The sequence below is a fragment of the Chanodichthys erythropterus genome, chromosome 20 (assembly GCF_024489055.1).
Source record: "Chanodichthys erythropterus isolate Z2021 chromosome 20, ASM2448905v1, whole genome shotgun sequence".
Lineage (NCBI taxonomy): Eukaryota > Metazoa > Chordata > Actinopteri > Cypriniformes > Xenocyprididae > Chanodichthys > Chanodichthys erythropterus.
In genome coordinates, this window is record NC_090240.1 from 28,530,496 (window position 1) to 28,650,917 (window position 120,422).

The 120,422-nt window shown below is 36.7% G+C and overlaps 6 protein-coding genes across 11 annotated transcripts; 4 read left to right on the top strand and 2 right to left on the bottom strand.

Annotated features, from left to right (window-relative positions):
- Positions 1-11,249: 11,249 nt before the first annotated feature.
- commd7 (COMM domain containing 7) lies at positions 11,250-22,120 on the bottom strand. Of its 2 annotated transcripts, none has more exons than XM_067371035.1 (9): positions 21,961-22,120; positions 21,004-21,057; positions 18,782-18,884; positions 17,654-17,710; positions 17,525-17,562; positions 17,327-17,444; positions 17,144-17,193; positions 12,152-12,200; positions 11,250-12,059 (listed from the first exon to the last, which is right to left on the bottom strand). In XM_067371035.1, exons 1-9 carry the CDS (start codon positions 22,042-22,044, stop codon positions 11,983-11,985), a joined length of 630 nt encoding a protein of 209 aa, XP_067227136.1. In that variant the 5' UTR covers positions 22,045-22,120; the 3' UTR covers positions 11,250-11,982. The 2 variants fall into 2 exon arrangements, with proteins under 2 accessions (XP_067227136.1, XP_067227137.1); XM_067371036.1 differs by having other exon boundaries at positions 11,251-12,059; positions 17,327-17,417; positions 21,961-22,117.
- Positions 22,121-23,015: 895 nt separating this feature from the next.
- dnmt3bb.1 (DNA (cytosine-5-)-methyltransferase 3 beta, duplicate b.1) lies at positions 23,016-72,503 on the top strand. Of its 3 annotated transcripts, XM_067370664.1 has the most exons (23): positions 23,016-23,195; positions 30,693-30,791; positions 39,502-39,652; positions 40,675-40,763; positions 42,060-42,203; positions 45,294-45,413; positions 46,348-46,506; positions 48,898-49,005; positions 49,611-49,752; positions 53,699-53,839; positions 55,244-55,288; positions 59,326-59,405; positions 60,058-60,170; positions 61,996-62,179; positions 62,270-62,354; positions 62,581-62,726; positions 64,805-64,855; positions 64,977-65,067; positions 68,550-68,698; positions 68,783-68,868; positions 69,016-69,085; positions 69,192-69,310; positions 70,714-72,503. In XM_067370664.1, exons 2-23 carry the CDS (start codon positions 30,732-30,734, stop codon positions 70,853-70,855), a joined length of 2,475 nt encoding a protein of 824 aa, XP_067226765.1. In that variant the 5' UTR covers positions 23,016-23,195; positions 30,693-30,731; the 3' UTR covers positions 70,856-72,503. The 3 variants fall into 3 exon arrangements, with proteins under 3 accessions (XP_067226765.1, XP_067226766.1, XP_067226767.1); XM_067370665.1 differs by lacking the exon at positions 64,805-64,855; XM_067370666.1 differs by lacking the exon at positions 42,060-42,203.
- Positions 72,504-78,291: 5,788 nt separating this feature from the next.
- On the top strand, positions 78,292-87,289 carry dnmt3bb.2 (DNA (cytosine-5-)-methyltransferase 3 beta, duplicate b.2). Its single transcript, XM_067372451.1, has 24 exons — positions 78,292-78,403; positions 78,557-78,702; positions 78,837-79,008; positions 79,103-80,604; positions 80,909-81,056; positions 81,181-81,309; positions 81,421-81,527; positions 81,611-81,673; positions 81,782-81,925; positions 82,019-82,126; positions 82,410-82,557; positions 82,675-82,944; positions 83,040-83,084; positions 83,166-83,245; positions 83,424-83,536; positions 84,666-84,849; positions 84,943-85,027; positions 85,130-85,275; positions 85,428-85,518; positions 85,673-85,821; positions 86,004-86,089; positions 86,746-86,815; positions 86,918-87,039; positions 87,133-87,289. The coding sequence occupies exons 1-24, from the start codon at positions 78,292-78,294 to the stop codon at positions 87,287-87,289; spliced, it is 4,377 nt and encodes a 1,458-aa protein (XP_067228552.1).
- An 854-nt stretch (positions 87,290-88,143) lies between these two features.
- On the top strand, positions 88,144-97,810 carry LOC137009794 (DNA (cytosine-5)-methyltransferase 3B-like). 2 transcript variants are annotated; one of them, XM_067372315.1, is made up of 24 exons: positions 88,144-88,273; positions 88,764-88,847; positions 89,148-89,230; positions 89,332-90,854; positions 91,007-91,151; positions 91,290-91,394; positions 91,501-91,607; positions 91,691-91,744; positions 92,139-92,282; positions 92,376-92,483; positions 92,646-92,787; positions 92,932-93,240; positions 93,340-93,384; positions 93,746-93,825; positions 94,450-94,562; positions 94,807-94,990; positions 95,093-95,177; positions 95,274-95,419; positions 95,541-95,631; positions 95,877-96,025; positions 96,992-97,077; positions 97,212-97,281; positions 97,404-97,525; positions 97,628-97,810. In XM_067372315.1, exons 3-24 carry the CDS (start codon positions 89,209-89,211, stop codon positions 97,767-97,769), a joined length of 3,972 nt encoding a protein of 1,323 aa, XP_067228416.1. In that variant the 5' UTR covers positions 88,144-88,273; positions 88,764-88,847; positions 89,148-89,208; the 3' UTR covers positions 97,770-97,810. The 2 variants fall into 2 exon arrangements, with proteins under 2 accessions (XP_067228416.1, XP_067228417.1); XM_067372316.1 differs by having other exon boundaries at positions 91,007-91,136.
- Positions 97,811-98,536: 726 nt separating this feature from the next.
- On the top strand, positions 98,537-102,155 carry cdc42l2 (cell division cycle 42 like 2). 2 transcript variants are annotated; one of them, XM_067372318.1, is made up of 6 exons: positions 98,537-98,646; positions 99,578-99,717; positions 100,731-100,803; positions 100,958-101,058; positions 101,131-101,328; positions 101,422-102,155. In XM_067372318.1, the coding sequence occupies exons 1-6, from the start codon at positions 98,619-98,621 to the stop codon at positions 101,509-101,511; spliced, it is 630 nt and encodes a 209-aa protein (XP_067228419.1). In that variant the 5' UTR covers positions 98,537-98,618; the 3' UTR covers positions 101,512-102,155. The 2 variants fall into 2 exon arrangements, with proteins under 2 accessions (XP_067228419.1, XP_067228420.1); XM_067372319.1 differs by having other exon boundaries at positions 101,191-101,328.
- LOC137009795 (F-box only protein 44-like) lies at positions 101,570-115,341 on the bottom strand. Its single transcript, XM_067372317.1, has 6 exons — positions 114,924-115,341; positions 112,764-113,025; positions 111,449-111,563; positions 103,408-103,503; positions 103,175-103,310; positions 101,570-103,091 (listed from the first exon to the last, which is right to left on the bottom strand). Exons 1-6 carry the CDS (start codon positions 114,972-114,974, stop codon positions 102,951-102,953), a joined length of 801 nt encoding a protein of 266 aa, XP_067228418.1. The 5' UTR covers positions 114,975-115,341; the 3' UTR covers positions 101,570-102,950.
- Between the last annotated feature and the right edge of the window lie 5,081 nt (positions 115,342-120,422).

A 120,422-nucleotide genomic window follows, 5' to 3' on the forward strand; every position in this document is an offset into this window, starting at 1 on the left:
ATATATATTACAAAATAAATAAAAACAAAAAAAAAACACTGGGGGGAAAAAAGAGAGACACAGTGTAATGTTAAAAAACATCCGTCTTATATTTGTACCTAGACTAAAAAATAGCACAGACTGAATGCAAGTTCACATCCTGTGTGAAAAGATCCCTTACTGCCACTGTATATTTTATCAACAGTAGATCCAAACCCATAGTGAATCCTATATCATATAGTGTTGACTGCAGTATTAGCATTGATTGGCTGAGAACTTGTCCAACACTGTGACGGAGTGTGTTTGGTCTTTGAATATTTGCTCTCAAATTTAAAGGATATGAGTCATTCCACGAAAACCGCTACGATTTGAGTCCCTCTGACCTTTTTCAGTGTATTTCATCTATTTGGTCACCAAAATATATTTTTAAAAGCTTTTTTAATTGAAATTTCTCCTTTAATCATGTTTAAAAACATGACATATCTTCATATTAGAAATTATTTTGTTTTTTTCAATTGACACCTTTCATGTCCCTTAAGGCCTTCTATGAAAGTGTACTTGGGATATGAACAATAAAATGAGAAAAAAAGTCCATTCATTTTGCCATTCCCATAAATATCCATCTGTGCTTTTTTTGCTGGTAATGTTTTTTTTTTTTTTTTAAAGTAAATTCATAATTTAGTTCCGTACCTCAGTAACCCCTCAACCCCGTTACACAAACCATTCTCCCCCTATAAAAATAATGAACTGATACTTATGTGACATCATTGATAGGAAGTGACATCATAGAATTCTTCTGAACAACATTGTGAGCAGACACAGGCAAGTTGCCACCTTCTTTAATAATTATAACTAAATTATGTTGTGAAATTGTGTTTGTCAAGCTTAACGACTCAACCCCGTTATATCAATTAAAGATAGAAAACTATTACTTGTGAAAATTATCTTTGTTATTTCAACATTATTCATGATTTCTTAATATCATGCATGCCATGTGCTCTTCATTTATTCACTAGATTTAGAGCAAAGGCCAATTTGGGCAAAAAATCACAGTCAACAACCACGTCACAGTCAACCCTGTCACACACATTTTTTTTTTTTTTTTTTTTGTTAAGTTTATGAAAAAGTAATTTAAAGTTAGTTGAATTCTGTCTGAAATGTTCAGAGGAATCATAAGAATACTGATTTCAAATTTCAAAGTTAAGCCTTTGATCAGAAATGATGCGGTTGCTGTCACAAAAAGTGCCCATTTCAGGCTTTAATATAGCAAAAGTGTGAGATTTTATGTAACTTTTATATTTGCAATTACTGAATTAGTGTGAGGGACATCTGATTAATATGAAAATGTTGATTTTATCACAAAAACATTTTATAATAATATTCAGAGAGCTCCCATAGTGTCCATAACTTAAAATAATGACCAACAACAATAGGAATTTGATGCCTGAGATGGGAAAATGTGTTTTTAAAAAAAAAAAAAAAAAAAAAGTTAAATATGTCATCAATGTTGTGGGGTGTTCAGTAATACATTTTGGTAAAAAATCAAAAAATGTGTAAGTCCAAATCGTACCAGTTTCGTGGAATGACTCATATATACAGTATCAGCCTGTTTAGCCTTATTCAAGATGATGTTAGTGAGAAAACCGCATTAAGCTAACTTAACAGAACACACGTGAAATCATCCAATAAATCACTCCATGAATGCAGTTTTCACTCCTGTTTTGATGTATTTTTTTTTCTAGGCTATTCATTTTAAGTGTTCGTGAATATAATTGTCACATTGTAAAAAATGTGTACACTAGAATATAAATTGCATCAAATCTAACATACAGTTAGCTTTGGGTCAATACACATGAGGGCTAATTTGTTAGCTCATTTCTGTCCATTTCAGTATAACATGTCAAATGAAGATGTAGATTTCAGATCCATTTATGGAAACGCCCACTCAGAAACATCTATAAATATTATCCACTAATGAGCACATCTCTCTTTTTGGATCACCCGCAATAAAGACTTCAGTTTTTCTTAAAACACTTAGTCAGTTTATCAGTCCTTTTTTCATTTGTTTGAACTTTGCCTCTTACCTGCCTTCAGCTGGTGCCCTGAGGTCAAGCTAGCATGTACCGTCCTTACAACTGCCTGTAGGTGTTTACAGACAATATACAAGGATTGTGTTAGATGGAGGAATCAGTCGTTCAGTGACTCTCTTTTGTTTGGGCTTTGTGTTGACTCTCCTCCCCTCCCTTTTTTGTCCCTGTACTGTTCCTTCTCCTACTCTGCCCTGTTATTCTCCTGAACGTTTGAGACGAGAGATGGAAATCTACAGCCATTGTCCACAGCTTGCAAAGTGTGTTTTCTCTTTCTCATGCTCACTCTGTTTCTTTCTTTTTAATTCTTTTCTGTGGGTTAGTCTGTGCAGGTCATCACACAGGAAGAAGTGTTTTTTTTTAGTCTCATTTGAGGTGCTACAGCACTGTGCCAGCAGCAGCGATGCCCTTGGCCTCACCTTATGACCCTTTTCTCACAACTTAAATTAGCCTCTCCTCTTTTTCTCTCAGCATCCTCTCCCATGTTCACATCCGTAACTCCATCTTTTGTAATCTACCCTTCATTTTCTTCACCCTGATTTGCCCTTTCTTTCTTTTCTGGGGTCTTTTTTTTTTTTTCCAGCTAGTCACTTTTCTAATGAGACTCATAGTTCTAAACGAACATTATAGCCAATGCTGACCTCTAGTGTCTAATGCATCTAACTGCAATTAATCAGATCTAGGATTCAAATTAAACAACATAAAAACAACATAACCTCTGTGTTTAGTGAATGTTATTGTTATCCATACTTACATTCATCATATTACACTATGTGTACTAATAATATAATATAACATAATAAAATATTACATATACTAATATATTATTATATGTAAAATGTATATGTATATACATTCTAGACTTTGGTTTAGTATACAAAATATACTATAATATGATAAAAGCCTAATCCATACATCATAAATTATAATATAATATAATATTACATATTATACCAATATATGTGACTCTGGTCAAGAAAAACAAGTCATTAGGGTCAATTTTGTGAAATTGAGATTTATACATCATCTGAAAGCTGAATAAATAAGTTTTCATTGATGTGTGGTTTGTTAGGACAGGATAATATTTGGAATCTGAGGGTCCAAAAAAATAAAAAATAAAATAAAAATATTGAGAAAATCACCCTTAAATGAAGTCCTTGGCAATGCATATCCACTCACAAATACATTTTTGATACATTTATGGTTGGAAATTTACTAAATATCTTCATGGAACATGATCTTTACTTCATATCCTAATGATTTTTGGCATAAAAGAAAAATCGATAATTAAATACAATGTATGTAGGCTATTGTTACAAATATACCCATGTTACTTATGACTGGTTTTGTGGTGCAGGGTCCAATTATTATGTAAAATGTATATGTATATACATTCTAGACCTTGGTTTAGTATACAAAATACATGATAAAAGCCTAATCCATACATCATAAATAATAATATAATATTACATATTATACCAATATATTATTATGTAAAATGTATATGTATATACATTCTAGAGACCATGGTTTAGTATACAAAATATAATATGATAAAAGCATAATCCATACATCATAAATAATAATATAATATACTTTTGTATATGTATAGATAATGTATAGATATTTTACCTTGTAGGGTTTATAATATTATAGTATTTCATTATAGAAGAACTAAATGCATGTTCTGGGCTTCAGATTGCAGGGAAGCACAATGAAATTAAAATGTTCTATTCTATTCTATTAATTATATATTAATCAAATATTATATTAATCATATATTATAGTACAGAGGTATGCTTTATGCTTTTATCATATTATGTGCACCGTTCTATACCAAATTATAAAATATATTTTATATTATTATTTGTGATTATGCTCAATGTAAGAGTATCTTCTAATCTTCTAATGGCTAAATGTTTATGGTTTAACACATTTCCTAGATCTGAATTTTTACTAATTCTCTCATAAAATATTGCAACAAAAGAGAGGTGATGTAGAAAGTGTGTGTGTTGGCATTGGCATTATTTTTGTGCCCTACCCCCCCTGACTACTGCATGAGGCTGTGTGGAGGGGGAGGAGAGGAGAGGTAGGGGATGGAGGGGGAGGGGTCAGCCTTGGGACAGGCCCGGCGTGCTAGTGGAGGGGAAGCGATGGGATGGCTCGGTTGCCAGGGTGATGAGAGAGACTGGAACTGAGGTGAGTGGTAACTAAGTAACAAGAGCAAACAACAGATGAGAGTTAGAATAATGCAGAAATACACATACGAGATTTACAGTACGACCGAAAAAAAAAAATCACTCTTGTATATCAAATCTCTTGTGTGATTTTAAAGAATACACAAATGCATATAAAGCGTCTGCACCTGCATTTCTATACTGCCTGTGTTAATATTCAGGAAACCCTGCATCACACTTTCTCAAGCGCCTTGTCTGTCCTGCCCAGATTAGGGCCAGAGTGCCTGGGGTGAAATACTGCAGGAAATCCCCCTGTGCACCACAGACCAATCTACACGGTACAGTGATGTCTGTGGCTTGCACCCGAAAGGAACTTAAATAAGAAACCATCAATTATTTTCCAGGGGACGAGAGACTAAAGAGTGCGCGTGTGTGTGTGTGCGTGCTCATGAGAACACGACAGAGTGAAACAACAGTCTGAATGAAAGTGTGCACATGGCTCTGAGAAACGCAGATGGGGAAAGAACAGGACCGTATATGAAAGAGGAAGACTGTAGGAACCACACTGGTCTTGTTTCCTGTTTGAAACTGTGCCTTTGAGAGGTTCATGGGGGGAAATGTTTGTGTGTGTGTGTGTGTGTGTGTGTGTGTGTGTGTGTGTGTGTGTGTGTGTGTGTGTGTGTGTGTGTGTGTGGGATGAGTATCAGTATCCTGGTGTTCAGCCCACTGAGCTCCTGTATGGGGCTGATGAAGTGCTAAACCCTCTTCTTCCTTTCTGAGCAACTGTTTCTCACTCTGCTTATTTATTACCCTAGTGAAATTTGCAGATAATTATATATATATATATATATATATATATATATATATATATATATATATATAACAGGATATTAAATCAGAAAAAAAAATGTAGGGCAGGATTTGATATCAGTCATCAAAAATTGATTGGATGATGAAAAGTGTGCATTCCACACCTGGATGGATGGATGGATGGATGGATGGATGGATGGATGGATGGATGGATGGATAGATAGATAGATAGATAGATAGATAGATAGATAGATAGATAGATAGATAGATAGATAGATAGATAGATAGATAGATAGATAGATAGATAGATAGATAGATAGATAGATAGATAGATAGATAGATCACCCAAAAATGATAATTCTGTCATCAATTACTCACCCTCATGTCATTCCAAACCCGTAAGGCCTTCGTTCATCTTCAGAGCGCAAATGAAGAAATGTTTGATGAAATTTGAGAGCGATCTGTCCCTCCATTGACAGCCTACACAAATTAAACTTTGACACTTCACATACTGATCCATATGTATTGAGTGGTTTGGTCCAAATTGTCTGAAGAGAATTGATCGCTTTATATGATGAACAGATTTAATTTAGGCTTTTATTCACATATAAACAACTCACACATCAGTGGTTGTAAACGGAAGCTCGTGCGAGAACCAATGAGGTTCATTCTCATGTGTTACGCACCACATTTGAGCTTCTGGAAGAGGTTTGTTCTTGTGCATCATTCAGGTTCGGTTGAGCTTCTGTTTATGTTCACTGATCAATGTTTATATGTGAATAAAAGCCTAAATTAAATTTGTTCATCATAAAAAGCAATCGAGTTTCTTCAGAAAATTAGGACTAAAGCGCTCGATTCATATGGATTAATTTTCTGATTTCTTTTATGAACTTTTTGAAGCGTCAAAGTGTCATTTGTGTAGGCTGTCAACGGAGGGACAGAAAGCTCTCAGATTTCATCAAAAAGATCTTCATTTGTGGTCCGAAGACGAACGAAAGTCTTACGGGTTTGGAAGGACTAGTAATTAAAGACAGAATTCTCATTTTTGGGTGAACTAACCCTTTAATATCTGTTATTTCATACTTTATATTTTGCTTTACGATGATTTCATTAACAAAACATTTTAAAAATATGTACTTGAAAAAAGCTTCAGTGGCTGTATGAAGGACTTTCAATACACATCATCTACCAGCATGCAGAACTTCGACCCCTTTAATAATTTAAACATTTCTTGTCCAGTTTTACACACTAGACTACTTTAAAAACATAATTTTAGTGTAAACAACAATTTTAGTGTAGTGAAAACAACATTTCAGTGTTAAATGAGGTAAAGGTGCCCTCGAATGAAAAATTTAATATTTACCTCGGCATAGTTGAATAACAAGAGTTCAGTACATGGAATTGACATACAGTGAGTCTCAAACTCCATTGTTTCCTCCTTCTTATATAAATCTCATTGGTTTAAAAGACCTCCGAATAATAGGCGAATCTCAACATAACACCTACTGTTACGTAACAGTCGGGATCATTAATATGTACACCCCCAATATTTGCATATGCCAGCCCATGTTCCCAACATTATGAAAGGCATTAGACAAGGGCAGAACGTCTGGATCTGTGCACAGCTGAATCATCAGACTAGGTAAGCAAGCAAGAACAACAGCGAAAAATGGCAGATGGAGCAATAATAACTGACATGATCCATGATATCTTGATATTTTTAGTGATATTTGTAAATTGTCTTTCTAAATGTTTCGTTAGCATGTTGCTAATGTACTGTTAAATGTGGTTAAAGTTACCATCGTTTCTTACTGTATTCACGGAGACAAGAGCCGTCGCTATTTTCATTTTTAAACACTTGCAGTCTGTATAATTCATAAACACAACTTCATTCTTTATAAATCTCTCCAACAGTGTAGCATTAGCCGTTAGCCACGGAGCACAGCCTCAAATTCATTCAGAATCAATGTAAACAATATAACAGTATACAATATTCACATAATCTGCCGCATGCATGACGAACACTTTGTAAAGATCCATTTGAGGGTTATATTAGTTGTGTAAACCTTCTTAGGCACTGTTTAAGGCAAGCGCGAGCTCCGTGGGCGGAGAGCACAAGATTTAAAGGGGCAGCACAGCATAAATCGGCTCATATTTAATGATTCCCCAAAATAGGCAGGTAAAAAAATTAATTTAAAAAAAACTATGGGGTATTTTGAGCTGAAACTTCACAGACACATTCAGGGGACACCTTAGACTTATATTACATCTTGTAAAAAAAAAAACGTTCGATGGCACCTTTAACGGCCCATCCAAATTCTTCAGAAAACTGTCCACACCATATTTTCTTTATCTCAGAATGTGCACCTATACATACATTGTGGACAATATTTGATTGATTTATTTATTTTTATCAGTATATGGCAGATGTTTGGAGAATTGCTTTAGGGTGTCTAGTTTATTCTCGTGGGAATTTAACTTCCTCTTTTTGCTGTCTAGAGTAACAGTAACTTTCCCCTATCCCTTTCTCTACTCTCAGTTACACACATACCTCACACACACACACCTGGTGTTTGGTGGACGGCAGGTGTGAACAAGCATGACAGGCCTAAAGAAGTAGAAATGTGAAAATCAAAGAGCAGTTATGGAATTTATTCAGACAGAGTCTGTTTAACATCATGCACATATTATCGCTGTCTTTACTCATATTTATTGCTTACTGATGGATTCATGGCAACGGTTTACTGCCTGAAGCTGTTTTATTTCCTATAAGTCAGCGCCAAACAAAATCTAATAGTATTTCACAATATTTTAAATCTGTTTGTAAATAGAATTAGTACACTCTGTACAATAACAAAATGAAACTTATATGTAAAAAAAAAAAAAAAAATGTCAGTTCTGATTCAAAATAAGTTTTAGATATTATGTCCAGATTAACAGAAAGAATAACTTTCAAATTAAATTGATCAATGTGATGTATTAGTATTATTGATGAAATATCGGAATAATTTTGTAATATATTTTTACAGCGGACAGATGGCAATTTTCAGTTTAAGGATTTTCCTTTTACACTGTGGTTAACATACCATTTTTATGGATGTGAACACACCCTTTAAATGCAAAGGGGTAATTTGATTTCAGATTTATCTCATTGCAAGTCATAATTGTTCTTGTAAAACAGCGTACCAAGAACACTGCCACATCATTTGATATTTTGATCTGCACCTCAGGCTACATTTTTGAGGCCAAACTGAGGTCAACGATGAATGATTGATTTTACATTCACAACATTTTGGTGTAGCCTACTGACTGAACAACAAAACTTTGGTGAGGATTTTAAGGGTTTACATTGCGATGCTTCACTTTCTAGATACCACACAGTATGAGAAGCTATCTAGCCTTGATACCTGCCGGCTTTTATATAAGAGAGTTTGAGTAATTTATTTTCTTTGGTAAGTGAAGTCTGCTTTCTTCTCCAGCTCTCCCATCCTCAGAAGTGCTTGTTGAAACAAGTTGTTTCACATTAGTGTCAAATAAGGCAAAACCATCCATAGATGTTCAAATATTTTCCTTTCCTTTTTTTGTTTCTTTGATATTTTTTATGTATGCTCTCATTGACAAATCTCAATTTTTATTCATAAGTCTCATTTGACTAATATGGCCGTAAATATAAGGATTAATGCACTGCATAAGGATGATCTCGGTAAACATTTTAACACAGCACATACACAAAACATTACTCTCTATTTACGCTGGAAAGACGAATCTTGGTAGTATTTAGCAGTGATGATGGGTGTTATGTTCTATTTTATTTCATAAACCTCCTTTAAGATGTTTGGACTTCACCAGTCAAGATGTTTTTGCTGTCTTCTGTAAATTGCTTGCTTTCAGCTGAGCTTAAAATGAGGACTGAGACTTGCAAAACATGGAATTTTCAAAGATGAAAACATCATTATCGATCATTGTCCTGAAGTGTTTGTTTAGTAAGTGAATGTAAAGCATGAAGCCATGCACCACTACCATATGCTGTAGTTAGGATGAGATTGTTTTGTTGGAAAACCTTGTTCAGTGTTTTTATAACAGCTTCAAGACCATGGCAAGCAAGCAGATACAACTTATATGACAGTCTCTGCTAGAGAATGGTTTTGAGCTTCCTCCAACATGCATAAGTCAACTCATAAATTGGTCATAAAGAGCATTTATATGATAGCAACAGCTAGAACATGTTTGTTTAGGGCAGGGTCCTAAAACTCACACCCGATTTTTTATATCGACAGGAGCGTCTTGTATAGGATGATTAAAATGCAGGGCCTCAAAATGCTTCTGGCCTTTTAGGTTTTAAAGGGTTACACTGTAAAACCGAACAGTAAAAAAATTAATTAAATTAAATGAAAATTAAATTAAATTAAATGTTTGTTTCACTCAAATAATAATGAAAGTGCATTGTACTTAATAGAAAAAAGTTGCATGAACTCAAAATTTCATTGTAGTAAGCTGAACTTAATATGATTGAGTTGAGCTGCGGCAGATTTCTAATTCCCAGCATGCTTTGCGGCAGACCATATAAATAACTGTTGAAATTAAGTGTTATTTTGTGTGTTTTTGCACAAGATTAACATATGGAGATGGTTAATGTTTAATGTTGTGTTATGTTGGGATTCAGGATTGGGATTCACCACTGTGGTGAAGAGTAGAGCCTGCAAAACATTTAAGACCACATATGTTGTTTGATTACATATATGCAAGTATGTAATGATAGTCTCTCTGATAGATATAATAGCATGTGTTAATTGCTATGTAACATTTAACCAAGATCTGAATGTGATGCTTATGTAAATTAACTGTATGTAATTAACATGATGAGTTGGGGAAGGGATACTGGTGACGGGATTGTTAGTGAGAGACACCTGTGCACCACTCTGGCCTTGATCCGCTTCCAAGGCTCTCAGCCCCACCCCACTTGTCACAAAAATTTTAAGTTCTACCAACTTTAAAAAATGAGTTAGTTTACTTAAATGTTTTTATTATTCTGAACTTATTGGGTTTTACAGTGTAGTTCGCCTAAAAATTTAAATTCTGTCATTAATTACTCACCCACATATCATTCCAAACCCGTAAGATTTTCGTTCATCTTCAGAACACAAATGAAGATATTTTTTGATGAAATCTGAGAGTAATCTATCCCTCCATTGACAGCTACGCAGCTACCAATTTGAAGCTTCAAAAAGTTCCTAAAGAGATCGTAAAACTAATCCATATGAATTGAGTGGTTTAGTCCAAATTTTCTTAAGAAACCCGATCACTTTATATGATGAACAAATTTAATTTAGGCTTTAATAACATATAAACACTGATCAGCGAACATAAACAGAAGCTCAATCAAACCTAAATGACACGCAAGAACAAACCTCTTCCGGAAGCTCAAATGTGCTGCATAACACGAAAATGAACCTCATTGGTTACGCAGTACTTTTGAACTTTTTGAAGCGTCAAATTTCCAGTTGTTACAGTCTATGAAGGGACAGAAAGCTCTCAGATTTCATCAAAAAGATGTTAATTTGCATTCCGAAGATGAACGAAGGTCTTACTGATGTGGAACGACATGAGGGTGAGTAATTAATGACAGAATTTTCATTTTTGGGTGAACTAACCCTTTAATCAGGTGTCAGAAAATTTACCACAGAGATCCGCTTATGGCAGCCAAGCGCTAATAGTTATGTTGCTTTCTGATTCATTCACCTTTATTTTTTTGAGAATGTTGTGTGAAGCTACCATCATTGGGATTACGACTGAATTCCTTGACGTCAGAATGCCCCTATAAGAAAGAATAATGCATTGCCAAGGGACTTTGATTGACCTGGGAGAACTGTCCCAACTCTATCTCATGAGAAAACATATATTATTTGTACAAAAACATTTTTTTTTTTTAGGAAAAAAACAGAATGAAGATCCAACTCTAAACCTAGGTGGGGCATTAGTAGATTGAATTTGTACATAGTAATTCAACTCCTATTCACCAAAAGTGTTGTCATGAAAAAACAGGCACCACAAGTTGGAGAAACTGGTGTTAAATGTCTCATAGACGACCAGCACGCACTGACATGCAGACAGAAGGTTGTCAGTCAATAATTGAGAACATTTTCAAACTGAAGAGAATATCAATTTACTGCTCAAAGAGAAGGAAACAACAACATTGGGACAAATCAGACTTATAATTTATCAACACAGCCTCTGGGTATGTTCTTTGATATTGCCAGTCTTGATTTTAAATTGCTCCAGGACACAAATACCATCTAACAGCGAGCTCATATTTAACACAGAATTAATTTATTACATAAATCTGACTCGACATGACATTCTTTGATATAAGCAAACACTTTTCAAACAGGGCACGTCTGCTGACAGCAAAATTAATACATTTCTGCAGCACCTATAGTAGTAGTAGTAGAAGTAAAAACATTTCAGTTGTACTAAAATATTTTATTAAGGACAAAACAAAAACATACATTTGACTGAAAATTATGTTCTGTATTCATCCCAAAATAAACAAGTTTTAGTATTTGCAGTTTGCTGTATTATTTTTACTTATACGATAAGCAGAAGGTTCAATTTTAGGAAACAAAATATGAAATCAGCACTAAAAAAGCTTATTTTTGAGAATATATTCCTTTAATAAAGAACAAAAAGCACTAATAAACACCATTGCAGAAGATTTTTATCAAAGGTTTAACAAACAGAAGATCATCAATAAGGAGCATTGATGTGGAATGTGATCAAAAACAAACAAAGACGCTAACAATCACACAACTGAATAAGATCAGTGAATTATTATTTAAGTTTCTTCTTGAAACATTTGAGAGTATGGAAGCATCATTACAACTCCTTACTGGTCAACAGGCAAACTCTGATTAGAATGACTTCCGACTCGGTTAACTGAAACAATCCATACTAGCTTTGGCACGCTCCATCTCATGAAGGAAGTTATAAAACTGTGGTAAAGTCAGCTCTAGTGTGGAGAGATACAAGCAAAACACATCAAATATATACTGAAAATTCTGAATCATATACAGTATGACAACAGATCTGAAGTAAACTCACCCATGTATACATTTTCTGTCGTGTTTCCTTTTCTGATCACCAGTTTCAGCTGTGAGACGAAAAAAACGTTTCATGAATCATGAGCCTTATAACTGCATATTTGTCTTGATATATTGGATATTAGACTTCTGTAAATACAACCACTGAAGATTACAAATGAAAAACAACATAATACCACACATTAGCCAAATATACCCCAAACTTTTAAAATTTGCTTTTTATTTCCTCCATTTGTTCTCAAAGATTTGCATTTGCAGCCAAAGTTTATATGGGAGTCTTTCCATTTATCGAACCTCTTTCACTATCTGTCATTTCTCTCGTAGGTGGGTCTTCCTTGCACAATTTCCGTGTTTTTGCCCTTTTACTTGTTGCCAGTAAAATCCTAAATAAATATTTTCCATCTTTTCCAACCTCATCTGGAATATCTCCCAAATATAAAACAGAAAATGATTTTGGTATATGTAGAGTGAAAATACTATTAATAGACCATACAACATAAAGATAATTAACACTTTCAGATGCCCAGAAAGCTACTAAAGACATTTAAAACTGTTCATGTGACTACAGTGGACCTTAATGTTATGAAGTGATGAGAATACTTTTTGTACACCAAAAAAACAAAAACAAATAACGACTTTATTCAACAATATCTAGTGATGGGCAATTTCAAAACACTGCTTCATGAAGCTTTGAAGCTTTACAAATCTTTTGTTTCGAATCAGTGGAGCGCATATCAAACCAAAGTCACGCCCCCCAGTGGTGAACCATTGAAATTTCGAAACACTTATGACGTAACGAAGCCTTGTTTACTGAAATCACGTGACTTTGGCAGTTTGATACATGCTCCGAACCACTGATTCGAAACAAAAGATTCAAAAAGCTTCAAAGCTTCATGAAGTAGTGTTTTGAAATCATCCATCACTAGATATTGTTGAATAAAGTCGTTATTTATTTTGTTTTGTTTTTGGCGAACAAAAAGTATTCCCGTCACTTTACAACATTAAGGTTGAACCACTGTAGTCACATGAACTGTTTTAAATATGTCTTTAGTAGCTTTCCGGGCATTTGAAAGTGTTAATCATCTTGCTGGCAATAAAGGCCTCACTAACCTATCAGATTTTATCAAAAATATCTTAATTTGTGTTCCAAAGATGAACGCAGGTCTTACGGGTGTGGAACAACATGAGGGTGAGTAATTAATGACAGAATTTTCATTTTTAACTAATCCTTTAAGAACAATGTTGAAGTCACCAGCACATATTATTATTCTTTTAGACTCTGACCACAAGATCAAAAATTGTGTTAAAAAAAAAAACCTACTTCCAGGAGGTGCATAAACATTTACTAAAATAAACAAATGCTGATACAATTTTCCCTGAACCAAAACATATCAGCCTTCTTTGTCAGATATCTCCTTCAGCAAATCGAAAGTTATGTATTAATATGGAAACACCTCTTTTATTGAACTTTCTAAAAGAAATGTAAAATGTTAAGTCAGTTTATCATGTTCAGATGGATCATAAAGATTCGGCGCCATCTTTCTCCGGTGCACATTTGTCGTTGTCATCAACCGTCTTGTTACCGTCTTCAGTTGTTTTTTGTTTCACAAGCCCTTTTTTAGGCTTCGCCCCAATCATTTTATAGTTGTTTCTCGTATTTGAATTGGAAATTCCTAAAGTATGAGGGCTTTTTTAACTCATTGACCGGAAGCTATAGTTTTATGCTGCCATCTAGCGCCTCGCTCCAACTGGAAGTCATATACATGACTTTTAAAATATGAACAAAGTTTTAAAACACTGGGCATCATACACTTGCCAACTTTAAACGGCTAGAGAGAACAACTGAACATCAAGCACTAAACGACTGAGGGTCACACACTGGCTGCGTCCAAAACTGACTTGTTGCCTCACTGCCCTATCAGGCAATGACTTTGCAGGCAGTGTTTGCAAGAGAACCTCACGAAACTGACTTCTGAAGCTGCATAACAGTTTAATGATCTACAACGAAATAGAAAGAGCTTAATTAATACAATACTAATTTCTCATTAGAAATTACATCAAAATTGGAAAAAGTTGGTCAAAAATGTCCATTTACACAATAATTGACCACCAACAACAACTTTCAGATGCCATTTTTATTTTTCAGCTCAACTGTCACAGAACCGAACACACAAGATTGTGGGATATCGATCAGACTAGACAGGACGTGACACGATCATAGGATTAGATGTGCCTTGGTTCTGAACACAACAAACTCATTGCTAGGAGATGCATTACAAATGAAAACATGTTCTAAAATCAGCTTAAAATAGCAAACATGCTTGATATCCTCCAACATTATACAGGATGGGTGTGGTTGAGCGGAGTCTGCGATGGTAGAGAGAGCTCAGGAGACAAGTGGCAAGAAAGTGGGTCAATTGTTTGATAACTAACACCTGTTTCCACTCTCAGTGACAGGTGGATATAAGGCACTGGCTAATAATCAGGGTGATTTTGTGCCCAGTTCTCCCCTTCTGACAATCCTAGGTAACGTCCCAATTATATTGATGGTTCTCCAGATTGTGGTGTGAGGTGTGTTAAGAGATCTGTTTGGAAGAACGTTGAACCGTTCTCAAATTCTACACTCTAAAAAATGCTGGGTTAAAAACAACCCAAGTTGGGTTGAAAATGGACAAACCCAGTTATTGGGTTGTTTTAACCCAGCGGTTGGGTTAAATGTTTGCCCAACCTGCTGGGTAGTTTTATTTAAATCAACTATTGTTTAAAAATTACTATATGGCTAGCTTAAAATTAACCCAAAATAGTTGGAAAATTAAAAACCAGATGCAATTAGAGACAACAATGATAGACAAAAGGTGAATGTTTATTAATAAGCTTTAATATTTTATTAATATAAATTTATTAATAAGCAATTTAATAAATGTTTATTTAATAATTATTCATTGAACATTAATAAATGTTCATTTCCAACATACTTTGGGTTAATTTAATTAAGCAATACAGTAATTTTTAAACAATAGTTGAGTTAAATAAAACTACCCAGCAGGTTGGGCAAACATTTAACCCTACCGCTGGGTTAAAACAACCCAATCACTAGGTTTGTCCATTTTCAACCCAACTTGGGTTGTTTTTAACCCAGCTTTTTTTTTTAGAGTGTAAATATCCAACATGTTGAATATTTATGATCAGAAATCCTGTTGTGTGGGGGGAACACAGAGGACAAACACGCACACTCTGTAGATTGTCACATGGAACAAAAAGATATCCAATCAAAAGTGAGCTGACGGAAGACAGATACATACATAACATAACTTCATCCAAACCTTTTTCTTTCCCCCCCCCCTGCAAATTTTCTGTAAAAACCAGTAAAAGCACTATTATCGCCAATTCTTCTTGCCCGTCATCCGCCATGTTTATTTACTCTAAAGTCACGCTTGATCGTGAGAGATTTTATGAGATTTCTCGTATTCAGTCATTTGTGAATGGAGTCTGTTAGTGTGTGGTGTGCTGTCTTGATCTCATCGCGGCACTCTGCATAGGAACTATAGGAACAAAACCGTTAAATCTATGATTTTTTTTTATCGTTATGTTTGTGATCTCTCACATTTTGAAAATCTGATAAGATTTTAAACATCTTTTAGTGTGGGCCAGCCTTTACCTGGGACGGGGAGAGAGCGGAGATGAGTGTAGAGTTGAAAAGGTGCCTTTTCTGTTTAGTATTGTATGAGATTTAAAATAAAGTCCTCTTGCTGCCACTGACTTCTCCTACCATGGAACTGAAAAGTATTATACATTATTTTCTGGGAAATCTGTCAACTTCCCAAAATCTGAAGACGGACACTGGCTTTCAGCAACTAACGTCAAATCCTCCAAACTGTAAAACATCTGGGCAAAATGTGTGTAGCATATTCCAGCCTTAAAGGTGCCCTTGATTCAAAAATTGAATTTACCTCGGCATAGTTAAATAACAAGATTTCAGTACATGGAAATGACATACAGTGAGTCTCAAACTCCATTGTTTGCTCCTCCTTATATAAATCTCATTTGTTTAAAAGACCTTCGAAGAACAGGCGAATCTCAACATAACACCGACTGTTACGTAACAGTCGGGGTGTACGCCCCAATATTTGCATAATGCCAGCCCATGTTCCCAACATTATAAAAGGCATTACACAAGGGCAGCCAGTATTAACGTCTGGAGCAGCACAGCCGAATCATCAGACTAGGTAAGCAAGCAAGAACAACAGCGAAAAATGGCAGATGGAGCAATAATAACTGACATGATCCATGATAACATGTTAATTTTAGTGATATTTGTAAATTGTCTTTCTAAATGTTTCGTTAGCATGTTGCTAATGTACTGTTAAATGTGGTTAAAGTTACCATTGTTTCTTACTGTATTCACGGAGACAAGAGCCGTCGCTATTTTCATGTTTAAACACTTGCAGTCTGTATAATTCATAAACACAACTTCATTCTTTATAAATCTCTCCAACAGTGTAGCATTAGCCGTTAGCCACGGAAACCAGCCTCAAATTCACTCAGAATAAAACTTTAACATCCAAATAAATACTTTACTCACATAATTCGAAGCATGCATGCAGCATGCATGACGAACATCTTGTAAAGATCCATTTGAGGGTTATATTAGCTGTGTGAACTTTGTAAATGCGCTGTAATATAGTCAACAGCTCATGTGGCAGGGAGCACGCGATTTAAGGGGGCGGCGCCGAGTGTAAATCAGTGCATAGTTAATGATGCTCCAAAATAGGCAGTTAAAAAAATGAATTAAAAAAAATCTATAGGGTATTTTGAGCTGAAACTTCACAGACACATTCAGGGGACACCTTAGACTTATATTACATCTTGTGAAAGAATGCTCTTGGGCACCTTTAAATCTTTCTGAACCACCAAGCAAAGGGTAAATGCACCTTAAAATCAATTTATTGGTGAATATTTGCTATGACTTTTTTAAAAAGTTAAAGAGGTTTACCTGCAGAAAAATGTTTCCAGTCTTTTGCAGCTCACTTGTACCAACAGTAACTGCCAAGGATTATGCATTTAAATTATTCAGATATTATATAACACATTATTTATTTTCTTATTTACAATGATATAGATTTAAATATAAATGAATAGACAAACATTTATATTTAAATATTTGTCTATTGCTTACCACCAAATTTCCACTCCATGTCAACAAGCTGGTTGACCATTAGTGTCTGTCCCACAGCCAGCCTGGACAAAACAGGGTAGTGAACTCTCCACTGAAATAAATGGAAGATGTAGACATACTGAATCTTAGTCATACCCATCCACAACCGCACAGAAACAAGCAATAACTCATCCATGATGTCTCAATGTTAAGACATACCTGGTCAGTGAAATGACTGGCCTTGTCTTCATTTAGTCCTGTGATTAAGCAATAGATCTCACTGTTAAATATTGACTACTGGGAAATATAATTAAACGTACAGATTATGGATGTGAGGAAAGATCATACCTAATGAGAGTAAGTCCACCTTCACCTGTTCAGCTGTTAGGTTTCTTTTTAAAGCACCTGAGAAGGGAGAAAGACATTAATATTGTTTCTATATGCACATTAAATCTCTGTTCCAAACCTAAAGGCCTAAATAGGAAGCATTCTAACTGATATGGACTTTGATTATGTGGAACAATAAATATGAGTGTAATGATTCATCAATATGAATCTAAGCATCAGTCAAATGACTAATGATATGATGTATCGTTGCAAAAAAAAATAAAAAACATTGATATATTAGCTTTATTTTTGATTTAGCTTTATTTTTGATTTTTGCAAATTAAATCAGTGACACTAAACATAGGAAGTAATTCTGAAGGACACACAAATTGCACTCTGCAAGTGACATTCTAATACAAATACAGGGTAAAATAATCAATTTTGAAATAAACTTAAACACTAAACTATTTTATTAACACAATTAAATGAAAAGTAAATTTATAATAAACATTCCTTTGTAAAAGATATTGTATTGATGCATTAGAAAATGTCTAAAATTTGATTTTGGTTTTATGTTACTACCTTTTGAAACAGTCTTCACATCAAGAGTGCACTTATAATACTGCCTACGTAGGGCAGCTCACTATAGGCTTTTTTAAACTCAGCCTATAGGTTTTCTGTATGTCTGTCTGATTTTTCATATTATTCTACACTACCACTTTGATAATTTTCCCCCAACAGTACGATTAGTAATTTGACATATTTCTCTTCATTCTAATGTCTAAAAGCACAGGCAGCAGGACAGTCATTGAATGCAAATGTAGCAGCACACCAATGCATAGTGATTGGTAGGGTCAGGCAGTCTACATGTGACATTAGGTCCAGATTCCCAAGGGCAATTTGCAACAAAGGCTATTTGCATATGTTAGGATCCTCTAGACGCATAATGCAGCAATTTGGTGTAAAATACAGTGAACAATCACTCAGTGTGATTAGGATCATAGCATTCACTGTTTAGATTAGTGCTGGGGTCAGGCTAAGCGTCTACATTTGATGTTATCACCAGCTAAAGGGGAGTGCATTATTCAACAGTGGATATTCAGATTAAGGTGCTCGATCTGTTCAAGATGAGGGTCTTTAAGGTTTTACCATGAGGTAGGAGGAGGACACTCTTCATCAGAGCCCTCAGTGGTCCTGCACTCATCCCATTCTCTCCAGCAAACTCCGTCAGCTGTTGCAAGAACCGCTCGGACTGAAGAGGAAAAAGCCAAATATTTAACTTTTTCTTGTGTTGTGATTATAAATACTTTTAAAGAGATAGTTCCCCCAAAAATGAAAAATTTGTCATCATTTACTCACCCTCAAGTTGTTCCAAACCTGTATGAATTTCTTTCTTCTGATTAACACGGAAGATATTTTCAAGAAAATGGGTAACCAAACAATTGAAGGGCCCCATTGACTTGACAAAAAATTGACAAAAAAATATGGAAGTCAATGTAGCCCATCAACTGTTTGGTCACTGATATTATTCAAAATATCTTCTTTTGTGTTCAGCAGAAGAAAGAAATTCATACAGGTCTGTTTGGAAGCCCGTTTCTGCCACTAAATAAAAAGATGAAAACAGTAATTGCGACTTTTTATCTCGTAATTGGGAGTTTATATCTCACAATTCTGACTTTTTTTCTCACAATTGCGAGTCATAAAGTCACAATTCTGATATAAACTCGCAATTGCGTGATATAAAGTCACAATTCTGAGATATAAACTCGCAATTGCGTGATATAAAGTCACAATTCTGAGATATAAACTCGCAATTGCGTGATATAGTCACAATTCTGAGATATAAACTCGCAATTGCGTGATATAAAGTCACAATTCTGATATAAACTCGCAATTGCGTGATATAAAGTCACAATTCTGAGATATAAACTCGCAATTGCGTGATATAAAGTCACAATTCTGAGATATAAACTCGCAATTGCGTAATATAAAGTCACAATTCTGAGATATAAACTCGCAATTGCGTGATATAAAGTCACAATTCTGATATAAACTCGCAATTGCGTGATATAAAGTCACAATTCTGATATAAACTCGCAATTGCGTGATATAAAGTCACAATTCTGATATAAACTCGCAATTGCGTAATATAAAGTCACAATTCTGAGATATAAACTCGCAATTGTGTGATAAAAAGTCAGTATTGCGAGATATAGTTTCACACAATTGTGAGAAAAAAGTCAGAATTGCGAGAAAAAAAGTCAGAAATTGCGAGAAAAAAAGTCAGAATTGTGCAATTGCGAGTTTATATCTCACAGGGAAGCAAACAGGTAAGGGAGGTAAAAGTTGAGAACATTGCGTGGGGCGGGGGCATGCTTCGCACAATATGTTTTTTTTTTTTTTAAATATTTGCTTTACATGCTCATTTGTAGTTACTTTAAGGGATTTTTTTATTTATTTTTAATACCGTATATATCCAAAAATGTAATGCAGGATATTTAAGACAATATTGGCTGATTAGATGGCAATATTGAGCTAAACTACAAACTGTTTGCCCTCCCTCTCTTCACCGTTCCCACAACTCAGACCTCAAATACATAAAATATTCCCCTTTAAAGACATTAGTTTTTAAAGTAAGCGTAAAGGAAACAATGTACAGTACTTATTGAAACAACCACGTACCCTTGTAACACCCCCCCACCCCCATCCCCATAAAAACACTTTCTCATTGGATCTATGCAAATCCCATAAGTGACCTATTTTGATCTCAAAAAGGTGAGTTGTCACTGAAAGGTGAGGAGTTTGCATCTATGATCTCAGAATTCCAAGTTAATAACTTGCAATTGTGAGAAAAAAAATTCAGAATTGTGACTTTCATGCAATTGAGTTTATATCTCAGAATTCTGATTTTTTTATTTCACAATTGCGAGTTATGTCAGAATTGCGAGAAAAAAAAAATCAGAATTCTGAGATAAGTCGCAATTACCGATTTATTTTTTTATTTAGTGGTGGAAATGGGCTTCCATATGTTTGGAACAGCTTGAGGGTGAGTAAATGATGACAGAATGTTAATATTTGGGTGAACTATCTCTTTAAAAACAAATAGAATCATTTCACAAAATCATTTTACATGTTATCACAACAAATGTTCACATATTCAGTCTTTGTTTAGTCACTCTTAACCATCTCTTTGTTTACTGTTATATGTTCAATTTTATTTTTTTGTTGTTGTTATATTCATGTACTTGGCAGACACTTTTATCCAAAGTGACGGCATTCAAGCTAGACATTTTATCGTTTCTTGTATTTCCTGGTAATGATTTAACAGAGAAATAGCTTTTCAGAGATGCAATCTGGGAGTGTTGACTCACCTCTTTGGGTTCTAGAAGGAACTGGTATAAGATCTCTGTCAGACTCACAAATTGCTGCAAAGGGAGGGGAGTTAAGTAAAGTTGAGTGATTGGCCTTGAATGTAGGTTACTTATTATTGTATTATCTACAATGTAGGCAAAAAGCTGAAATTAAGGTATATCACTACAGACAGTAAGTAGCAGAGACACATGAAGATAAATGTTTGGACAAAACTTTATGACTTTAATTCACTTTAAACAGAAATAAACACCAGACTTGTTTTTTGTTTTTTTTTTTGCTGCTTTTCCATCACTGTTCGTCTTGTTCTAACCCATTTAACAACATTAAAATATTAATTTGCAAAGAAAAATTGCAATGTCAATCATTAAGTATATAGACATTTTAATATCACGAGAAATGTAAATTTAGTAAAGTGTGTTCAAACTTTACTCCGTAGTGTACCTTAGGTTTGTTGCTAAATGTTGCATAAAACTCTATAGCAGTGGTCAAATACATATTAAAAAGGAAAGCATAATGGTGTCTATGTTAGGCTACTTATAAAAATAAGTCAAGCTGTTTCCTCAAACATTCACAGCAAACCAAACATGAGTTTCTATTATATCTACGGCATGATACAATTATGATAGTGTCAAAATACAGTAAACAAAATATAGTAATTATTTTAAATAGTGGCTGTGAAGTTTAGTAAGTTATGCCTGAAATCTTCAACATAACTAAAGAAGCTCAGGTTAGTCGTGCTAATGCTAAGTGTTATGGTACTGTTATATCACGTGACAACACATTATACACACTTAAGCGAGGCATTAGGTGACTTATTTCTGAACTAGCGATGATCGATAGACCGTTTATTTACATCCAATTAAATTACACACAACCTCAGTTGATCACAAACACACTCAACTCATTCTTTAGGATCGTAGTTCACACTTTCCATTCCCAGCATACTGAATTCTTACCTGTTCACTTAATTTATTCAGATTCTGAAAGTCAGTGCTGACATTGTCGGGTAATGTATCATTCGTGAAATGCAACTGCAACATTGTTTCCTTGCAGCTCCGCTGTTGATACACTCAACTGTCACATCTGCTTCCACACTTCCGCTGCTCTTTCAGGACAACGATTTAGCGCAGCACTTTCGCCATTCTCAAACTTGCGCGCTCTCCTGAGCACATGGTCATGAACTTTTTGTAGTGCACTGATAATGTCGCCTAGATGTTTTTGTGTGTGTTAATTAAACTATCATAACGGACAATGTACATACATATGATTTTCTTTGCAAAAAGTAGCTGATTAATGTCTTATTTATTTATCTTATTTATAAAATATGTGGCATGATATTAACCCTTAAATGGGCAGCAGCATAAAATACCTCAGTAAATTCATTTATTCTCCAATACATCAGGTCTCAAGTAATACAATTTTGTGTTTTTATTCGAAATATTGCTTATATGTTCAATTTTACACTTTATATCTCCCATGAAAACAAATGTCGGCTATCAATATTACAATGGCAAATCCTAATGCAATGCTATAAACTGTGTGTGTTAGTTTGTTTGAACAGGACAGCTCTTGTGGGACCATAGTTTTTATACCAAGTTACTTGACCTGAGTTTTTACATGGACCAATTTTTAAATAATTTCCTCAGAAATTGGGCACTTTCATTGTCGGTTGCTTTCCCATGCTCTAAAATATCTATAAGATATAACAACATATATAATATTACATTATAATATGCTCAACATACATACAAAGTAGATATGTACTCATTTCCAACATTATAAATAAGTTAGGCCTATAAAAATATATCTCAAGCAATCCAACAAACATAAAAAGTAGTTCTGTACGGGAAAAAAAAGCATGCATATTTTATTTGCACAAAATAGAATTGCACAGCACGTGCATGGCATCTCTTCCTGAGAAAGGGTTAAACAGTAGGAGGTAAAAGTAGCTTTTATTCAGTGGGAGTGCGATTCGAGACCCGGGAAAAGTCACGCCTGAGTGTAGTAGAGGCGAAAGACCGAGCGGTTCTTGTGAACGAGACTCCATTTACATATTCGCCCTAAGGGTTTAAAGGCGTGTGTACCACCAAAGATTAGTCTGACATACCTTGGTACCTTGGCAGTGGACTACTCTGACTGCACATTCAACCTCTCCTCTCCGTTTTTAATAACACTACTTCTCCAGAGACAGGTAAGTTTCATGCCTCTTCTGCATGGAGCGCTGGTGCGCGTTCTCGGGACGAGTTCAAGTGCAGCATGACCGCACATGTCTGATGATATGCACAAACTTAGTTTTATTTAACTTACTTTAACCAGTATATCTATATATAACTAGAATGTATTGTGAAACCATGGAATAGTTTGTGGTTATCGAGCGTGTTTGGCTGAGGCGTGCTGATCTCTTATTGGAGATTATATAAATGGCGTGGAGAAGATTCTGAGATTTATCCCTCATTTTCCTACTTTAGGAAGTTCTTTAGTGCACATTTACTAATGGATTTCGATTTGTTACACTTTTCGTGAATTTCCTATTCCAAGATTTCCACGTTGTCAAGAAAATCCAGATGTTTAGTGAACATGCAAGTGGCTTTCCTCACAGATTTTAAAATAATAGATGGTAAATGTAATTAAAGCCCATATTGTAAATTAGTGACCGTTTTACTAACTTTGCGAATAAGTAGGCTAGATAAACGAAGTCAAATCATTTCTGTCAGCCTATTTTAAAACCGGTTTATTCCGTTGACGTCAAGAAGTTTAGTAACAGCGTCACACGGATTAAAGTTTTTACAGTCTTGACATCTCCTTTTGCAACATAATTAATCTATTTTATACACCTCTATTGTGCATTCTTCACTTAGGCCCATGGAAATGTATTTAAAGTTAACCGAAAATGAAAGTTCTATCATTATTTACATAACCAAACCATATCACTTTCTTTCTTCTGTGGAACACATAATGGGATGTTAGTCATAATGGTAGGGAATGAATGACGGACTCAAGTGTCAAGTGAAAGGTGAATGAGGCTGTCATTGTCATTTTGGCTTCCGCACAAGATCATACAGGTTTGAACTAACATGATGAGAGTGAGTAAAAGACGACATTGTTTTAATTTTTTAGTGAGCTATTCCTTCAAAGCAATAGAAATGTGAGCGCGTAAATATGGAGGCGATCAGTGCAGGTGAATTCCGCAGCGGGGTGAATGTGAGTTGAGTCGAGCGTGCATCTGAGCGAGGGTAACGTGCTAATTGTCGTTGGTAGACTGTACGGCGGAGCGCGCGCTCAATGCCCGCGGGGCCTCTCGAAGGAATGCCGCGCCGTCACTTTGGTTTTGCGCTGCTGCATAAAATGACTCAGACTTCAATCAAACCTCTAGTAACAATGAGACTGCAAAGTGAACTCAGAACGAAACGGCCAGTTTGAATAGCGTGACTCTCCCTCGGCTTTTATTGATGTCCAAAACTTAAGTCGTTCATTCATAACTCGCTTTCTTTTCTGTCAGCTCACAGCTGCATTCACAAACTAGCGATGTCCAATTTGTGAGCATACCGTTCTTTCAAATCCTTTTCTAATGCGTGTTTTTTATGCATATGTTAAAAATGATTTCGATCTCATCATTTTTAAATAAAAATGTCATAACTGGACCTTCTGGTTAAAGCATCAGACTTCTCCCTGGTGACATGTACAGGACTTGTCCAATTATTTAGTCTGCTTAAACCCGTCCCCTCAAGCATGCGTTCATCCAAAGTCCATTTCAAGGAAAATTTGTTCACTCAGCGGCCATATTTGCAACTTGACTATTTCGGTCATCCAAGACTAAGTCCTATCTATTTGAATGGGGGAATCCTGAAATCTCAAAAACTGCTTGGCGAACTCCCAATTAAATTCCATATTTCAAATCAGCAACGAAATCTGACATGAACCGTCCCATAAATGTTGTTTCTTATGCTAAAATAGCATTAAAAAAGTTGTATGTGCAGTCCTATGAGCAAATCTCAGGTTTCTATGGGAACCGGAGCCTCTAATGGCAGCTGTAGTGAAGCAATGACTTTATCAATCAGCGATTGGCTCTTTTAATTAGAAAGCGAGAGGTATTCCGCCATATTGTGCGTTGCAGTTTCTCCCATTTATTGCTAACAGGACTGAACCGTCTTTCTATATATATATAGTTTTATATATATATATATATATATATATATATATATATATATATATATATATATATATATATATATATATATATATAGTTTGCCACCTGATGTCACCTGTTGGAGTTTGGGTTCCTTGCCGCTGTCGCCTTTGGCTTGCTTAGTTGGGGACACTTGACATTTGACTTTGACATTTGATATTCAACAGTGTTTTGATCTGCCTGCATTGACACTATTCTTTTAAGAGCTGCTGTGCAGCCAAAATAATGTACCAGATATCAATGTAAAGCTGCTTTGACACAATCTACATTGTAAAAAGCGCTATATAAATAAAGGTGACTTGACTTGACTAAAGTCTTTGGTTCATCTGCCTCCATTGTTGAGTGCATTGCTTATATCTCAAAAACCAATCAACAGCAGATGCATTGAACCAAGTCCCCGTAATAATTTGTTTTCTTTTTCGATAATTCGTGTTGTACGTCACGGTCACAATATGGAAAAAGAGATCTTTTGCTTTATCTATTTCAACACAACTTTAGTGATTTGTTCACTAAAGCCGAGTTCAGACTGCACGATTTTCAAAGCAGTCGGGTCACTGTTCTTTTAACACTGCGTGACTATCTTGGCCAGCATTCAGTCGCTGCTGTGTTCAAACTGCACGATGGATCGGCGACAGAAGGTTTCACACTCCATGACTTTACAATAGGAAGAATCGCCGACAACTCTGTCTGGCACGCAAACTACGTTTCACAACCAAACACACGTGAGATGTGACAATGTGCGCTGATTTGCAGTGAAAACAAGAAAAAGAAAAGAAGAACATGGAGGAGGAAATGGTTGGGGAGACTGCGGATTGTGTGTTCTGCAACGAGAGTTGGAGGTAAATAAATAACTTTTCAATGTGCTGCTGTTGCGGATGGTCAAGCAAAGGTTTGTGCTTTGTTTCTGTTTGATAGAATTGTAATGTTTATCTGAAACGAAGCCATGCTTGCTGATATTGTGGTCTATAACTCCTCCCCGAACTCCCCGCTGCTCTGTATCTTGCTGTCTCATTGGCTGTCGGTCATCGCCGATGTAGTTTTCAGTCAGAACACTTTTCACACAGCAGGATTTTGAATTGCCGACAAGTCCAGATATTTAGCATGCCAAATATCTCACGGGCGTCGGCGACTCGTCTGCAATTCTCTCAGATCGTGTCTTTGCTCATTCACACTGCGTGATTGTCACTCGCGTGAACTAACACCGATTTGCCTGTGATTTCTGGCATTTGTCGGCGATTTCTCAAAACCTGTCGGCGAGCCAAAATTGGGGATAAAATCGTGCAGTCTGAACTCGGCTTAATCGGACTGTTCTGTGATTGAGCAGTTCTTGAGTCAACAACTCACTGATACATTGAACGAAGAGCATCTTGGAGCTGAAGTTTATTTTTAACTAGTTATTTTGGTTCGTCATGTCAGAAAGATCGTATTTATATGTTAGAAGTTTTAGTTCACTTTCAAATGAAAATGACCCCCAAGCTTTACTCACACTCAAGCCATCCTAGGTGTATAAGACTTTCTTCCATCCACATCCATCCATCATAAATGTACTCCACACAGCTCCAGGGGGTTAATAAAGGCCTTCTAAAGTGAAGTGATGCGATTTTGTAAGAAAAATATCCATATTTAACAAGTTATGAAGTTAAATATCTAGCTTCCGCCAGACCGCCTTTAACTTAGGAAGAAAGCGCAATTGCCTATTGCAGTTCAAAAAGCTTACGCTATGTCCTACGCCTTCCATATTCAACTTATGGAAAAAGCTTAACTGAAGTGATGCCAGTTCTGTTTTTTTGGTAACTTGAATACGGAAAGCAGTCTGGCGGAAGTTAGATATTAATTATATTAATTACAAGTGAGTTTCCCATAATTTCCGAGTTGCAATGAGAAAACTTGGGTATACAACAATGTCTGTAGTTGACGGTAAATGTTAAAATGGATGAAATTAGTTTTTTCATTTACACCAATTATACTTGTATAGTTTTATAACAATTCGGTTTACAAAAACTTCATAAATTGAATAAAAACATTAAAAAGCCAAAAGAAACCTGATTCACATTCTTTATTTATCATTTGTATCATCATTTACTCGTCATTTTGTATTTATTCAAAATGCATCCTTCATATATATATCAACACACCTGACAACAAAATTATGACTTCCCAACTATGTAAATACGAAATGTCCAGGAGGACTTGAATGCACCATTAGAAACAAACTATTTGAAATAACCAATTGTCAGACTTCCCTAAGCTTACAGTAGGGGAAACGTATTTTGTAGTATTATTATTATTATTATTCATAATGGATTTTGAGAATGATATTCAATCTCTTTTTATGTTGAAGTTAATATAAGTTAGTTTTGGGATCCTAAATGGCAGATATATTCACACAATATACATACACAAACACACACACATGCACACTCAAAACTGCATTTATACAAAAACCTTGCTTCAGTCCACAATCTCTGTCATTCATACTGACCTTTGATGTGGCCTCTTATTGTATTCAATCTAATGCACCTTCACAGGTTTTCTCAGTTCCCGCACTGGGCTGTGGAGGGAGTACCTTGTGTTTATAGGACCCATAAAGAAAACGAACGCATTGTCACTTAGATAATGGACTTGAAATGAGATCCATAGAAGAAGTTAAGAAGTAAATGCCTTTGTGAGTGTGCAAGTACTTGCATGTGCTTGTCTGTAGACTTAAGCACAATGTCATTTAGTCATTGCTTGTAGGATGCACCTGGATGTGCTTGTGTCCTGTCTGCATATTGTGACTTGTCGCTTTCCCTAGTTTTAATATTTCCCCAAATCCAGTGTCAGATACAGACTGAGAAAAAACTGCCTTCCAAAGCTATGGGAAAAAGTTATAATGACACAGAAACACATTCGCCACCCTCAGGGTGTAACGTGAACAACAGCTGTGATCTCAGAAGTATGAATGACTGATGACTGTTATGTTGACAGTTTAAATGTTTCTACCTCGTGGGATTTTTGAACTACAGAGGAACATGAATAATGGTACTAAACATGTCATTATTAAGGGGATCGTTTACCCAAAAATAAGAATTCTGTCATCGTTTACTCACCCTCATGTCGTTCCTAACCTGTATGACTTTCTTTCTTATGAAATTCTTTAAAAAAAAATGAATTTAAAACAATAAGTTCAGCTCTTTGCACTATAAGAAAAGGCAGTAAAAACTTCAGCCAATGTACTCTCTGTTACGGGTAATCTGAGTTTGTTCCAGTTTTGGGTGGGGTGTCCCTGCTTTCAGTTTGTTTCCTTAGTTATTCATTGATTTACACCAGATGATCATTTCATTAATTAGTTTCTGTTCATTTATGTTTTGTTCAGTTCATTTGTCTGTTATCTGCACATTATACCAGTTGTTCTGTTTGTTACTTACTAAGGCTCTGTTTCCAACTAATATTAAGATGCATTTTGGTCGATCACATCACAAGTAGACGAGGGAGACACATAGCCGTTTACACCTGGTATTTTAATCCGTCTCTTTTGTCCACTTTCAACTACTTCTGTCCTGATTTCCTCGAGGGGAGGGTCTATGGGTGGATAAATGTATGGGCTTTTTTTTTTAGATCTTTTGATCTAATGAACAAAATAACCGTGCGCAATTTATGCGCCCAGAGACGACAGAAAAACATACATAGCATCAGCTTTCCTTTCTGCTCTGAGAGCCGCAAAGGTATGTGTTAGAAATCGGAAATGGTGAGAGAACATTGTGCTTGGTACATTTTTCGTCTTCAAACCAAACTTGGGTTTTCAGCTGACAGAGTTTGGCTAGCACGCTTCCCATAATGTTTACGCGGTCTGTAGGCGGAGAGTAGGCGGCCTTTTGTGAGCCCGAAGAAAAGTATGACCAGGTGCACAATGATCTGTCTGCCCTGTATTAGCCAAGGAGGCTATTTTTGAACTATTTGCCCAGTCCTTAAGCCCTGTCTTCACTGTCGCACTCTAGTCTTTTATCTCTTCCTACTCTGCCTGATCTAAGCATTGTAGATCTGCCTTAGACTGTTTGTTCACCAGCTCAGCCTTGGACTGACGACCCGTGCCCATCACTCCACCTCAGCTTGTCGACTCCACCATGGCCCCTTGCCCCCTTGGCTGCACCTGAGTCCGTCGTCCCTATGGCTCTACCGGGCTTCCTTGTCCCTCTGGCTTTGCCTTGGTCAGTCGTCGCTCTGCCCTGACCATGACTTACGGGCCTTTGTCGGTGACTTGTCCCTCCACCCCTTTGTTCGGCTGGGCTTCTCCTTCCCTCTGGCTTCACCTCATCTTGGCTGCTCGTCCCCATGACTCCACCTTGGTCTCCTGGACCTTCCATGTCACCCGGTCCTTTCGGCTCTGCCTGGGTCTCCAATGCCAGCAGCTCCGCCTCAGTCAGTAGTCAGTCAGTAGTCTTCTTGTTTTCGCTGGCTAAGGCTCCACCATGTCTCCTTCCTCCCTCATGTCTGCTGTGGCTCCATGTATTTTGAATTAATCATTGCATTGTGTTGTTTTTTTTATGGTTGAAGGAAATGACCATAAACTTAAAAGATAATTCTTGCATGGAACACATTGCTTCAAAAAGCATTCAGCTAGTCAAAACAGATAGTCAGAGTCAACAAAAACATATAACAAAAATTTCCAGGGATGACTACAATGGTGAAAAACCATCTAAACACTTTGACCAGTACAGCTCACATGATGACAATTTTTTATGTTATTTTAGTGGCATTGGCCAAATTACTGACAGAACTAGGTTTTGAAGCATGAATTAAATGTTTTGAGTGAGTTACTACATTTTGCAGACATGCAACAGAGTTGTGATGTCCCATACTGTAAAACAGTTGTGACAAATGCACTTAGTTAAGACAGTTTTTGCGATTGAGAAAAACTGTAAAAAAAAAAAAAAAAAAAAAAAGTTCGCAATGTTCTGTTCCATACAACAATGAGGGTAAGGGTAAGCAAATAATGACAGAATTTTTATTTTTGGTGAACAATTTCTTTAGTGGCCTTTATTGTCTTATTAAGGTGAAAGATATAACATCAAACAATTTTTTTCTTGGCTTGCCTAGACAATCATTACATACCATTACCTGAAACAAACATTCAAGATCAGAAACTGGAAGTAAAACCTAATCATAACTGCAACAGATTGCTGAGTAGATACAGATCAATACTGTTCTGGAGCTTTTTGAAGAATTTACCATGTCATTCATTGTTTAACGAGTTTTCAGAATGATGAATCATTATTTGACCCATTTTTCTATTTGTTGTTCTTGAAGGAAGTTTGAGTGCTTGTTTCCTAAGGGCAAATATGACAATATGTTTATCTAACACAGAGGTCAATGTTTAGTTAAAGACTTACAACAATTATCCATTAATCTTTTCTCAGGGGAGCATGCAAATGCTATGTTTTTCTATATTCAAGTCATATTGGATTCAGTCTTTTCTGTTTTGCCTCTTTTTATCATTTAATCAAGTCTGCTTCTTTTTGACAGGATAGAGAGGAAGAAATAAAAAAGACGACTGAAATAGTGATGCCATCCAACAAGTACTCCTCCGCTATCATGGCGGAAAGTGACAAGATGACTGCCACGGTAAGATGGAAGAAGTGTGTTGGGGTAGCAATTAGGTTCTGTCATGATTTACCAAACTTTCACTTTCTTTCTTCTTGCTCTTTGCTATGCAATTACAATGAATAGTGACTGAAGCTTTCAAAACCACTATAAAAGTACCATAACAGTAGTCCATATGACTTGTGCACTTGTTTCATATCATAACACAAACAAGTTTATTGCATTTTTCTTTCATATTTTGCAGTCGTAAGGTATGGTCACATTAGCGAAATCTGTGTGAAATTTTGGGGGCAAAAAGGTCTATTGTCAATAGTACAGCATTGCATAAAGCACAACTCACACACAAGTCACCTTCATACCAAACTATTTCTGTTGGTCAGCACAGCGAATTTACTTGACCAACTTGAACCCACTGAAAAATTTCTGTGTGGAAATCCTTTGCCTTTACCCGAAAATTCCAGGTCACATGCATTCCTATTGAAATTACTGAATTTAAAAATTCGCAACAGTGGTAAATGTTGCTGCACCTCATTGCAGTATATTCCAACATTATGCGATAACTTTGAAGTTATTTGCTGAAAATCCAATATCCACCCTTGTTACAATGATATCTGCATCACTTAAATGATTTCAGCCTTACTTTCACATCAAAAACCACTCATCCATTTGACACTTTTCTCACCTACATGCACACAAACAGAGGTGTGGATTGGTGTGGGTGTCTCATTCGTCTCTGGTGTTTTGGGTTCAAAATAAGGCCAAAGGTGCAGTGGAATTTAGGGGATTAGAGAAAGGGCAGAGAGAGGAAAAACTGAAGTATCTGGTTCTGATAATGGAAGAGCTGCTCTAACAGGTTTGTTATGATAGCTCTACTCAACTTTGCCCTGAATTTTTAATTTCTAACGGATTTTTCTACATATTCTTTGCGACCGTAAATGAGGCAAGACCACTTCCATACTTTCTTCTGATCCTGTACTCCATAGAGCGCAGAGAGAGAGAGAGAGAGAGAGAGAGAGAAATAAAGGGAGAGAGAGCAGGCTCTTTGAACGCTGCACCTGGCTGAGGAAGTGCTCTGAATCCCACAGACCAGCTGCATGGCCAGGGAGGAGAGAGAAGCACACTGGCCATTCAGATGCGCAATAACATGTGCATGTCATTTTGAGCACAACTGAAACTAGTCTGTTCCAACAATTCTGTTTTATGAGACTTAAATAGTCAGACTTCCCTTTACTTTGTTGCAGCATGTCAGTGTTCTGAACATCATTATTTCTTTTTAACTTAAAGGAATGTTTGGGGTTAATTACAGGTTAAGCTAATAACACCATTTGTCACGGCTGTTGTTTACCACAGAAAACAATTTAATCTGGTCTCTTGGTTTGTAATGAACTGACAGAAATGGAAGTCTGTGGTGTAGTGTTGTTACGACACCAATATGTTTTTTCAGAAATCTTGAATGTGTGGTTACAGTCTTGCGTTTTTTTTAACACTTAAACACATACCCCGGGTCTTTAGTGACCTGGGACTTTATTTACTACCCTCCTTCTCATATAATTTTTAAAGTTAGACATCATACATATTCCTCAACCAATTCATTATAAGCAATATAACAAGAAAAAAAAATTAAAAATTGTATAGGGTCGCTATTGACCCAAGGTGTGTAACGGTGTAAGTATATTTTTTCTGCACAAAAATAATTGAATCTTTGATGACTGAATAAGTGCAATTCACCTTTATTCCACAAGGTGGCAATATCTGATACACAATGATGGAGTGACGTTTCACTCATAGTTACTGCAGGCAGAAAACAAAAGAATAGGAAGTATCATCAGTAAAACTTGAAATGGCTCAGCCATTTACTGCAGAGCAAGTACTGAATGCAATCAAATATTAGTGTAACTGTCACTTGATGGTAGATCTGGTGAAGAAGCTGTCAGTGATCAAAATATTGATTTTGAAGATGTTGGAAACGATAGTTTTGTGAATATGTTTGAGATCGCGAATATGAGCCAGATGCTAAATGTACTGGGAAATGAGCTCTGACGAGGACAGTGATGATGGTATAAAACATCTGCTCAAACTGAACCCTTCCAAGCTCCAAAAGGTAACAAAATATACTTTATTTTATTGTTCTGTGATTGTTACTCTAATATTAGGAGAGTTTTATATTATCACGACAGGTAGAGATCCATCCGTGTTAGATATAGACCTGGGTCGCTAAAGACCCAATAATGATTGGCAAAACATTCATGCATTTAAGGCTTAAATTACCTAAATGTGAAAATAAAGTGATCCTGGCACACTCTCCGGTTACAGTGCACGCTATAACCAGTTCTGAGGAAATGTCAAGAGAATGTGGCCACAACAACTAATAAAAAAAATATAATTATTTATAATAAAATGATCAGCTAGTCTGGTTTTTGTGCTGGTCATAGAGAACAGAAATGAAAAAAATACATGTACTTCTATAAAAAACACATTGGTTACATTATATTTTTTAAATTAAAGTATTTCTATTTTGCAGAGCAGTGCATCATGACAAACTGAGTGATTAAATTGTTAAACATCAAATACTTCACATAGTGTGCACATGCTTGTAATTCAAATGGAGCGCAATCTGCGCATTTTTTATTTTTTTTAAATTTGTCTACAATAGAAATCAATGGACACCAAAACTTTTTGCTACCAACATTCTTTAAAACATAATTTTTATGTTCCACAGATGAAAGAATGTCATACAGGTTTCCAAAAACATTAGGGTGAATACATGAGGAATTTTAAATTTTGGGTAAAATATCCTTTTAAGGCTGGATACTCTGTAGTTTGTGTTGTCATTTTGAGTTTCACTCGGTTTAATTGTGTAATAACAGAGTTTACTGGCTTAAACAAGTTGTCTTACAGGTTCATGACATGTGCTTCCACTGTTTGCTCATGTTGTGTCTTGTCTGGAATCATTTATGTCTGCTTTAACAGAGCAGTTATCTGATGAGCCTCTCCACTTTTGGCTCTGTGAGAATGCCTGTTCACATGGTTGGGAAGCATGGCAGAACTCTGGGAAATAACATTGAGTTTCTACACATTGCTATTCCTCTGTGTGTGTGTGTGTGTGTGTGTGTGTGTGTGTGTGTGTGTGTGTGTGTGTGTGTGTGTGTGTGTGTGTGTGTGTGTGTGTGTGTGTACTATTACATAGTATAAAAGGGGATCTGAGCCACCTGTTTTGATCCGCTGACTTTCTTCAGCATTTCAAAAGCTTGAGCCCAGGGCCGGGGGCCCCTTTAGGCAAGAGCAGAGCAGGGGGTGTCATTAGGAGCCAGCAGAAAGATAAACTGAATGAATGAAGGAGCCCATAAACCCTTTGACCTCTCTAGCCTCTACTTACCTCCTTAAACAGAATATATGGTTTTATTTCATGGAAGTTTACTCTTGTTTATGCTAATTTGATTTTGAGCAGCTCTTGCATTCATTTATAGACAGATTTTCTATGCATCATGCTAATGACATTTATATGCTAGAATTCAATGTTAGGGTTATCGATCCTATATTTGTCATTGCATTATTAAATGGACCATACTATAAAATGCACTTAAAATTCTGTCATAATTTATTCACCCTATTAAGATTAAGATATTTTTAATGAAAACTTTTTAATGATTTTTTAAAAATTGTTTAATGATTTTTAATTTTCTAATAATATGGCTTCTGTCCTTCTGTTGAAAGTTCAGGTGACCATAACATAATAAAAAGAAGGTCCAAAAAGGTCATAAAGTTGTAAACTAGTCATAATAAATGAATCCATATGAAATGAACAGTTTAATCCAAGACTTGAGAAGAGACGAAATCACTTCATTCACATATAAACATATAAAGCACATTACATATGGTAAACATGAAAGCTTTTGCATGTGACACATGCAAACAAACCTCACTAGTTCTCGCACATCACACAAACTTGTTTGAGCTTCAATGTTTACCATTTGTGATGCTCTCTGTTTATGTCAGTCATTGTTTAGATGTGAATAAAAGCCTAAATTAAATCTATTCTTTATATAAAGCGATCATATCTCTTCACAAGATTTGAATTAAACTGCTCAATTCATATGGATTTTTTTTATGATGATCAGTTTTGGTTACCTGGACTTTTAATTGAGAGACCATATTTTTATTTTGTAAGCACTTAGCACTGACACAGTCTGCGTGGTTGTTGCGGTTGGTGGAAGTGTGTGTGGTCTAGGTATTCCCTACGTTATAGGGACAAAATGTCCCCACAAGAATAGCAATACCAGAAATCTGGTCTGCATGAGGAGAACAGCTTGTAAATCATATTAAATCATGTTTTTTGAAAATATAAAAATGCAGAAAGTTTTCTGTGATGAGTGGGTTTAGGGGTAGGGGTAGAAGATAGACTATACAGTTTGTACATTATATAAATCATTATGTCTATGGAAAGTCCTCATAAAACATGGTGTGTGTGTGTGTGTGTGTGTGTGTGTGTGTGTGTGTGTGTGTGTGTGTGTGTGTGTGTGTGTGTGTGTGTGTGTGTGTGTGTGTGTGTGTGTGTGTGTTGGCAAGACCTCTGATCCGCTGCAGCACAGCTGTGGCATTAAAGATGTCTGGCATTCCAGTGGACGGTTCCAGAAATGCGACAGCAGCCTGTATTGTTCCCACATCCATGAACACACAATCTTCTGTCTGTGGCTTTACTCAGTGCCTGTGCTTAAAGAAAACAGTGCTCTTTCTATTTTTGTATATGTTTAGCCGTTGTCTGCTTTTTATAGTATAGTTTTTCAGTTTTCATCTGCTCATCCACATACACAATTCACACATGCTCCTATCCGGCACTGTTCAAATTAGAGCTGGGCGATGAAGCTAAAAAATTCATATACATATAAATATTTTTCATCTTTTCGACATTTGTGTGTTTGCTTTGAAATTGCAAAAAAGACACTCCTTTTTTTGTCAAAGGCACCATAAACTAAACTAAATATATGAAAAAACCTTTTAAAGGCTTAGTTCACCCAAAAATGAAAATTCTGTCATCATTTACTCCCCCTCAAGTTGTTCCAAACCTATATACATTTGTTTGTTCTGCTGAACACAAAGGAATATATTTGGAAGAATGTTTGAAACCAGATTTTGCCCCAACTGAGTACCATAGTATTTTTTTTTCCTACTATGGTAGTCAATGGGGGGTGAGAACAGCGTCTATATGAAATTGAAATCTTCAATTTACTGTCACTTTTGATCAATTTAATGCATCCTTGTTTAATAAAATTATTAATTTCTTTCCAAAAATGTTTAATTGTAGTGTAGACTGTGACAATCACCAAGGCCTTGCAACAACATACACTGCGTTCCAGTGTAACCCACTGTAAATGTTTCTCTTTGTTAGGTTTGGTTAGTGGTGTCTAAAATGCATCTTTACGCACAACTCCAGAGACACCAGCAGCTTCAAATACCTGTTTGCTGCTCAACACTGGCTTTTTTTTTATAGCTGCCCTTTTAATACAATTAATTTCTTTGATAGGAACTTTAATTAATATGCCTTTATCTGACCGAGTTCTGCTGTGCTCTAAATCACTCACAAATCTTATGATAATTCGATAATCTCCATTCAGTTTCACACAATATTAGTTGTTTTCATGCCTTTTGCACAACATTGCACCATTTCATGCTTTTCATCTTCAGAAAGATCTTTCTTCCTCCCCATATTGCATGAGAACTGTGACTTGCTTAATAATGTGGAACAACCTCTAAGTAGGGTTTCCATAGATCTGGCAAATTATTTTGTCTAAAATTGATACCAGTTATCTAAAAAGACATGGATAAATAAACAAACAAACAAACATTTTCTTAGAAAAACTAAAATCTGAATGTTTATTGTACTGAAATCTTACTGATTTATCTCTTGCATCATAATTTGGAATGCAGTGTATTTACCTCCAAAAGAGAAACATTAGTGTATCCAAGCAGCATCAAAGCATACACTTAAGCAGTCATCAATCCATCAGGGATTTTTGAAAGTCATCAGTGATGACTACCCATCCACGTGAAATAGAGGCATGACTAAACACATAGATACATTCAGTCTCAGAACACGGCCATGTATTAGTCGTGTTTTTTGTATTGATACTTTGCTCTGTCAGCGGTTTGATCTTCTTAAAGGGATAGTTCATCCAAAAATTATCCCATGATTAACTCAATCTCAAGCCATCCTAGTTGTGCATATGACTATCTTCTTTCAGACGAACAAAATCCAAGATATATTAAAAATATCACTAGTCCTCCAAGGTTTATAATGGTTGTGAATAGTAGGCCAAATTCAGAAAAAATGCATCCATCCATAAAAAAAATTAATCCACACGACTCCAGAGGGTTAATAAAGGCCTTTTGAAGAGAAAGGATGTGTTTTTGTAAGAAAAATATCCATATTTAAAACTTTATATATTAAAAAAATTAGCTTCCGGGGAAAGACTGCACGCAGAATGCGCAAGTCGACTTGCGCCAAATGAGTAATCCCCTGACACGACGTATGATGCAGGATGTAGGAGTATCGTAAACTTAAGGCGAAATCTTCTGACATTTCTCTTTAAAATTTCTCATTTTAAACTTCTAATTCATGACCAATGTTTTGTATTGCTCTCTCCTCTGCGCCTCCGTGTTCGTCATTGCGTCAGGTCAAAGGTTGCTCTCCCGCCCAAATTTACGTGCGCAGTATGCGTACGGTCGTCCGCTGGAAGCTCATTATTTGAATTTATAAAGTTTTAAATATGGATATTTTTCTTACAAAAATGCATCCCTTCGCTTCAAAATGCCTTTATTAACCCTCCTTATTTTTTTATATTTTTTGGATGGACGCATTTTTTTCTGTCTTCAGAATTTAGCCTACCATTCACAAACATTACAAACCTTGGAGGACTAAGGATATTTATAAATATATCTCGGATTGTGTTCATCTGAAAGAAGATAGTTGTATACACCCAGGATGGCTTGAGGGTGAGTAAATCATGGGATTATTTCCATTTTTTTGGGTGAACTATCCCTTTAAGGGAATGTCTCTTCTTCAAGTCACAACACAGATGCATCTGGCACAACAAAAGAAATCTGGCAGAAATTAAATTAAAATAATTGAAAGTACAACAGCCAAGACTGGCAGTGTTGTGAATGCTGTACATCATCAAAATATTTTTTTAAATATTATTATTATTATTTTTACATCTTTTATAATAGATATTTATTTTTTTAGAGTTGTTAAAGTTAACATCCTAAGCTTAAGATTATATATATATATATATATATATATATATATATATATATATATATATATATATATACAGCTTCACCCAGCGGTTCTTTTTATCACTACACAACGCCCTTAGCAACCACTCTTAGCAACGTAAACTGTATGTTCTCTATTTATATTGTTCATTGAAGCTTACTGTATTAGTAGAAGAGTGTTGTGAGAAAGAGATTGAGTGAGCGAGTTTATTACCTGCATTCAGATTTAGCATTTTCCTTCAGGTCAGTCCTATGTTTATAATAAAAAAATCAATTTAAATGTCTGATGTATTATCTTGTCATTTTAACAGTTAAGGGGTTTTCCCATGACTTTCCCAAGCATTTATCAGTTGCGTCTTGTTCCGTGTTCACGACAATTAAGTCTTTTCAATGTAAAAGTCTTCGCTACTGACTGACACTCTCATAAAGACAGTCTTTGCTGCCATCTAATGGCGTAATAATATAACTTCTGTTGCTGTTCACGGTCAGGGACTATTTTTTTCTGGCGAAAGGAAGGCATTTGGTGAAAGTTTACTTCTTGAAAGTTGCATTGCATTGATACATATTTTTGGCTTTAATATTTGTATTGTGTGGTAACCATTTTATAAAAGCAATAAGGTATGAGAGGCTGTGTTGTATCGTGAATAAGTCACGGCTGAAGGGGTTGCAGGCACTCCGCTTCGTGTTGTGCCTAACAACGCCCTTCAGCCGTGACTTATTCACGATACAGCACAGCCTCTCATACCTTATTGCTTACATATATTATATATTTACCAAATTAGACTTTATTTTTTTCATTGTTTTCTAGAGATCATGAGATTAGTCATTTTTATTTTATTTTATTTGCAACAATAGATTGCATATATATATATATATATATATATATATATATATATATATATATAATCTGCATATATGATAATCTTTTTCTTTTTGAGACATACATCGATTCAAGAAAAGTTTGCGACCTCGCCACTATCTCCTTTATCTTGGTCATTGGGGGTTTTAATGTAATATTGTCTGTAAAATTTTAATAAAAAAAAAAAAAATAAAAAAAAAAACAATGCTTGAATTAATTGAAGTTGTTTCTCTTCTTGGTTTATAAATCTAGTTTTCCTCTACTAGTAGATAAAAATACAATCTGTTAACTTAGCACAAAAAAGGGTCAAGGGGTCAAGGTTTTGCTGGTTAGCATGACCCAGATTCTGCTGCTAAATGTCATAACAACACCTTTAATTGATAATCATAATTGGTGCTGTGTTGGGGTGACAGTGATGTTGTGGAGGTGTCTGGACCTGCCCTCCATTAGTATCTATTTTATGGCTGAGAACAGAATATATATATATATACAATCACACACCCATTCAGCTGTGAAGTTCTGTTGATTGTGAGTTGTCAAAATGCCGTGTTTGTTTTCTGTGATCTGTGAAGATCATTCACATAATGTCTCCTTTTTTAGGCTGCCGTGAATGGCGACACGTCTGTGGGAGAGGGATTGTCAGAGAACGACAGTGGTCTGGAGATGACCAATGAGAACAGCCCGCTGACTGCAGCAGAGCCACCTTCACCTTTCTGCCCCAAACAGAACGGAGGCGCAGCCTCACCCACAGGTACACAGACCCATGTTCTGGGTTCAGCATGTTCAGCATGTTCTGGAACATTCTGTCATTTATTTCAGAAATTTACTTAAACATTATGTTTACAGTAATGCACTTACAATGGAAGTCTATGGGATGAGATATTTTGGAGGGTTTAATAGCAGATAAGTGAAGTTAAAATTTTTGTTAACAAACTAAGGGTTTGGGTTACTTCACCCAAAAAGGATAATTCTGTCATTAATTATTCACCTTCATGTCATTTCACACCCGTAAGACCTTCGTTCATCTTCAGAACACAAATTAAGATATTTTTAATAAAATCCGATGGCTCAGTGAGGCCTCCATTGACAGCTTAAAGTTAATTTACACTTCCAATGCCCAGAAAGCTACTAAAGACATATTTAAAACTGTTCATGTGACTACAGTGGTTCAACCTCAATGTTATGAAGTGACGAGAATACTTTTTGTGTGCCAAAAAAACAAAATAACGACTTTATTCAACAATGTCTAGGTTAACAGGTTTCAGTTGATCAATTGCCTCAAAATAGCAACACACCAACAATGCCCCCGAACACACCTCGTTTTCAGACCAGCATGCCCATGGGTGCACAAATGCAACGTGGCGCAGGACGTGAAAATAATAACTGTGTCAGGCTGAAACTAGCAAAAAACATATATTGCGCCAGGTGTATGATAGGGCCCTCAGTCTAATTTTAACATGCATATTTAAGTCTTGTGTCTATACTTTTAGAACAGTGTGTTTGTAAGTTTATCTTGGTGCAGTGCATTTTTTTTGTAATCAACAACGTTGCAGAGAGTGAAATTAGCTTGATTATTAAGGAGCTCCTCCTTTGTCAAGAATTTTATTATTTTTAGAAATGCTAAATATTATTATTCAGTACAACTGAATAAATTAAATAAAATGATCACTTTGGTGTCTAAGACTCATAACCAGGTAGGCCTAGGATAAAATATTATGCTGTATATAGTTATTAAAATGTCTAAACTTGTCATAAACTTTCTTAATCTGTCAGATGAGAGTGTGAACAGCATCAGAAGAAAGAGATCACGTAAGCGCTCCGACACAGAGGAAGACAGTGCCTGGGATTCCTCCTACAGTGAGGTGAGAATTTACTCACTACACATCTGATCTTATCACACACTGACAGAACGCTTCAATAAGACACATCCGTTCCAAAGACTCTGCTGTTTCCAGAGGCATGGCTGAAATAGGGCTTGCTAGTTGCTTTAGTCCAGGATATATATATATATATATATATATATATATATATATATATATATATATATATATATATATATATATATATATATATATATATATATATATATATATATATACATACATACATACATACATTACCTCTGCTGTGATTGACTATTTATGTTCATGAATACATTTATGATTATAAAAATACCACATAACACACCAGAAGTTGTGAAATTTAAGAGAGCAGATACATCATGAAGCTGATCAGATGTAGGAAAATGCATACATACAGAGTTTGGTATCACTTCCATGGAACTTCTGTGGATTATCCGCATGAGATATTTGGAGTAATGAAATAAGACATGCAGAAGAACGTATTGTGCAGCATTCCTGCCGCCCTTTTAAACAAACACTCTACCATACACATGCGCGCTAAATGCAAACTGTGTGCATGTGTATGCATGTCTATGAATGTGTGTTGTTGTGATGCATATCTGTACCAACAACACATTTCTTCATTTAAGATGTTAAGGGCTTTTCAGTCTCTACTGTAAAGACTCCTTAAAATCAGATAAATGATGATAAGCAGAAATGACTGTTTTATAAATCACTTCTTATCTATTGTGTTGTGTTTTGTGCTTATCTGTGGTTTTCCTCTATACTGATAAAGCTTGTACACCCATTTAAAAGAGGAAAAAAGCAAAACATAGAAGATATAGCCTTAGTCAGATTATGGGAATTGATATAGTTTACAGACTGAACAGGTGCTGATGTGTTGCCTTACCAACCTATTATCAAAATTAGCAAATGCAGTATATGGAATTAGATTGTGTCTAAAGTATCGATACATGCTAGTACAATATCTGAACGCAGCTTTTCTCTCCCGCTCATCCTGTCAATACTTGACTATTTTTTTGTCTATAAAAGTAAATAAGCAGCGAACAAAATATACATTTACCTGTAGTTAGAATGAAAGTAAATAATCCTAATAAATAATCAGGTTAATTTAATTTCAACAATGTGATAATATAATTTCTGCCATTAGCCACCCTGCACTCTAGATGTTAGTGGCCACTGAAAAACCCATAAAATTATTTCTATAAAATCTCTTTTTCTATAAAATTAATCTATAAATATGGTACAGTACTAGCACATATGGATCAGCTTATTGTTACGGAATTATGGTTTCAGGAAAAGGCTGACATTGGGTCTGGTTGTGAGACGGGTCTGCGGCAAAGGCCTCGTCCCAGGACTATTTTCCAGGCAGGACTGACAGCTCACAGTAAACCCCGCAACAGAGAGAGGGGACATAGTAAACAGGATCACAGCAACCTGGTAATTCTCACATTCACACACACAAAGCCGCTTTATGCTTTAAGTGAATTTTTGTCTGTCAGACACACTGAAATCAAGCCAGACAAACAGAGATCACCTTTGCAGACGATTAAAGCTGTCATACCACTGTCAGCTCAACAACTCAACACCTTTAAGTCAAGCTGCCTATCACTGTCTTTATGTTGTCACACAACTGAAGTTGCCTGTACCCATCCAATCAAAACAATATTCATGGAAAATCAAATAGGGACCCCCAACCCCCATTTTTTTTTTTATCGATAAGTCACAACTTGTTTTAATGGTTGTTTTGTCTGTGTTGTGACGGGGTGAGCAAAGACAGACAAAGTGCAGAAAATGTCTCATGTTACAAATGTAGCCATGGTTCCCTCAGAACTACGATGCTAATGGGAATGTCTACAGCATGTCTGAAGCATGTGTCAAAACACGACAATAACATTGGCAGGTGACAGCCCATGAGGCCACTCGGTGTCACTGTCTATAGCGGAATGATGCTGAAAATACAGCAAGCTCATTACAGGGAGCGGAGGACCTTGCCCATAACCAGGAAGGTTTTACTCCATGCTCATCTTAAATGACCAATGGGAGCTACCAGCTAAGGCTAGCTACAACCATTGTAAAGGCTGTAATATGATTTTAGGCTCACCAAGGTGAACAGACCACTTCCTGTTGGAGCCCAGAAACTAGAAGAGCTCCGAGCCTTCTGAGCCACGGAAAGTGTACAAGGGCTAGGCAAAAATGCTTGCCACAGCATTATAAATGCTCAACTGAGACTCCAGCAACAACCCTGCTCTCTCATATGGAGTTGAAGATAATACTATTAAAGGTGCCATCGAATGAAAAATTGAATTTATCTTGGCATAGTCAAATAACAAGAGTTCAGTACATGGAAATGACATACAGTGAGTCTCAAACTCCATTGTTTCCTCCTTATATAAATCACATTTGTTTTGATAGGCGAATCTCGCACAGGTGAATCAACAGACTAGAAGCAAGAAAAATAGCGAAAAATGGCAGATGGAGCAATAATAACTGACATGATCCATGATATCATGATATTTTTAGAGATATTTGTAAATTGCCTCAAATTCATTCAGAATCAAATGTAAACAATATAACAGTATACAATACTCACATAATCCGACGCATACATGCCGCATGCATGACGAACACTTTGTAAAGCTCCATTTGAGGGTTATATTAGCTGTGTGAACTTTGTTTATGCACTGTTCTAGGCAAGCGCGAGCTCCGTGGGCGTGGAGCAGGAGAATTAAAGGGCCAGTAGCCCTGAATCGGCTCATTTATAATGATGCCCCAAAATAGGCAGTTAAAACAATGAATTAAAAAAAATCCATGGGGTATTTTGAGCTGAAACTTCACAGACACATTCAGGGGACACTTTAGACTTATATTACATCTTTTTAAAAAAAAGTTCTAGGGCACCTTTAAGGGTTCTACTTATACTCAACCATGAAAACATTGCCATCAAGGGGAGCCAGCTAAGTGCTAGCTGCGATCACTCAGAAACAAATGTCTTTGTAGAATCTCAAAAACCCAGACATTCTCGAAGGTGCCTTATGACAAAAAGGGTTTTGCAAACTAGGGCGAAAGCCCTACTTCCTTTTGGGTTCTCGAGATCAAAACAGCTCATCTCAGGGACTGGAGTACCCTGCTTCAAGACCAGACTCAGGGGGAGGGTTCTGCTCCTCAGTCAAACCCGAGGAATTTCACAAAGGTGCCTACAACTAGGAAGGGTTCGCTTCCTGTCAGGTTCCTGAGATTGCCACCACAGCGCACTGCTATTGTGCGGGCCAGTGGAGGAGGCAGACTTAAAATAACTCCTGCCTTCATTTTCTGCCTCTAATTTCCACAGAATTAGGCCTCACACATTAGTAATAGTAGACCAGAAAGAGAATTAATCTCATAAGACTCTCCCTTTGCTCCGCCCACCACCCCCGTGATTGAACCCACCTGCTGCTATGTCAGCCACAGGACCCAAACCGAAGGGTTTAGGCACTCTATTCTCATCCCTCGAGAGAGAATAAACAACAAAGGAGCTCATACAGCGACCACATTCATTTCCTTGAGAGCTGAACGTGCTTCGTTCAAAACGGCAGACTCTATCGCTAATCAAGAATCATGCATATAACAATCACAAACACATCACTGTGAGTTCCTTTGACTCCCTCGAGAGCCGAATGCGCTTGAGCAAATACTTTGTCCTGCTGGCAAAACAAGTCATGACCAGCCAGAAACCAGCTACCATGTTCCATGTACAACACAGCTATCCTAAGGATTATTCCAGGTTAAATTCAACTAAAGCTGTATCAACATCACTGTGGCATGCTGTCTGTTAACACAGAAAATCATTTTGAACTGTCTCATAGTTTGTAAAAACACACTCAAAAACTTGTTGACAGAAACGTAGTTGCACTAGAAGTCTGTGAGGGCTGCAGGCTGTACATATAGCCATTATATTTCCATTCGTAACAATCATTAGCTGGGTTTCCATTCAAACGTGAAGCGAATCTTCACAAAGTTCGCAAAAAAAATAGGTGCATTCCCATCAAGTTCTTCTAGTGGATGTTGGTGGTATAGTCCCTAGTAAAAAAAAAACCTATACCAAAATCTATTTAAAATACTATTATAATAATATTATACTTCAAATTGCAGGGTATTTTTAATTAGCACATAAATATGCAAATGTATTTGTAGTATACATAGCACAAAATAAATGTTTTTCAAATACATTTTAGTTTGTTTTTTTTACTAGGGGTAATCAACAGTAAATAAAACACCATAAGCGGAAATGGACGATTAGTGTTCACTACGTCAGAATTTATTCGGCAAATGCGTCTCCCATTATTTGCATCAACTCTTTCGCAGAAGTTAAAAACCACCTCAAGCAAGTGTAAAAACTTTTTGCAGTTTCCGTCGCTCGATACTTCAAAATGTGTTAAAAACAGGGTGATACATAGCTATTGTAACTATTTTTTATTGTTTTATTTTATTTTTTGTTTTGTTTTGTTTCCTTTTGCGTTGACTAAGGGTTGAAATTGTGTGTGTTTATAGGTTTCTAGTGTTCCTGAGGGTCCCGTACTGGAGCTCATGGAACAGGACTCTAAAGACTCTGCACAGAGCAGCGCCACATCCACCTCGACTACTGACACAGTCAGCCAACCGGAGTACAAGGTACCAGGACATCACATAAACACAAATTCACAATCCAACTATCCTGTCATGTCCCGTTCCTCTTTATGTTCATGCAAAAACAACCCACAAGTACCAATATTTGTCCACCTGCCTTCGATATGTAACAGTAGCCTCAAAGAACGGCTCCACTTGAATGTGAAGATAAAAGCCTTTGTGCTTGTGGTGTATCCTCTTCTTTGCGTGTCACTAAGCCAGGCAGCTGCGCGTTTAGAGAGCACAGATGAGACCATGAAGGTCTTGAATGGGGGTTTTGTGGGTTATAGTGTCTTCTAACTCACTTTTGACCACAGACTCATAAATACTCACAGACACTTGCACAGGTGAGGAAACAACAGCGCTGTTGAAATGGTCCTGACTGATTGAGAGTCGTGTGCAGACAAGCTCAGTGTCAAAGGTTTTGCTTGTGTCTCAGTCCATGCTCAATCCAGCTCTCTGAGTGCGACAGAGCTTTTGATTGTCCTTCTTTGTGTAAGTGGATCAAAGAAATCTGTGCAGTGATAATCTTAATTGTCCATCTTATTAAAAGGATGATTCTCCAAGAGATTAAAATCTACTAGTCGAAACCTGTATGATTTTTCTCTTCCGTGGAACACAAAATAAGTTATTTAGCAGAATGTTCAGGCTGGATGGAAACAAAACCGGAACAAAAAAAAAAGCAACATAAAAGTTGTACATAAAGATGTCAAATCTTCATATTTAAAAATTTAAATTAACTTTAAAGCCATTATTCATTGAAAATTGTGTCTGCGTACTGTTGTTCAGCTGAAGTCAGTTCAGTGTTGATTCAGATCGGGATCGGTAGCATTCGAATATTTCGTCCAGTTCCTTTTTCAAATCTAATGGAGGTTTCAGTGAGTGAGAAAATGTTAATTCATGGTGAACTATGTCTAATTTGTGCATCTTTCCTCTTCAGGATAATAAAGGCTTTGGTATTGGAGAGTTAGTCTGGGGCAAGATAAAGGGCTTTTCTTGGTGGCCCGGGATGGTGGTGACCTGGAGAGCAACAGGGAAGAGGCAGGCATCCCATGGCATGCGCTGGCTGCAGTGGTTTGGAGATGGAAAATTCTCAGAGGTAACAAACAAAATGAAGTGTTGCCAGAATACGACAACTGCAGTAATTAATACTAATAGCAGTGAAATTTCAATAGTACAGCAAAAACTAAAATGACATTGAACATGCTCTTTTATTTTAAATGTTAAATATTGATGTAAATATTAAAGGGATAGTTCACCCAAAAATTAAAATTATCCCATGATTTACTCTCCCTCAAGCCATCCTAGGTGTATATGACTATCTTCTTTCAGACGAACACAATCTGAGATATATTTAAAAATATCCTTAGTCCTCCAAGGTTTATAATGGTTGTGAATGGGGGGACTTTTTTTTATGGAAAAAAGTCTAAAACGATCATTTTTAAAGAGAAATTCTGGAGGATTTCGATATAAGAGAAGAGGAGCTTAAATTTGTTGCACAATTAGTTTGAACCGTGAGAGGCGTGTAAGCTTACAATACTCCTACATCCTGCGTCATATATTGCGTCAGAGGATTACTCTTTTGGCACAAGTTGGCTTGCGCAGTATGCATACGGTCGTCCACTGGAAGCTAGTTTTTTTAATTTATAAAGTTGTAAATATGGATATTTTTCTTACAAAAATGTACCGCTTCAGTTCAGAAGGCCTTATTAACCCCCTGGAGCTGAATGGATCACTTTTTTTTATGGATGGATGCATTATTTTTGGCTTCAAAATGCATTCACAACCATTATAAACCTCGGAGAACTAAGGATATTTTTAAATATATCTCGGATTGTGTTCGTCTGAAAGAAGATAGTCATATACACCTAGGATGGCTTGAGGGAGAGTAAATCATGGGATAATTTTCATTTTTGGGTGAACTATCCCTTTAACAATGTTAAAGTAATGGTATAAACTTTTTCCAAGCAATTATTCAAGTAAACAGTCAGTAACAAAAACAAAGAAAACAAATGAAAAGCAATAGAACACATATAACGAAGATATACAGTACAGTCCAAAAGTTTGGAACCACTAAGATTTTTAATGTTTTTAAAAGAAGTTTTGTCTGCTCACCAAGGCTACATTTATTTAATTAAAAATACAGTAAAAACAGTAATATTGTGAAATATTATTACAATTTAAAATAACTGTTTTCTATTTGAATATATTTCACAAAGTAATTTATTCCTGTGATGGCAAAGCTGAATTTTCAGCATCATTACTCCAGTCTTCAGTGTCACATGATACTTCAGAAATCATTCTAATATGCTGATCTGCTGCTCAAGAAACATTTAATGTGTACAATTGTACAAAATATTTGTGTACAATATTTTTTTTCAGGATTATTTGATGAATAGAAAGTTCAAAAGAACAGTGTTTATCTGAAATCCAATCTTTTGTAACATTATAAATGTCTTTACTGCCACTTTTGATTGATTTAATGCATCCTTGCTGAATAAAAGTATTCATTTCTTTAATTTCTTTTCAAAAAAATAAAAATAAAAATTCCTACTGACCCCAAACTTTTGAACGGTAGTGTATAATGCTACAGAAGCTTTGTATTTCAGATAAATGCTGTTCTTTTGAACTTTCTATTCATCAAGGAATCCTGAAAAAAAAAAAGTACACAACTGTTTTCAACATTGAAAATAATCATAAATGTTTATTGAGCAGCAAATCAGCATATTAGAATGATTTCTGAAGGATCATGTGACACTGAAGACTGGAGTAACGATGCTGAAAATTCAGCTTTGACATCACAGGAATAAATTACTTTGTGAAATATATTCAAATAGAAAACAGTTATTTTAAATTGTAATAATATTTCACAATATTACTGTTTTTTTACTGTATTTTTAATTAAATAAATGTAGCCTTGGTGAGCAGACGAAACTTCTTTTAAAAACATTAAAAATCTTAGTGGTTCCAAACTTTTGGACTGTACTGTAAATTAAATTAATCAATTAATTCAACACAATATTTTGTTTACAGCATATCCTACAAAACGTGCTGCCAGTTCAAAAAAAAAAAAAAGCCATATTGGTAATACTGATACTGTAGAAAAACTGGTATTGTTACATTGTTTTATTGATGTTTTGATTTGATCCTGCAGTACTAGTACCTCTGACATCACTAGTTTGAACGTCTATGCTTTTATGTGAAATTGTGAAACAAAACATGGTGGAATTGAATAGAATGTCATGTAGTGTGTGAAATGTAATCAATTCAGTGCTAATTAAATCAAGAAAGATTTAAATCTTTAATTCATTCATTAAATGCTCTGAAAAAACTATTAAAGACATTATTAAACATTAAAGACTTTAATTATGTACACACACACAGAGTGTATGACATATACAGTTAAATTATTAACTTAACATGCACACAAACAAATGCTTGCCCTGAGCCCTGGTTACTTTCTGACCCTGGTGTCATGTGTATTTTGCAGGTGTCTGCTGACAAACTCGATTCCATCACAGCCTTCCCAAAGTTTTTCAACCAGTCATCCTACACCAAATTGGCTTCCTACCGTAGAGCAATCTTCCAGGCCCTGGAGGTGAGAGCAGAGAGCAGTCTGTGTTTATTGTTTTGTAGCACTTGGAAACAATTTTTGCCTATGGGGCAATGAGCTGCAAATATGCATTTTACAGCATCTTTAGTTCATTTATTAGAAGACAGTATGCACCTGCTCTTCCAAAATATAGGAGGAGAGCATGGACTTTACTTTTACTTATTGAAGTGCGCATGTGTTTTGTGTGTGAGGTAAACAGTAGATTGGGAAAACACTCATCTGGAAAGTCTGGAATTCCCCAGAGCTTCCTTAATTATCTCTCTGTGAATCGTACCTCCTAACAAACTTAACAAAAGCATCCAAGCCCAGACATGCACCAGAATGACAGGACTGGCTGTTCTTTACTTTCTCTCCCTCTCTCTCTCTCTCTCTGTCTCTCTCTGTTTTTGTACCCCACTCTCTACAGCATGATTAATATCTGCAATTTGTCTCTATTTCTACTGGGAGGATAGTCTTACTGAATGTATGTTATTTTGGACATAGTGCGCATAGTTGGTTTTACTCCACCTGAGACATTTGTTTCCAGGATGGTTTCTGTTTTCTTACAGTTACTCTGACATACTGTTCTCCCGCTATCTGCGTGTTCTCAGGTGGCTAGTATACGGGCAGAGAAGACTTTTCCTCCGTGTGAGGCAGACAGTCTTGAAGAACAGATAAAGCCCATGCTCGACTGGGCTCATGGAGGCTTTATGCCCAAAGGTCAGGAGGGCCTGAAACCCAGAGAGAACGCAGGTGAGTACACATCATCATGACTGCCATCTGTGACAGCATCTCAGATCTCACACTTTATCTATGCAGTTGTTAAAAAAAAAAAAGTACTTGAGTGAAAGGGCTTAGCTTAGAGTCAAACACAGACACAGACAAAGGCTTATGACTATAGGGGGTATATATAAAAATGTTTTGTAAATTTAGTATTTTTTAAATAGCATTTAAAACATCAGTATAGTAGATGAGATCAAATAAACCATGTGTATGAGTTTGTGCTTATAGGTGAAAGTGCAATAATTGTAATGAAATGTAAAAATACATTTCTCAAATGACAACAATCATTGCGCATTATAATGTTGTGCAAAATAATCATTATTATCAGTTTGACTAAGTTTTCATTGACTAAAACTAGACTAAAATGCCCTGACATTTAACCCCAGGTTCACAGACAAGACTTAAGGTAGTCCTAGACTAAAATCCATGTTTGAGCTGTTTTAACTGAAAGCAGCTTGTAGTGACAGATCTTAAAATATGTCATTGCCATTGTTTTTTGCCAAGATGCACACCAATAATGTTTTTTTTCCAGTGTATGTTTATAAAAGCTACTTAAATATCCTAATTGAACTAAGGCCTAATCCTGGTTTAGGCTAAGCCCTGTTTGTGAAACCGAGCCATTGTCAACTTAAACTTCACTAAACAAAGTTAATATGATCGAAACTAAAAAGGACTAAGACTAAGACTAAAGATTAAAAAATAGCTGACAAAATGAGTCAATTAATGACACACTTAGTCAACTAATTAACATTAGTTTGAAGATACCAAAATGGTTTAAAGCATGGTTTAAGGGGAATTCAGACAAATACTCATTTTACAGCCACTGAATACACAAAGTGAACAAAATATTAAAATAAATGGGTAACCTGAATCACCACGAGACATGAAAAGACAAAGTCTTAAAACCTTAAAACACTTAAAACCGTTAGAGCAGTTTCTACAGAAAGCCCTACAGACTAATCAGTTTCTACTGGCAGAATTTCAAGCATTGCCATCTTGTTTGCCAAAATGTTAGCAACACGAAAGTAATGTAACTTGTTGGTCAAGTTTTTCTCCACTTATTAAAGCTGTTATTATAAGGGAATGTTATGAATTCATTCGTAGTCTCACACTGTGGTTGAGTTCCAAGACTGCGGTTTGAAGGGTTAGTCCACCCAAAAATAAAAATTCTGTCATTAATTACTCATCCTCATGTCGTTCTACACCCGTAAAACCTTTGTTCATCTTCAGAACACAAATTAAGATTAAAAACATATTTAAAACAGTTCATGTGAGTACAGTGATTCAACCTTAACAATATAAAGCAACGAGAATACTTTTTGTGCACCAAAAATTTTTTAAAAAAATAACAACTTTTCAACAATATCTAGTGATGGGTGAATTCAAAACACAGCTTTACGAATCTTTTGTTTCAAATCAGTGATTTGGATCACATATCAAAATGCCAAACTGCTGAAATCAGGTGACTTTGGTGCATTTCTAACAACTGATTGTGTTCAAATGGTGTTCAGATTCTGTGGAAATCTCGCTGTAAAGTAAATTAAAATGTAATCTGTGAAAAACTGAGTAATAGTTCAGTGACTCCTTTACATGCATAAGCCCTCCCAAGCATATTTATATGTACAGTTTAAAATGTCTTACATTTCTGCTCATTGACATTACATTAACCAAAGGCAACATTCAAGGTCCCTGTCAGAGACCCACAAAAGAAGTTGAGCTGGTGCAGTCATTTGTTTGCAAGGTTTAGTGTGTCTTGTCTCATCTCATTTAAACAATGAGTCTATCAGGTCCTTTAGTATCTTTCTTAAACATTCTGGTTAAAATGTATAACATATCTATACACATATCTATAATTTTTGGAAATTGTGCCATTGTGTTTTCATGTAGTCAATTCTGGGCCATAAAACTAAGGGTATTTAGATGTATTTGAGTTTACCATCAAGACACTGAAAATGTTTCTGAACCACTGCTGAGATGAGCAAGCAGTCTTTGGTATTGTGGTCTTACTGTGGAATTAGAAAGAGGAAATAGCCTATCTAATTACTTTACAATTTATAGACTGCTGGCTTTTTGCCACAGCGATTACAGATGTGGTTTGTAAGAGACTAACAGCTGTCTGTCTGCATGTTAATGGCTGTATTTATCTTGGTCAATTTCTCAATGTCTTTATCATAATTTACCACAAAATGAAAAGGAAAAATATATATTTTGGTTAAGGAAAATTAAACTTATTTTAAGATTAGTTTTTTTTTTGTGCTGTGACATTATTTTCAGAGCAATTACGATTTATATATATATAATATATATATATATATATATAAGGGCTGTCAAAATTAACGTGTTAATAACGCATGAACGTAAATTCATTTTAACAGAACTAATTTTATTAATGCAGCACGCATTTTCTGTTTCCTAAGCACTTGGCATCTGTCATTGCTATGCAACCATGAACTGTGCTGTCCACGACAATGAGGAGGTTTCAGCAAATTGGATAACCCCAATTAATTTCTAGCCCTTGCATTAGCTCTCCTACTAGATATATTTATGGAGATGAGAAATAAAAGCCCGCCCTGTACAGCTATTATCAACTGTTCGGCTAAGCTTTCAATGTTTTGGTACAGGAAAAAAATTTAAAGATTACAGATAAAAATGTGCGATTAAGTTGCGATTATTCATGAGTTAACTCATGGCAATCATGTGATTAATTGCATCATATAATTAGAATATCATCAAAAAGTTGATTTATTTCACTAATTCCGTTCAAAAAGTGAAACTTGTATATTATATTCATTCATTACACACAGACTGATATAATCATCAAAATTAAAAGAAATAAACATTTGAAATATAACTGACAACTAAGGAAAATCCCAAATTCATATCTCAGAATGTTAGCTCAGGTGTTATGAGAGCCCAGGTTGCTCTGATAGTGGCCTTCAGCTCTTCTGCATTGTTGGGTCTGGCATATCGCATCTTCCTCTTCACAATACCCCATAGATTTTCTATGGGGTTAAGGTCAGACGAGTTTGCTGGCCAATTAAGAACAGGGATACCATGGTCCTTAAACCAGGTACTGGTAGCTTTGGCACTGTGTCCTGTTGGAAAATGAAATCTGCATCTCCATAAATTTGGTCAGCAGCAGGGAGCATGAAGTGCTCTAAAACTTCCTGGTATACGGCTGCGTCGACCTTGAATGGGTTTTTTTTTAACAATCCTCTCCAGGGTGTGGTTATCCCTATTGCTTGTACACTTTTTTCTACCACATCTTTTCCTTCCCTTCGCCCCTCTATTAATGTGCTTGGACACAGAGCTCTTTGTCTTTGACTTTTTGTGTCTTGCCCTCCTTGTGCAAGGTGTCAATGGCCGTCTTTTGGACAACTGTCAAGTCAGCAGTCTTCCCCATGATTGTGTAGCCTACAGAACTAGACTGAGAGACCATTTAAAGGCCTTTCCAGGTGTTTTGAGTTAATTAGCTGATTAGAGTGTGGCAACAGGTGTCTTCAATATTGAACCTTTTCACAATATTCTAATTTGAATTTTCCTTAGTTGTCAGTTATAATCATCAAAATTAAAAGAAATAAACATTTGAAATATATCAGTCTGTGTGTAATGAATGAATATAATATACAAGTTTCACTTTTTGAATGGAATTAGTGAAATAAATCTTGATAAATTTTGATGATATTCTAATTATATGACCAGCACCTGTGTGTGTGTGTGTGTATATATATATAAAGTGTCTTATTTATTTTATGAAGTAATGCTGTAGTGATATGATCATTCTTGATAATTACTTACTAGATGCTGAAGTAGTTCTCACAATACATCTATGATCTATGAAATATAAGTGTCATTATTCACAGTGCATGTGTGCGCATGTTTGATTGTAATATTAGTGTACTTGTGTCTCTTCCAGCTGAGTATTGTGTTTTCCCCATGGCCTCAGAGAGCTCAGTGCTGCTGGACTCCAGCCCTCCGGAGTTCCCCCCCTCTGCTAAGAGAGCTCGACTCAGCCTCTGTAAGGCCAAACCTGGCACTGAGGACGTCTACAGCAGAGGTTAGAGCTCACACTAAGGATACTATTCATGTTCATGGGTGACAACCGATTCCTGCACTCCAAATGTGGTTAAACTTTTTGTTACTTCACCCAAAAATTTTTGTTAGTTCACCCAAAAATGACATTTCTGTCATAATTTACTCACCCCATAAGTCTTAATCTTCAGAACACAGGTGAAGATATTTAAAAACAAAAATAATAATAATAATATATCGGCCGATACTTGGCATTTTTTAAATATCGCATTGGCTGCTAATTTATTCTGTTTGGCCGATGTGTTCGAAGCGGGACTTTTATTTTGATGGCGCTGGGAAAGGCAGCACCTGAGCATACAGCTCTTCCATTCTCCATTTACATTTGTTATCCGTTTAACTATTTCACTGTTACACAGAGAAAGTAAACTGTATACGAAAAAGTATAATGACATTTGCTTTTATATTATTAGTTACAGAAGGGTAAACACTATAATCTTTTCTCATTTACTGTTTCAGCAAATACGCAATTATTTAATTTAAACAAATATTTGAATATCTAATAATAAACATTTAATTTCACAAACTTTGCAGACTTAGTCAAATTTAGCTGTCAGATATTCTGAAGTGTGCATTTGTAGCATGCATGAATGTGTTACTCTGTGCCTGACAATCAGTCCGTGTGAACTCAATACTGACAGGATTCAGATTCACTGGAGACGCATGATCGACAAACTTTAAACCCTTGAATTTAAACTATGATATGCTATATCCAGTTGCTATGTCATATTTAGGAAATGTTCAATGTGTAGAATTAGTGTTACCTTGTCTTTATTTGAAAAAATATGATTCCCAGTGTGCACAAACTTGCCAGATTACTGAGTGCTCTGTTGGTTACAGTGTTTACTTCCTTTTTATTCATATTTTTTCAAACAATTTCTTTATTTGTGAAAAATACTGTAAAATGATTAGAGAATCAAGAAGTTACCATCTAAAGTAAGTCTGTTTAATTTAGAGGTTTATTTTTCATTTATTTTAAAATTATTTATTTCTAATTTATTAAATATTAATTCATATAATTAAATAAATATATATATTTTTCATGGTTTAGTAAACTAACCCTTTAAATGATACAGATAATGAATTGATGTCTAAATAGCCAAATTGCAGTGTGACAATATTAACAGTAACAGTCAAAATAATATGTATCTTTTTTATTAATTGAAATTCTGAACAACTGATTCAGGCATGTAAATAATTCAAATATAGTATTGGGCTTTGTGTGCATAGATTTTGTAGCAAACTAAATAGATATTTTATACTTAATTTAGTAGCATTAGCCTTAATGTGAACAAGACATCATTGAGATTTAACTCTTATGTGTTTGAATTTCCTACTTGTTGCTCATGACTGTCATTTCATCTGCTTTCAGAACAAATGGTCAATGAAGTTTTGAAGAATCACAGAAGTATAGAAGGTGTGTAGTGCTGCAACCCTGCATTCACCCAATTAAATCACACAAGGATCTATTCACAAAGAACACATTTTTGCTTTAAAAAAAAGCAACTTTTTGAAATGCTGTATCATGTTCAAGACACTGAAAAAGACACAAATGCAGTGGACAAACACGTCCATCTAGTGCATGTTTACATAGAAAACAATGGAAAAGAAGTGCAGTCAAATGCAAAAATGTGTTCTGTGTGAACGGCTCCAAACAGCATTGAAGCCATGGCCTTGTGGGCAGCGCTCTGACATACACTGCTGCAGTTGAGTTTTAATCCTAAGGTCCTTTTCTGATTCTCTTCTCCTCTGTCAGTTATTTCCTGCCTTCTCTCCACTGTGTTATCATGTAAGGAAAAAAAAAAACATTCTACAAAGGCCAAAAAATACAACTACCACATAACAGTACTTAAATCTAGAGCATAATGAGCAACTTACAATACAAGGTTTCAACGGTAAGGATAGGTTCTTTTTTTAGGGCCTGAGCACCGATGGTGTTAATTTTTACTTGTTCTGGAAACATTTTTACTGGCTTCACCACAAAAATAATACATTTTGTTTTTAGCAAATGTATTTCATGTGCCAAAAAAATGTTTATATTTTTCTTTTTTCTTAGTGATGCACAGCATATCAGTACCATATTGGTTATTGGCTAATATCATATATATATATATATATATATATATATATATATATATATATATATATATATATATATATATATATATATATATATATATATATATATATATATATACACACAGTACTGTGCAAAAGTCTTACGCACGTTAGTGTTTTCACCCCCAAATAAATGGATTTTAAGCCAGGATTTTATGACAACAGCTGGTATGCTCCACATGGAGATCGTATCTCACTGTCATCAAATCTGTCTGGGATTACATGAAGAAACAGAAAAAAACTGAGACAGACTTAATCCAGAAGAACTGCGGCAACGTCTCCAATACGCTTGAAGAAACTTTCCTGTAAAGCTACCTAAAAAATGATGCGCAAGTGTACCTCGACAAAAGCTGTTTTAAATGCAAAGGGTGGTCACACCAAATAGTGATTTGATTTAGTTAATAGAAGTTAATTGATAAATAAAATCTATTTATGACATAATTTTTGAAAGCATTCTCACTTTACAGCATTTTTACACTAGTGCCTAAAACTTTTCACAGTACTGTAGCTTTGCAGGAAGTTTTTTTCAAGTGTATTGGAGATGTTGCCGCAGTTCTTCTGGATTTAGTCGTCTTCTGTCTCAGTTTTTTCTTCATATAATCCCAGACAAACTTGATGATGGGGAGATCAGATCTCTGTGTGGAGCACTGGCTGTTGTCAGACTCACTGTGCATACAAAAATCTCACTGGATTATTACAATTAATGGCAAAAGGAATGTTTAGACATGTAAACTGATATTTCCTACTGACACACTACAGGAAAAGATATAAATAACTAGCTCAAAACAATTTTTTTGGGGTGAAAATACTAACGTGCCTAAGACTTTTGCACAGTACAGTGTATATATATATTTATTTATCGATATCAGTCGATATTGGATATTTAATTGTTTATGCTAATTTCCTCTATTTTTACATTTAGATTTCCTTTTGTCATCTGTCACTCACTTAAAGTAAACTTTTAAAAACACAGATCATTTTACATTAGATCATTACAACACTGTGTAATTTAATATTTAGCCAATCAATATCCAAATACAAATTCATCATTGGTACTGCACATTATAATGTTGTGATGACTACATTCATTTGCAGCTTTTAAAATGACAGATTTTAGTTTTTAGGGTCTAATGTTTTTTTTTTTTTTTTTTTAGACAAAATAGAATACAATTGTAATAGCCATTTACCAGCCATATTAGCCATAACTTGAAAATAAGTATCATTTGTAAATAATTCAAAAAATTACTAGGTTTTTAATTTGGAGTAATAGCTGGAAAATATAAAGTTATAATCAGGGCTTGACATTAACATCCGCCAGCCCACCAAATGTGGGTGGATTTCAGCAGTGGAGTGTAACAGAGTCACTCCCACTAGCCACTTTGGCATGTTGAATTATAATATATACATTTTTTTTATTCGTAGTCTTTTAAAAAAGCATCTGAAATAATAAACTAAGTATAATGTAGTGTTGTCAGAAATGTTTATTTTTTCAAACCATATCAATATTGAAATATCTGAAATGCTTCCAAATTATCTGAAATTCTTCCTATTAATTTTCCGCAGACTAACACGACACCAGCTGCGCTCTCTCGCTCTCATCTCTCCGACAGCGAGCACACAAACCCGCCTCCCCTCACTCACTCGTTTCATTTGCTCTGGTTGAATATTGCTGGTGTTACAGGGTTTGAATTTCGGTGTGGGATTGTGTGTATTGTGCATAATTTTACTCATTCCAGATTTTGTGCTCACACCGAAAGTGGCCACACATAAAGCCACCTCTCATTACTAAATTGAGTTCTTTTTGCTGCTTATTCTGCTTAAACATTCAAATACACACAAAATAATGTCAAAATGCCTTGGTGAGTATTTACATAAACACAGTCAGTTATGTTTTAAAGATGCCCTAGAATTAAAAACTGAATTTACCTTGGCATAGTTAAATAACAAGAGTTCAGTACATGGAAATGACATACAGTGAGTCTCAAACTCCATTGTTTCCTCCTTCTTATATAAATCTCATTTGTTTAAAAAGACCTTCAAAGAACAGGCGAATCCCAACATAACACCGACTGTTACGCAACAGTTGAGAACATTAATATGTACGCCCCCAATATTTGCATATGCCAGCCAATGTTCAAGGCATTAGACAAGGGCAGAACTTCTGGATCTGTGCACAGCTGAATCATCAGACTAGGTAAGCAAGCAAGAACAATAGCGAAAAATGGCAGATGGAGCAATAATAACTGACATGATCCATGATAACATGATATTTTTAGTGATATTTGTTAACTGTCTTTCTAAATGTTGCGTTAGCATGTTGCTAATGTACTGTTAAATGTGGTTAAAGTTACCATTTTTTTCTTACTGTATTCACGGAGACAAGAGCTGTCGCTATTTTAATTTTTAAACACTTGCAGTCTGTATAATGCATTAAACAACTTCATTCTTTATAAATCTCTCCAACAGTGTAGTGTTAGCCATTAGCCACGGAGCATAGCCTCAAACTCATTCAGAATCAAATGTAAACATCCAAATAAATACAATACTCACATAATCCGATGTATGCATGCAGCATGCATGACGAACACTTTGTAAAGATCCATTTTGAGGGTTATATTAGCTGTGTGAACTTTGTTTATGCAATGATAGAGTCGAGAGCTCGGGAGGGGGCGGAGAGCGCGAGCAATTAAAGGGGCCGCAGCCTGAATCGGCACATTTCTAATGATGCCTCAAAATAGGCAGTTAAAAAAAATCTATGGGGTATTTTGAGCTGAAACTTCACAGACACATTCAGGAGACACCTTAGACTTCTATTACATCTTGTAAAAAAAAAAAACGTTCAATGGCACCTGTAAGTGAACGTAATAATGTATAATGGATCCATGCATCAAGTCTTAAAGTGACAACAGCTTAATATATCTGCTGCCAAATAATGAGATAACATTAAAAATATCTATGTGGCAGTTTTTCCCCATGGTATCGATGTCAGAATTGTGACCAGTGAAAATGCTGAGTGGCTAGTAACTTTGGAAATCCTCTAGCCACAGTGGCTGGTGAGCAAAAAAGTTAATGTCAAGCCCTTCATCACAGCTCTATCCATAAACATACATTTGCAGGAAAGCGATAACAAACTATGGTATACAGTTTACATTTATGCATTTAGCAGATGCTTTTATCTAAAGTGACTTACAAAAGAGGAGCTAAAGCATATCAGTTTGTAAAAGAGCTAACAATATTCGCAATATACAATACCAGGTCTTGTACAAACAACTAGATTAGGAAGCAAACTAGGTTCCAAGAATAACTCCTACCAATATGTTTGCTTATCTGTTTCAGAGTTTTGCCTCTCTTGTGGAAAGACGAGAGTGGCGACCTTCCACCCGCTGTTTGAAGGAGGCCTTTGCCTAACATGCAAGGTGAGAGTTGACCTTATTCTCCACATTCTCAAAACGGAACATAACACAACTCGAGAGTCTGGGAACATGGTTCTCTAACACGTGCTGACACGATTGCTCATAAACGTGTCAAACCACAGCACTCGATCCTTACACCTGGACACCAGTGTTGTATCTATCGATTACCTTAAGGGGACAAAGGAAGTGCCATGGATATATGGATTTCAGCATAGATCATTTCCATCATCGCTGAATTATCCTATTACACTCTATTTGCAGCAACACGATAAATTCACTCTAAAAAATGCTAGGTTAAAAACAACCCAAGTTGGGTTAAATACGGACAAACCCAGCAGGTTGGGTTAAAGGGCACCTATTATGCCCTCTTTCACAAGATGTAATATAAGTCTCTGGTCTGGTCAAGTTTCAGCTTAAAATACCCCACAAATGTGCCCCTATTTGGGGGTGAGCAAAAACATGCCTTTTACTATATTAATATATTGCTGGCTAAAAAAAATAAATCCAAATGGCTGGTTGAAAACAACCCAATCCTTGTGTTTGTCCATATTTAACCCAGCCTTTTTTAGAGTGTTGCTTCAAACAGGGACTCTGGTTCATAAAACGCTTAGCTATTTAAGTTATTTACACATGTTTTTATTTGTGAATATGTCAGGATGTTTATTTAGAGATCTCCTACATGTACGATGATGATGGCTACCAGTCGTACTGCACCGTGTGCTGTGGCGGCAGAGAGGTGCTGCTCTGTGGAAACGCCAACTGCTGCAGGTACGAAACTCATGCTTCTCACAAACATTTATTTTTGTCCCGTAATCTCTCACTCAATCTCGCATTTCATTCCACCAGCGCCATGGCATTTTGTCACACTTCACTTCCATAACCGCTCCAACCACCCCCCTCCCTCCCATAATCTCTGAACCGTTCAGATGTTTGTCTTCTTTTCTTACTCAGCATATTGACTTTCTTTAAGGGAGAAGTGTATCATTTATTTACCATTAGCCACAAACTGTCAATTTTCATACAATTTAGTAAGTACACCTTCATCACAACCTAAGTGTTGCCACATCAGGGGCCTGTACCATGATGGTAGATGAACAAACTCAGGGTTATAGGATTAGTTTCGAGTTGCCAAAACCAAACCACTCCAATCCGGCTTTGTTGGTACCATGATGCTGATCATCAACTTTCTCTGTCAACTCAGGCTTTGATCCTGAATTTTGTGGAGCGCATGCACATGAATCCGTGACATTCGTGGCAAACAGCCAATCACATGCCTTGCAACAGAAATAAACTGATTCACTTCTCGCGAGATTCAAAACTCTTTCGCTGAAAATGAAGAATTTAAATGCATTTACACTAATGGAAAATACTTGTCTGTGAAAGAGGACAAAAGAAATGATCTTTCTCTATCAGTGCAAGTGAAAGTTGTGAAGATAGTTTATATAATTGATAATATATAGAGATAGAGACTCAAACATACACATGTAGTAATTTTTATATTTTAGTAGTATATTTACTCCTTATTTAGGCCTATATTATATATGATCTATATATTAATATTCATTGAAACTAAGTGCTTAATAACTACTGTTACACTAAATTTGCATGTGTGTAATGTATTAATAAAAATATAGATCATATAATTATACAAATCATATATGAATTATATTATAATTAAAACCAGACAATTTCATTGTTAAATATTTGTTTTTACTATATAATGAACTTTAATTTGGAGGAAGAGAAACTGGGGGAGTGACTTTATTGTGTTGAGTGTGTCAGTGTCACTTAGCTTACATCTGATTGGTCTAATTTCAGTTTGAGATCTCTAACCCAGAACATAACCTACCCTGGAGCAGGTTAGCCGTGGAGCGTAAGTTACTATGGTGACGAACATCGCTAAAAGTCAAGTTACTTTCATGGTACCTAAAACCTAGGATTGGTGCAAACTAATCTGAAACTTACCTGGCTAGCCAGCTAATCCAGCTTCATGGTTGGTACAGGCCCCAGATGTCATTAAAAACATTATCAAATTTCCCACTGTATTTATATCAGTGCATGGTTGCCAGTTTTGGTAAATCAATTAAACTGGTTGAACTGTTGAGCTTTAGCTTGATATCTTACCTTGAAAGCAATAAATTTATGCACATTATTTTGTGCAGTTTTTACTCATATCTACTTGTAATCATAATTACTCACTGGTTTGAGGTACTATACTTTATCGTATTTTTATATTTCTTTAATAAAAGTGTAGTCAGAATAACCTGTAAAGTGTTGCCTTCAAGTGTGCACTCCCCTTAAATTCATTAAATGCACATCCTTTCAAATGTTTTGTTTGACAATAATTTTGTTCTATGGTTGCTGCTGTTGATACAAGCTAACCTGAGTTTTTTATTTTGTTTTTTTGTAAGCCTTGGCTTTTCAAACTCATGTCAGGCCACTCAAACAAAATGCATTGTTTTAAAACAGTGTCACCCTACAAATGGCTTACACATTAATCTCAAATAGTAGAAAAAGGCACACTTAACCTTTAACATTGTCTGTTTCATTTGCCTTTTTAAAGGCTGTTTTTGATCAGAGTCTTTCCCCTCAGGTGTTTCTGTGTGGACTGTCTGGATATATTAGTGGGAGCAGGAGCGGCCAACAACGCCCGTGATCTGGACCCATGGCGCTGCTACATGTGTCAACCGCTGCAGCAGTACGGTGTGTTAAAGAAACGCCACGACTGGAGCCTGAAACTACAAGAGTTCTTCGTCAATGACAATGGACAGGAGTTTGTGAGTTCCGCATTAACTTTTACAGAGAGGGAAATTCTCTGTTTGCAAAGCTGTTTAATTATACAACATATTTACTTTTGTTTCTTCCAGGAAAGTCCAAAAATTTACCCTGCAGTCCCAGCAGAGCAGAGACGTCCAATCAGAGTCCTTTCACTGTTTGATGGCATTGCGACAGGTCAATATGATGTCTCTTTAGATTCTATATTCAACTTTTCTGGTGAAATTTACACCATCGGTGATTCATAATATGTGACTACCTGAAAAATTATTATCCGTCCTTCCATCCATCCACACATTGAGACTTTTGAAGTACATAAAGTTGTGCTGTGTGGCCAGAACTATGGACACTAGTGATGCTAATCACCCTGAGTTTAAAGTCTGTTTTTCATGTTAATCTGCAGGTTATCTGGTGCTTCGGGACTTGGGCTTCAAGGTTGATGTGTACATTGCATCAGAAGTATGTGAGGACTCGATTTCAGTGGGAGTTGTTCGGCATGAAGGAAAAATCCAGTATGTGCACGATGTTCGCAACATCACCAGAAAAAATGTGAGTCAACCGTAATCTGTTTCTGGCTGCTATATTTGACGTTTTCACTGGAGATTATTTAATGATTTTTCAGGTCTGTGGAACCAGTTTTATTGCTGTTTTTACATAATCAGCATTTATATTAACCTAGTAAGACTCAGGCTTAATTTCTCTGTTCCCTCAGCCATTTAATTTGATAAAAGTGTGTGTAGAGACTGATAGGTGCCATCACCTCACAGGCCACACACACCTGGCCCAAACATATTTGTTTAGTAGCGCGTTGCTTGTTCCAACAGTACTTGATAAGGCTAATGGCCTCACCTGAGTCTGGTCTTTGTCGTCAGTCCTCCAAGTTTCTGTTTGGCTTCTATTATCTCTCCACCTCACATTCAAACACTCAGGCACACACAGAGAGCCGCAAGTTGTCTTAAGCCTTAGTGACGGAACACAAAAGCGCTTTCTCCCTTCCTAAATCCCCTCTCCTCAATTCATACATTCACCAGCTAACCCTCCCATTCAATCACTCATTCACTCACCCATTGTTGTTCCGAGGCTGAATTGGGTGGGATTGCAGAGAGGGATGCATGAAAGGGCTCTTGTCGCTGAAGAAAAGAGAGAAGGGATATATTGGAGGGGTTTTTTGGGGCCCTGAGTTGGGTTATTTATGAAACACTGAAAGAATGAGAAGGCCTGAAAAGAGTCCAGCTGCAGATATGCTCTCACATTGGTATGTGCCAAGGGTAAAGATGAACACGGGCCATTCCCACAGTTTCCTTTAGCAGAACATCTGGAATGTCTAATTAAATGGCATCTATGACCCCAGTGACCAGTAATTACACCAAATTACTCGGATGTGTTCAGGGAGTTTCCTTATCAACTCATGGAACTATCAGTATCAGTGAGAAATGATGCACTTCATGTTGGAATCTTGAATGTTCTTTTTTGTTTGTTTGTTTTTTGTTTTGTTCAAAATGTAGGAATTCCAACCCAGCTAAAAGTGAATGTTCTCAGAACGTTTCTTTCAAAGTTACTTTTTAGCTAGATTTTCATCTAACTTTGTTTTTTAAATGCATACTTGTTTAAGAATATTCAAAGAATAATCAAAAGTAATGTTTCCATAATGTTTGCAAAATGATCAAATGGAATGTTTCCTTAAAGGGATAGTTCACCCAAAAATGGAAATTATCCCATGATTTACTCCCCCTCAAGCCATCCTAGGTGTATATGACTATCTTCTTTCAGACAATCACAATCGGAGAAATATTTAAGAATATCCTGGCTCTTCCAAGATTTATAATGGTAGTGAACTGGGGGCGTGTTTTGAAGCCCCCAAAAATGCAACCATCCATCAAAAAAAAAAAAAAAAAAAAAATCCATATGGCTCCAGGGGCTTAATAAAGGCCTTCTGAAACTAAGCAATGGGTTTTTCTAAGAAAAATATCCATATTTAAAACTTCATAAAGTACATTTCTAGCTTCCAGCAGACGGCCGTACCTCTGATCGACGCATGACGTAATGATGAAGGCGGAAGTGCAGTGGATAGAACAAAACAAAACATCGCTCACAAATCAGAAGTCTAAAACAAGAATTTTTAAAGAGAAATGTCAGAGGATTTTGATCCTCTGAAAGAAAAGAGGAGCTTGAGTTTGTTGGCCAGCCATATTTGTTTAAACCACGAGAGGCATCTAAGCTTATGATACTCCTACATCTTGTGTCATACATCATGTCAGGGGGATACCCAATTCACTACCATTAAAATGCTTAGGAGAGCCAGGATATTTGAAAATATCTCAGATTGTGTTCGTCTGAAAGAAGATAGTCATATACACCTAGGATGGCTTGAGGGTGAGTAAATATAAGACATTTGCATAACCTAGAAAAAAAAAATCTCTTAGCCAAGCACTGTGAATGATGTCTCCCTATGCTCTCAGTATACATCAAACTGTTAAGTACATAGTCTTATAACTTTCTTTTTGTCCGATTTTCAAATACTTTTTTTGCTTAAAATCAGTGGTTTGTAATGTGATGCATCCCATAGCTGGTTAGTTTGGTCAATGGCTTTTAACTTTTTAACAAAGGTTTTTTTAAAATCCTAATAGGAAAAATTAAATCCTTATGGGAAAAATACTTCCAGGCAGTTGAAAAAATGGGTGAGCGCTGTTACACTGTATAATAAAACATTTGGAAACAAACTAATTGATCTTCAGAGTTCCTGAGGTGACCATGCAATGCAGCTGTGCTAACACTAGATGGTGCTGTTCTGTTGCTCAGATTGCTGAATGGGGGCCCTTTGACTTGGTGATTGGTGGAAGTCCCTGTAATGACCTTTCAATTGTCAACCCTGCCAGGAAAGGCCTGTACGGTAAGACATTAGCTTGTGAATCTTATTAAGGAAATCTTTCATTCTCCTACACAAACCCTTTGTAGATTCTATCATTTGTTTTGATTACATGCTGGTTCATGTCACATGCTGAATCATTATGGTGGTGTGTTTACAATCCCATCAATGGCAGTGTGTTTTTTTTTTTTATTAAAAAGATTTTTATTTTAAAGTCAACATGTTCTGTGCTATGGACATGAATCTATCTATCCATCCATTCTCCAAAATGCTTATCCTCCGTAGGGTTGTGGGACGGATGTGTATAATATCTCAAATTATGCAGCTTGCAAAGTGCAGTTGTACTATTATTTTCTAAGCCATCACACATAATTTTAGCCTGGCATACAATGAACGAACAAAGACATACAAAGACTAACAAGCTGCTTTTCCACCATCAGGCCAAACTATTCTCTACAGTCCCCCTGTAGTCAATAATATTATCCTTCAAGCCCATCACCAAAATGACCTGTTTATTTTTTTCCTGTGAAAAATAGTTATTCATGCCTTAAAATAGCTTAAATGTGACTCTACACCAGGGGCGTCAAACTCATTTTAGGTTGAGGGCCGGATTGTCGTATTTAGTTAAAAAAATAACCATGTGCGGGCCGAATTAAATTAATTTGCAAGAAAACTAGTACACTGCTCTTTAAAAAATGATTCGATTTTTAAAATAATGCTTTATTTTATTTTTTTAAAAAAAATTTTATAGTGATGCAGCTATTTTCATTTTTCATGGTCAATTCCAATTTTTTTCCAATTCCAAATTGGCCGAATCTGATACTGGTTGCTTTTTTTTCTTTTTTAAGCAAATTTATTTGTTCCAAAAATGTGTAGCTCTTTGATATTCGAGGCAAACACTGCATTTTTATCACAATCCCAACAAAGATGTTATGCGCATGAGCAGTTGTTTTTAATTTCAATTATTGTATAATTTCAAGATTAACAGCAAAAACCGCATGGTTTGACTTTAGCTTTGTGAAATTATGCTACATAATAAGACACCTGCACAAAACAAAATCAGCAGACGGACTGAATTTAATTCAGATTCACTCTCTGACAGTAGGTGGAGCTTATGGAACAGCATTGATATAGCGTTTCCATGATTACCACTATACACATAGCAGCACTGCGTAGATAAATAGGCTCTACTTTATACAGAGATAAGACCCATCAAAACTTATCTGAAGACCGTTCCCTTCAGAGATACATTCATATCAACCCCAATTTAATATTTATATTATTCTTCCTATTTTTTTATGAACAGTGAGTTTGTGCATGGTAGAGTATTTTCCCTGCTGGTGCGTCTGTTCTCCTCTTTGGCTACGTTCACACTGCAGGGCTTAATGCTCAATTCCGATTTTTTGAAAAAATTAGATTTTTTTTGCAAGGCCGTTCACATTTTCAATTAAATGCGACCTTTTGTGATCTCCTGTGTGAACGTGAAATGACCCAAAAGTGACCCGCATGCGCAGAAGAGTACGCAACGGTCAACGACGTCACTCGTTGTTTGCGGAAGTAGACGGCCACCTCGTTTGTTCCAGGCTTTAACCTCCTTGTATTTGGCTCGGAGGCTTTTTATTTTTCGCTGGCATTGGAGCCAGGATCATCTGTAACCACGCTCGGCCATTTTGCTGGAAATGTTTTCGTAAACCGCCCAGTTCCGATAAGAGCCCTCGAGTTTGGCCTGAATAGAGCTGTCACCCCAAATATTAATTAAATCTGTGACCTCGCTTCCCTTCCATTGACTGGTCTCAGCAGCATCGTCCGCCATGATTGTTGTTTATCTTCTCGTTCCCGCCTACTTCAACGCACAATTATGACATTTGTAGCGTATCAATGACGTACGGGTCGGATACATGTGGTCTGTCGCATTTCAAAAGATCGGATACGTATCGGATTCAGGACCACATACCCAAGTGGCCTGGGTCACATTTGAAAAGATCAGATACAGGTCGCATAGGGGCAAAAAAATCGGTATTGGGTCGTTTCAGCCTGCAGTGTGAACGTAGCCTTTGTGTCCGTAATCATCGTGTGGATGTATTAACGTCCTGTTTATAGACTGTAATAATTTCCCAAAATTTCATTATATGTGGAAATATTTACGAAGCACTTTGTTTGCAAGCCGGAATAAAGATTAACCAAAATAAAACTAAAAAAACGTTTGGATTTATGACCAGTGGACTAGTGCATCTCTATTTTTTTATTATAGTTCCAATCACCCCGGGCCGGATTGGACACCTTTGTGGGCCGTATGTTTTTAGTATACACAGAACCATGAATATGCAAATAAGCCCAACCTCCACTCACTCACACCAGCTCAGAGATCCACTCAGTCAGCTTTACTTTACAAGTGGAAATACTGGTTTAATTCAGCCATGTTTGAACCAAAAAACAGATTCAGAAGTGGAAGAGCGAATTATACAGGCTTGTCTACAAGTCGATGTATTAGAATGGTAATGCGTTTTATGTATCGCTCTCTACAACGCGCTCTCTACAATGTCTGACACATAACGGTAATTAATATGATTAGCCTTTTTATATAATTAGCCTGTTATTAAAAAGCTAATAATGTGTTGCTAATGTTACACAACCCATGTTCCCATTCGCCATCTCAAACAGCTGCCTTCTAAAAATCAGCATCCTTAGTAACGCTTTCAACAACTCAGTACATCAGTGGAAAGGCATATAGTTCATCATAACATCGTAATATACATCATATACATAATTCACCCGCTATATTGCTAAATGTACCCAATTTTTCATATCAACAGAAAAATATACCAGGATAACCTGGGTTCTCTTAAGACTCCCCTGCTTCAGAGAGTAGTTAATGATATGCTAAAGCCCGCCCACACATTGACGTGATTGAATGTAGTTTGTGATGTAAGAAACGCTGTGATTTCAAACCACGTTTTTTTGCACCGCAAAATACTCAGCAATGGTGTTGACTTTGAAATTTGCACATGGTTTGTCTTAAAGCATATTAAAAACACCACATAGACATATAAACAACATTAAAAACTTGATTTTCACCCCCTACGGTTTCATTTTCCACTGTGGGGCTGATAACAGAGCTTTTTGGAATGTAATATAAATGCGCAAAAGTTTACAGAGGTAGGAGATGTAACTAGTAATCACGTTATGGAGGATGACCAGATATTTCTATTAATAACTTGTGTTTACTTCGCCCAAATAGCGCGCTTAGCCAGCTACAGAGAAACTGGTAGTCGGACAACAGACAAATGACTAATCCTGAGTGGCAACGTCACTACACACATTCTGCCAGCCCAGAATTCCAGGCTGAGAACAGTTTGTTATTGTGCTGTGCCAAACCAAGCTCAAGTAGAAATATAACTGTAACCATCTCTTACAATTCTTGGAACCGTTTGGCCCAACGGTGGAAAAGTGGCTATAATCAGTATGTAAGGCTTTTTTTTATGTTTTGTTTATTATATTGTGTTTAGAGGGGACTGGACGGCTGTTTTTTGAGTTTTACCGCCTCTTGAGTGAAGCGAAACCAAAGGAAGGGGAAGATCGGCCTTTCTTCTGGATGTTTGAGAACGTGGTCGCCATGAGCGTCAACGATAAGAGAGACATCTCACGATTCCTGGAGGTTTGCGTTTCTTCATGGCTGTTGTTGTTGGAGACGGATTGATCTGGTTGTTTCTCATTTCAATTTGTTTTTGTGTATCTCTAGTGTAATCCAGTGATGATTGACGCTATCGAGGTATCAGCTGCTCACAGGGCACGTTATTTTTGGGGAAACCTGCCAGGAATGAAGAGGTATTTGTCATCTCATCTACCCCAACTCTCTCTTAAATAGTCTCCAGACAGCATCTCTAAATCTTTTTAATCAGAATCACAATAAAAAGAAAAAAGCAATACATGTACTTTATGCAATTTTGAAATGAATGTGCTTTTTTTTTTCAGGCCTCTGTGTGCTTCTGGGATGGATAAATTAGAACTTCAGGACTGTTTGGAACACGGCCGTGTTGCCAAGGTAACTTATTTTCTATCTGTGAAAGCTGTTTATTGATTTACTTTATTTATTCATGACCTTGAGCAGGTTGTATCAAGCATAGTCTCTTAACTCTCTTTATCTTTAGTTTGGTAAGGTGCGTACCATCACAACACGGTCCAACTCCATAAAACAGGGAAAAGACCAACACTTCCCTGTCATGATGAATGGTAAAGAGGACATCCTGTGGTGCACAGAGCTTGAGAGGTGTGTTCACAACAGCCAAAATATCAATAATACCAAAAATATCAAATGTCAAGTTCTTAGAAATGTACTTTTTACATTTGATTACTTTATTCAATTTCTGTTGGCTGTATTTCTTACCTGATTACTATTGTTAGACCTACCTGACAAACTTAAAGGGATAGTTCACCCAAAAATGAAAATTTCCCCATAATTTACTCACCCTCAAGCCATCCTAGGTGTATATCTTCTTTCAGACTAATACAATCTGAGTTAAATAATGTACTGGCTAATCCAAGCTTTATAATTGCAGTGAATGGAGGATGAGATTTTGAAGCCCAAAAAAGTGCATCCATCTATCATAAAAGATATCCACATGTGGATATGATGCATACGGCCATCTGTTGGAAGCTAGTTATTTTAGTTGTTTTAAATATGAACGTTTCTTACAAAAATGCATCGCTTCGCTTCAGAAGGCCTTTTTAACCCCCTGGAGCCGTGTGGATATCTTTTATGATGGATAGTTGCAGTTTTTTGGGCTTCAAAATCTCATCCTCTATTCACTGCCACTATAAAGCTTGGAAGAGCCAGGACATTGTTTAATATAACTCCGACTGCATTCGTCTGAAAGAGGAAAGTCGTATATACTTAGGATGGCTTGAGGGTGAGTAAATCATGGGGTAATTTTCATTTTTGGGGGAACTAATCCTTTAAAGCACTGTTTATTTAATTTGTATTTTTTTTCTGCTGTACTTATTTGTTCTTATTTTTTTCTTATTTACCGACTGTTAGATTTTAGTTGACTAAATCTATTGTAGAATCTAAAACTTTTTTGACAAAATCTAAATCAAAATTTGCTGTCAAAATGAACACTGGTACAACATAATGACATTTTCCTTGTACCTTGACACTAGCTCAGTATTATACACATCTTAATTGTTATTTTCAAAATAGTTCTTCAAAGTATTTTTTACACAACATTAATTATTAAATATCATTAATTTTCTTTGTATTATATGACATTTTACAGCTCAAACAAACCTTATCATGTCACAAAAAGGTACAATTATGCGATAATCAATCTTTGAAATCAGTTTCTATTTTATGTTTGACTTTGATTTGGAAAAAAACCCTTCTTAAATCATTTAAATGTTTAACTAAACTGCTTCATTTTTTTTCTATGAAATAATAAACCACTTAATAATCTTTCTTTTCAAGAATTTCTTTCAATTAGTATTTTCCCTTCATTATGTTAGGACAGTTGTATCATCCTGTTATTTTTGACTTATGCTTGTTTAAAATAAGTTTACATTAAATTAAATTGTGAATTAATGTCAAGTCATAAGTATTTTTTAATAAATTAATAGATCCGGACAAAAAAAATCACATCACGTTATTGACCCAAAAATGTCTCTTCCTCTTGTCAGGATTTTTGGCTTTCCTGTCCACTACACGGACGTGTCCAACATGGGCCGTGGCGCCAGACAGAAGTTGCTGGGACGGTCTTGGAGTGTTCCTGTAATCCGACACCTATTCGCCCCACTGAAGGACTACTATGCATGTGAATAACACACATAGTCCATGTTCAGTTCATCCAAAGTCACACAACAAACACAATAACAAAGTACAAAACCAAATGTCCTCAATAAGGAGCTCTTGGAGGCCAGTTAATCTCCAATTTTACAAGACGATCTCAGCTTTGGAAAGACAAGCTGAGAAGTTGGGCTAACTTGAGGATGAGGGTAGCTTTGATCATCAGACCAAACTCAAGGAAGGTGCCGTGACACTTAGAGCGTCACTTAGTAAAAACACAGTTAGCTTTTGTACTAGATGTTTTTGAAATTGATGTGGCTGTCAAGGTCTTTGAAACTGCCAGGACACATGCAGATAGATTTTATCATTTATTCTCATGAAAAACAAAAATACTAAACTGCCTTACCATTTCAAACTTGAATTTTTTTTTTTTAATTGAACAAAACATTTTACAGTATATTACAAAACTTATCCGGCTAAGAAATGCACAAATGTGCATTTGTCCTAGATTTAGTATGCTTGCATGTGACACATGTGAGAAAAATACTTGAAATTTATCAATGCAAACTTACAAACACCAAGCTGTGAGCCCCTACAAATGCATTTAAAGAGATGCATTAAGAGATTTGATTCCCCATTTGCATTTAATACAGCCTACATTCCCTCTATATAACATTGCACAATAACAGTATAACCAGAAGGTGTTTTTATTAGCAGAACTCGAGGGCATTAGCCTGCTGAACATTATACAATTGTTTCTTGACAAGTGATAATTAGTGTCAAGTTATTGCTTAAGATAGAGATCAGTGTACTGTATTTTAACCTTGAAATTAATGTTTACAAACTTTAACACATTTCAACACATTTTTAGAGCTTTCTTATTATACCTTGATTTTTTTTTTTTTTAGATTGACCTCTATGATGGGACTGTTTTACTCACATAGATGCTTTTATGCTTGTTTTTATGCTTACTGTTGCTACAAGCAATAAGAAACGCATTGTATCACTCATTGTATCATTGTAGCACTCTCATTCTTAAAACTGATGCCTCATCTGTCTATAACACTTAATGTGTGGTGCCTTTTGAAGAGAACAGATACATCCTGCCGTATGAGGGTTGAGAAGAAGCTTTCTGCTTTTGTTTGATAGACCTAATGCTGTAACACAAACTGTTTTATATGTCTAATTTTATGCTTAATGAAAACTACTGTCCAAAGTCAAAGCTTGAAGTCTAAAGTAACCTTTAATACTTCACAAGACATGGAACACAATGTTTGGATACTGCATGTAAATTACAGTCATTTGTCCTGTGCACATCTTGACAGGCAAAAATGTATGTAAAACAGCACAAATATGTGCTTACTGTCACTGTGTTTTCTTCAAAGTTTTTTTTATTGTAGTGTAAACACAATATTGATATCATAGCCCTAATATTTTGCTTAGTAGATCTTTAAATTTGATATATAAAGCTGTCTTTTTACTTGTTTATTTGGTAACATAATGAACATGTTAATCTATGCGTTTGAACATTAACAGTGCTTTTATACAGTCAATTTATATGTACTTTATTTTTTATACTTTTTTTCTTAGTTTTTGTATACAATTTGTTTTTCTTTTGGGACTTATGGTATAAAACATAAAAAGTAACCAAAAATTGTTAGTATCCTAAACAAAACCAATAAAGACAGACTTCAAAGCTTGTGTTTTGTCTACAATGCTTGATTTTAAAGGGGTGGTCTAATGCCATTTCATTTCATTCTGATTTATTTACTCTTAAAGAGTTGCATTCTCATGCTAAACATGGCAAAAGTTTCAAAACATGAGTTAGATGTATGACAGAGAGTATTTCAGTGTCAAATACACTCCTTCCGGATTCAAATATGTTTTTTCGAGTATGGCCCTGTATCACATCATAAAGGGTGGAATTCCTTATATGGGCACTTCTCCCTGACAAGCATGCACACACACATTACCCAGAGCGAGAGCAAGAGTACGAACATCAACGTTCTTCGTTTGGGTTACGGAAGAGATTTTTCAACAATGTCACCAAAGTGTGCTTTTGGTTTTGAGGGAAAGATAACCTTTTTCAGCTCCCCAAAGAACCCAGGGTTAATGGAACAGTGGATGCAGTTTGTTTTTCTGGGGCAGCAAATGAGTTGTGCACACGTTTGTTTGTTCGGTGATGAATGTTTTGTAAACATGTCCCAGTTCGATGATGGATTTGCAGATCGTGGGCGGTGAGTAAAACTAAATCAAATGTCTGTGCTTTGTTGGCAAGTGTCGCACAAGTGCATATAATGTGAACAACACTAACGTTTTTGTTCCCTTTTTATTTATAATGATGTCGCAGCTTGCAGACGATCACTACGTAAAAGCTGCGCCTGCTCGTGACTCTTTAGCTCTGCCCATGGCACGCCTCAAGGAGCTCGGCTTTTTCAGAAAGAGTCGTTACAGCATATTTATCTTTTATAAATATGACAAAACTAAAGACTTTTCGGAAATATGAAGGATGTAATACTACTCTATAGGTACTCAAGATTAACATGAGATTGGCGGAAACTGTGTGCGTTATGTACCCTTTAAAGGTGGGGTAAGCCATATTTCAAAAATGTTGTTGGACATTGTTGATATTTAAAATAAACACAAAATAACCCACCCCTCTCTTCATTGCTCCGCCTCCAAAACTCACCTTCCAACCCTAACTCCTCCGAGTTTTGTCTCACATTGTCTAGCAGTCATCAGTGTGCATTGGTTTACCTGCACAAATCTCACTATCTGGCCATTGTTACACACGCAATGCGAGAGTGGATGTTTGATTATCACAGCTGACGTGCAACAAAATAATGCTACATGAAAAATAAAGCACAGATGATGAACAAACGACAAGGAAGCACAAACAATGAACGTACAGTACACAATAGTAATAAATACTACATAAATACACTACTTTGCTGTTAGTTGCCAACAGCACAGCAGCGCCAGACAATCAATGACACTCAAACCCAGTGTTGCTCATCTCTCTTTCTGCAGTCTTTATTCAAATCTCCCTGCACGTTCCGTCTCCTCGACCATCATACACCCACTAATTTTCATTGGTTACACGGTTGTTGTTGGTGTCCGCCTGACTAACTTCCAAACAGTGTTTTTGAAATATGGCTAACCCCACTTTTAATAATGTGTTGAGGGGTAACGCATTACAAGTAACTTCAGTTACGCAAACAGATTACTTTTTCAACTAGTGAGGTAATGCATTTTTTCAATTTACAACAAAATATCTAAGTTACTTTTTCAAATAAGTAACGCAAGTTCACATTTACTGACTGACAGCTCTCCTGTCCTTATGTTGAGAGAAATAAAGTGCAGAGGTGTTGTGTGCGCTGTGTGAACATGATAGTTATTGTAGTTCTAGACTAAACATGAGCGTGCATTTCACTCATCTCACTTGCACAAAAACATTCAGTATTCCTCAAAAATAATAAAAACAGTAAAATGCAATCTCAGAATTTTAGGCAAACTTAATAATTAACTATATTACATTACACAAATATACTTTATGTATTTAATCTCACTTTATTAACCAGTCTTTGACCTTCTCTGCTGACCTTCAATGATCTAATTCAATCATACTAATAATAAGCAAAACATACTTTAGATTAGATTTAGAAATAAGAGTGTTGAACCTTTCTCAAAACTGTCTACCAATTTGAAATTAATTAATGTTTTATTCTCTAAAAAGTGGAGTCCTAAATACAAACTAAATTCACTTTTATCAAATATATGCATTTAAAATGTCCAGGAAAACACAAAATACTGAATTTTGTCAGGTGGAATACCACCGACAATTAATTAGAACAACAATTATTTAAAAAAAAAATGAAAAAACATTATTTTAAACATTAGTCAAATACTTTTATTAGGAATATAAAGCAAAACATTGTTCCAACTGAAACGACATTAGTGACCAAAACCCCAAACGACTGATTTTTATGCAGTGCTCATATACAGTGATGCTGCGTTCCAGACGAGATTGCACGTGGTAATATCCCAAATTAAATGTCCGATTTAAGACCTCAGTGAGCTCCAGGCAATCAGACGTCACTTGCACATGTTGACCATATGGTGTCGCCACGACACAACGAGAGCATATCGTGTTTTGTGTCAATTATGGCAAAAATAAATAAATAAATAAATAAAAACTGAATAAAAAATATAAAATGGCTTTTAAAAAACAGCTAATGAAAAGCAAAAACGAAGTTATTACATAAACTTAATGTCTAATGTTAAAGTTTGTGTTTACGTTTATGTTCATTGGAAGCATAAGCAGGACTTGCCATGGGACTTGCAGACATCTTGGAAGTGACGTCAAATGACGCGTCTCGCTGAGGTTGACGTCCGACTAACGAGGTGGAAAAAATCCAAAGTTTGACACAGTCAAAAGTGTATGAACAGCTGTACTGCAAAGACATTAGCCTATGTGCTGACACTTCTAGTAGCGAGTATTAAACAATATTTATTATATAATAACAGAGCTACAGTTTAGTCGTCCAAATCTGCAGTCAACTAGCCATATAATGCACGAGATCTAACTGTGCAACAGTGTGAATTAGTATTCAGACGCACATATGTGCTTCATTCACAATATGAAATAGGAAAACAAAACAAATTGGAGATTTGTTGTCTCTATAATGAAATATTGCTATCGTTTATACTGTACACTGTTTCAATTAAATAAGGCGTGTTCAATTAAAAATCTTATGTTGGTATACAGCAATAAACGTGAAACACTGTTGTCAAATAGCTTATGTTGCTAGCTTGCATCTCGTTTAGTCTCAGTCAACCTTTTGAAGTCATATTTAGATAACGTACTTTTTTTGCAAACAAAAGTAACAGGTATAATTGAAACTATAAGACTTCATAGACTGAGTTATAGATACAACTGATCTTTAGGTCGTGCAAATGAACCCTCTAAAAGGAATTACTTCCGGTTCATTTCATGGCCGCCAGGTTGAGTGAAGTCGATTGCATTGTGGGATACAGTATCGCACTGTTGTTGTGCAAATACAGAAAGTCGACTGGTATTCTATACTGTATAGGCCTACTTTTAAAACAATTGTATGGTAATATGCAATTCCGAGCATATTCTTCTTAATCTACCTAGTTCGTATTTTAACTCGGTCAGACTCTCGCTACTGCCATAAAAAGATATCGCAGAAATTGTTGGCTTAAGAGTAATTAAGTGCTATCATTCCGAATTCAGTCTGTTTTTCGTTCCCTTTCTACCGTTTTGAACCGTCTTTAAAGAGTATGACCAAACAGCATTCGAATGCGGGTTGTAAGAAGCATTTCATTGGTTGGACCTATTGAACAAACACGCCCCCTCACAAACGAGTCGTTGTTTTGAGTCTGAACGAGACTCGGCGCAGCACTGAACAAAGATTTGCAGACCCACGAGAGATGTGGTTCTTCGTGTGATTTAGTAAGTATCGTTCATAACAACTCAAAGAGAGCGGAAGAATTAAAGTGTATGGAGAACGCGTTGGATACTTTTTAATATCTCTTAGTAGATTTGAAAACAACTATTAAGGATACTCATCTCGGTCGTGATTGACTCGGCGTTTTTAACGAATCTGTTGACTCAAGAGTACGACAACGATGTACTAAAAACGAAGATGTTTTTTTCCTTTGTACATAACTGACAACGTTATGTATCCCCTTTCACACGGATCCGCGAAAATTACTAAAAACGCTGTTATCAGACAAGTAACGTTAGTTGGCGATGTCACTTTGTAAATAAAGACTACACGCCTGCGCATTCTCGCCAAACGCGCATGCCTATCCACTTTATTTTTTACAGTTTACTGCACTTCGATATTATTCTCGTTATTTTCCTATAGCAGCTAATAAATCGGAAGTCCCACACATTCACAGAAAACACTACCTTCGCGTTGAAAATAAGGTGGACAGAAGCACGTAATACGCGTTGCGTCACCGTTTTTGCAGTTTACACGGAGATGACAACGGTATCGTGTTTAAATACTTGAACTTTGAAACCTGTTTTCAAAAGTTTGCTTTTTCAGGCCACCAAAACGCATAAAAAGTTTTCCGGTTTTAGTTGAAAACGGTTTCATCTCCTCACATCTAAACACAAAAAGTCACGCACCGGTCCGCCATCTACTGGCGAAAGGATGTACCTTGCAAAAATATCAGTGAACGAATCTTTTCGGTGAACCGATTCAAACGAATCGAGTCACTGGGATGAATCAAAATCCCCACCACTGATATTCGGTGTTTCCACGTTGTAAAACAGCAGAACGCATTCAAAGCGTTTATGATTCCTACGCGATCGACTCTCCTACGTGAAATCGACCAATCCGATGATCCGCTGAAGTCGCGGGATCGCCAGAGGTACCGATTACCAAAACATTGAACCGACGGGGTGGTTGTGGTAAGTAGTTGATTTGTATTGTAAGTTGATGATTTGTATAACTTACACAGTGAATGTAAATAGCTGACCGCGCGACGTGAGATGCGGAAATAGCTGTGTGCGCGAGCTGCAAATATCGCGAAAGATGCATGTTAAGCATTGTTTTGAAATGCTTATCAGAAGCGTTAAGAGTGAATTTGTAGTTACAATACAATATGTGGTTACTTCACCACAAAAACATTACATGAACTCGTTGTGCGCCTTATAATTATTTAAACAAGTTTACCAAAAAAAAAAAAAAAACTGTACGTTACCATTTCGTCTAAGAAAAATATATTACTTAAATTAAATTAACGAGTTTTAAAGTAATTTCCAGTTACCTTAACGCGGTTTGTGTGAACCGATATCATTTTGAATAAATTTGTAAGTGTTTAGATACAGCAGAAAATTTCAGCAACAGACAGAAACAGTTTTTTTTTTTTTTATAAAGACATTGGATTTTGTCTCTTTGTTTCCCTGCAGTCTGTGTCCCACCGTGCAGTGTGGAGGAATGGCTGCTCCTGGGACTGGGAGGCCGCTCGCGTTTCATTGGCCCCAGCAGCTCCTCTTTCCTCCCTTTAAGTTTTCGCGGTAAATTGAGGGGTCCGCATGCGCAGACGCGGATATATCCATAACAGATTCTAAAACGTTCTTATTTTCAAAAAATCTTTTGACTTAACGAATCGTTTTCATCTGTAAAGACTTCCTGCCAAGAAGAAAACTTATTTTTGGTCGGTTGTTTGTCCTTTCAAACTGATTTCTTTGTTGTTGTTGTTGGGATGAATGAACAAAACGACATTTAGCGCTTAATGTGGTTTGCGGGTACATTATAAACTGTACTTTTTACTCTGTGCACTTACTAATGTCAGAATCTTAGTGTTGTAAATGAGTTATTACATACTTAATACTGCCTTTATGTGTGTATCATCGTTAGGGTACTTACCTGTAACAATTATATCATCAAAGTTTTCAGACTAATTCATTACAATATTTCCACAGGTATGGAAAAATGGTGGTGAATGTAAAGACTGGAGATGAGAGAAACAACCTCAGTCAGCTGTTGGACTGGCTCAATGACACACTGCAAGCCACTTTCAGTCAAGTGGAACACACCTGCTCAGGTATTTTTGTTTCCTGGTTAATTAAAATAGGCTATTTTAATTGGATATACCAGCTATGTTGAGATTGAATGCTAGTTGCTAACTTTTTTTGTATGAAGTTGGTTTTGAAGTTTAAATATTTTTCACTAACGCACTTATGTTGTGTTTTTCCAGGTGCTGCTTTTTGTCAGTTGATGGACATCATTCATCCTGGATCTATCGACATAAATAAAGTGAAGTTCACTGCAAAAGAGAACACGGACATCTTGAATAATTTCAATCTGCTACAGGAAGCTTTCAACAAAGCACAAATCAAGAAAGTTAGTTTGTGTAAACTGGAGAAAAAAAAATGTTTGATTTAATTAAATTATACTTTTTATTTTTCAGTTATATTGATATGCAGTTATCAACACGCATTTTTGTCAACAGATGCTTTTTTTTTCTCCTTTTATAGGAACTAGAACTGAAATTGCTGGTGAATGGAGACACACTAAAAACATTAGATTTGCTTACATGGTTCAAAGATATGTATGATCTCAGTTTTGCAAAGCAGAAGTATAACATTCAGGAGGTTTTTGTTGAGGAGGAAGAGGTGTCATTGGAATCAAGCAAAGAGTTTGGAATGTGTAAGTGTTTACTATTTTTAGTTTTTATTATTGATGATATGATCTGTGTAATTTTTTTTAATTTTTCCTTTTTTTTTTTTTTTTTTATTGATAGCCAAGAAGGAAGATTCTTCAACACTCTACAGTCCTGCAGTAACAAAGTGTCTAAACCAGAAAATGATAAATGCTAAGAAGGTGTCGCATGAGTCTTTCTCTTGGATGTCTTTCACCAGAAAGTATTGCCCATCTATCTCAACTGATGCTATATCAAACTGTACCAATAACAAGGACAGTCTAGTATTAGGCAAGAAATACTGGGAAGATATTACAGCCTCCTGCAGTCAGACTCCATACTGCCTTTATTTATACCATGCAGTGGAGCTTGAGGACGAGAAAGAGGCCAATGTGGTCCTGTTGGGCTTTTTTGACAAAGATACTGGGGAAAACAAGATCAGACTGCTTGGTGTTCTTCCTCCAAAGGAAGAGACTGCTGATGCCATCTGTACCTGCATTGTGGAGATGCTGAGGAAGTTCAGAATACCTCTAATGAACATGGCAATATTTTATTCAAATTTCCCAGATCATGAACATCTTCTCGCTGGTCTAAAGCTGCTGAAACCTGAGATTGTATCTTTATGTGGACTTACAGATATGGCAGGACAAGCATGCCATAATGGTGTCATGAAAATGGAGTTTTCTGGCCTGATTCTGAATCTCATCACAGAAATCTACAAACACTTTCCATCTTTCCCAGCTGCTCTACAAAACTTGCTTGAAGATGTTGAGGGGTCAAACTTCAATAATCTCCCGCCCTCTCAATGCTCTCTCTTCTGGAGAATAATCCAGAAAATGACTTTAGCTTGGTCAGACCTTGAGAAATATTTTGGATCTCTGGATACAGACGAAAAAGCAATTTGTCATCATCTGAGCGATCCCAAAATAAGACTCAGCGTTCTCTTTCTTAGCCATGCTTTGCAGCCGCTTTGTGATTTTCAGGAGAGTTTCGACCGAGGTGTCAGCGTGACACAGCTGCTCCAAGATGCTTCTCAATTAGTGAGATTTTACACAGCGAGTTTCCTCAGACCGAAAGCAGCAGAGTTTTTTCTTAGGAGAAAAAAGACCTCACTTGTACAGGACACAGTGGGACATTTACCTAGAGGAGAGGTCCAAGTTGGCAAACAGGCTGCTGATTTTCTCCTGCAATGCTCTGCGGAGTTGTCTGACTACTTGGAGATGTTCCACAGTTCCATTATCTCCTTTTACACGACTGTTACTGTTAATATTGTTGAACGTTTACCCCTCCCAGACTCCATGCTGAGGAACCTGTCGTTAGTGTTGAGTCCAGGAAAAAAGCTTGAGGTGACTGGCAAAGTCGTCCAAGATTTAGGCGTCTGTTTTGGGGTTTGCTCAAACCCTGAGAATGTCAGCTTGCTCACAGATGAGTTTTTGGAGTACCAGTTCATTGATGAGGATGAAGCACATCCAGCTGACCAGTCGGTGGAGCAGTACTGGAAGACCGAGCTGAGGATTATGGGAAGGACATCTAATTTTGGGAAATTAATCGTTAGCTTATTGGCCCTACCCAAAACATTGAAAAAAAAGATCATTTTTGAACAGGTGAGTCACTGAACTATATAAAGCTTGAGAAACCTAATTATCTTTAATCTTATATGTGTGACAAAATATAATTTCTATATAAATATAACTACTTTTAATGTACAGAGGGATTATGCAATGAGTTTAGTTTGGATTAAATGATTTACGATGATATTTAAAATATCAAGAACATCCAGATCACATTTCCTCCATAGCAAGCAACACACTAGTCTAAAATGTAGAACACCTTAGCATCATGACTGGGTTTTACTCAAGCAGACATCTAAAAGTTTGCTTTGTATTTGTGTGCTTGTCTGTATCTCAGATGATTCAACAATCTGACAGTTTCAAAGAGTGGAAAATGGAAGAGTGTGAGGAGAAGGACATGGCTGAGGACGACGTCACAGACAGCAGCTCATATAAAAGCGCTCCATCACATCTCAGTCCAGAGACTCAAGGGAGCATCATATCTGGTAATGAAACATGTGTATACTCTACAATGCTAAAGACATCTTCGAACTTTAACTTATCGAAAGACATTTAAGGAGCCAATTTCTACTTGCTTTGCATCACACTAACAACGCATTTGATTTTCAGATATCATTGACTTAACGGAAATGGACGACATTGCGCCAATGGAAGTGGAGGACATTGCCCCTTTAGAAGTGGATGATATTGTACCAATATCTTCTGATTCAGAAACAGAAAGCCAACATAACATCGAAGGTTTCAGACCCTTTTCAGATTTACCAGCTAGTGGCATTTTATCCTTTGTAGAATTTTGCAACATAGAGACAGTTCTAAGTGAAACTTACTTTTGCCCTTATTTTTTCCCAGGGGATCAGCCATACGTGTCTGTAATCATAGGTGATGACGATGATGATGAAATCACAGATGACGATGATGATTACAACTCTGATGCTGATGTCATATGGAATTATTCGGTAAATATCTGCTCTTTTTTTTTTTTTTTTGTTTAAAGTTTAGTTCTGGATATCTTGACTGAACGCTTTACTTTTTCTGCCAGAAAAGAAGAGAAAATACAACTTCTTCAACACAAAACGATGAGAAAACAGACCGTTCATACCAGGTAACTTAGGTTAAAGCTGAAGTATTTCTGTGCCTGCTTGTTTCGATTTTTCTGTTCCATTTTAAAGAAATAAAGTAGGTCCAATGACTGCTGTGTTTCTCTCTTTAGGATGGTTTCACAGTTGGTGAGATGGTTTGGGGGCCAATTGACGGCTTTGGTCTTTGGCCTGGACTAGTTCAGAGCTGGGACAGCAAGAGGCCTTGTGGCTCCATGCGTAAAGTGATTTTCTTTGGGAACAGGATACTATCAGAGGTACAAAAATGATAAAGTCTTATGTGCAAGTTTTGTATTTTCTTTTATTGATTCAATGAGAAATATCATGTTATATATTTTTGTCTATTGCAGATCCAAGCTGATGATCTCCTGCCCTTCTTTTCATTTGCTAAGTGCTTCTGTTCTAATTCCTTTGCTACAGTAAAGGCATATAAAGATGCAATCTTCAATTCTCTGCAGGTAAGGAATTTTGCTATTTTTGTTATATATTAGCATGCCGTTTGCAATTTAGTTTGAGATTACAGTCTGGAAAACCAGACTGAGAAGCTTTGGGGAAGCTAAGCCTAATTCTGTCCTAAATTTCACTGATAATATTTTTGTTTGCATTTTACAACACATTTGTTTGAAATTCCTCTTGGTGGTGCTAGTGGCACAGAAATTACACTTACTGTATAAAATACTCCCAAATGTTAGTACAGAAAGGTCTTTGGCTCTCATTGTGTGATTTGTCATGTGTCTCTAGGTGGCGTCCAGACGCAGTAGAATGTTTTTTTCTCCTGAGACGGACTCTACAGATGAGCTGCTTAGAGTTATGTTGGATTGGGCCTTTGGAGGGTTTGAACCATCAGGTCCAGATGGACTTCGACCTCAACCTCAATCAGAATACAGTGGTATGCAGTAGATAATCACTAAAGACACTCTTTGACCTCTGCAGTATTTCATTGTGTAGACTGTAGTATCATATGCTGTATTAATTTGCTGTATTTGTATCTTTTGTTCTTCCTTAGATAAGATTTATATGCCTCGATCAGTGAATGGGGACATGGGAAACCACAGAGACCATACAGGAAAGTTATTTCAATTAACTGTGTCTCTAAATAAACTCCCTGAATCTCTGGACCTGCATGATGGCTCAGTAGACCTTGGGACAACAGATGCTTACAGAAAACGCATGACCGTGAAGACCCGTAGAAAACAAAAACATGCATACCAGAATAAGCAACAAAATAATAAACCCGTCATACAGATTGAGTCCAGACAGAACAGCCAAAAAAGACGTATGTATACCATTCATATATATTATTGCTATTAAAATTTGTGTCGGTAAAGCAAAAAAACTCATTTAACCTGGTGTTTATTAAAATATTTTCAGATCAAATGGTGCATGAATTTCTGAAAAACAAACGAAACATTGAAGGTGAGAAATCATTTCATAGGCATTGCGATAACTATTAATAAATGAAGTTCATCCTACTTTTTTTTTTCTCTTCCTTCTCAGAGTTCTGCTTATCATGTGGGAGTATGCCTGTTGAAATCATCCACCCACTCTTCGAAGGAAGGCTATGTGCGAACTGCAAGGTAGGTAGACAGCTAGTTCTCACATGGGTTCCAACTATGTCTGTTACCAAAAATTGCTTGAAATCATGAAACACAGTAAATATTCTTAAACATTTTCAGGAGGTTAGTGTGTGTATAGATTATCCCTAGTTTCAGCTGAATGATTTCAATGGTGCATCTGTTTGTTTGTCACATGTAGTATAATTTCACGGAGACGCTGTACCGTTATGATGAAGATGGCTATCAGTCGTACTGCACCGTGTGCTGTTCAGGCATGGAGGTCATTCTGTGCGGCCACGAAAGCTGTTGTCGGTGAGTGTTTATAAAATTATCACATTGTGAGTGTATATTAGGACCATTTGTATTTTTCTTGGGGCATCTGGTAGAGTTCTTGCACCCGGAATCGACGCATGACATCAGACTTACCAAGCAAATAGACTGTAGTCATGTTACTGCAAATTTACTGTAAAATTACTGTCATTTTTGACAGGTTTTAAAACAAGGCTTATTTTCATCCATGTGAAATTCAATATGGCCTTTACCCTGACAAAAGTCTATTGCAGATTAAAATCACTTTGCACATCAGTGGCTTTGTTTACATGCACAACTTTTGTTTCAATCAGACTGTATTCATTCAGATCTATAAATCCGAGTGATAAAACTTCTTATTTATCTATTTCTGGTCATAATTTGGAGAAAGTAAGCATATGAACCGCTGTGCCGTGCTGCTTATCACGCAGTAAAAATGCCCCTCCCTGTGTCTGATGAGAGTATGAAACAAGGACTCTGTCGTTGTTCTGATTTACTTCACAGATGCTGAGTGAAAAGAATTTTAGAATGACGGACACTCATTTATGACACTTTATTCCACAGGATGGTATTGCACATATGCAGTACTTTCCAGTTTCAGTTTTCAATACGATCAAGTGTTAACATGCCCTCTCAATCGGATTAGAAAAAGAATAAACCACTCCTTCCAATCAGATTGAAATTTTAGTCGAATCGAGCTCAGTCGGCTAATACAGATATTTTTGTTTATTTGGTTGCATGTAAACGTAAGCAATGTGTACAGTGTTGACACAAATTCACTAAACAAATAAAAGAAATGGATAAAAACCAGGACTCATATTGGAACATTTGCACATATTAGTCGCTGAACATTGTAAATGCTTTAATTTATCTCAGAAAAGACAGCAGTAAATATTTATCAGACAAATATATTTAATATGTTCCCATCTAGTGATTTAAGCATTTTTGTTTTTGTAAAGGTATTTTAAGTAATGTAGACAACAGAGAAGTTGTTTTCTCTCATTTGCAGTTTTGGTAGTGAAACAAACTGTATTTGAATAGGAAAAAGCTAACTAGAAGTATCGTCTTTAGTGTCCTTACACATTTAAACCCCAATTTGTATAGTTGAATATTGTCTCTTTCCTTTCTCTAGCTCCTACTGTGTGGACTGTCTGGATATCCTAATAGGTGAGGGGACATTTGACCGGCTGAAAAATGTGGACCCGTGGACCTGTTACCTGTGTGCACCTGAGAGCAGCTCTGGAGCCTTGAAGCCCAGGCATGACTGGAGCATCCGTGTGCAGGAATTCTTTGCCAACGACAGTGCCATGGAGTTTGTTAGTGCTTGTTTCATTATCCTGTAAAGAGATTGAATGATCTTCCTGATTTGTATTTGTATTGGTTTGACTTCTGACATTTGTCCTCCTCAGGAGCCTCATCGTGTTTACCCATCAATCCCCGCTAACCTGCGACGTCCAATAAGAGTCCTTTCCTTATTTGATGGTATAGCCACAGGTAACTTCTCATCTTCCTGGATCACTTGTAGTTTAATACATTTATTACAGTCTGTTCTTGTACTGGTCATGTGGTTCATTTAAATGCATTTTTGTGTTTCAGGATACCTCGTTCTGAGGGATCTTGGCTTCAAAGTGGAAAAATATGTGGCCTCAGAAATAGATGAAGAATCAGTTACCATCTCTATGGTCAACCATGATGGAAAAATCACTCATGTGGATGATGTTAAGAACATTACAAAAGAGCATGTACGGTTGCAAAATAATTTTTTCATAATTTTTTTTGTTTCCTGTCATAAATTATATTAAAACCTCTCTGTACAAATGCACTGACATTTAATTACACATCCGGAGAAGAATCTGCTCATTGAGTTTATTCTTTTATTTATTTTTTTGTTCAGATTGAGAAATGGGGCCCGTTTGATCTTCTCATCGGTGGAAGTCCGTGTAATGACTTGTCCATAGTCAACCCTGCCCGTAAAGGCTTGTTTGGTAAGACAAACGTCAAAAGTCTGGATACTGACTAACTTAACACATGGTTCACACATCAGATTTAAGGTTTTGTTGAACATGCTGCTGCTGAGCACTCAGCATCTGATCCCATAACATAATTCATTGCATCTGAGATCCTCTTTACTCTCTGCAGAGGGCACTGGGCGGCTCTTTTTCGAATATTATCGGCTGCTGAATGTTATGAAGCCGAAGGAGGACGACCCACGACCGTTCTTCTGGCTGTTTGAGAACGTGGTGTTCATGCAAACTATGGTTAAAGCTGACATTTGCCGCTTTCTGGAAGTGAGTGTGATTCTCTTGTGTTGGATAGAGGTTTGACTCAGCATTTTCTTGTAAATTTAAAAAGCTCATATGTTCAGGCTGTAAGATTTTTCTCAGTATAATGAATCTCGTTTCCCATCTTCCATTTTAAAAGAATGTTTTCCAGTTACATGATGTATTAAGTGTGTCTGGTTTGGTTTTAGTGTAACCCTGTGCTTGTTGATGCTGTGAAAGTGAGTCCAGCTCACAGAGCAAGATACTTCTGGGGGAACATACCTGGCATGAACAGGTGAGTTTGAGTTTCATATGACTATCAAACTCAAATAAGACAATGATTTCCCTGGTAAATACACTCAACTGTGTAAAGCAGGGATGTCCTGATTTTTGTGCCGCCGATCTGAGTCATTAAATATTGAGTATCTGCCTATACAGAGTTCTGATACTTGTTTTTTCCTAGTGCTTGGTGCACACTTCCAAGTACATTCAAGTTATTAAAATAAATCCAATGTATATAGGACTGTACAGAAAGTTTCTCAGGGGCTCAATACATATGTTATGTGTTATGGCAACAGTGTCTCATATAGTCTGACGGCAGATAATAATAAATTACTTTCAAGTGATTTGTTACAAAAGTGTGCATCAAATATGCTACACACAGAAGCTTGATCGCTAGAACAGACCTTATTCATGCGTGCACATTTGAGCTTCTTCTTTTCCTTTTAATGGCAGTGGGCAAACTCACTTGAAGGTGCAAACCGCCACCTACTGCACGACACCTGCATGACAGCTGATATAAAATAAAGGATAAGGCTTAGGATAGTCGATATCAATCAGTTAAAAAAATGCTTAATCAGCCCCGATAACGATCCTTAAGATCGGGTCAGGACATTCCTAATGTGAAAAGTATATAATTATGATATTAAGTGTTTTATTTGTTTTGACCAGACCAATCATAGCATCTCCGAATGATAAACTCCGTCTTCAGGATTGTCTGGAGGCCGGTCGCACTGCAAAGGTTTGTCATGAGTTTCTCGCAAAAGATTTGCAGTATATGGTTATTGTAATGATATCACTGTAGTGATGAGTTGTAACGCTGTATAATGTACTTATTTTGCAGTATGAAAAAGTTCGCACTATCACTACACGGCCAAACTCACTGAAGCAGGGCACCAACGATGCCCATTTCCCCATCACCATGAATGGAAAAGATGACAATATATGGGTCACAGAATTGGAGAAGTAAGTTAAACTTCTACTCCTTTAGCTATAAATAAAACCTTTAAACACAAATATGTATTTTGTTTATGCTCACTGTCACTTGCACTTTCACAGAATATTTGGATTTCCAAAGCATTACACGGATGTCAAAAACATGGGGCGTATGCAGAGGCAGAGAGTGCTGGGGAAGTCCTGGAGTGTCCCTGTCATAAGACATCTTTTAGCACCACTAAAGGATTACTTTGCTTGCGATGAGGTCCCCTTGAAATGAACACAAGTTTTTATAATCATGTTTTTAATCTGTTTCTGCCAGTGTGAAAAGACTCAGGGACATGAGAGATTGTTGCTTTTAATTGTTGTACCCTTTTTAACCAAAATGTTATGACTAACTGAAGAATTGTATGGAATAATGAAAAGAAAGAAAGGTGATTCCATTTTATTGAATGATGCATCAAATCACAGGTCACTTTTTAAAACTATTTTTTTTCTCAATTTGTAATCAAGTTAAGCTACAAATGGATTGACAAATTTGGAATTGAGCAAAATGAATAAACCTGGTAAATGTGTTCAGTGTTGATCTCTATTGTGTCTTAATTTATTTGATAATATGCTTTACTTTAACAGTAATTCACCACAGGGCATCTGTGCCCCCACATTTTGTCTGCCATTTATATCCTGTTCCCTGGTTTATCTTTAACCCTGATAGTTATTCTACATTGCAATAACCACAGGTTTAATCTTTTATATGAGATGCATTTACTAAAATAAGTAGTTTTTAGATATTCACTGCTTTCATATATCACTCTGGGAGTGTTTAAAGGACTCTTAACTGGTACGACAAAATAAGAAACAAAACGACTTTTATTTTGAAACATGAAGACAAGCGCGTTTTGTTTTGGAAAGAGAGTCATGGAAAAGTCTTCCACTGCACAAGTAACTTAGTTGTTTAGTACGGTTTTACAATGTTTAGAGGAGGTTAAAAAAAAAAGAATAGTATGTGTGAAATGTTTACATAAATGTGCAATGTGAAGGAATGGCCGCTATTGGGACGCCACTTGAGCTTCATTGGCAGCAGCATCCGTTTCCTCCCTTTCAAGTTTTCGCGGTAAATGAACGAGGCCATGTGTGGATATGAGCCATATTCATTATCGAATCCTTCTGGTATTCCAAGCGTTGCCATTGAATTCTGGATATGTCCGGTGTAAAGACGTCTTTATCTAAAGGGGCCTCCGGTCAAAAAGAAAACATATTTTCGGTTTGTTGCTTTTCCTTTGAGCAGTGTGCGGGTTATATTTTCATGATTAGCTAAAAAAAATCCTGCAAATTACTAATTATTTTAAAACCACCGTGCAAAAGGGTTATCAGATTCAAAAGTCCATCTTTATAACCGATTATGTTAGATTCACTGTAGTGAGACTGAAGCACACAATCGTAATTCATGGGTTTGTTTCTGTCTGTCAACCACAGAATACCGCGCGCGCAAATGATTTAAAAATATCGTTCTTTTCGCTTTACCGCCGGTTTCTGACTGATATTAGACTAAATATATGTGTTTGTGATTTAAGCGACATGTTACACGTCTAATTTAGCTTAATATGATGTTTAGCATGTGCAATTGAGAAAGTTTGTGACTAAATGCAGTGCAGCATATCCTCGTTCAGTGTTTTCTTAGTTCAGGAGTTTTCAAACCAAAACCATATTATTTTTTAGACTTTTCAAACATTTTGCATACAATTTCTCTGCAGGTTATGGAAAAATGCTGATGAATCTAAAGATTGGAGAAACACAATATCAAGACACTTTCAGTCAAGTGCAGCACACCTGCTCAGGTATTTTTGTTTAATTGGGTAGTAATGTTGTCACTGACTTCAAACTTTTTTGGGTGAAGTTGTTTTGTGATAGTCCGGTAGCCAAACAGTTTTAAACATTACAATAAACATATCTTAATATCAAAGTCTGGTGTGTTTTCCTAGGTTCAGTGTTTTGGCTATTTATTGACAATAATTCCCCTCTGAATGTGTTTATGTATTTAGTGTTTTATTATTCATTTTTTTTTTCTTTTCTTTTATAATTATAATGTGCAATGCTCAACATTATTATCACCATGTCTTTTTTTACCCCTTTTATAGAATCTAGAGCAGAAATTGTTGGTGAATAGACAAATCCTGAGAACATTGTTCTGAAAACAACATGATCACAGAGCCTGAAATGTGTAGGTGTTTACTTTTGAGTTAATTTTTATTTTTATTGAAAAATGAAATATGGTCATTGGTCTTGTAAACTTTATGCTATTTGTCATTCTTCTATTTGTAGCTAAGAAGGGAAAACGTTCTTCAAGAATCAACAGTTCTGTATACAAACAGTCAAAGTGTCCAAACCAGAGCAAGAAGAATGCTAAAAAGAAATCTGATGAATCTTTCTTCTGCAGCCCAGCCACAATGTGTTTCATCAGAAAGTATTGCCCATCTACCTCAAACGATGCTGGATCGAACTGTACCAATAGCAAGGACAGTCTAGTATTAGGCAAGAAATACTGGGAAGATATTACAGCCTCCTGCAGTCAGACTCCATACTGCCTTTATTTATACCATGCAGTGGAGCTTGAGGACGAGAAAGAGGCCAATGTGGTCCTGTTGGGCTTTTTTGACAAAGATACTGGGGAAAACAAGATCAGACTGCTTGGTGTTCTTCCTCCAAAGGAAGAGACTGCTGATGCCATCTGTACCTGCATTGTGGAGATGCTGAGGAAGTTCAGAATACCTCTAATGAACATGGCAATATTTTATTCAAATTTCCCAGATCATGAACATCTTCTCGCTGGTCTAAAGCTGCTGAAACCTGAGATTGTATCTTTATGTGGACTTACAGATATGGCAGGACAAGCATGCCATAATGGTGTCATGAAAATGGAGTTTTCTGGCCTGATTCTGAATCTCATCACAGAAATCTACAAACACTTTCCATCTTTCCCAGCTGCTCTACAAAACTTGCTTGAAGATGTTGAGGGGTCAAACTTCAATAATCTCCCGCCCTCTCAATGCTCTCTCTTCTGGAGAATAATCCAGAAAATGACTTTAGCTTGGTCAGACCTTGAGAAATATTTTGGATCTCTGGATACAGACGAAAAAGCAATTTGTCATCATCTTAGCGATCCCAAAATAAGACTCAGCATTCTCTTTCTTAGCCATGCTTTGCAGCCGCTTTGTGATTTTCAGGAGAGTTTCGACCGAGGTGTCAGCGTGACACAGCTGCTCCAAGATGCTTCTCAATTAGTGAGATTTTACACGGCGAGTTTCCTCAGACCGAAAGCAGCAGAGTTTTTTCTTAGGAGAGGAAATGCCTCGCTTATACAGGACACAGTGGGACATTTACCTAGAGGAGAGGTCCAAGTTGGCAAACAGGCTGCTGATTTTCTCCTGCAATGCTCTGCGGAGTTGTCTGACTACTTGGAGATGTTCCACAGTTCCATTATCTCCTTTTACATGACTGTTACTGTTAATATTGTTGAACATTTACCCTTTCCAGACTCCGCCCTGAGAAACTTGTCGTTAGTGTTGAGTCCAGGAAAAAAGCTTGAGGTGACTGGCAAAGTCGTCCAAGATTTAGGCGTCTGTTTTGGGGTTTGCTCAAACCCTGAGAATGTCAGCTTGCTCACAGATGAGTTTTTGGAGTACCAGTTCATTGATGAGGATGAAGCACATCCAGCTGACAAGTCGGTGGAGCAGTACTGGAAGACCGAGCTGAGGATTATGGGAAGGACATCTAGTTTTGGAAAAATTATCATTAGCTTATTGGCCCTGCCCAAAACATTGAAAAAAGAGATCATTTTTGAACAGGTGAGTCACTGAACAATAAAAAGCTTGAGAAACCAAATCATCATTAATCTGATATCAGCCTACCAACATCTAAAACACACTAGCATCATGACTGTGGGTTTTATACAAGCAAATATCTAAACCTTTGTTTCGTATTTGTGGTTGTTTCTCAGATGTTTAATCAAAATGCTTTCAATGAGAGTAAAATGAAGGACTGTGAGAAAAAGGACATGTCTGAGGACGACGTCACAGACAGCAGCTCATATAAAAGCGCTCCATCACATCTCAGCCCAGAGACTCAAGGTAGCATCACATCTGGTAATGAGAAAGGTCTTTGTACCTTTGAAGCCGAAAGACATGTTATAACTTAGGAACTTGACAACAAGGTTAATAAAAGGCTGTTGAGGAACTGATCTCTATTTGCTATACACTCTAACAAATGTGTTTGATTTTCAGATGTTATTGACTTAAGGGAAGTGGAAGACATTGTGGCAATGGAGGTGGAGGATATTGTGCCAGTCTATTCTGATTCTGGCCCAGAAAGTCAAAATGACAGACAAGGTATCATGCTCTGTATAAATATACCAGCTAGTGGTATTTTATCCTTTCTCAAACTTTGCAACTTGGCCCAAATCAAACTTTATCTTTGTTCTTTCTTTGTTGCCAGGAGATCAGCCATATGTGTCCAGTGATGATGAGTACAGCAGCAGTGATGACGATGATGATGATGATGACAGATACAGCAGTAGTGATGATGATGTTATATGGACTGAGGTATATATCTACTTCTTTGCAAAGAAGGGTGTTGTTTTGTTGTGGATGTCTTGACTGATTGATTACATCGCTTTCTCTGCCAGAAAAGAAAGGAAAGCATCTTGCGTAACAATGAGAAAACAAACAGTTCATACCAGGTAACTTCTTTAACATTTCTAAAATTAAAGACTTTTATTACTTGCATGCATTGTAGTAAAAGCTGAAGTGTGTAATTTCTGTCTTTTCACCAAAAGGAATTGTTAAATAAATGATTGCTTTCAAACAGGGTTCCCAAACAGCCTCCCTCTCAGCCATTGGTTGATATAATAAATATCCCTGGCTCAAAATCAATCACTTCTGGGGAAAATCAACCTAAAATGTCTTGGTTAACTCCACATATTAAAGTAATAGTTTGTCCAAAAAGTCATATGATAGCTCTGTGTGAGGATTTATAGTCATATGATGGGAAGAACATTTCAAACATTACACACTTCATCTTTAAAGTAATCTTTGTGATTAGATCTTAGACTGTAATAACTGCTGCTTTTTTAGGGCAGTTACACAGTTGGTGAGATGGTTTGGGGGCCGATTGAGGGCTTTGGTCTTTGGCCTGGACTAGTTCAGAGCTGGGACAGCAAGAGGCCTTGTGGCTCCATGCGTAAAGTGATTTTCTTTGGAAACAGGATGCTGTCAGAGGTATAAAAATGCAGAGTCTTGTGTGCAAATTTTGTGCTCTTATTTTATTTACTCAATGAAAAATAATCATGTTACATATATTTTCCATTGTAGATCCAAGTTGACGATCTCCTGCCCTTCTTTTCATTTGCTAAGTGCTTCTGCTCTAATTCCTTTGCTACAGTAGCGACATATAAAGATGCAATCTTCAATTCTCTGCAGGTAATAAAAATTGCATTTGCTAGTGTCATGTTTTAGCATATCCATTTGCCAGGGTGCAGATTGCAATTTATTCTGACATTTTATTTTAAGACTGCAAATTTTCCATGCAAGTGCATAAACACAAACACACGTAATCAAAGTTTTATACGTAATATGTTATAGGTGGCGTCCAGACGCAGTAGAATGTTTTTTTCTCCTGAGATGGACTCAATGGATGAGCTGCTTAGAGTTATGCTGAACTGGGCCTTTGGTGGCTTTAAACCAACAGGCCCCGATGGACTGCGACCTCAGTCAGAATACAGTGGTATGCAGCACTGAAAAAACTTTGACCTCTGCTGTATTTTATTGCATGGACTGTATTATTGAACTTTAAGTCTCCGTTTCATATTCATTGTTATTTTGCTGTGTATTTACTTTGTTTTTTGTCTTTTTTTTTTTCCTTCCTTAGAAGAGGATTTTATGCCACGATCAGTGAATGGAAATGTTGGATCTTCTCCGAACTACAAAGACCATAGAGAAAAATTATTTAAATTAACTGTATCTCTGAATAAACTCCCTGAATCTCTGGACCTGCACAAAGGTTCGATAAACCTTAGAAAAAAAGATGTTTACAGAAAGTTCATGCATCCAAAATTGAATCAGAGATCCGTGCAGACTGTGAGGACATGTAGAGAACAGAAACGTACAAGATGGAATAAGTATCTAAATCTCATCGAAAGTATGCAGGTCGAGTCCAGACAGAACAGCCAAAAAAGATGTATGTACACCATTGTTATTTATTGTTGCTATTAAAATTGTGATGGTAAACAAAACAAAAATCCCATTTAACCTGGTGATTATTGAAATGTTTTCACAGATGAAATGGTGCATGAATTTCTGGGAAACAAGAGAAACATTGATGGTGAGAAACCCTTTCCTAGACATTGCAACAGCTTTGTTTTAAAAAGTGGGTGGGACAGGATTGTGTGTGTTGGGGGCATTGCATATCAGAAATATACAATAATAAATGCATGTAGTTTTTTTTTTTGTTTGTTTGTTTTTCATTGGATGAGAAAGATGCTCATCAGTGATTGTATATCAAGTGCAGAGACACGTTTGTGTGCACATCCATGCCGCAAGGTGTTTCAAAAAGTGGTGGGGACAAAACCGACCCTGGCAAAAAGTGGATGGGACATGTCCCACCAGCAAATTACACCGATGATTTGCAATAACTGTTGATAATGAGTAAAGTTTGTACTAAATTAACTTCTCTTCCCTCTCAGAGTTCTGCTTATCATGTGGAAGTACATTCGTTGAAATCATCCACCCACTCTTTCAAGGCAGCCTGTGCATGAAATGCAAGGTACAATGTAATTACATAACTGTAATGTTCCTCACATCACACATTTGTAGTTTTCAAGGATCTAGTCAGCGAGTTTAGGGTTGTCTAATTTCATGCTGGCCAGTAGGACACCTGCTTCTCCTAAAGAGTTTGGCTATTTTAGCTACACCCACTAGTAATAGTTGCAGTGATTGGCCTGCATAAAGCTAAAGTCCCTGTTAAGACAAGTCAGTTCCCTCAACAACAATTTTGTTGAGTACAGTTCCTGTCTACTTAAATGGGAAAAAAATTAAATCATGAAGTTTGCTACTTTAGTTCAAATAGCTGGTGCAGTTATTGCTTATGCGCATTAAAGAGTAAACAACTAGGCAAATGGTCAAATGATTCTGATTCTAATGTGAACAGCATTAAATAGGTGAATAGCAAGTGAAGTGGAACTTTCACTGCCATTGAGCACTACAATTTTTTTCCTATTAATTTTTGGACTGTCTCTGCTTAGATCTCTGACAAAGATGACCTCAACCCAACCCTTTTGGGATGAATTGGTGTTCAAAATCAGCGCCTGACCTCACTCGTGCTTTTGTAAATGCTACTAGTTGTAGCTGAATGATTTCAATGGTGCATCTGTTTGTTTGTCACATGTAGTATAATTTCACGGAGACGCTGTACCGTTATGATGAAGATGGCTATCAGTCTTACTGCACTGTGTGCTGTTCAGGCATGGAGGTCATTCTGTGCGGCCACGAAAGCTGTTGTCGGTGAGTGTGGTTCTTGTTCACAAAACCGTCCAAAAAAAATACAAATTTCTCAGTCACTAATCATTCTTTTATTACAATGTTAAAGGGATAGTTCACCCAAAAATGAGGGTGAATAAATGATGGGATCATTTTTAATTTTTGGGTGAACTAATTGAACTTAAATTGATAAATTAAATCAGAAAAATGCAAAGTTAAATTATTTTCATTATCTGCCAATCTAATTTGGTCTCTTCCCTTTCTCTAGCTGCTACTGTGTGGACTGTCTGGATATCCTAATAGGTGAGGGGACATTCGACCGGCTGAAAAATGTGGACCCGTGGACCTGTTACCTGTGTGCACCTGAGAGCAGCTCTGGAGCCTTGAAGCCCAGGCATGACTGGAGCATCCGTGTGCAGGAATTCTTTGCCAACAACAGTGCCATGGAGTTTGTTAGTGCTTGTTTCATATCGTTCATTATCCTGTAAAGAGAACGAATTATCTTCCTGAGTTATGTGTGTATTGTTCTGACTTCTGACATTTGTCCTCCTCAGGAGCCCCATCGTGTTTACCCATCAATCCCCGCCAACCTGCGACGTCCAATCAGAGTGCTTTCCTTATTTGATGGTATAGCCACAGGTAACTTCTCATCTTCCTGGACCGCTTGTAGTTTAATACATGTCTATTATAGTTTGTATTGGTCATGGCTCATTTAAATGTATTTTTGTGTTTCAGGATACCTCGTTCTGAGGGATCTTGGCTTCAAAGTGGAAAAATATGTGGCCTCAGAAGTTGATGAAGAATCAGTTACCATCTCTATGGTCAACCATGATGGAAAAATCACTCATGTGGCTGATGTTAAGAACATTACAAAAAAACACGTATGCAAAATAATTTCAAAATAGTCTTAAAATGTTAAAACCACTCTGTACAAATGCACAGAGATTTCATTTTATATTCGGAGAAGAATCTGCTCATCGAGTTTGTTCTCTCATTGTTCAGATTGAGAAATGGGGCCCGTTTGATCTTCTCATCGGTGGAAGTCCGTGTAATGACTTGTGCACAGCCAATCCTAACCGAAAGGGCTTGTTTGGTAAGACATGTCTGATGCATGTTGCACACACAATGAGAAGCACTCGATCTGGCAAACTATAATCTGTAGGCCTTTATGCAGCTTCATGGAGTCCAAGTACACATATTAGCGAAGGTTTGCCAACCTTTTTCCAGTAATCAAAAGTCTGGATACTCAAAATGAACACATGGTTCATGCATCAAGTGGGAGGATTTTGTCAAACTACCATGATTCATTTAATCTGAGATCCTCTTTACTCTCTGCAGAGGGCACTGGGCGGCTCTTTTTCGAATTTTATCGGCTGCTGAATGTTATGAAGCCGAAGGAGGACGACCCACGACCGTTCTTCTGGCTGTTTGAGAACGTGGTGTCAATGGAAACCAGAGTTAAAGCTGACATTTCCCGCTTTCTGGAAGTGAGTGTGATTTGTGTTTTTTCAGATTGATGTTTAAACTAGGGATGGGCAGATCGATATGAAGTATCGCTATATCGATACTGACATTGAGTATTGAAAGTATCGATACTAAAATTAAAATATTGATACTAAGGTGTTTTTTTTTTTTAAAGTTATTTTGTTTATTTAACAATAAATTTAATGCATACAATATGCATTGAATTGGACAACTAACCTATGTTAGCGAATAATTTGTAGTAGTCTATAAGTATTTTCCTGCTCATCTGAACACGCAAATGCTGCAAGTCAGAACCAATCGATCACAGAGAGAGTTCGCTCACTGCCGACACAACATTCAAACGGCTGCATGCGTTTAATATTGTAAGAAACCATTGATGCTTTTGGGAAACGCAGCCCAGAACAATGCTTAACAAACATTCAAACAGTGCTTAAATTGAACATTAAAAGTTCATATTGATGTTCTGTCAGAATACAAATGTTTCACTTTATGGGTGCGACAGCCTGTCATTGGCAGCTTATGAAAATGAACCATTACAACAGTGACCATAGTTCATCTAGGCATATAGTAGGCTTATTTGAAGATTTTACCGTGGTTTAATAAGTAAACATTTTAACCATTTTTGTGTAAACAAAAATATAATCTAATAAACTGCAATTTAGGCATATTGAATATTAAAATGCTTTTCAAATATAATGTTAAGTGGGTATCATAACCCATTTTACTCTTAGTAATTCAATAATTGAATAAATGTTAAAATCTATAAGTTCATATTAGAGGTATCGTATCGGTATCGGCGATATGGGCCTTGAAAGTATCGGTATTATATCGAAAACAAAGTGGTATCGCCCATCCCTAGTTTGAACCTGCTAGGACACGTTCAAATATTTTTCTCAAATCTTGGCCTCACATTTTCAGTATTTTTTTCTATTCAGATGATGTATTAAGTGTGTCTGGTTTGTTTTTAGTGTAACCCTGTGCTTGTTGATGCTGTGAAAGTGAGTCCAGCTCACAGAGCAAGATTCTTCTGGGGGAACATACCTGGCATGAACAGGTGAGTTTGAGTCTGGTATATTCATATGACTATCAAACTCACTTAAGACAATGTTTTCCCTGGTAAATACACTCAACTGTGTAAAGCATATAATTATGATATTATACAGTAAGTGTTTTATTTGTTTTGACCAGACCAATCATAGCATCTCAGAAAGATAAACTCCGTCTTCAGGATTGTCTGGAGGCCGGTCGCACTGCAAAGGTTTGTCATGAGTTTCTTACCAAAGATATGCAGTACACATTAATTTTAATGATCGCGTTACACCTAATTGCTTGAGTGTTGACCATGTGAGTTCTGATGCTATGTAATGTACCATTTTGCAGTATGAAAAAGTTCGCACTATCACCACAAGACCAAACATACAGAAACCAGGCGTCGATGACAGGCATTACCCCATCATCATGAACGGAAAAGATGACAGTCTGTGGATCACTGAATTGGAGAAGTAACTTTTACTTACTCTATCCTTTCAGTTTTACATTCTTTCCAAATTCAGTTATAAACATGTATTTTGTTTATGCTCACTCTTAAACTTGCACTTTGACAGAATATTTGGATTTCCGAAACATTACACAGACGTGAAAAATCTGGGGCGTATGCAGAGGCAGAGAGTGCTGGGGAAGTCCTGGAGTGTCCCTGTCATAAGACATCTTTTAGCACCACTAAAGGATTACTTTGCTTGTGACTAAGATCTCTTAAAATGAACAGAAGTTTATGGCGCACTTTTCATCTTTCTCTTTCAGAGTTAAAAGACTCAGGGAAACAACAGTTTGTTACTTTTTATTGTTTTGTTTTTTTTGTCGTTTAAAATGAATAAACCTAGTAAATGTGTGTATTGCTCTGTGAAGTGACAAGATAATAGACCTTGTGGAACTTTGTACCAGTATTATTTAGAACTGAAATGAGGGTTGACCAGTGACAAAATGAACTGTTTTCATTTATTCAGGCTTTAATATAATTTATTTGAGCTGTTTTCCCCCAGAAGTTTTTTTTTCTCTTTTTTTTTTTTTCATTGTATTTTTTGTACTTATTTAAAATAAGTAAAGTGTTGGTCTATTTATATCAAATATTTTCATTTAATCAATTAATTGAAATGCTCACTATGATGTCTAAACCTGTAACTGGGCTTAGAATAGAGGTTTATCAAATGTTAGATAACAGAAAACAAGTAATTCACTATGGGCCTTTATTTTATTTTATTTCTTTACTTCAGTTTTGTATTTGCACCATTTTTGCTCAGAAATCTTGGTTATTCTGATACTACTATTAATGACTTTGCATTTTATTACAATCACCACATAATTAATGTTAAAATAGTACACTTGTTCTGAAGGTATTTGAGAGCGTTAAATAAGAGACTTTTATTTTGAAGTGTGATTGGCAGTGTCGTGTTCTGGATGGAAGGCACAGCCATGGCAAATTCTTACTCGTTGCATATCAATTCTTAGTTTACAATGTTTGTAGTAGAAGTAAAGAGTAGTTGCTTGGGTGAAATGTTTACATAGTTAACAGTATACCAGTTCATCAGTTGTTTAAACATGTTTCGTCAGGCTGTTAAGAAACTAGGTACCTATCATTCATAATGTCAATATTCGGTCACTGTCAACACTTGTATTTTACACATGCTATGCTTTAAGAGTACTTAATGATGACGTTTAATTTCATGCTTTTGTTTATTTCATCCCGCTACGTGTCATTGTTCCCAACTTAAAACAATGTTAGAAGTTTTGAGTTAAAACCAGTTTTCTAGAATTAACTAATGGTAAGTGTTTATTGGCACTCTGGAATTATAATTAATAAAACACAACTTCACTGTTTTTATTTATTGATTGAAGGTTAGTAATATTCACAAAAAGAATCTTACACAAATGACATTCTCATAAAAGATTATTTTCTAAGATGTAAAAAAAACACACCAGTCAGACTAAAATCAATACATTAAACCCAAGATTTTCAGCATGGGGCCATTGGAAAATATGTGAAACAACATTTTCTTATATTGTCCTGACATTTCTAACAAATTATCTTTTAAATCATATAATGTAATGTTTATGGTCTTCATTGAAGTTATTTTTGGTCCCTGGGTTGACAAATTGAAATATTTAACAAAAAAAAGTCATTGATTATACTCTAGCCAATTTAATATTACTGAATGAAGCCTTTTCTTTAGGGTTTATTAAATACTTGACTGAAACTCAACTCACTTTTCACGGCTAAATAGTTGTCATATTGAAAATGACACTTAGCAGAGATAAAAGGTATTAAAAAAAAACTTTTAGCTCACCTTTTATATCCTTTATAAACATGTAGCTTATAAAGTCAAGCAATTCACACCAAGTTGCCTTTTTATTTTAATGTATTTTGTAGGAGACACGAATCCACAATCGAAACTGCCCTTTATGCTGCTGCTTCTTTCCTTTTTTTTTTTTTTTTTTTCTTTGCATGTAAGCAGCCTAACCCCCTCTATAAACTGAATAGCATTTATTATTAATTACAGATTCTCTGATGCCAGATGCTGGAAAACAACCTGTGACAACCGTGATGCCCACAATTAAATGCATGGTGGTTGGAGATGGTGGCGTGGGTAAAACCTGCCTTTTGGTTTCATTCACAAACAAGTTCCCATCAGAACCAACAGTAAGGATTTTCTTTTATTCAATTATGTTCGCAGTACTATTGCTCTGGAGCCGTATTCACAAAACATCTTAAGGCTAAAAGTAGCTCCTAACTTGCCAATTTAGGACAAATTCTTAAAAATAATGGGTGTGTCAGTCCTAATTTTAGGACTCCTAAATTTTTGCTCAGAGTATTTCACAAAGCATTTTAGCGCTAAAACTAGCTCCTAAATCTGTGAAACGTTAGGAGTAGTCAAGATGACTCCTAAGTAACTAAGAGCAAATCACAAACAGTCCTAATCCACCCAAAGACACTGAACACCATTGAGGCAATAGCGATAGAGCCTTGGGTGCTGAACCTTTTCTTCATAAATGCAATACATTTTGATTTATAGATTTAAATCTTCGATGAGATGCCGAAAAAAAAAAAAAACTTAAATAAATAAATATTGTCTGATTATCTGTGGCAGTGGTTTAGCTGTATATACTAGTTTAATTAGTGACACTTAGCCTACATTTTAAAACCTTTATGGCAACAATATGTCAACATTTTATTTTGACTGGCAACATTTTTATTAAAAAAAATATTTATTTGAATAGGGCAACATTTGTATTTTAAAACCTTTATTTTAATGTGGAAACATGACACCTCATTCTACAATATTTCTGTGATTAAATCACTAACTCCTCACCCATCAGCCAATCACTGTGTGTTTACTCCATAGCAACGAGGTCAGCCCCGCCCTTACTCTTAGCTTAAGACTTCAGTCTATTCCTTAGTAAAAGTTTGTCTCAACAGGTTTGTGAATAGGTTTTAAGAGAAAACTCTTAGCTAAGAACTTTTACTGCTATTTAGGAGAACTCTTAGTGGTAAGATAAAATGTTTTGTGATTACAGCCCCTGATTGATATGTTTATCTCGACCAGCTTAAGAAAGAAAAATTCAACCTTTATATCCATTATCAGTTGCAACACACATGGAAACAATCCTATCAAAGTAGTGTAAATTCAGTGGCTTTGTCATGTTCTTTTTCAGGTATTTGACAGCCAAGCTGTGTCTGTAACGATTGGTGGTGAACCGTACACCATTAGATTATTTGATGCTGCAGGTATATGATAACGCAATTGATGAAGCAGTATCAACTTACAGTACAGTGTGAGGAAAATCTTAAACCTGTCCCAGTCAAACCTTTCAGATTTCATATGTACACAATTTGCACAAGAACTGATCCTCACAAACCTAAATATTTCAATATTTTGTAGGTCAGGATCAATTACGGCCCTTAAGCTATCCCCAAACAGATGTCTTCTTAGTTTGTTTCTCTGTAATCTCTCTTTCCTCGTTTGAAAATGTGAAAGAAAAGGTGAGTGTATGTGATCTGTTAATAATATAGAATAATTTTTTGTTTGCTAACAACAATTCATTTGAAATGCAGTGGGTGCCTGAGATAACCTATTACTCCCCGAAAACCCCTTTTCTGCTGGTTGGAACTCAGATTGACCTAAGAGATGATCCTATAACTATTGCAAGGCTTTCAAAAAACAAACAAAAGCCAATCAAACCAGAGACAGCTGAAAAACTAGCCAAAGACTTAAAGGCTGTGAAATATGTTGAATGCTCTGCTCTAACACAGGTGGGTATGCTTGTCAGTGTGTTCTGTTTCTAAAGCCATGCTTTTGCTTTATTAGCATAACAAATGGAGATTCACTTTTCTCTTTCGTTACAGAAAGGACTGAAGAACGTATTTGATGAGGCGATATTAGCAGCTTTAGAGCCCCGAGGGTCCCAGAAGACATGCAAATGTGTTATTTTATGAGCTGGACACAGCAACCAACAACAAACTGGATCTTTTTTTTTATATATGGGTTTTTATCAGGAAAGTAACAATAGCTTTGGTATGGTACCCATGTCACATGATGGGATTGTATGTGTGCAGCTTTTACACATACACATATACAGCTCGCTTTTGTGATACTAAAACACAGTCCCTTCGAGATTTAGAAGACTCTTAATAACAAAACTTTTTTATTTTTATTATAATAACTTTTTATTTAAGTTGTCAAATAAGAAAAGGAAAAATCTTAATCACATAGAAGTAAAATAGGCCAATTTATATGTGTGGATGTCTGTCATCATAAAGCCATACTAATATAAAAAAAATTAAACACCATGTCCCACATTAGGGGTAAGATGTGAAGTTGAGTCATTGAGTAATGTCGGGAAAAAAAGTATTCATTTAAATAAAAATATAAAAAAAATATTTATACAGAAAGATCTTGCTGTACATTATTCACATTTCCTTTAAGAATATCCATAAATCTCTCACTGTGGTGTCAAAAAATATACATGGTTTTATTACTTTGGCATATGAGAAAATGTGATTTTGACCATTTTTCCCCTGTTACTTTTCGAACATGGCCCTTTTTACATATAAACAGCTAAATACTGATTTATACGTAGTGAACAAATAAATACAAATACAGAATGGTTATGACATAGTCTTCAAATTATGTACAGCAATAAGAGATGCACTTATAATTATCATAAGGCTTTTAAGGTAACTGTTACGTATACAGCTTTTCTCTTAACAACAAATTCAAACAGGAAAACACTACCTCTCTGCATCTGGACAGCACAGTAGGGGTACGTGAGCTCGGACTTGAGTCCAACTTGTCACGGACTCGGATGCATTTTTACTCTCAAAAAAAAGTGTCAGAGTGCAACAGAATATAGAGTTGTCTGTGAAATTCGTGATTGTCAGTACTGCATTGTCATGAAAATCTATAATTTGTGTTTGTGTTTTTAAATCTTGTCAGTTTTAAGTGATTTTACATTGTCAAAAGCAAAAGGTAACTGAATTCAGTAGGTTACTTGCACAACGCTGCATACACCTGAATACATTTTCGACTTTGGGTTTAGTTGCCATCTTTCAGCGCATATCCGGGAAGAGCACATCCACAACAGGAATTACACATTCTGACTAGCATGTATAGTAGTTCAAGTTCACTTGTGCATTTGAGTCATTTATGCAGATTTAAGATTATATTATAAGTTTAGATACAAGTTTATCGGTTATTGGCTTTCAAATATAAAGAATTATCGGTTATCGTATTGGCCAAAATTTTCATATCCCTAACTTAATGACTTATTGACATACAGAAATATTTAGTTGAATTCAAGCTCTTTTGGAATCGCATTTGAGTCCGACTCGGCCCCTTTTGGACTTGACTCGGACTCTAATGTTGGACTCGAACCCTACTCTGCTGGACAGATCTCCACGCTACTGTTAGTGACCCGTATTCCATACCAGCCTGCCCAGAACTGTGTATCCTTCCCACCATGAGTGAAACAGATAAACCGAACCCCAGGTCCGTAATCCTTAAAGACGTGAGTCATCTGAAATAATAATAAAAAATAAAAAAATACAGTAAGAATGGCACAGTTATTTGATAAGATTAATTTTCTTTTCTTCTACTCACTTCACACCACTGCTGATCATTCCACTGTTGAAAGAAAACTTTCTCAGGCTCAAAGGTACTGATGGGTTTCTTCTTCTGATCAAGCAACTCTACACAGATCTGATACTCACTCCCACAATCACAGCGCGGGGCATACCTGCACCAGACAAAACATTCGCAAATCATACTTTAACTGGTTTAATAAATAAACCACGGATATGGTAACATGAAATAAGAGATTGAGCGACGTTTACCAGTCTGATATTTTGATATGAGGTTGCACTTGATCCATGAAAGCAGCATTATAACCTTCTTTCTTCAAATCAATCAGCTGCTGCTTCAAACATAACCTGAGGACAAAGTTTATGGGTGTAAGATTATAAGAACATCCTGTGCCTGTTTTCTGTGTCTCTGTATCTCTGTCTAGCCATTAAATCATGCTTAGAGAATATGTTACTTTTCTTGTGCACAAGTCCTACTGATTGTATTAATGCAGAGTTGTCATTTTCACTTCCTATATTTTCAATATATAATTGGCTCTCTGGCCGAATAAACTTATTATCTTGGTTGAACTGCACTCTCTGTGTCTGAGTCTTCCATTTGATACCCTGGTACCAGCTTTTCTGTGCTAGATTGCTCAACCAGAAAAGATCATCTTGAAATATTTGATCTCAAAATTATTTCATCTAACAGTCTGGGGGCTCGTCCGCGAAACAGGGGGGAATCTCCCTGAGAACTGGGAAAAGAGAAAAAGCGCGCAGGGGATCGGAGGACCTACGGAAAAAAAGGGGAAGTGTTTTTGGATATTTCTCGAAGGAAATATGCCACTTACCCCTGTAGGATCCTATTATAACATCTTGTGGGAATACGAGAGGTTTTTAATCACTCGTAGCTAGTGGAATATATGCATTGTTGTTACACTACGGCTGGCAACAGTAGTTTTAATAAACTATTAGCGTAAGAGTGATTGGGTTTTAATCACCAGATGTTAGTGGACTGTCAGTTCCATTGTTGTGACACTACGGCTGGCAACAGTAGCTTTGATTAAGCTATTAACTGGGGTGGTTGGAAGTGCAGTACTGATCACACTGTACTTCGGATCACGGCAGCGTATACTAGTTCGTGGAAAAAAGAAAAAAAAAATCTTTTAATATTTGATATGGATGAAAATAATTTCAATTGTTAATGCATGTTGATATATTGTGACATAAAAGAAGGTGCTCTAGGGGCGACCCAAATTCAGTTTGGACTAATTTGGCGAGAGCCCAAAATTAGCTGAAAACACCCAAACAAAAAAGGTGTTATAGAGGCGATCAGGACGAAAAGTCTTGTGTGAGCCTAACATAGGACCATCACCCACGTCACAATACGATACATGTAGCACAATTGAGGTTGGGCAATTGAGTACAGAAAAATTTGCACACGCTTACCAATGCTGAAAACAATTACTAACACATTGAAGTGGAAGATGGGGGGTTCAGTCTCTAGACCACTACCTAATGAAACACCAGTAGAAATCATGTTTAGAAACAATCAGGGATTTTACACTGAACCATATGTCAGTAATATGGCAGAGTGGTCAGAACAAATGAAACCACAAATTGAAGTATCATACCCCCGAGAGGGTTCGTTTACAGAAGAAAATATGCAATTGGCTAAACGTTGGGTGAAGGAAGGATGGGGTGACCCAGAATGGGAATAAGATTATATGACAAAAAGTTTTAATGTCTGTAAAGAAATTAAGAAAATTTGGGTAAGGGGCCAGAAAAGAAACAGATAGCTGCTTATGTAGCCCAGAAAAAAAGGGCTCGTAGCAGAAAAAACCTCCACCCTACTGTCCTGAACCATTTACACCTTCTGTGCTAAACCCAAAAAAGTTGCAGAATGATTCTAAATTTGAAAAAAGGGGAAGCGAAACTGAGTCCAGTCAGAATGCAATGGTGTGGCTTAGAGTTGGAAATGCAATATTTATAAAAACCACTAAAAATGTCTGATAGAAGAAGAAGAAGAAGAAGTAGTTTTATTTATATAGCGCCTTTCCATAGCTCAAGGTCACTTCACATAGTGCTATACCATACATTTGCACATCCACATATAAGGCCACAAATACCCACATTATCCAAAATACATATTGAAAAGATATGTTTTTAACTGAGTCTTGAAGGTAGACAAAGATGATATGTTACGGAGTGCAAGGGGTAGGGAATTCCATAATTTAGGAGCATTAACACTAAATGATCTACCACCTACAGTGGACAGCCGAAAACGAGGAATGGACAAAAGACCAAGATCAGATGATCTGACGGACCGGGCAGGTGAGTAGGAGTGGAGTAGATCAGACAGATATGGAGACGCAAGACCATTTAATGCCTTAAACGTTAAGAGTAAAATCTTAAAGTGAATACGTGATGCCACAGGTAACCAGTGAAGATCGTGCAATAGAGGAGTAATGTGAGCAGAACGCCTGGTAGAGGTGAGAACTCTAGCTGCTGAGTTTTGAACATACTGTAACCTTTGCTATGAGTTTTTTAGGCAGACCAAGAAGTAGTAATCCAGACGTGATGTGATTAATGCATGGATTAAGATTTCAGCATCAGCTAGAGTGAGAGAAGATCGAAGACATGCAATGTTACGAAGTTGGAAAAAAAAGAGTTTTTAACGACTGAAGAAATATGAGAGGCAAAAGATAGAGATGAGTCAAATAAGACACCAAGATTACGGACAGAGGAAGAAGGCTTAACATGAACCCCGTCAATTTCAAAGGACAGGTCCATCCTTTTGACTGAGATAGCAGAGCCAATCATTAATATTTCAGTTTTGTTATTATTTAGTTTAAGAAAATTCAAGGACATCCAATGCTTGATATCCCTGATGCATGCAGTAAGTAAGTCAGGCAGGGATGGCCTATCAGAGCTGGTGGTAAGGTAGATTTGAATGTCATCAGCAAAGCAATGAAATTAAAGTCCATGCATGCGTATGATAAATATAAATGATAAACAGAAGTGGACCCAGAACTGAATCTTGAGGAACACCCTGTGAGACTGGAGCAATGGCAGATTTATAACCTTGTATGGTGATATAGTATTTTCTGTCACTAATGTAGGAAATGAGCCAGGAAAGAGCTGAACCAGTGATATCTATATCAGAAAGGTGAGAGATTAGTATTTCATGGCAGACTGTGTCAAATGCAGAGCTTAGATCGAGAAGAATTAGGATGTTTATTAACCCAGAATCCATGATATGGAATCAATATGCAAAAACCTTCCTTCTCCTCAGAATCCTGGCAAATTTGTGACTGTTCTGCAAACACATACAAAATATGCTAACCTTACAGAGGCAGATTACAGAGCAGTTTTGTTGAAAACATTGCAAGAAGATGTCACTGAGGCATTGTGAGGCATTTTTATTTCTGGGAAGAGCCTGAAAATTATGATATCTTTTTCAAGGAGCTAAGAGCTTCCTTAAACAAGCGCATAGGTGCAAGACAAGATTTATCCTTTGCTGCATTGGGTCAGCGAATTAGGAACTAGAATTGTCTGGAGGTTTCATAGTTAAAACTGAGACAGCAATATTTACAGAGCCAAAGCCTCAAGTGAAAGTTTATGACCAAAAAAAGCAGAAGTGAAACCACCCTAGACCCAGCAAAAAGGCCCAGCAATAGTTGCGTGATTGCAGAGAATGTAAAGTTCAACTGCAGAGGAAGCTGTGGACTAAACCACAAAAACAGAGAAGTGAAACATCAGCTAGCATGTACCCTACTACATGGCACAATAATCAACTATAAACATTCCTTTTAGATTCTGGAGTGGATGTAACATCAATGACCTCCACACATTATGAGGGTCCTCTGCCTAATCAAGTAGTTAACTCTGTGGGAATATCAGGAGCCGACAATATGATGCACAGGTTTATTTTATGGATACAGGTGATTATGGATATCAAATTCACTGATAAACAGGTTGTGTTTCCTATCCAGCTTGCAGGTCTCCATGAACCCATTGCCCACATGAGAAGAATCCAGTGAATCACTGCCTACCCCACCGAAGCCTGACCCACCTCAGATGGTACACAGCATGATTAACCCATTGTTGTGGTCACAGTATAAAGATGACACAGGTTTCATTGATATGGAACCCTATAAAGCCAAATTGAAAACGAACAAACCAGTCTTTATTAAGCAAAATTCTTTATCTAAGGATAAGGAATTTGGTATTATACCAATCATTGACAATTTTATCCAGCAGGGTGTCCTTGTACCGATCTATTCACCATACAACACGCCGGTTAATCCAGTGGTTAAAGCGGATGGAAAGACATGGCGTTTGACAAGATTTAAGAGCTATAAATCGATTGATAACACCGTTGGCACCGATCGTCCCTGACGTTCCAACTGTTGTTAACTCTATTCCGTGTACGCACAAATATTTCACGGTTATTGATCTTTGCGCAGCATTCTTCTCTGTACCTGTATATCCAGATACTCAGCCCATTGTAGCTTTTACGTTTCAAGGTAAACAGCTAACGTGGACATGCCTTGCTCAGGGCTACATTGACTCGCCCGCCGTTTTCTCGGTGCAAAAGACATTAGCCAAAATGACTGATTTACCTTCTACAGTCTGCGTTCTTCAATATGCGGACGACATCTTGGTCTCTGGGGAGACAAAAGAGGACTGCGAAAAGGTCTCTATCATCGTCTGCAATGTGCTTGCCCAAGCTGGCTTTAAAGCCTCCAAAGAAAAGCTTCAGTGGGTCCAGTCCAAAGTGACATACTTGGGACACATTATAATTCCCGGTTTGTGAGCAATATCTATGGATAGGGTCCAGATGATCAGAGAAATGAAGTCCCCTCGAACTGTGCAGCAGTTTCAAAGTATTCTTAGTTCAAAGTGAACTATTGTAGATCCTGGATACCTGACTGTGCGGTGCATGACAGGCACCTGAGGAACCTGATTGATCATAAAGCTCCGCCAAATACGCTTTTGAACTGGACAGAGGAGGCAGAATTGCACTTCACCGCATTGAAACAGGCCATCACCACGGCCCCAGCTTTGGGCCTCCCAACTACAGCAAAAATTTCCATTTGCATGCCCGAGAGGCGGAGAGGGTAGCTATTGCCGTCCTGTTGCAACAGCATGGGTCCACTTATAGACCATTAGCATACCTGTCTAAGAAACTAGATAATATAGCTTCAGGTATGCCAGCATGTCTTTGTGCTGTAGCTGCGGCCGCTCTGGTTGTACAGTTGGCAGAAAGAATGGTGTTATCGCATCTGCTGATCCTTTACACCTCTCATCAGGAGGGAGCTATTTTGCATAATATGGAAATAATATGGAAAATTCTGCTGGCCACCAAAAACTTGACCATACAGCCAACAGATTATCACTGCATTGTTAGGGATTATAGGAATGGCTGACATGGTAGACAATTCTACAGATCATTGAATTGACTTCCTCATGTTCCTCCAGGGCTGATCTTTCGGATACGCCCCTGGATGGGGGGGAGAATGTATATGTTGATGGGTCATGTTTAAAACCTTATGATGGGGTTTATCTTTGTGGCTATGCAGTGGTGTCAGACACTGGAGAAGTAATAGAGGCTTTTGCCTTGGACTACAAATCTGCTCAAACTGCTGAATTGGTTGCATTAATACGAGCATGTGAGCTGATGGCAGGAAAACGTGTAACAATTTACACTGATTCAAAGTATGCATTGGGGGTGGTGCATCATTTTGCTAAAACGTGGGAAGCTAGAGACTTTAAAACAGCAGATGGCAAACCCATAGCTCACTCTAACCTAATAGGACAATTGACTAAGGCAGTACAGTTACCCTCCGAAGTGGCCATAGTAAAGGTAAAAGGTCACGCAACTGGGGATAGCGAACAAGCCAAAAGGAGCAGAAAAGTAGATGAAATAGCCAAAGAAGCAGCAAAGGCCCAAATCAGACCGATGTTCGATATGGGTAACCAGAGTCAGGTAACTATGACCGTGCATATAACTAATATACCTGATATTGACATTAAGATCCTGCAGAGTAAACCGACACAGGCTAACTTAGAGCATTGGGAAAACATGGCTGTGCCCCAGATAAAGAAGGGATCTTGAGAGATGAAAAAAAGGAAGAATAGCACTTCCAAAATTAGGATTAATAATCCTCATCAGACATTACCATGGTTTGTCACACACAAGTTGTGCAAAAGTAGTACAAGTAATCAATCAATTGTATTGTATTGCAGATGTACACAAAACTGCGAAGCTCATTCTAGACTCATGTCTTACGTGTGCACAAGTAAATCCGCACAGACCAATTAATCATGATGCACTACCACATCCGCAAGCACCGTTTCAGAATGTGCAGATTGACTTAACGTACATGCTGCCAATAGGTAATTTGTAAAATATATTTTGGTAATTATAGATTGATTTTCAAAGTGGCCAAAAGTATTCCTGTGTGTGAAAAATGATGCTAAAACTGTGGTAAAGATTTTAACCAAAGAAATAATTCTTCAATTCGGCATAGCCCCACTGACAGTGATAATAGGACACCATTTGCGTCAAAGTTAACACAGCTTTTTAGACAAAGCGGCATCAATTACGTGAAAGTTCCACATCCGGGATCGTCGAGCAACGTCGAACATCTGAAACAGTCCCTCAAGAGAAGGCTCACAAAAACCGCCATAGATACGGGGAGGAAATTAGTAGATTTATTAACCATGGTGTTGACAGAGAAAAGAATGACTCCATCTTCCACAACTGAACTCTCACCATTTGAAATACTAATTTGCAGGCCTTTCCCGACTCCATGGGTTAAAGGTCGTGCAGGCATTACTTCCCTAGGTGACCTGGAGGTGATACAGGAGGACTACGTAACTTCCCTCATTGAGAAACTTAATTCTATATGTGCTGATGTCTCTTTGTGTCTTCCTCTTCCCTCAGAAAACCCCACTGACCATTTTTGTTCCAGGACAAAGTGTGCTGATCAAAAGCCTGAAGCCAATGAAGTTGGGAGAACCGAGGTATCTTGGACCAGCCACTGTGATCGCAGTAACCAGGACAGGAGTCCTGACAGATTACCAACCGCAGTGGATACACGCTTCAAGAATAAAGCATTGTCCTACAGGAGAGCAGGTAAGCTCCAATTCAAAAACAGAATCTCGAATGGGGGTTCACCTTACTGCCCAACAGGGAGGAGGAAAAACACTGATTAAGCTGAGGAAGGAACTACCTCAAATAGTGAAGTGGGGGTAATCCAAAGCGAGAAGATATATGGCCCATTGAGTCAAACAGTGCTAACTCCTTACACAACCCTGTATGCACTAAGGGCCAAATTCGTATGATGGAGGTACCACCGCTAGAGAGTTTCACACAGTGTTCATTCATAGTAGCTGTTGAAGCCTTTGGCGAGAATATTGGTTAAAAGTTCCCTAGAGTCAGAACCAAGATTGGAGAACATAATCCTTCAGAGATCATATCCAGATAAATTTTGTTTTACTTGTTCACAATAAAGAACAGAATTTTTAAATGCACATGGATGTTCAATGGGTAAGACATTCTGTCTTAAAGTGGCCATTGTAATATTATAAGAACATCCTGTGCCTGTTTTCCGTGTCTCTGTATCTCTATCTAGCCATTACATCATGCTTAGAGAATATGTTACTTTTCTTAGAGTTGTGCACAAGTCCTACTGATTGTATTAAATGCAGAGTTGTCATTTTCACTTCCTATATTTTCAATACAGGAAACTCTCATCGCCAGTAGCCCATGCATATCGACTGTCACTAAAAATCAGTGGTAAAACGTGAGGAAATACTTTTTTTTTTTTTAAAAAACTGGAAAAGTTAAAATCTAATGAAATACACTGACACTTTATTTTTGTCTTTTCAAGAGTTACTGAATGCCCTGCTACATATATCCTACAGTAATCGTAATTCTATTTAAAACATATTAATGTACATGTGTAATTACAGTCATTATAAAATATATAGTTGTTTATATACACACTATACATGCATATATTTGAAAAAAAAAAAAAAACGCTTAAAAAAAAACCTTGCGTACATAGCATAGATCTACGCGCCGAACCTGCAACACGCTCAGTCAGTCAGGCTGCGTGTCGACTGGAGCAGAGCAAGCGATTCATAGGACTTCCATAGGTATGTTCAACACACATACCTCTGTTAAAATCTCAGAAATTTTGGTTTAGGGTTTCATGACCCTTTAAACTGAATGAAAATTGTATTTTAATGCAAATAATTTCAGTTTGAATTTTCAACTGAAGAATAGTAATATCAAACTTACCGGTAAGAGGTGACAAAGTATTTTGGGACTGTGTGATTTGGGATTTCTATAGAATTATTTTCCACTGTCCAGTAGTCACCACCATTCCGTACAATCGTCCATCCATTGAACTCATCTAATCAGACCACCAGAGACGAGAACATTAAGTCAATTGAGCAATTGACATTATTGGCATCACATTTCCAGGAGGCAAATACAGGGTTAGTTCACCCAAAAATGAAAATAATGTCATTTATTCCACACCCAAAAAACCTTCGGTCATCTTCAGAACACAAATTTTTGTTGAAATCCGATGGCTCAGTGAGGCCTGCATAGCCAGCAATGACATTTCCTCTCTCAAGATCCATTAATATACTAAAATCATATTGGCTATGGAGGCCTCACTGAGCAATCAGATTTCAACAAAAATATCTTAATTTGTGTTCCAAAGATGAACGAAGGTCTTACAGGTGTGGAACGGCATGATGTAAGTAATAAATGACATTATTTTCATTTTTGGGTGAACTAACCTTTTAATGTTTTGTTTTACTTTTATTACAACAGAAATACCAGAGGTTCATATGAGCCTATATAGATATAAGAGCTCTTGAATATTGTCTATTGTATTGGGAGCCTTGGAATAAAGCATATTAAGACTAGGTCCCCCTTGGAAGTTTTTTGTTCCAAATATTTAAATATTGAGCTATCCATAAATGTCTGTAATCTGTATAACAAACATTTGCTGTGAGCCATTAAACTTAAAGTAACGTTAAACAACAAAAGTAAAATAAAAACTCTTGATTTTGCAATACCAAATCATAGTGGTAATCTTTCAAAAAAAATGTAATAAAATGAGTATTCATTTTAAGTTTTACTAAAGATTACATTTAACAGAGTTATTAAATTATTAGTGTTTTTAAAAAATAACTTAAAGCATTAGATGACAGCAAAGGTGATCCAAATATAAAAATATAAGAAATGAGAATAAACAATTACATGTCGATATCGACCAATACTGATAATTTTAAAAAAAATCTCTCATTTCAATGATAACTGATGTAACAGCTAATATACAATCAGCTGGTCAGGTGATTGTAAATTATCTGTTAAAACAAAGAGTCTGGAACACGTGAAGATGAAAATACAATTGGTGAGGAATATCAATACAGTGCTGCCTTGCTTACACTGCAAAATTCCAGGACTGTAGCATCATAAGCCTGCAGATGGTCTCTATGATCAGCTTAAGCTGACAATGCTTCTGGGAAACAGTGACAGCCCAGAATGTAAAGTGCACTGCTTTATTGAAACATTACTTATTTTCGATCAAGTGGCTCACCTTCTGCTCTGGGATTCTTGAGCAAGTTCCGTCGTTTCTTAGCTAGAAAGTAAAACAGGCACCAGTCCTCTGGGGTTCTGGAAGCATCACAGGGCTGGATCCCCTCTCTCCGACAGCGCTCTCTCCAGTGTGAAGCACTGTCCACCAGCTCCTTCCACTCACGACACACCAGCCGACAGACTCGCACCACCTGATGTGCAGGAAGGTTCAGCAGGATCTCCTCAACTACAGCTAGAGGAACATCTGCTAGCAGAACTGTGCACTGACAGAGGAACAAAGATTAGCTTTCAATTTGGAAGACCGAGCTGTGGAACATGATTACTGATTGTTAGTTGTCACTACCATCAGCTACTACCATCCCACCATTTTAAGATGGTATTCAGTGTTGCCAGAGTGGACTAAAGATTTCCAGCCCAACTACAGCTTAAAACCCGCCCATTTCAAAAAATACCAGCCCAAAATACATACTGTTATTAAAACTGTTATAGAATAAAACACACAATTTTTTTTATTATTATTATTAAACAACCAGACTAACACATCGCACATTGGAGAGCACCAGGCTCGCCTCAAGTTTATCCAGTGCATCTTTTTTTTTTTTTAATATAAATGATAATTTTATTAAAACACAAGGTCTACATCGGAAACCTCAGAAGGGGACAACATTTTTTATTGTTCTTGTGCTACTATTGTCAGAACTACAGTTCTTTTCTAATAGGCCAATTCTCAAATCATTTCATTATACTTTTCTTTTTGTATTAGTAGGCTACTTACAAATTTGTGCTTAATTACCAACTAATTAATTTTTTTATATTATCATTATTAAAATTATTATTATTATTTAACTTATAGACCACTGGGCGATTCAACATGAATTCTCGTTTTTTTTTCCTTCTTTTAATTTTAAATAAAATAATGACTGAATGATACACTGAATCGTCACTAGTAGGGCTGCCCCCTAATAGTCGACCGTTAGTCAGCTTGAAGAGGCTTGGTCGACCAAGATTTTATTAATCGGTTAGTCGCAGAAAAAAAAAAATCTCCACAGGAAGTGGCGAGGTCACGCAGTCCTAGAGGCACAGATCATTAACTGCAGGAAATCCAAACATTCACCTATCATTTATCGACCTCAAATATGGCTTATCACTTGAAACATGTAAGTCACCACTTTAGTCCATTCTCTTTAATGTTTGCCTATAGATAAATGTGCATTTGGCATATCCAAGTGTTTGTGTGGAGAGCGTGTTTACTGCATGACATGGAGGCGCCGGTGTGATCACTGCACTTAACTTAAAATACTCCGACATTTTTGGTCATAGATAAGAGTAATGCAAAATGTAAAGGGTCTACTTTTATTTCTGTAAACTCACAATAACAGCAAAACGTTGTGCTTTTTTAAAACAATGAAAGCAATCAGGATGCGTTTTCTGATCTCGGTCTCGGTGAACTTGAGCTCGTAACAAGCATGAACCGAAACTCATCGTATAGGCTGCTTTCCTCACAGACACAAGAAATATATCTATAGCTTGGAATGTCTACTTTTAAACGAGCCAATTCAAATGGAAAATAAATATTCTCAGATTATGTAATCCATATGAAACTTGTATATAGGCGCGTCCACTACTGCGGAGATGAGAGATGAGTCAGCATTGTTGACTTATCCGCTCTCCCATTCCTTTCTGTAGGACTTTTTATATTTAACCCACTTTGGCATGATGATGATGATGAATGATGATCACTGATGATGATAATGCAGTTTTGACGATATAACGAATTGGCCTACAACAACCCGCCAATCAAGCTTGAAGTCTGATTGGACAGGATTCCCCTGAACCTTATTGGCTAACCTGAACCATACCTAATTTAAATGTCATCCTAAATTATATAATTTATTTTATAGTTAGTTTTCATTAAAAAAATAATAAAGAATACTGTTTATAGTCAAAAATAAAACCCCGCCTGTTGCATCAAAAACCAGCCCAAATTTTAAAGACCCCTCCAATGCATTTTTTTCCGGTCAGACGTGACCAAAAGGAGCCCAATTGGGCGGGAACCCGCCCAATCTGGCAACACTGATGGTATTGCTGGTCCACGTGATCACATGATGCTAATTCTCTATGACACCTGGCTATAACTGAAACCAAGAACTCCAAAACTTACCGAGTCTGATCTGGGTTCAAAGTCCCTGTGCCAGCTTTGTGAATGACCCATTCTTGTTTTTGTGATATGACATTTGATTTAAGTCACTTACACGCGTCTGGACCTACGTTTAAGAACACGGAAGTTGCGTTTCGTCTGACAGACAGTGAATAAAATGAAACGCAAATAATAGTAGCTGCCTTCTCATTAGTTATGTCAGACGAGCGTTAACGACTCTTATTGCAGCAACACTCACACTAACGCTTTGGATAAAAAGCGTCTGCTAAATGACTAAATGTAAACACTCAGTGGCTCACAACCGGCTGACGCTGACAGCAGATCCATTATATATACTTCTTTTCAGATTAGATATCCCATTATTAGTCACAAGCAGCAGCATTCTAGACTTCAGAACCCGCTGAATCAGTATAATCCTTATAATCACATTCCAAATCGAAAGTAAGCGTAAGCGTCATAGCCCGGCCCACAACTCATTGACGTCACTGTCCCGCTAGAACGCGCTCCCTCAGCTGGACTGAGTGGCAAAAGAACCTGCTGCATGACTGGATTTTATAGAGGAAACTGCGAAAACGTGTGTAAAACAAACGATTGCACTAAAGGTTGGGCTCGAAAGTGTTCCTTATAACATGTCAAAGACACCTAATCCATGGATACTGACATGCAGCCAGGAATCCTGTTTCCTGACATTTATATGTGCATGATTTCGACGCCGGGGAAATATATAAAACAAATCTGCCTGTGAATGCTTTATATAAATACAATATAGGTAAGTCTAAATCGGAGTCATCACCTATATCAATATATATCGTCATATCGTCCAGCCCTAAAACTTGTAGTTTTTGTCAGTGTTTAGCCTTATTTAAAAACACCCAATTATGCAGAATATAAGATGGTAAATATTTAATTTATGAGCTGTCAACACAATATATAACAATACAATATATAGGCCTAGCAAGCAATTTTATGTCTAAAAGACGTCTAATAGTCGTCAAAACACAGCCCTGACGTCTAGGCTAAAACGAGGCAAAATTTGGGCTGTCAGTGAAAATCTAATAGACGTCTATAAGCATAACCAAAGAGTAGACTAGTCATCAAATATACAGCTAATGAATGACTACATCTATACAGGTTATAGACAAAAAAAAAAAATGGCTAAAGGATTCTTTTCACTTAAATATAACAGGTTCTCATAAATGACAATTCATTCAAACAAATTAAATATAAAGGTTTTATTTAGAAAAAGAACTCAAGATAATACAAAATAAAAAAGAAATAATAAATACAATTTTACAAATACAATACAATTAAATATAATTGTTATTCTCTTTTTTTGGATGCACACCACACCAGCAGGATAAAGTCACAAGTAAGTCGCCACGATAAAAAACACACACGGAAATACACATCTGCCTAGTACAATATGCAATGCATTAAGCCACTGACATTCTAATAATACAAAAATGTTAAGGTGTACAAGTTGCTTTAAAGTTGGGGTAAGTAGATTTTCAAAAACACTGTTGGACATTGTTGATATCCATTCACTAATGTCTAATTGATGTCGAAAAAAACCCATCAATTTAACGTCCACACACTGATGTCCAATTGATGTCGAAAAAACCCCATCAAATTGACATCAAATTTTTGACATCAAATTTGACGTCCACACACTGATGTCCAATTGATATAGGAAAAAAAACGTCAAATTGACATAAAAAAATTGACGTCAATTTGATGTTTTTTTGATGGTTTTTTTGTTCACAAACTGATGTCCAATTGATTTCGAAAAAACATCAATTTGAAGTCAATTTTTTGACGTCAATTTGACGTCCACACACTGATGTCCAATTGATGTAAAAAAAACCATCAAATTGACGTAAATGTTTTTGACGTTAATTTGATGTCCACACACTGATGTCCAATTAATGTCGAAAAAAAAAATCAAATTGACGTCACTTTGACGTCCACACACTGATGTCCAATTGATGTCGAAAAAAAAAAAGTTAAATTGACGTCAAAAACTTGACATGAATTTGACGTTCACACACCAATGTCCAATTGTTATTGAAAAAAAAATATATATAAAAATTGACGTAAATTAACCTGACGTCAAAAATCTGACGTCCATTTGACATCCACATCCAGCTCCACCTGTATAGATCTGCAATAGGTAATTCATGTACGCTATATTGTACAGCAGCAGAATGTCTTACTTGCTCACAGCAGTGTGTCATGTATGTATTGGCAGTAGCAAATCCTGTATTTGCTATGCAGCAGCAGCAATAATCAACAGCAGCAGTGTAGCAGATGTATTCCGCCAAGACCAAACATATCAACATTGTCATACCCATTACCATGCCAAACAGAGAGTTGTCATGACAGAACTTTTATTCAGCAAACTTCAAAGCAATAATACAAATGTAAATAAAAAGAAAAATGCACCTATTCTGATTGAGAACAAAGATCAATGGCTGTCTGGCCCTTCTAGCATCCCATACCCTCATATCTGTCGGGAGCTGATCGGAGATAGTTCTTTATGTATTTGATGATGTCAGCCTCAGACGATTCTGGATTTAACTGCTGTACAGCACCTGTATGAAGATGGAACAACTTTTTTCATTCATGTGAACCACTGATTCTCAATACTGTGTGTGGTTACCTGGACGATCCCTGTTTTTTTGTTTTGTGATGGTTGTTCATGAGTCTCTTGTTCGTCCTGAGCAGTTAAACTGAGCTCTGTTCTTCAGAAAAATCCTCCAGCTCCTGCAGATTCTTCAGTTTTCAAGCATTTTTGCATATTTGAACCCTTTCCAGCAGTGACTGAATGATTTTGAGATCTGTCTTTTCACACTGAGGACAACTGAGGGACTCAAACACAACTATTAAAAAAGGTTCAAACATTTACTGATGCTCCAGAAGGAAACACGATGCATTAAGAGTCGGGGGGTGAAAACCTATTTTGCTGTTATGTTTTATGTAAAGCACTTTGAATTGCCTTGTTGTTGAAATGTGCTAAATAAAATAAACTTGCCTTGCCAAATCCAAAACTATTTTTTTTTCATATCATAATGATCTAAAGATTAAAAAATATATGTGGCTTTCATAGCAACTAATAATAGGTTGAACAGGTTTCATGTTTAATCCCTTGTATTTAGATAACTTAAGAGTTTAAGGGCACAAGGAAACACTATACAGTACACGCATGTTTTACTCTGAGTCTGCACTGTTACCCGATAAAATGTCAAATTTAATGTCACATGATAACAAATAGCCTAATGTATAAATAATGAACACATATCAAAATGAAAAACACAGATACTTACAAGACCAAAAGCAGGAAAGAATTTACTTTAACGTTTGCTGTTGCTTGCTCTCTGACAGTGGTTGTAATAGAAAATGGCAGAATTGTTTATCGCGAGATCTCTACTTTCAAGTCTCACGTGCCAGTAGTCATGTCTCAGTAGGGCCAAAGTTGCAATGGCATTTAGCGATTGAGAATTGTAATTGCATTTTTATTTAACTTAAAATTAGATTGTGCACGTACACTAGCATACGTGTAAAAAACGAAGAATACCCAGGACTTTAAGCCCAAAGTATTTCACTTTTTACGTGTACGCAAAGATCAGCCTACAGTGCGTGACATAAATTTCGTCATCAAAAGAGTATGCGCCTACTGTATGCACACCGCCTGATTTTTTTTAACCGCGTTTGTACGCGCAGGTCACACATGCGCATAATTTTTTTTTTTTTGTGGTAATTAGTTTATCCACAAGGTGGCAACCGTGCCCTGGGGGCATCAATTCACAGGGTAGTCAAAGAAAAACTGCATAAACGGAACAGACAGGAACGCATGCAAGCTACAGAGACAATGAAGGTCTACATAGACACGAGATTGTGCGAAGAGGTTAGAAAGAACCCTCATTTGTACATGAAAGAATACAAAGATGTTTACATGGGTTGTAACTCGTGGCAAGAGATTACTCAAAACTGTGCATGCGTCGAACACCTGTGTATGTCTGCGAGTGAAATGAAGTATACTTTCCAAGGCTGTGTGTTCGACTGCTCGTACACTAGCATACATGTAAAAAAAAACAACAACAACAAAAAAAAGTGTACACAGGACCTTAGCCACTGTCTTCAGTTACATCGGGTCCTTTGACAAAAAGTTACATGATTTTCAAGCAATAAAATTCACTATTAAAGATATTGAGTTCAGTGTGCTGTCAGTAAAACAAAATAAACAAGTAAATGTCACCATACAGTGGGTACGGAAAGTATTCAGACCCCCTTAAATTTTTCACTCTTTGTTATATTGCAGCCATTTGCTAAAATCATTTAAGTTCATTTTTTTCCTCATTAATGTACACACAGCACCCCATATTGACAGAAAAACACAGAATTGTTTACATTTTTGCAGATTTATTAAAAAAGAAAAACTGAAATATCACATATTCCTAAGTATTCAGACCCTTTACTCAGTATTTAGTAGAAGCACCCTTTTGATCTAATACAGCCACAAGTCTTTTGGGGAAAGATGCAACAAGTTTTTCACACCTGGATTTGGGGATCCTCTGCCATTCCTCCTTGTAGATCCTCTCCAGTTCTGTCAGGTTGGATGGTAAACGTTGGTGGACAGCCATTTTTAGGTCTCTCCAGAGATGTTGCAATTGGGTTTAAGTCAGGGCTCTGGCTGGGCCAGTTGTTGTGAAGCCACTCCTTCGTTATTTTAGCTGTGTGCGCAGGGTCATTGTCTTGTTGGAAGGTAAACCTTCGGCCCAGTCTGAGGTCCTGAGCACTCTGGAAAAGGTTTTCGTCCAGGATATCCCTGTACTTGGCCGCATTCATCTTTTCCTTGATTGCAACCAGTCGTCCTGTCCCTGCAGCTGAAAAACACCCCCACAACATGATGCTGCCCCCAACATGCTTCACTGTTGGGACTGTATTGGACAGATGATGAGCAGTGCCTGGTTTTCTCCACATATACCGCTTAGAATTAAGGCCAAAAATTTCTATCTTGGTCTCATCAGACCAGAGAATCTTATTTCTCACCACCTTGGCAAACTCCATGCGGGCTTTCATGTGTCTTGAACTGAGGAGAGGCTTCCATCGGGCCACTCTGCCATAAAGCCCCGACTGGTGGAGGGCTGCAGTGATGGTTGACTTTCTACAACTTTCTCCCATCTCCCGACTGCATCTCTGGAGCTCAGCCACAGTGATCTTTAGGTTCTTCTTTACCTCTCTCACCAAGGCTCTTTTCCCCCGATAGCTCAGTTTGGCCAGACGGCCAGCTCTAGGGTTCTGGTAGTGATGGCCGATTTCGAAACACATGCTTCATGAAGCTCCGAAGCTTCATGAATCATTTGTTTCGAATCAGTGATTCGGAGCATGTATCAAACTGCCAAAGTCACGTGATTTTAGTAAACGAGGCTTCATTACGTCCTCACTGTTTCGAAACATTTCAAAACAGTTCGAAATTTCAGTGGTTCACCGGTAGAGGGCGAT

What these genes read in the sequence shown, in the direction of transcription:
- LOC137009795 (XM_067372317.1), bottom strand. Translation starts at nt 114,974, where the DNA reads ATGGGTCATTCACAAAGCTGGCACAGGGACTTTGAACCCAGATCAGAC. An exon ending in TTGAACCCAGATCAGACTCG is followed by an intron (nt 113,026 to 114,923) that starts GTAAGTTTTGGA and finishes TTCCTCTGTCAG; the next exon opens with TGCACAGTTCTGCTAGCAGA. An exon ending in CATATCAAAATATCAGACTG is followed by an intron (nt 103,311 to 103,407) that starts GTAAACGTCGCT and finishes TGTCTGGTGCAG; the next exon opens with GTATGCCCCGCGCTGTGATT.
- dnmt3bb.2 (XM_067372451.1), top strand. Translation starts at nt 78,292, where the DNA reads ATGGTGGTGAATGTAAAGACTGGAGATGAGAGAAACAACCTCAGTCAG. An exon ending in TCAAGGGAGCATCATATCTG is followed by an intron (nt 81,057 to 81,180) that starts GTAATGAAACAT and finishes TTTGATTTTCAG; the next exon opens with ATATCATTGACTTAACGGAA. An exon ending in CAATCTTCAATTCTCTGCAG is followed by an intron (nt 82,127 to 82,409) that starts GTAAGGAATTTT and finishes ATGTGTCTCTAG; the next exon opens with GTGGCGTCCAGACGCAGTAG.
- commd7 (XM_067371035.1), bottom strand. Translation starts at nt 22,044, where the DNA reads ATGTTGCAGTTGCATTTCACGAATGATACATTACCCGACAATGTCAGC. An exon ending in TCCTTCTAGAACCCAAAGAG is followed by an intron (nt 18,885 to 21,003) that starts GTGAGTCAACAC and finishes TTTCCTCTTCAG; the next exon opens with TCCGAGCGGTTCTTGCAACA. An exon ending in GACAGAAAATGTATACATGG is followed by an intron (nt 12,060 to 12,151) that starts GTGAGTTTACTT and finishes TCTCCACACTAG; the next exon opens with AGCTGACTTTACCACAGTTT.
- cdc42l2 (XM_067372318.1), top strand. Translation starts at nt 98,619, where the DNA reads ATGTTTCGTCAGGCTGTTAAGAAACTAG. An exon ending in TCAGGCTGTTAAGAAACTAG is followed by an intron (nt 98,647 to 99,577) that starts GTACCTATCATT and finishes TATTAATTACAG; the next exon opens with ATTCTCTGATGCCAGATGCT. An exon ending in TAGATTATTTGATGCTGCAG is followed by an intron (nt 100,804 to 100,957) that starts GTATATGATAAC and finishes AATATTTTGTAG; the next exon opens with GTCAGGATCAATTACGGCCC.
- LOC137009794 (XM_067372315.1), top strand. Translation starts at nt 89,209, where the DNA reads ATGATCACAGAGCCTGAAATGT. An exon ending in TCAAGGTAGCATCACATCTG is followed by an intron (nt 91,152 to 91,289) that starts GTAATGAGAAAG and finishes TTTGATTTTCAG; the next exon opens with ATGTTATTGACTTAAGGGAA. An exon ending in ATTTGATGGTATAGCCACAG is followed by an intron (nt 95,178 to 95,273) that starts GTAACTTCTCAT and finishes TTTGTGTTTCAG; the next exon opens with GATACCTCGTTCTGAGGGAT.
- dnmt3bb.1 (XM_067370664.1), top strand. Translation starts at nt 30,732, where the DNA reads ATGCCATCCAACAAGTACTCCTCCGCTATCATGGCGGAAAGTGACAAG. An exon ending in CAATCTTCCAGGCCCTGGAG is followed by an intron (nt 49,006 to 49,610) that starts GTGAGAGCAGAG and finishes GCGTGTTCTCAG; the next exon opens with GTGGCTAGTATACGGGCAGA. An exon ending in TGCCAGGAAAGGCCTGTACG is followed by an intron (nt 65,068 to 68,549) that starts GTAAGACATTAG and finishes TATTGTGTTTAG; the next exon opens with AGGGGACTGGACGGCTGTTT.